The sequence below is a fragment of the Toxorhynchites rutilus genome, chromosome 2 (genome assembly GCF_029784135.1).
Source record: "Toxorhynchites rutilus septentrionalis strain SRP chromosome 2, ASM2978413v1, whole genome shotgun sequence".
Lineage (NCBI taxonomy): Eukaryota > Metazoa > Arthropoda > Insecta > Diptera > Culicidae > Toxorhynchites > Toxorhynchites rutilus.
The window spans coordinates 137,274,180-137,411,409 of NC_073745.1; the positions used below are offsets into that span (position 1 = coordinate 137,274,180).

Here is a 137,230-nt window from a genome sequence, read left to right on the forward strand (position 1 = left end):
GACCTTTTAGACAGGGGTCTCCCCTTAAGTGACTATTTGTCAATTGAAGTGAAAATGTAAGGCCCTGCTCCTACGAAAAAGCTCAATATTGGTCACACGAGTCACCGACACGAGGCTCCTCTGTATTGTAGACTTTATCAGAGTGATTCTCTTGCAGTATACCATAGATAATCAACTCGTCGGCAGGCCAAACGATTTACCAATTTTTAAAAGCTAAAATACTATTGTTCAGTATTGCATCGTTCCTGTGTTTGGTGACAAATTAATTTACGCAATGATGCCGTTGTGATAGAAAGCTTTTTTTCAAAATCACGATTTAACGCATTATGCTGCAGAGTCTATTTAACAAAACAATCGAGCCTGATCACGTGCCCTCCGCGGCGTGCGTCACTTCTCACTTCTCGAGCAGTGCACATTGAAATTTACCTTCGGTTAAAGATACACGATTGTCACGTCGAGTGGATAGTCCTGCAAGGCTAACCAAATGCGTGTTAAATTAACCGCTGGTTGGATTCAATCGTTGAATAAACAAAACTTTTCGATCAATTCACCCAGGTTGAAAATAACCCCTTGCTTCTGTGAAGTAGCCGAACAGAACCAGTTTAATTACTAGCATCTTTCCTTTCAGCTGATATAATTCAAAAACACGCACGTTGCTTCCTTACTATTTTCATTCTCGCAGCATGGAAAACATAAATGTTGTTTATGCTACCGGGGCGACTTCGTGCTGCGCTAGGTGTTTTCACCGCTACGAAAGTAACATAACAAATAAGAGTATGGTAAACATGTTCATCGTGAACTTGACTTTGTTATCCCTTGTGGAACCACATTGCACGACTTCAATCCATGACACCAAACCTACCGGCACAAACCCACGTAGGGGAAGTGGGGGCATAGTGGTCACCCTAAGGATTATGCCCATTCCCAGCACCCACATACAGCTTCAATCTCCGTTTTTGGAAAAATATTGTAGTTCAACTCATTGTTGTTCAAGATGCGTTTTTTTGTCAAAATTTGTTTAAATCATTATTGAAATAGTATGGACATGTATAAAATAAGCTTGGCCTATTCACCTAGAGTTGTAATTTTTGTAATTTTTTCATACACAAAATCGTAGTAAGAATTACATACCGTTTCGCATAATGAGGCTTGGTTTAGTTGGGGTGGCATATTTTTCCTGGGTCAAAGCCACAGAAGGGACCACTTTAATAGCTGAATGTAATAAGGTATATCAGCTTCAGTAAACAGACTTGCAATGTTCTGTTTATCCAACACTGAACACATTGCCCCCAAACATCAAAGTAATTTCTATGTGAGCTAAGATTGAACAAAATACCTATTCACCTCTCCTAGAATATGTGATTTGTCCAAGATATCTGAATGTATAAACTAAATTTCACGAAAAGTTCCTTAGATACGATGCGCACAGAACTACGGCCGAATGGCTATCGAGAGCGCGATTTCTGTTTTTATTTATATTTTGACATGCGACAGCCTTACTAACGTACAGGGTGGCTCAAAATTCATGAAACTTATCGAACATAAGGTGACCATCAATATGGCAGCTATAGTCAATAGTTATACTATCAAACAAGCAGGTGACCATTTTGCCCCCAGTGACCAATTTACCCCCACTACCCCTAATGATACTGATTTGCTTATAACAATTACCGTTCGTGGAAGGTGTGAGAAAGTATAGATAGTTTCACAAAATTCTGGAGTTTTATTGCAACCGTATTTCTTTCTTCGACATACATATGCAAGTAAAATTTTGTACCTATACTTTTCGCCGGCAACCCTTTATTCCGATCCGTACAAAAAAAAAGGCTACAACGCGTAGTGTAATAAAATTGTACATTTTCTTCCGTTTCTGTTTCATGTTGTCAAATCTACGGCACGATAAGTTGTGAACTCTCCAACATATCCCTGGGAATAAGTAATGTCCTTTGCGTATGCCATAGAAGCTCGAGAAAACTACAAACCCTTTACAATCAATTACATTTAGATGTAATCATTTTATTTGAGGGCGGTAAAACTCAACCACGAAAAACCGTCCTTTTCCATGTTTTCATTGTTTGCGTACAGCGTTTCGGGATGATTGAAACAGTTTGCCGGCAACGATTTCAATTACTTTGGTTTGTTCCTTAATGGCATCGGCTTTGGTGTTATTCCAAGTAGGATCCGAAGGACTGCCTTGAGATGAAATAGTGTAACTGCTATCGGGTCGATAAAATTGAGCAATCAAGCAAAGAACAACATACATGAACTACTGGAAGTGGAAATACATAATCAGAATGATATACTGCAATAAATTCTTGATGTTGTGCTCGCACCTTCCAGTTCTTACGTCACAAAATCGAAAAAAGTGTATCAAATATGAATTTTGCCGTATTATAGAGATAGCTGTGTACTAATGTTTATGTTTTCATGTTTCTTTCATGAATTCCTCTCACATTCCTCTGAGATCTCGTTTCCCCTTCCAAGGACCAATAACTTTTCACCTGCTTAAATTTGGTTTGTTGGTGCATAACCTCATGGAATAAGACCTTTATCTTCTGTGATCCACGAATTTCTGCTTTCTCCGAACGCCATAACAATTGCTAAAACCGAACGCCAACAATGGAAGAAACAGAAGGTAGTGTTGCTGCCGAAACCAGGAAATCCCCCGGAAGTACCAACATCATATAAAGGGTGTGTCACATCAAATTGCATCACGGAAAAAACGCTGTAGAAATTCGCCCAGTAGACACGTCCTTTTGAAAATTTTAGACAGTAAAATAAAAACTATTAAACAAGTTTTGGCATTTTCTTTTTATTCATACTTCGAGCCCAAGCCCGTATGCTTGCACCTTCCTCTTTACCCCGTCCGAAAGGTTCTGTACAACGTCAGGTTGTAGTTTTTTTTTTAACAGAAATCCATTTTCTCTTGAAGTCCGCCTCCGATTTGACAACTTTTGGGTTCTTCCGGAGGGCCTGCTTCATAATCGCCCAATATTTCTCTATTGGGCGAAGCTCCGGCGCGTTGGGCGGGTTCATTTCCTTTGGCACGAAGGTGACCCTGTTGGCTTTGTACCACTCCAACACGTCCTTTGAATAGTGGCACGAAGCGAGATCCGGCCAGAAGATGGTCGGGCCCTCGTGCTGCTTCAATAGTGGTAGTAAGCGCTTCTGTAGGCACTCCTTAAGGTAAACCTGCCCGTTTACCGTGCCGGTCATCACGAAGGGGGCGCTCCGCTTTCCGCAAGAGCAGATCGCTTGCCACACCATGTACTTTTTGGCAAACTTGGATAGTTTCTGCTTGCGAATCTCCTCCGGAACGCTGAATTTGTCCTCTGCGGAGAAGAACAACAGGCCCGGCAGCTGACGAAAGTCCGCTTTGACGTAGGTTTCGTCGTCCATTACCAGGCAATGCGGCTTCGTCAGCATTTCGGTGTACAGCTTCCGGGCTCGCGTCTTCCCCACCATGTTTTGCCTTTCGTCGCGGTTAGGAGCCTTCTGAACCTTGTATGTTCGCAGGCCCTCCCGCTGCTTGGTCCGCTGGACGGATGAACTTGACAAATTCAGCTTATTGGCGACATCCCGGACCGAACTTCTCGGATCACGTCTAAACTGCTTAACTACGCGCTTGTGATCTTTTTCACTGACGGAGCATCCATTTTTGCCGTTCTTCACCTTCCGGTCGATGGTTAGGTTCTCGAAGTATCGTTTTAGTACTCTGCTGACCGTGGATTGGACGATTCCCAGCATCTTACCGATGTCCCGATGTGACAACTCCGGATTCTCGAAATGAGTGCACAGGATTAATTCACGACGCTCTTTTTCGTTCGACGACATTTTTCCAAATTTACGAAAAATTGACAGTGAAGCATGGCCAACGTGATCTATACACTCTTATCTGATTATAAGCGAAAGCTGAAGATATAATTCCTAAAAATTAAATTTCTACAGCGTTTTTTCCGTGATGCAATTTGATGTGACACACCCTTTAGCCCTATATGCTTGCTGGATACGCTCGGAAAACTCTTGGAGAGAATTATCAATCGGCTGTACGGAGAGTGACCATGTTCTGTCAAAAAGTCAGTTCTGTTTTCGGAAAGGAAGGTCCACTGTTGATGCCATCCGGACGGTGATCGGAAAAGCGGAGAAGTCATCAAAACAAAAGCGAAGGGGTGACCGACATTGTGTAGTAGTAACGATCGACGTAAGGAATGCGTTTAATAGCGCTAACTGGGACGCCTGCAGTATCTGTGCAGAATATTAGGCAACTATTTCCAGAACCGCGATCTAGTTCACGAGACGAGCAAAGGGAAGGCTCACATCCTGGGTCCAACGCTGTGGAATATCATGTAAAATGGGGTGCTGGCATTGAAGCTTCCCAAAGGCGTGGAGATCATGGGATTCGCGAACGATGTCGCACTATCAGTGACAGGCGAAACGCTCGAAGAGGAGAAGATGCTTGCGACCGAGTCCATCATCACAGTAGAGAACTGGATGCGAGCAGCGAAACTGTGGATTACTCATAATGAAACGGAATCGCTGTTGGTGAGTAACTGCAAAGCCGTGCAGCGGGCGGAAATCACAGTCGGAGAACAAGTGCTAACTTCGAAGTGTACGTTGAAGTACTTAGAAGTTATGATCGACGACCGGCTGAACTTCAACAACCACATCGATGATGAAAATCGCCCTCTGTGATCCTAGACGAGATGCTTCCTGTGTTATGTATGGATGAAATAAATGAAAAAACTCACCAATGTAATATAAGATAGTTACCAATACTGAACACAATTATCAATTTTTCTCATCAGTGTTTACATGTATTAAAGTAACATAGAGAAAACGTATTTGAAATGGAAAAGGTAATATCTTTTAAAATGTTCACTTTCTGAGTGTTTATTCAACCCAATGCGAATTTTAATTGGACTAACAGCGCCTAATCCAATATGCAGATCATATGGGAAATCACTTTTTCTAATATTTCTTCACTTTTCCAATTTTTCTCGCCGTATAAACTTTGCTTGGGTGAAAATGAACACACAAAAACAGACAGCTTGAACCAAACGACCCGTTCTCGAGCAGGAACACACCTTGGTTCTGATTTATGAAAATTGGAATAAATCGTTTCATATATCAGGTCATTTTAACAAAACTGCTACCATATACAATTTTACACTTACAGTAGTGCTAAATTTTTCACAATACACGATTGATATGAAATTTCACTAAGCAACCAACATTAAAGTTCCAAATTTAAATTTCATTTGCTAGATATAATCGTATCACTCAACTTGCTTGCAATACAAAAATGCCCCCGACTTGCATATATTTGCAATGCCGATTTCCCCCAGGCAGCTTGGTTTAGATGTCTCTGTTAGTGAACGCATTTCGGTAGGAACGAAAAATCCCCCTACTTTCATGTATTTGCAATGTTGATTTTCCCTAGGCAGCTTGGTTTAGATGTCTCTGTTAGGGAATACATTGCGGTAGGAACAAAAGCTCGCCCTACTTTCATGTATTTGCAATGCCGATTTCCCCCGGCAGCTTGGTTTTGATGTCTCTGTTAGTGACCCGCCGCATGTGTCATCAAATTCGACCAATCAGAAGTGGGTATTTCCGTTAGGATAGGGGTTAAAATTTTTCAATTGTTCGATAGTTAATTTCATGACATATATTATTTTCTTCAATATAAAAAATTGTTATGGAGTGCCGAAATCGGTTGACGCAAAAATTTCATCAATCCATCATGAAATTACTGAGCAATAAGCGTTTGAAATTGGACAATTTCACGATGTACTCGATTTTCGATTTTCAATCTGTACCCCCATATGTTCCCGAAAGACGTAATCCTACGTCAAAAGGATATAACAGATGAAGTGCATGATTAATGGCGCCCTCCGAAGTAGTCGCCTAGATGTGTGGTCCCGGAGAGAATGAGGCTACGAGTAGAAGGCTTGGTTTTAGTGGGTGGAAGACCCATTCGGTGTCTGGGTTAACCCTTCCTCACCTCTTAAAAAACAGGAAATGGGTTATATCTATGGTATAACCGCAAGGTTGACGTAGGACTATCGTTGATTTAGAGATCATTCGTTTGAAGTTGAATCTAAATCCATTCTGAATGAATGAATAAATGAATATTTGGGGGACTTCGAAAACGAGAGGGTTACGTTGGAGGCACAAGGTTTTATGCATCCAATATAGGATACGAAAAACCTTGTTCTGAAGAACAATCTTCAGAAGCTTTCCTGCTAACTGTACTTGATTGACAAACCACAAACCCAAATATATTATTTGGATATTTTATGGATAGAAAACATTAAAATAAACTCTTTCGCTTGAATGCAATTTTCAATTCCAAGGGGAACTGGCAGATTATTTCCAGCAACGATTAGATATTTCCACATTTTCCTCGATACTGGAAGCCCACCAGTGGTTAATGCTAATTCGATAACCACCTGTTAATAGCACTTGATTGAAGCATATTTGGTCACAGTGTTTCATGGATAGAAAACATTAAAATAAACTCTTTCACATGAATGTATTTTTAAATTCCCAGAGGAACTGGCAGATTATTTTCCGGATCTTTCTCGATGCTGAATGGCATCCAAACGGAATGAATTCCGTGCGTGTATGTGTGTAGCGACTGCTTCGATGGTCACCTTCTCTTCTCCTGAAGGATAGGCTTCTCTGTGCTCCCTCACAGTTTCAAACAAACTGCTTGCGTTTTAGGGCAGATCTCGATCCTTCGCCGTACAGCACCCTCAGCAACGATGTTGTCTTGTCGATGTCCTCACGAAAAATGAATGCATCTCACCACCAGAATATCGCTTAAGTATGCTTTTTGTGCGTTATTATATAGAGAGAAGGCGTGGTTTACGATGGCAATTTGGAAGACAAACTAGAGGGGAATGAACTCTCTGAGCTCGGAACTTTCGGCGACTGAGCAATAATCGATTGCGGGCGCATACAATATTGGATACGAAAATATCCTATTGATGGGGAAGAATAATCTTCAGAAGCTATCCTGTTAATTGCGATTGATTGAAAAATCACAAAACCAAATGTATTTGGTCACAGTGTAACATGGATAGAAAACATTCAAATAAACTCTTTCACATGACTGTATTTTTAAATTCCCAGAGGAGCTGACAGATTATTTTCCAGCAATGATTAGATCTTTCCGGAACTTTCTCGATGCTGAATGGCATCCAAACAGAAAGAATTCTGCGCGTGTATGTGTCGATCCTTCGCCGTCTACCTCCTCCAGCACGTTAGGCAACGATGTTGTCTTGTCGATGTCCTCACGAAAAATGAATGTGTCTCACCACCAGAATATCGCTTAAGTATGCTTTTTGTGTGTGATTGAATCGAGAGAAGGTGTGGTTCACAATGGCAATTTGGAAGGCAAACTAGAGGGGAATGAACTCTCTGAGCTTGGAACTTTCGGCGACTGAGCAATAATCGATTGCGTACGCATACAATATTGGATACGGAAATATCCTACTGATGGGGAAGAATAATCTTCAGAAGCTTTCCTGCTAATTACACTTGGTTGAAAAATTACAAAATCAAATGTATTTGATCGCTGTGTTATATGGTTAGAAAACATTAAAATAAACTCTTTCACATGAATGTATTTTTAAATTCCCAGAGGAACTGGTAGATTATTTTCCAGAAATGATTAGATCTTTCCGGAATTTTCTCGATGCTGAATGGCATCCAAATGGAAAGAATTCCGCGCGTGTATGTGTGTGTAGCGATGTCTTCCCGGGGAACCGTTTGTGGCATCACTCCTCCTGATGGATTCCCTTCTGGCCTAGGGTGTACAAACAGGCTCTTGGTGACACCGTTCATCCGCGTTTTCATGATAAACGAAGAGCTTCCCCACAACAGCGACAACATGCTCCAATCGCTGTTCAATTAGAACTGAGTTGATTTACGAGCGGCGCTCGCTTATATACCGATTGGTGATTTCAATAGCCTGTTTTGAAAGCAATTTTAAGACTATTGAAACAAGTTTTTGGATCAAAAAGTAACAAGTATAGAACGCGTAGACATTTTATCTTTCGAATGAAGTGTTTATCATACCATTTCGTTCAGTTGTTTAGGAGCTATTAACGCTCAAAATCTCGGTCTCCGGCGTAACGCTTTCGTTTTCGAAACTTTGATTTTACACCCTGGTATAGAAATGAAAGACGTAGTCCTACGTCAAAAACACCGGCACTGATAACGGGTCCAGTGAAACGAAGCAATCTCGAAATAATCCAATCCCAACTCCCAAAATAGCGATAACGTGTGGAGTCATATCCATCGATGGGAGAATGACTTCACTTTTTCATTTTTCGTTCCTGTGCCTGGTAGTATGCAGCACATCAGTACACCACTATTGAAAAAATTCAACCAACACCGGTCTTGGACAACATGTCCACCTACCGTGTGTGGTTGTTTCGCTACGTATTCCAGTCAAGAACTATCATACCTCACATGCAGACTGACGAAAAATTACTCCGCCACACATCAACACACAGTGTGGTCTTTTGAAAATCACCCTCCCAAGATACACCTAGATACAAGGCACCTTCCATCAAAATATGGTTCTAAATCGACACTGGTACCGAATCTGGTGAGTGTAAATTACACGGTGTCCCGAATAACGGTAGAAGCCTAGCGAGCCATCCTGTCAGGGGTGGCTATAGTGGGCCAAAAAAGCTATGCGAGTAGATGTTGACGATGCCTAGTTTTACATCAATAAGGGTTGAGCTGGAATGATGAGACGATAACACGAGGTCCCACTTTTTGAATCAATTCCAGTAGATATTTCATCAAGCAGGAATATAACCCTCGTGTAAAAGGTACTGAAGCGAGATTCGATTAACCATACCGGGGATACCGTCCGGATAAAGCGCGATTCACATACAACATCCACATCACGTTCACGTTCCGTCACGTAACGTAGCGTCAATTATTCTTCCATGCAATTCCTATTGAAGCATTCACATACACCAGCAACGGCAAGTCGAAGTTGCCGTTGCCGGTGTATGTGAATGTTTGCATAAGAACTGCTTGGAAGAATAATTGACGCAACGTGACGGGACGGAACGTGAACGTGACGTGGATGTTGTATGTGAATCGCACTTAAGAGGCATTGATGGTCTGGGTTCTACCTATGGGTTCTACCTCCTGTGTCAGAGGAACTGGAGTGTGAAGAGGTAGCCCATACTTTCCGTATGAGAGATACTGGAATGTAAAAGTGGTATGTATTTTATTTTCACTTTACTCCTTCGAGTAAGAAGTATTGAAGTGCGAAGAGGGTTTGAAGCCTTGGCGAAGAATCGTCTCGTCAGTCTGCGCATGAGGTACGATAGAACATGTTTGGAATACGTGGCGGAACAACGTCTTGTCAGCCTGCTTGCGAGATGTAGAATAGAAGGTGGGAAGATTCATTGGTTCTGGTTGTGTTAAACTTTGATTGTATTAGGCCTTCTACACATTAGGCAACCGCAACCCGATCTATGTTGGTGATGTCAATCGGATCTCCAACTCAGCTCTGCACATTGAGACAACTCAAACGTGATGATATCGTTAAGTTTTTATGTCAACATAAACTGCATTGTCATTGGCAGATATGCCATTTCTTTTACTGCCGAACCAAGCAGAACCGGTTGCAGACTGCAGGGATATGGCATTTCTTTTCTTAATGGCTTGGTTCAGCTCCCTGCGCTTACAACCAGTTTTTTAAGACATGACTTTGCGATTCTCGCGGTTTCAAAGGTAGCTGGTAGATGTTTATACACATCGACATTTCAGATTTTCGTCGAAAACTTTCAAAAAAATTATCTGGCATCTTTGGAGTTAACCGTAATATGATATAGTGTTGGGGAAAAAGAAATGTCGTATTTCTGATCGAAATTTGACGCTTTATTTAACATACTTAAAATTATCCAATTTAAGTCAAATATGCGTCGTTTTGTTCGCAAACTTGTTGCCATTTAGAAGGCAACTTCATTATTCCCCCAACCCCCCCACCCCCCCCCCCTCCCTTTATAAAACCTCCTTATTTGCAAAAACTCAGACAGCCAGTTTTCGCAAGCCTATTTTGAGGCCAACTTAGTATCACCAAGAGCGTTTTGCATGGACCGGACGAGATGATAATCACTTGGAGCCAGGTCCGGACTATACGGTGGGTGCAATAGGACATCCCATTCGAGCTCCGGTAACTTCTGGCGGGTCAACAAAGATGTGTGAGGCCGAGCGTTTTTCTGGTGGAAAACAACACCATTCCTTTTGATCATTTCTGGCCGCTTCTGGTCAATCACCTGCTTCAAACGGTCAAGCTGCTCACAGTAGAGAACCGAGTTAAGGGTCTGGCCATAGTTGAGCAGCTCATAGTGGATGATTCCCTTCCAATCCCACCAAACACACAACAAAACCATCCTGGCCGTCAATCCGGGCTTGGCGATGGTTTGGGCCGGCTCACCGCGCTTCGACCACGACTTTTTTTGCTTTAGGTTCGTGATCCACTTTTCATCAAAAATGGATCGAGTTCGTTCCGTTTCAGTAGTGCATCGCAGTTGTTGATTCGGTCTAAAAGATTTTTTTGCGTCAACTCGTGTAGCATTCATACATCCAGCTTTTTTTGGAATCCAATCTTCTGCAAATGGTTTCAAACGGTTTTATGGTCTATACCCAGTTCCTGGCCAATCGAGCGGGTGCTCACATGCCGGTCTACTTGGATGATTTCAACGATTTTATCGGTTTCCACGACGATTGGCCTACCAGTACGGGGTGTATCTTCGACAGCCACTACACCAGAACGAAATCGATCAAACCAACGCTGTGCTGTGCGAATCGTTACAGTATCGGGTCCATAAACTACACCATTTTTTTCGGCCGCCTTCGTTGCAGTTTTACCTCGCAAGTAGTAAAAACGTAAAATATGGTGAATTTCTTGCTTGGTGGACTCCATCTTTGACGCGCTATAACTTGAGACTGAAAAGGACAATCAATCAATGTTTAAGTGTTGCCATATATTGACAATATACGAAATTTCTTTTTCCCCAACCCAATTTTTACTTTGACAAAAGTCAAAACAAAAAAGACATATCATGTCGTACGGTCCTTTCGGGCCGGTAATAAACTCGTATCATGTGTCTGCTGTGGGAACTTTACGGACCGGGCGTAGAACAGCTACGCAATGAAAAAAGGAACTTTACAGCACCCTCGAACCAGAAGGTGAAAAACCTGACCGTCAGCAGTAATTACCACATCGAGGTGAATCCATTGATTGGCGGGATATATGACAGAATGGTCGTGATGGATTCGGCCAATGAAATTGTCAGAGGCAGCAGATTGATCCGAGAGGGCGGAGGAAATTTAAGACAATCGTTTTGTCCGAGGTAAATGAGTTGACCAAAGATGTCCAGCATGTGCAGAGAAGAACCATGGAAAAGTATGTGTCTACGAGCAGATTGATTCTGTGTGTTAATCATACTTCGTGGGGTATTCCCACGGTTAGAAGTCGTTGCTAGGGAATAAGAATGCCGTCCATCTGAGGAGGATATTATTAACAGTTCTTAACAAATCAAATGTAAGATTGTCATTTGTTTGTTTCTTGAATGTAACAACACTATTTGCATTTCAGCACATCGGGAAGAAAAAAAATCTGGTCAAAAATTGCGACATGAATCTGAAGACGCAAACGTTGAACTTTGCAGGGCAGTATGAACACCGGATGCAGCAAGGAAGCAAACATATATTCACTGCAAACATATGACACCGTATAAGAAGTTTCTCAACCAAGTCACCTTTCTTTCGTTTTATGGAAAATAATATTTTTTTATGGTCATCACATGTTTATTAACTACACTTCATGTCATACTTGGTCATGTCTAACTTCAAACACAGCCGGCTTCCAATCGCTAAGAAATCGCTACCGGGCGAGAATCACAGCTGCGTTACGTTTCCAAGATTTGTCATAACATCGGGGAATTCAGGAAAACTGTCACGCTTTAGCCGTATCAATCTGACCGCATTTGGCACGTTTGTTAATACTGTGGCCAACAACTTAGATGTAGCGCTGAAGGCAATTGATCCGATTGATGTTAGATTGAAAATAGTTTTCTCAGATGGGTTAAATTTTTCCCACCTTGTAGATATTAACCACGCCCTGTCGGTTTCCTTTAGTCAGGAAGCGAATGTTCGGACATACAACCAAAAATGGTTCATTAACGCAACCTTCATCGGTAAATATGTTCACAAAACAACGCTTCTTCAAATGATAAACCGTCACATCCGTGTTGTTGCCGTTTGCATAAAGGTATTTAGAATCCTATGAGAAACAGAGCGAATAATAGTTATGTCTCTGCTGGACGGTTGTTACGTTTATCCTTGCTCCTAGTACAAACAGATAAGTTTCGCCGAAACTTTCACCGGTAGCCAGATATTTGCCACACTTGGACAATTCAAACACTTTCATAGCCCAAAGCTTATCAGCATACAACTGAAGCGTGTCGCTTTGACCGGATATTAAGTTGTACAATTGTAAAACGAAATTCCCTGACATTCAAGAGTTTTCCAGGTAGTCGATACCCTGGAAACGACATTTTTTTCTTTTCAGGTCCCATTTATTGAGTCTCGAAAAAAGTACCGCTATAAAATTCAATGAGAAAAAATATAAATTGATATCTATATCATTTTACATGGTTTTACCTTTTATTCAAATGTTCAAATGTATACGAATGCGAAATAAATCATTTTCTGCATTACATCTCCTTCGTTTACAGAACAACTGCGCCAACTTTGTAAACACATATATATTACCATTGATAAGCATTGAAATTCAACGAACGCGGGAATCAAAACGTCAAAAGTCATTGAACGAAAAAGTTGCCAACACACGCGACGCGCGATTCGACATGCTGAGTTGAATCGAAAAAGTTGGTCCAACCTAAGTTGCCAGTTGCCTAGTATGTATGCCCCCATTTGCTTACACATGCTCTCAACTTTTTTGACATATTCGTTAAGTTGGTTTCCAACTTGGGTTGCCTAGTGTGTAGATGGCCTTAGGTTGACGATTCGATATCATTTTATTAATCGGAACAAAAATTTCATCCCCTTTTGAGACATCCCTTTTTACCATTGACAATCAGCTGATTGGATCAAAACAACGTTCACAACTCTCGGTTCACAACTATTCGACTTTTTATTTTTTTTTTAATATGAATGCAAGAATAGAATTTTTGAGTGTATATAATAAATTGTTATCGTTTTAAAGCTTCAACAAACATGGATAGCACTGAAAATATATGCAGGATCTGTTTACTGGGAACTAATTCCAATGTGGACATATTGTTCGTAAACATCTTCACACAAGATGATTTGGTAAGCTTATTTTTGGTTTAATATTCTATGCTTTATTATATGCGGTATCTCACAAACCATTTACAGCAAACACAGTTTAATATTATAGAAGCACTGCAAAACATATGTCGGTTAGAAGTGTCTAAAGAAGACGGTCTTCCCAATCAAATATGTTTCCAGTGTCATTCTCGCTTAGAGGACGCCCATCGTCTTTGCATACTCTCGCACCGTTCGGAGGAAACATTGAGGAACATATTTTTGAAAGCAACTACGCATGAGCTCCAAACATTTTTGTCAAACCACCCAGATACGGTAACTTCAGAGTTAGTGGAAGAGTTCAACGATAGAAATGATGAAGAGATCAACACATTTGAAGCGCAAACTATGTCCGATGACCAGTCTAGAGAAGGCGAACAATCGCAATCAATTTACTGCTGTGGTTGCGAAGCGTCTTTCAGCGACGAACGGAAACTAAGGAAGCATTCAATCATGATGCATCGTCCCAGGAAGTTGTCGATTCCCAAAAGGAAAGTTCGCTGTAATGTGTGTTTTGCTTTGTTTGCTGATCAAGATTCAATTACAACTCATAAACAAGGGCGAAATGATCTACAACCAGCGAAAACATGCGTATTTTGCAAGTGCGTTTTCTACACGAATATTAAATTTGATGATCATCAAAATATGTTTCATTCGGACAAATTGTTTAAATGTTGTGGGTGTAGTTTTCGAACAGAAAACTCGAATGAATTCAAGGCACATTCTTTGCGTCACAAAGATCATGATATGAGAAATTCCAGAAACAAGCATCGGTGTCGTATCTGCAGTAGCAGATTTGAGTCCCGACAAGAGCAGAGAACACACGAGCGATTACCTTATCGACGGATAAAATCTATTCATAAAACTATGGAGAAGCAAGAGTCAAATGAAGCTGCTGCTGTATGTTGTGGCTGTAACAAAGTCTTCTTTACAACTTCAGAATTACATAATCATCAGGAACAAGTCCATAGACCGCAGAGAGAAGGTAGTGATAAGAACGAGTTACAAGAGGAATGTAAAGGTTGTTTTAAGCGCTTCAAAAATGAATGCATGCTGGACAGACATCTTTGTTCCACCTCCCGAAAGAAGTTTTTCGAATGTAGCAAATGCTCAGTAGCTCGACGGACATTCAAAGAGTTACTCGATCATATGGCAGTTCATCAAGGGAAGGAAGCATTCATATGCTGTGGATGTCGCAAAAGGTTCGACACGCAGGAAGATCTTGAACAGCACTCCAAAGAAGTACACGCGATCCGACCAAAATATTATCACGTTGATAATCTTGAGTTGGAACGACCGTTTGAATGTAAAATATGCTACCGCCGCTACAAGTGCGAACGGATTCTTCGTAATCATCAGCAGTATGTGTATTACGATAAAATTCATACTTGTGATATATGTGGTAAAGGTTTCAGTCAGAAGAAAGCACTTGTTCTACATTTAGCCACTCACAAAACTGAAGCCGAGCATCCATGTGCTCAGTGTGGTAAAAGGTACAAACATGACACCCTCGCGCGCAGATGTGAGATCCGTCATGACCGTCCTCAGGAGTACCGTTGTAGATTCTGCAATGCAACCTTCCCGAACGGATCAAATTTAAACTCTCACTTGGTGTCGCATTCCGATGAGCGACACTACAAATGTGATATTTGTAATCAAACCTTTAAGCGCAGTACACATCTTCAATCGCACAAGATTAAACATACGAGCGAAAAAAATTATTCCTGTAAGTACTGTCCGTCAAAGTTCGGTTCGAGTACTGCGCAGCACAAACATGAAATTCTTCATACCGGAATTTATCCCTATCGGTGTGAAATTTGTGGGAAAGTTGCTAAAACGCGGCTTCATTACGTCAAGCACTATGAAGCCCACATTGAAGGTTCGTTGAAAGTGTTCCAGTGCCATCTTTGCGAGCAGCGTTACAGTAAGGATCATTTTTTGTCTAACCATATGAAATATTCACATCGAATCGAGCCGCAAGATAAAGACTGGGATAAAAAGTTCAACCGTCAGAGCAGTAAAAAATATGATTCTAGTAGCATCGACAGAACTGGAATGAAGCAACCGTTAGAGTTAGTTGATTGTACTGCTGGCGAAGAAGAAATAGATTTTCTGATTGAATAAAGCCAAAATATATTTGTAATAGTAATTGTGGTATCCCTAGTTCATTTACGATGGTATTGGTGTTTGACACGAAATCAACCTAGATGACACACACGCTGGCAAGTGACTTGAATCAGTCTTACTTTACATCTGGAAGACTGGAACTTTATGTATACAAAGACGATCAATGAATGAATTCGTTGAAAACTTTTAGTAATGTCGATGATTGAATTCATCGAAGGTGAAAGATTAATGAATATAATGATGGCCAATGATTTGATTGTGATGTTGATGATCGTCAGAAAAAAATGGTGGTGTTATTTTGAATTTGACAAATGAAATTTCTGTTTTGTTTAAGGAAATGGAGGAGGTAGAAATTGGAGATCAGCAAATTCCCGTTGTAGTAGTACAAACTATGCCAGAGTTCAACCCAGCAGCGTACAATTTACCTCATTTTAAATTTAGACATCTTCCATCTTTTCGAACATTACCGATAGATCCATACAGAAAATCCAGCTGCTAGCGTTGGGCGGATTAGAGCTACAAAGTGTTTTCGATGGAGTTCCAGGAGCGGATGAAGAGTCGGACCAAAGTGATAATCCTTACACTGCTGCAAAAAGAAATTGGATGACCACTTTTCACCCAAACACCATGAGTGTTTTGAGAGATATTTGTTTTGGACAATGTCGCCGGAACCAGAAGAACCCATCGAAAAATTCCTAGAACACATTCGACAAAAGGCAGAGAAATGTGTTTTTGGGAAAACCGTACTAGACAGTCGGCAAACTGCTATTATGGACAAGATTATTCAAAACGCTCCGAACGATCTCCGTGAAAAACTTCTGGAAAGAGAAAACTTGACTTTAGACGAATGTGTGAAGGTGGTCAACTCGAATCAAGCTATAAGATATCAATCATCGAAGATGGACGAAAAATCAAAATCTGCTACGCAGGATGTTCAAAGGATGTATGTCAGTTCCAACAGGAGAAACTTTCCACGGTCAGAATCCTCTTCTACACCACGGTGTACCAGGTGCGGATACAGTCAACACAGATCGGGTGAAAAGTGTCCGGCATTGAATCAAGCTTGTAAGCGTTGCCTGGGAATCGGTCACTTCAGGCCTGTATGCAAAAGTACAAGGCAAGTTGAAATTTCACCAGGATCGATGAGAGCAAAACGGTCATACACATCTTCATCTACTATACGCTCTGAGAGTGTCTTCAAGAAGCCCCGAAATGTGATGAACATAAAAGCAGAGGACAACAATTCGGATGACAATGATCATCGAAATGATTCGGATGAAGAAGAGCTGCCAATTTATAATATCATGGAAACCAACGACGAACTGATCCAGTGCGAGGTAGGAGGCGTCAATATCGAGATGCTGATAGATTCGGGATCGAAATATAATTTAATCGACGATGCAACATGGAAGACTATGACACTACGAAATGTGAAGGTTAACAATCTTCGATGGGACGGAAACAAAAAGTTTCTTGCGTACGGAAAAGTTCCACTGAAACTCATCACGGTTTTCGATGCGGAAATCAGAATATTGGGAACAAACCGGAAATTGTCAACGGAAACAACGTTTTACGTAATTGAAAGGGGACAACAGCCACTTCTGGGAAAGATTACGGCTCAGCAACTGGGTGTTCTTCGTGTCGGCCTGGGCTCAGACAACATAAATCGTGTAGAGCTAGCGAGAATGCCATTCCCTTCAATCCAGGACGTTGAGCTAACGTTGCCTGTTGATCGCCGTGTAGCACAAGTGATTCAACCACTTCGGAGATGCCCGGATCCTTTGCTGGACAAGGTTAAGGATAAATTGGACGAACTCTTGGCACAGGATATAGTGGAACGGGTAGAAAAACCAACATCCTGGGTTTCACCATTTGTTCCGATTCTAAAAGATAACGGGGATTTAAGAATCTGCATTGATATGCGTAGAGCGAATCAGGCTATTCAACGTTTCAACCACCTCTTTCCCGTTTTCGAAGAAATTCTACCGCGGATTCGGAACGCTCGGTATTTCTCGCTTTTGGATTTGAAGGAAGCATACTACCACGTTATGTTGTCGGAAGGTTGCAGGGACGTGATCACGTTTATTACAAACTGGGGATTATACCGTTTCAAACGACTCTTCTTCGGTGTAAACTGCGCGCCAGAACTTTTTCAAAGCTTAATGGAAAGTCTCATGTCAGCGTGTCCTAATTTAGTCGGTTTTATAGATGATTTTCTCGTATTTGGGGACACCGAAGAGGTTCAACTTAACCACCGAAAGTGCAAGTTTAAGCAGCGGAAAGTGGTATTCCTGGGACACAGGCTTTCGGGAAGAGGTGTGCTTCCGTCGAATGATAAGGTACGATCCATCCTAAATTTCCGTTCTCCAAAATCGAAAGAGGAACTGCGAAGCTTTCTCGGCCTCGTGACGTTTGTATCCCGATTCATCCCAGATTTTTTTTTTTTTATCCCATTTATTTATTAAGGCTCATTAGCATTTTAGCTGTAACAAGGCCGGGTTTAATCGTGTACATGTACATATGTTTATGTTTCTATAAATTGTGAATTACACAGTAGTTAGTAGTAGCCATTTAGGCGTTAAGTTTTCTGTTCCATTACATTATGGTAAATTACACAGTAGTAGCCATTTAGGCGTAAGGGTATTCTTTTTCTGTTCTTCCATTGTTCAGCAGATCGGACAGCGGAGACAGTTGATATTGATCATTGTTGAGTTATTTATAGAACAGCAGCCCGATGTTTCTTGCAGAGCAGAGCAGTTGTATGGATGAATCGATCTTTGTTCCACCGTGGATCGATTTCCATCGCTGATATGGTTGCATGGACGTAGTTATTCTATAACAACACAAAGATGGTGAATTGAGGGCCCTGAGTTTGAACTCACGATCGATCGCTTGGTAAGCGAACGCGTAACCAAGTGGCTACGAAGACCCCCTGATCCCCTATCCCAGATTTGGCAACCGTTAATTATCCGCTACGTGAACTTATTAAACAATCATCTACTTTCGCGTGGAATGAAGCACATCAGAAGGCCTTCGATCAACTAAAAAGCCGAATTGGATCCATTGACTACTTAGGATACTTTGATCCTAGAAATCGTATTTTAGTAGTTGCCGATGCATTAGGCGTTGGGCTAGGGGCCGTGCACATCCAGTTTAAAAATAACCGTCCAAGGGTGATTAGCTATGCCTCGAAAAGCCTTTCTGAGACTGAAAAAAAAGTATCCGCCGATTGAAATAGAGGCATTAGCGATAGTATGGGCAGTGGAACGATTTAAAATTTATTTGCTCGGTATTACCTTTGAAATCGAGACCGATCATCGCCCGTTGGAATCCTTGTTCACCAAAACTTCCAGACCGACTATCAGAATCGAACGGTGGCTTCTACGTCTTCAAGCCTTTTCGTTTAATTTTGTGTATCGTAAAGGCTCAGCTAATTTAGCCGACTGTCTATCCAGATTGGCTTCTCATGTTGAAGATTCATCGTGGATCGAAGAGTCTGAAATATATATTCGCAGAGTAATCACAGAGACGTTGTCGTCGCTGGGTGATGGAGGTATAATCATGTTTGTTATTATTAAAGCGATGTTTGTTTTCTTATCAATTTAATTTTACTACAGAAGTGTCTGAGGATTTCGATAGCAATACCGAAATTGAAATACGGGCAATTCAAGAAGCGACAGCTATCCATATATCAGAGGTTGTAGAGGCAATCAAATCCGATAATGAATTGATCGCAGTAAGAAAGGCAATCCTGTCTACTGATTGGAGAAGTTCAGTAGTTAAACCCTATGCGCCTTTCCTAAACGAGCTGAGCTACATTAATGGGCTAGTGATGCGAGGCCTAAAGTTGGTCATACCTCAGGCTCTTAGAGCCTGAGTGTAAGCTGGCACATGAAGGTCATCCAGGACAATCAGTTATGAACTCGATTGCGTGATAGATGCTGGTGGCCTAACATGGACAAACAAATCACCGAAGTTTGTGAAACTTGCGTGAGATGCCGCCTTGTGCATTCAGCCGATCCACCTGAACCCATGAGCAGACGTTCTATGCCGGATAAATCATGGTTTCATTTGGCAATCGATTTTCTCGGTCCCATGCCAAGCGGGGAGTATATTTTTGTAGTCGTCGACTATTATAGCCGATATGTTGAGCTGGAAGTGATGACGAAGATAACTGCACCTGAAACGATCCGATGTCTGAAGAATATTTTTCGTACATGGGGGTACCCACAGACCATCACGCTGGATAATGCCAAACAATTTGTTTCCAGGGAATTTAAAGATTTTTGTGGAACAAAACGGATCGTTCTGAACCACAGTACACCGTACTGGCCACAGGCCAATGGCGAGGTGGAACGTCAGAACAGATCATTACTTGAACGTCTGAAAATCTCAAATGCCTTGTACGGAAGCTGGAAAACAGAGTTGGATGATTATCTGATCTTGTACAACAACACACCCCATAGCGTGACAGGAAGAGCGCCTAGTGAACTTCTGCAAAATAGGAAACTTAGGTTCAAGCTACCCCAAATTGACGATCTCAGCTGTCCCCCTACTACCGAGTTTCGCGACCGGGACATTCAGAAGAAATTTGAAGGGAAACAGAAAGAGGACAATAAGCGTGGTGCAAGACCCAGTGGATGGAGATCAGGGACACTGTGCTCATGAGAAACTTGTTGCCTCACAATAAGCTCTCCACAAATTTCCATTCTGAGAAATTCCCAGTCTTAGACAAAAAAGGTACAAACGTTACAGTGAAATCAAAAAGCAGTGATAAGTGTTACGAAAGGAACACATCTCATCTGTGCATTCCTGAGTCAGAAAACACTCAAGAGTTCCTTCAACCGAAGCAGACCATCTCCGACGAGAGCTGGACAAGACCAGCCACAGATCAGCAGCGTGAGATTTTGGAGACAGTAAATGATGCGGAGGAACCACAAGGTAAGCAGTTCCATCCAGATAAGGACTCTACAACTCCATCTACCCGACGATCGGGACGAGCACCGAAACCAAACCGACGTTACAACCAGTGATCCCAGTTTTATCTTGAAGGAATCTACAAAAAAGTAAGATAATTGTAAAAGTAGTTTTGCCGACATTTCATTGTTGATAATATTGATAATCTTATATACGGTCAAAACAAAATAAAATAAAGAAGGGGAGATGTGGTATCCCTAGTTCATTTACGATGGTATTGGTGTTCGACACGAAATCAACCTAGATGACACACACGCTGGTAAGTGACTTGAATCAGTCTTACTTTACATCTGGTGTCGGTCTGTTGTGTCTTGGAATGACGCTGCTGATTGTTTGACCCTCGGTCTCATTTATCTAGTTACCACAGTAATCGTTGTCACATCACCATCTGTCACAATTCCCAAAACATGTGCCTTCATCGATACATTTACCTAAAAGACATTTGCCCGAACAATATCCACCAGAATATCTAAATTTACAGGACAACGCGCATTGTCTGGGACCACGTATAGTAAATGATGATGCTTGATGCGCTTATTGGGCCGGTAGGACCGTCTTTGTTTGAAAATTATACCGGTCAGAACGTATCAGCTTATGTTGACCGCTACAGGGCCATGATAACTGACTAGTGTGTGCCACAATTGAGTACTCTGAATGTAGAGGAGTTTTGCTTTCAACAAGACGAGCAAGTTGGCCTCCAAGATTATGCGATTTAACACCGTTAGATTATTTTTGTGGGACCTTGTTATGTTTCGGGTTACGCCAAACGGGCCTGAACAAGAACATCACTTCACGGTGAAAACGAAATGATTTGTATGCAAGGTTATACGCACTTCATTTCGTTTTCACCGTGAAGTGACGTTCGTAATCAGGCCCTGTGTTTCATAACGTGACCGGAATTAATCGCCGTAGTAAACAACTGCAACAGAAACAACCGCTTAGCAAAAGTAGTAGGCCAGAAATATTGTGGTACGGAAAAAACATCGGGCTTGATAACGTACATCACTGTCACAAACGCTTTCACGTCACTTACACTTCACTTAATCTTTTTATGTCTATCATCATTGTCACGGACAGTTGCGTGTAAAAATAAACTCCGTGAAGTGAAAGAGTTCATTCCCGTTTATTAGAGACATGTCAATTGCATACTTTCGGGCATTTGATCGTTATGTCGGTTGCATAATTTCGGACGTTTGAACGTTATGTAGGTAAAATTAATAAGTGTATGAGATAATATTTTATTTAATTGATCGTATGTTTTAGAATGACAAGTTTGCGATTATACCTCGATGGTTCGGTATTTCAATCAAATCAAACGCTGTTTCAAAAATGAGGAGGAATACTTGATTGCTCTTGAATAATGTAGTTGTTGAACATATGGTAAAGTGACCAGATGGTCAGAGGTCTACCGCGGGACACAATAAACAAAACGTTATTTATATACGTTATGTGAACATAAACCATAGTTTAGAGAGTCTCATTTATTCGTGAAACTCTTAACATGTGTCCTAGCCATTAAACCATCCACTGTAATCACTCAGTTGTGATTTTTAGGTGGTTTAGATTTTGTTTACGCCTGAAAATCTCTCACTCGGTCAGAGCATTTAGGTCTGGCAAGCACGATTGAAATTCTACAATTTTCTTCCAATTATCGAATGGAACGCTCGAAAATTCCAATCCATTTTTCATCGATTTTAGTGTTAACGTATGCATTAAAAAAATGGACTAATTTCGGAAGGCGATGAAAAAAAAACTACAAAAAAAACTTTTGAGCGAATGGTCAAAATGGAGAGACAGCCTACCAGCCTAGCCAAAGCCACGAAAAGGTAAAAGAACACGCTGACATACATCTTTTCATGGACCATGGTTGAGGTTTCGGCCAACTTCCGTAAGGCCGCCAAGCGTTTCATTCACGATACTTCATCAAACAACCTTGTCTCTTCCTGTTTCGTATACACTAGTTATTCCGGCTTATTTAACACGATGAGCCCTGACCGAGCTAGGGGACCAAAGATGAACTTTTCGTCTGACTCACGTTGGTCCCTGCGGATCAATAGGGGACTTTTATAAAAAACTTTTTCTAATTTTGTTGCTGTCGTTTCCATTTGACACTCTCTAAACAAAAAGTACACTGTCGGTGCGATGAAACCAGCTCAACGTATCTTTGGATGCATTGGAAGATCTCTTGAACAGTCTGTCAAATAAAAGTTTTTTTTGTGACCGTGGTGGCCATTTAATGAAATCAATATGACAAATTGTAATATTGAAATATATTGATATCGCGGGACATTTTCGTTTCTTTTGCCAAATGCGGGACGTTTCGCGGGACATAATCTTACGCGGGACATTTTGTTGAAATGCGGGACGTCTGGTCAGTTTAACATATGGGAATGTAATTTTATTTCCTCTTTCTATGAATTACTCTAGAGATAAAGCATGACTATCATGAGTTTAATAATCGATATCTCGGATACTCTTGTATTCAGCTCTGTCTTACTCGTTTGAATAGTGAGAAGTATTTATTAGTATTTATAGGTCAATGTTAAAATTTTCTAAGAACTGTTTCCACAATTTTGATGAATAATAATATCTTCTATATCTCAGAATAAACCCGAATTTATCAATCTCATGATCAGTATAATCTGAGCTACTCCCATATGGGATTCTGAAGTTTAATCCTCTCATCCTTCCCATTTTCGTGTCATTTGATATACGGGACATGAGGTTTGATATAATTATTTAAACAGGAACTGGTTAGTAGCGTCGGTCAGAAGCATAATTTTCATATGAAACATCTGATGAGTTTCAAGGAATTTGCCAAAAGCAGAAAATGATTCAGATTTTCTTTAGACGGATATCAAAATTATGGAAAAAGAACTGGAGAATAATTTAAAAATTATTAATTTAATGGCTTTGCAATGATAGATTTTCCTTATTTGAAACTTAAAAATTCTTTCATTCAAAGTATGTCTTCAAAACATTATCGTTGAAAGTATCTATTACGTAAAAACAGAAGATCAATGGCCTTATTCGATGTAACTATCGTCCTGATTCAGGTCTTGTCCACCAATTGCGAATATTTGAATTACAAAAACCAGCTCTGCAATGATGGAAAAACATTACAGTTATTATTTTATATTCAAAATATCAACAAATCAATATTATACATAATCAATCTGTTCTTTTTAGAGCCTTGCAAACGCTTGAATTTTCTGGCCCTGATTTCTTTATTCTTAATTAAATTGATTGGGTTGATAACTGGATAGCTGACTTCTTCTGCCTCTTCCTGGTCCTCAGTTAAACCTCTTTTGCGGCGTTTCCTTAGCGCATCTTCGGCTCGTTCCGTAGCATCACGAATCACTTTCTCATCAAGATAATCTTGTAAACGCTTTTTCTTCTTTGATTCATTTTGCTTTGGAGGTGGAGTTTCCATATCAGAACCACTGTCGTCGCTGGACATATTTAGTAAATTTAAATCACAGATATTTATTATTTCGATAATACTCCAGCTATGCAGAACACTCAAACCACGTTCAAATGTTCAAACAGGATATGTTATTTCACTTGATTTCGGGTGGCGGGATAGTAAAATAGCCAAAGATAAACTGGTAAACGATATATTCAAATAAACGGTTGAACTCTTCTAAGCGCGCGCACGAACTATACACTCCTATGGGTATGATCTAACTGGCCTATTGTTTCAGCTAATCTATTGGTTAAAAGAATGGGCTGTCATCATAATCGGGATGAAACGCCATAAAAGATTCACTGATTTTCTAAGTTGCTCCGCTGCAACATTTTTCTTCTTAATAGAACACAATAGAAGAGGATAGAATAGATGAGTCACGAGAGTTTCACGTTTGATTATCGAATGACAATGTGCACAATTATTTCCGGCAGCATACATATCAAACACACTTCAATTCAAATCGTTTCATTCGTTTAATTTTATCTATTACGATTCGATTAATTTTCTAGATTTAAAAACACTTACCATACATTAGTTATTGTTTTATTCAACAACCAAAATATTCACAATTTTTATGGCAGAACAACGTTTGCCGGGTCAGCAAGTAGATCTATATAATCATAATCTATATGAAAATTTATTTTAGAGGCGAATGAACTGCAAAGTTTAAAGCCTCTCAAAAACAAAAAATGGAAAGAAATTAATTTCAGTGTAGGAGTACACAAACCATGCACAGAAGTATTGTGTTTTGTTATAAGAATAAACATTCATGATGAACGCAGAGTGGTTTTGGCGTATTAGCGCACCTAATAAAAATGTTCTCTTCGTTGGCATCCATCAAAATCATATGTTTCCCAACCGCTTGGTTTGTTTACTGTTGTCATCCATGTATTGCTCAAATCTGAGCAACCTAAACGGAACGTCTCAGACCAGAACCAGAACTGAACAGCAATGTCGTTTTGTCGAGCGTGTGGTCGAACATTATCAGATCAAGATGGATACCAAAGTCTGGAGGAGTTCGTCACTATATATTTGAACCTAACCGGCATAGAGGTGATAGAAATAGTTTATATTCACTCGTAAATTGACTTTTTAAACAACACTTTCAGCTGGACGATGAAGCGAATCCTAACACACTGAAAGTTTGTCAAGAATGCGTCCAAAAGCTAGTTGAATATGATGGTTTTCGAAAAATTTGTCTTCAGGTTCATTGGGGTTTGCAAAATGTGGTAAGTTGAATTAAAATATATTTGGCTGAAGCGAAAGTAAATGCCGTTATAACTCAAATCCGAACAGTTCATTTTGAAAACTAAATTTACCAGAACGGTTTCAAAAATGTGTATTGTTTTCCAGAAAATTGAATTAACGGAGGTGAAAGTCCATCCGGAAACAGTTTTGTTGGATTTGGAATGCAAACCATTGAGTTTTGAAGTAACTAATGAGAAGGATGAATTCAGCGAGGATGACGAAGGAAAATCTTCTGTAGGGAGCGATGCTAGCGATGATATAGAAAAAGAAGGTTTGGAATTGGCCGCTGAGGAAAGTGACAATGAATATGTTCCATCTATTCGGGGGCACCCAGGCATAGCTGAAGACACACAAAGTTCGGATCCCCAAGATATCGAATCGGAAAGTGAGCTGAAGAAAAATACTGCCGTTCGTCAAAGGCAAAGGAAAAAACGCACGAAATGGGGAAGTTTGAAAAAGCGTGAGTATAGGGAACCAACAGAAGTATATAGTTGCGATCGTTGCCCCAAGAAGTTCAGGGTTCTTTTGAGGTTGAATGCTCACAAGCGCACACATGATGGGCTCAAACCGTTCGATTGTAAACTCTGTGGTAAAGAATTCGCCAAATGGAACAATCTGAAAACGCATCATATCCAGAAACATACGGAGAACAAAATATCATTACCCTGTGACCATCCAGGCTGTAACCAAGTGTTCGCTACTAGACAGGGACTCAAAAGACATCGATTGAGAACCCATGATCCCAATTATGTGACACCGGAACAAACGCTCTTTGTTTGTGACACATGCGGTAAAACTTTCTCAACTAACGGAGCCCTCAAGAAGCATAAGTATACTCACGCACCGAATGAGATGCCATTCGTTTGTACGATTTGCTCAAAGAAATTTTGTACCTCACACAAACTGAAGGAGCACATCATGCGACATGAAGGCGTAAAGAACCATACGTGTCCATTTTGTGGTTTGCGGAAAACCACAATGCACGAACTGAAGACCCACATTAACAATGTGCATGCGAAAGTGCGCACATATCCGTGCGACATTTGTGCATCAGTTTTCAGCAATATCGGTGAGTATCGTGAACAATTCTAAAGGAATCCCTATGTGCATGAGCTAGTTAATTGTAAATCAGAGACTTCAGTGTAATTGTATCGAACATCACTGATAATTGCGCTGTTAAAACTCTCACGAGATAAATTCAGGCCTTTATGAAAATGCCGAAGATGTGATATAAATTCCAAAATGTAAAAACTATAATGTCAATAGTATTTGTAATTCTCATCGATAACACTTTTGTACTACTCCCAATATCTTTTAAAAAGTTCCTTTTTTCCTTCTTTTAGGTAATCTGAATCGTCATGTAAAAATTGTTCACTTAGGTTTGAAACCGTATGTTTGTTCCGTTTGTGAACGAGCCTTCGGCAAAAGTGATCACCTGAAACGGCACATGAAGAGCCACAACATTCCGAGTACCACTCTATCATCAACTGTGGTAAATTCAGAGCAAATTGCTAGTATCTCGATTTGAGTTAAGGTGTCGAGGATTTAAGGCGTCGAGGTGTCGAGGCTGTTTTGAGTTTTGAAATACATTATCATGCTCACAATAATTTTTTTTTATTTCATGCAAATTTAGTTATAAATCGAGCTTCTTTTTGTCTCGCTGTTCAGATTAATAATTTCATCGAGTCTCCATCAGTTTCTCCTTTTATCCGAATACCGACAATCTTTTCTGTTGGGTGGAACAAAATATACAAAAATAGCCATTCCATGCCAAACCGATATAGTGGTTCTCTGATTTTCGTCAAAAGTGGTAATTTTGTTCTTTATCGCAAAACATTAGAACCGTATTTCTTATTTTTTTATTAGGCTGCCCATTTCCTTTTTAGGGTGATCCTAAAAATCATTTTTCCCAAAAATGTAAGCTTTTGAGCCACTGAACCGAATTAGATGATCGACATATCAAATTGAATGAAATGAACTTCTTTTAAAAAAATATTGTACTTGCAAAAAAGTGGATTTTTTTTCGTAATTATTGATTGTAGTCGTTTTTCGTTGTTCCACGGCTTAGGGCTAGAGGGCCCTATTTTTTCTTGAAAGCTGAGGGTTTTTTACATGATATATGCGACAATCAGAGAGGTTTTATTTTTCCGTTTTTGAGTCAATATTTAAATTCAACATATTTTAAGTCTTCGTTCAATATTACTATGCGACGAGAATCCAATGGTGACCGGAATAAATCGCCACAGTAAACAACTGCAACAGAAACAACCGCTTAGAAAAAGTGTAGTAGGCTAGAAATATTTGGCGCGGGAAAAACATCATGTGCCTCACATTTCTATTATAAATTTATTCTCTTGTTCTCGTTTTTCGAAATTTATTCTGAGGACAATGTAATGGGGACGAAGTCCCCATTTGGCGAGGATAAGGAATCGAGGCGGCCCATGCCGCCAAGATGACGCAATCCGAGTCCACCGCCGACCCGCCGTCGGAAGCGGCGGTGTCTCGCACGCAAACCTGGGATCCACTGATTGCCCGGTTAGTTTGAAACATAGGATACGATCCTTTAGCAATGTCCGACCGAGCTCTAGCGAGCGTCGGACGGTATACGTCTGCCCGGGGCGTTACGTTTGCCTGGGGCGATACGTTTGCCCGGTTAATTCTTGTTTTGAAATACAATACCGCGCCACAATATTTATAGCCTACTACACATTTTATAAGCGGTGGTTTCTGTTGCAGTCGTTTTCTGTGGCGATTTATTCCGGGAACCAATCCAATATTCCTGCAAGTGTGAATTTTTTTCAAAGAAGTGGAAAAAAATGATTTTTCGGATCATAGTCATTCATTAAAAATGCGTTTCAAGCATACCTAACAACTTAAATGACGCGACAAAATTTAGGACCAGTTCCTCGTTTTGGCTGTCTCGAGTATTGTTTCGATCGGGTTTTGAAGAAAATTGATTGTTTCTCGGTGGTATTTTGTGTTTTTCGGATCCTGGTAAGTGTTTATAATGTAAATAAGAAGTATGTAAGGCTTTAATTTCCGAGTTCTAGTTGCAGTCAACGAAAAATAGGTTGCGCGCATAATTGCACGAAACTCAGCGAATGGTCATCAGTAAAATGTCCAAGGCAGGCAGCAGCCAACGCGAAAACGCAAATTACTTGGGACGATCTAAAACCTCCGTGTTTAATGCCCTCCACGACCGTAAAAAATCCCTTGGCCTTGAAAAAAAAATCCGGGATGAACTAAACTTGTCCGTGAGTTCCCGGACAGTTCAGTGGCGGCTGGTGGTAAAAGACCCCGACGGCAAGAACTAGGCGGTAAAAGCCCCCGGAAGTATTTGATTATTTGTCATTTTCTTTTTTGCTTGAGATGTGGTCTTAATGTTTTGTCAGACACTGTAAAACATTAATAGCGAATTCGTTTTTGTGTGTGAAATAAAGGTGTGACCGTGTCATCAATAAGTGCGCGAGGGGAAACGGTAAAAATATACAGAGGACTGTGGAAAGGGGTTTGACTGCAAATAGAGATGTCTAAATTTTTCGTTTATTCAATTGTCGATTAATCGTGGGGTCATTTTTAAATATTCGATTCATTCGAATAATTGTCTTTCAGTATTCGATTAATCGAGCCATTAATCGAGAATAGACATTCATGATACAAAATATGATGGCATAATTCTAAAAATTACATTAAATATAATTTTGTAATAAACATGGTGCAGAATAATGGTTTTTGAATCAAATGGTATTTCAGTATGTTGATAAATTTACCATTTCATGATTTTGTGAGGACGATTGAAAAAAGAGCACACCATGAGAATAATGCACAATATTTTTATTACACCAACATATTTTTTTTCTGCTCAAAACTATTTATTCTTCGATTGTTGTTAGAATAGCTGATTTGTTTGAATATTTCTGCTTGGTTTCTATAGCTACTAGCTACTAGTTATAGAATCATTGACCACTAGTATAGTGTATTTTCCTTGGCACTCTGAATTTGGATACTTCTATTTTAGAACGGGAGCTGAGACTACCTTCTTTAAGTCCGCATTTTACTCCTGCAGACCCTGAATTCTTCTTCCCAGTCTCCTCCACCTCCAGGGAATTGTTTTTATGCTTCAACCGTAAATGATTTAGCATATCCGATGAATTTCGACGAAACACCATGACAGAAAACATCAACACTACGACATTGCGATTCTCTCTAGCTTCGTAATTCGTTGTTCGTCATCGTTTAGCGTATCGTATAAGTTGGTACGAAGGGGACGTATATCACTTTTTCACCACCTTCGGTCTGAGACACCGACGCGCGTAAAGGAGTAACTTTTTTGGACAAGTGACTTATTTTCCTATTTTAGAATATTGTTCAATTAAATGTATAAATTAATGTCAGTGGCGTGGAATATTTATCAAATATAATGCATAATATCATATTCTTTATTGATTTTAGTCCTTTTGTCACCGGATTGAACGGATTCATATATTATTCGTCGATATATTCGTCGTTAGATTCATACGTGCAAAAGTTGTTACAACTTTTTGAGATTATGCCGATAAAAATGCACCGACAATTTTCGAAGCTACCATAGACCAATATGAAATTTAATGAAAGCAACTTCAACGCAACATCACTGACCATCCTCTGTAATGACGTCACTGGAAATAACAACATTTCTCTCTCTCTGGCAAAATCATACCACACCGAACAATTAGTCTGTCGATACAAAAGAAAATCAATTCTATCTGTATGAGGCTGGCGAGCAATACGGTGACCGGAATAAATCGCCACAGTAAACAACTGCAACAGAAACAACCGCTTAGAAAAAGTGTAGTAGGCTAGAAATATTTGGCGCGGGAAAAACATCATGTGCCTCACATTTCTATTATAAATTTATTCTCTTGTTCTCGTTTTTCGAAATTTATTCTGAGGACAATGTAATGGGGACGAAGTCCCCATTTGGCGAGGATAAGGAATCGAGGCGGCCCATGCCGCCAAGATGACGCAATCCGAGTCCACCGCCGACCCGCCGTCGGAAGCGGCGGTGTCTCGCACGCAAACCTGGGATCCACTGATTGCCCGGTTAGTTTGAAACATAGGATACGATCCTTTAGCAATGTCCGACCGAGCTCTAGCGAGCGTCGGACGGTATACGTCTGCCCGGGGCGTTACGTTTGCCTGGGGCGATACGTTTGCCCGGTTAATTCTTGTTTTGAAATACAATACCGCGCCACAATATTTATAGCCTACTACACATTTTATAAGCGGTGGTTTCTGTTGCAGTCGTTTTCTGTGGCGATTTATTCCGGGAACCGAGCAATACGGAGTTAGTAACTGCGTGTGAAAGACTTTGAAAAGTGTAAACGTGAACAAAGAACCGTTCAATTTAGAAGCCAAAATTCAACTGCACGCGTAGTCGAAAAGTGCAGTATCGTCCTTAAGGAAACCAAAACCTGATCAGGTAAAAAATAACCTCACACGTGTTAGACAGAATACTGACGAATTAATTACACATATGCAGGAAAAGTGAGACCATTGCCATCCCTCGTGCAAACGAAATAATATTCCTATCCATCAGTGTAGATTACGGGTATTCTACCGCGTTGAATCTGCACATCTCCACGAGCAGAACGCGGAAAAAGGAAAGGCCCTCGAAAGGTAGATTGATTGAAGCACAAATGATGGAGGTTAGATTCACGCAAGCTCTCCTCGACAGAGGGCCTTTATTTACAGGCTCGCTCTTGCTTAAGGCTAAGACGGCAGAATCGCCATTCCATTCTTCCAATCTCTCGTGCTAGCCAATTGCTTCGAATCAGCTCTCCCAGTCTCGGTGTTCGCTTGAGATCGCCTGCCGTAGCATTGTGGAACGAGACGACAAGCGTATCGGTGCGAGTTGTGACACGGCTGATTTGAGGGTGCGACAAGCTTCGGGAAACACACAGTGGTGCAACAGAAGTCGGTGCGACGTGCTACGGCTGCAACGCTGTGACGATGAGCAGACGTGGTGCAACAAAGGCCAACGACCTGACGGAAACGTCGACGGAGCGGCTGCAGAAGGTTGATGCAGTTGTAGCAGTATCATGGGGCCCCCAACGATTCGCGCAGCGTGAAGAGATTATTGTATGTATGTTTGTAGGAAGGACAAGCTTTTGAGATAGCAATTATAGAACCATGAAAGAGTGACAAGTTTTCCGTTACATTTTAGTTTATATTGAGTATTGGACACTATTACTTTTCGTGGCGTATTGAGCTAGTCGGCCAAACCAGAAACTTGAGTTCGCACTAAAGGACCACTTTCTCTCATGTGGTGTCAGTACTTGATATAATGATATCAAATGTTACATTGGCGCCCAACAGAAAAACCCGCATTCGCGTGTATGATTTAGCGCTACCAAGTGAGTGATCAATGATTATTTGAGATAACCAGTCGATATTGAAAGGAATCCATTATGGATTTGAAGCACCTCACGCCAGAGGAATTGGACTTTGAACTGATGGTGAGAACAGTGAAAGGATTGAGAGGACAGGATCATAAGGGAAAGATGTCAAGGTTATTTGAATTGCTGAGCAAAGAAGATACTGAAGGAACACCTGCACCTACATCATCAACACACGTTTTGCCAGATGTTGACAGCATATATCAATGCCAAGCGAAGTTGCCTCCAATTCTACAGGCTGTGGAATCCGCTCTACGACAAAAGGATGAGCTCCAAGCGAAAATATGTAGATCCAGACTGATGCACTATAAATTCAGGCTATCCATCATATCGGACCCAATGATAACTTCCAGCGCTATGAAGACGCTGACCAAGATTGACAGCACTCTGGATAAACTCAATGAGTTTCTAGCCAATTTTGGTGAAGGTGAAATTGCGGAAGAAAAAGAACTTAGAAAGAACCCCGACGAGATACCGGGAGATACGGACACGCAGCAGAGACTAAAGATCACGCAGCTACAATCAAGTTTGAAGGAATCGTCTCATCATCAACAGCTGCTAGAGCAGGAGTCCCAACAACAACTATATCAGCAAGAAATGCAGCAGCAGAAAGTACAGCCGATGTCGGAAGAAGCGTATGAACAGCGGCAGTATCAACAAATACAGGAACCACAAGCCGCAGCACATTTACATCAGCAACAGCTGCACAATGAACAACAGTTCAAACTACAACAACAAAGACACGAACAACAACTGCAACAAGCACTGCATCAGATGCAGCAACAACATCAGCGTTTAGAACAACAACTACATCAAGAACAAGTTAGACGGCAGGGAATCGAGCAACAGCTGCAGGACCAATTAAACCAACGTATTCCTGTAGCGGGGCTCCGAAGCAACAATGCAATCTGGGACCCACATCAACAAAATCATCCTAGTTTCCTACAACAGGTCCCAGAAATGGACAATATTCCACCTCATTTGCGGGATGACTTCCTACGGTTCCTAACATCTCGAAATAGGCCTAGTACACCGAGAACATCAATTCAACACTCAATTGCAAACAGGTTCACACAACCAGTGCACAAATGGCCATTCGAATACGCTGGTCAATCGAACATCATCCAGTTGGGAGAGTTCCTGAATCAAGTTAATACCTATGCAGATACGGAAGGGATGGATGAGCAAACTCTGCTACGATCCATCAAGCATTTGCTCAAGGGACGAGCGCTCCAGTGGTACACTCGATCGTACCTCACTCTTACAACTTGGGAAATATTCAAGACGGAGATCAAGCAAGAATTCTTATCCCCTAATTATTCCGAAATCGTAAAGCAAGACCTATACCTGCGCTTCCAAGGGCCAAACGAGTCATTCACCAGCTTTTACCGTGACTTAGTAGCTGCTTTCGAGATTGTTGAACCTGCGATTTCGGAATCTGAAAAACTGTTTATTATTAAGTCCCACTTGAACTCCGACTTCTCACCAATTGCTGCGGCTTCAAGGGCGTGCAAAGTTCGCGATTTGGTCGCTGTTTGCAAGGACTTCGAAGTTTCCAGATCCTACTCATCTCGAGGTCGTACTTCTACCACATTTCGCACCGTGTGGACCAAACATGAGTCCTCGGGTTTCCATCGTCCCACAACCGGCAGGATGGACACGGCAAATCGGCCGATGTTCAACAGACAGCCATACAACACAGCTCAGGTCCACGCGATGGAGTTGAACCAAGACATCGATGAAGAGTTGGACTCAGCAGACATCCAGGAACGAGAAGCTTTCCAGCAGGACATGGCGTTCAGGAACGAAGCGGCAGCTAATACCGCCCAAGAGGTTAACGCTGTCCGAGGACTAAATAACTGGAGAGAAGAATCGTCATCCAATTCGAGAGATCATCTCGTCAGGGAAAGCAACATAAATAGAAATATGGCCCAAGAAAATAACATCAACAGAAATCTCATCCCGGTCATACTATGTTGGCAATGTGACAACCCTGGTCATACCTACCTAAATTGTCCACACCCAAAACGTTTTCTGTTTTGCTACAGTTGTGGGAAAAAAGGCTGTACGACGCGCAATTGCGAAACTTGTATGCTGCGATGGAGGCAACTGGATTCTCGGAACAACTCCAAAAACTTGGGAAACCGGAACAGGGAGAACCCGCAGTAAGGGACGTGGAATCTTCCAACAAACCCAATATCCCTTCATTAAACGACATCTCGACCTATTGTAAAGTCAACTCCATAATAATCGATCCTGACAACAAAGACAACCGACCGTATGCAGATATTTGCATTCTTGGAAGGCGATTACGTGGACTCCTCGATAGCGGAGCAACCAGTACTCTCATTGGAGGATCATTTTCAAAAATCGCGACTGAATTAGGTCTAACTAAATACCCAGTCAACGGTGAGGTAAGAACTGTGGATAACTCAGCTCACATGATCTCATTCTTCTCACACGTGCCCATCTCCTATAACAACAGAAACCTCACACTACCGGTACTCTTCATTGAAACAATGCCACCGATCCTAATTCTAGGAATGGATTTTTGGGCGAAATTTGGGGTGAAAGCAACCATAAGCGCTGTCACCGCTAACTTAAAAAGCGAATCTTCACTCGAAATCTTACCTGCTCAACATAAGGACCAGCTACAAGCAGTGATCGATAAATTTCCAACTTCTCAGAATCAAGGCCGCTTGGGAAGAACAACACTGTACCACCACAAAATAGATACCGGAAGCTCCCCACCTTTTAAGCAGAAATATTACCCGATGTCCAAATTCGTCCTAGATGATTTAAACAAGGAGATCGACCGAATGTTGAGGATGGGAGTCATCGAAGAAGCAGTCTGCTGTCCATGGAACAATGCCACGGTGGCGGTAAAGAAGAAGGACGGTTCCATGATGTTATGTCTAGACGCCAGAAAATTGAACTCCATAATAGCTCAAGAAGCATATCCAATTCCACAGATATCATCGATCGTAAATAACCTGAGTGGTTCGAAGTTTCTATCATCCATCGATCTAGAATCCGCTTTTTGGCAAATACCACTTGAGGAAGAATCAAAACAGAAAACCGCTTTCACCATCCCTCAGCGGGGTCATTATCAGTATACAGTAGTTCCGTTCGGGCTTTCAACGGCTAGTCAGGCACTCTCTCGGCTCATGAACCATTTATTCATTGACCTTGAACCAAAAGTCTTTGCATATTTAGACGATTTAGTAATAGCCACGGAAACGTTTCCAGATCACTTGGAGATCCTCGAAGAAGTTGCACGAAGACTGAAGAATGCTGGTTTAACCATCAATGCCGAAAAGTCAGTGTTTTGCAGAAAGAGTTTGAAATACCTGGGATATGTACTGGATGAAGAAGGATGGCACGTAGATGAGGACAAAGTGTCAGCTATCAGCAAGTTCCCGGTTCCAACCAGCAAAAAGGAAATACAGCGGTTCTTGGGGATGTGCGGGTGGTACCGTAGGTTTATCAAAGACTTCTCGAAAATAGCTGTTCCACTCACTGAGCTCACAAAGGCCAAAACCAAGTTCAAGTGGACGGAGCAATGCGAGAAAGCCTTCCAGATCCTCAAAGCACATCTCATCTCGGCCCCGGTTCTTATGACCCCGGACTACACGAAACCATTCTCGGTGGCATGCGATGCGAGTGACGTCGCAATAGGAGGAGTGCTCACTCAGGAGATCGAAAACAGTGAGAGAGCTATTTGTTACTTCTCGCAAAAACTGTCGCCCGCCGAACGTAAGTATTCGGTCAAACAACGGGAGTGCCTCGCTGTCATTCGCTCAATTGAAAAATTTAGAGGATATCTTGAGGGCACAAAATTTACCGTCTACTGTGATCACTCAAGCTTAACCTACCTGAAGACAATGAAGAACCCTACGCCGCTTCTAGCTAGATGGATTCTTCGCTTGAATGCATATTCGTTCGACATAAGGTACCGGAAAGGGAGTTCAAATGTCGTTCCAGATTGTCTGAGTAGAGTAGAGATAGTCAACGAAATAAACACGGCACTTGCTTCGTCCTCTGACCCTTGGTTTGACAAATTCGTACAAGATGTCCAGATGAAATCGGATAACTTTCCAGACTCCAGTATAATAGAAAAACATCTTTACAAAAACTGCACGACAAAGAATGAAACTGGAGGCAAGTCCCATCGCTGGAAGAAAGTTGTGCCCACACACCTAAGGCGGGAAATAATGTTCCGGAACCATGACAATCCTACAGCAGCCCATCTGGGTGCTGACCGTACACTGAATCGAATACAACGCGACTATTACTGGCCACAGATGGCAGCCGACATCCGGAAATATGTTCAATCCTGCGACGTGTGCAAAACCAGCAAAGCACCCAACACGACGTTAACACCAACCTTGGGAAATCCAAAACCAGCTCAACTCCCTTGGGAGTTGATATCCATTGATTGGGTAGGACCTCTCACTCGCTCGAAGAAAGGGAATACCGTACTCTTGGTCATCGTCGATTGGGTGACCAAGTTTGTCATCACGGAGCCTTTTCGCACAGCTAACGCCCATAAGATGTCAGATTTTCTGGAACAATATGTTTTTCTTCGATTTTCGACACCAAGAGTTATTGTTTCTGACTCTGGATCACAGTTTCTCTCCCAGGTGTTCCAATCCTTGCTCAAAAGATATAGTATAATCCACATGAGGACTGTCTTCTACACGCCGATGTGCAAAGCAGCTGAGAGGACCAATCGTACGTTGATCACCTGCGTCAGATCACTTCTGGATGATGACCAACGGAACTGGGATGTGCATATTCAACAAGTAGTGTATGTCATCAATACAGCCAAACATGAAGCCCTCGGCTGTAGTCCATACTACTGTAACTTCGGCAGAGACCACATTCTATTCGCGGACCAATATCCATTGGCTCAATTGAATTCTACAGACGACCCCCTCGAAGCACAAAAAGCTCGAGTAGCAGCTGCTCGAAACATCCAACATTTCGTGTTATCTAAGATAAAAGCAGCCCACGAGAACAGCAACTATCTCGCTGTCGGTGAGATAGTGTGGAAGCGGTCTTTCGAGTTGTCGAGCGCAGCAGAACACCGAACGAAGAAGCTTGGCGCAAAGTTCATCCCTTGTATCGTGAGACAGGTCCACGGCTGCAACAATTACCTGTTGGAAGATATAAAAACCTCGAAAACTGGGCTTTATCATTCGAAGGACATCAAGGCAGATTAACCTTCGCTCTATCCAGCTATGTACGCAGACTTTCTGCCGACCACGAGCAACTATGCCACATAACCTGGTGCTGTTGTCCGTATCGAGGCCCCACAACATACATTGAAACCCTTACGGCAACAGTCACTACGCAACACCCACAGTTCACAGCTTCAGCCGAATAATCAAGTCAACAGAAAGCTACTCACGGCTTCACGGATGATGTTTATATTATCAACAACGTCCAAAAAGCTAGAGACTATGGACCCGTAAAGAAAAGAGTAACGACTCTGCAGGCAGAACTGGTCAGGAGAAGTGACCGATATGCATTTCACGCGATCACTCATTCATGTCTGGTTGAATTAAACGCCATTATCTAAGCAACAGTCAAAGTGCTTTTTCGAACTCTATATTACTCAATAAATTACTATAATGCTGCTTAACGATTAGTTTCCATGACATACCTAATAATTGTATTTTCTCGGCAAAATTCCTGGCGCCCAACTACTTTACCGTAACTCAGATATTGAAGATGCGATTGGCTTTAAAGTTAGAATAGGCTAAGAAATATAGTCTTAAGGATTTGTCCGCTATGTTCAAAAGCGGTGATGAAAATAGTTTTTGCGATGATCTGTCACAGGAATGTGTAGGAAGAACATAAATATCGTTAGCTAATAAGTCTGTAGTGAAGTAACGTAGAGATACACCACAACAACACTCGAAGTCCAGCAAGGAGCAGATCTGTTCGAGTTTGTTAGAAGTAAAACCAACCAGCCTTTTCAACATCTGATCGTCACCAATTAGACGAAATTTTTGCGACTGTTACCACTCGCAAAAATTTCGTATCGCTTTGAATGATGTTGTGTTACTTTTTGAGATTATGCCGACAAAAATGCACCGACAATTTTCGAAGCTACCATAGACCAATATGAAATTTAATGAAAGCAACTTCAACGCAACATCACTGACCATCCTCTGTAATGACGTCACTGGAAATAACAACATTCTTTCTTTCTTTCTTTGTTTTTAAGAGGCTTTAAACTTTGCAGTTCATTCGCCTCTATAACAACATTCTCTCTCTCTGGCAAAATCATACCACACCGAACAATTAGTCTGTCGATACAAAAGAAAATCAATTCTATCTGTATGAGGCTGGCGAGCAATACGGAGTTAGTAACTGCGTGTGAAAGACTTTGAAAAGTGGATACGTGAACAAAGAACCGTTCAATTTAGAAGCCAAAATTCAACTGCACGCGTAGTCGAAAAGTGCAGTATCGTCCTTAAGGAAACCAAAACCTGATCAGGTAAAAAATAACCTCACACGTGTTAGACAGAATACTGACGAATTAATTGCACATATGCAGGAAAAGTGAGACCATTGCCATCCCTCGTGCAAACGAAATAATATTCCTATCCATCAGTGTAGATTACGGGTATTCTACCGCGTTGAATCTGCACATCTCCACGAGCAGAACGCGGAAAAAGGAAAGGCCCTCGAAAGGTAGATTGATTGAAGCACAAATGATGGAGGTTAGATTCACGCAAGCTCTCCTCGACAGAGGGCCTTTATTTACAGGCTCGCTCTTGCTTAAGGCTAAGACGGCAGAATCGCCATTCCATTCTTCCAATCTCTCGTGCTAGCCAATTGCTTCGAATCAGCTCTCCCAGTCTCGGTGTTCGCTTGAGATCGCCTGCCGTAGCATTGTGGAACGAGACGACAAGCGTATCGGTGCGAGTTGTGACACGGCTGATTTGAGGGTGCGACAAGCTTCGGGAAACACACAGTGGTGCAACAGAAGTCGGTGCGACGTGCTACGGCTGCAACGCTGTGACGATAAGCAGACGTGGTGCAACAAAGGCCAACGACCTGACGGAAACGTCGACGGAGCGGCTGCAGAAGGTTGATGCAGTTGTAGCAGTATCATGGGGCCCCCAACGATTCGCGCAGCGTGAAGAGATTATTGTATGTATGTTTGTAGGAAGGACAAGCTTTTGAGATAGCAATTATAGAACCATGAAAGAGTGACAAGTTTTCCGTTACATTTTAGTTTATATTGAGTATTGGACACTATTACTTTTCGTGGCGTATTGAGCTAGTCGGCCAAACCAGAAACTTGAGTTCGCACTAAAGGACCACTTTCTCTCATGTGGTGTCAGTACTTGATATAATGATATCAAATGTTACAAAGTAAAGTACAAATGTTTGACATTCGTATAGTTGTTCACTAAATATAATGGTCACGCATATACACACTTGTGAAATAATTGCACTTGCGGAAGAATTGTAAACTGTAGATTATAAATTAATCGGTGACTTATGGTTATTTTTACCGTTACAGCTTCGGGTTTTTTTTCCTATAATATATGAGCTGAACAAGTCAAGAACAAGTCGCAGGAAGTTCCTAGAAATCCTTTTATATCATCTTTTTATGCCACATCAAAAACAGACATTAAGTTTTTGTTAACCAAAAACACAGAAACAAAGAATATTAGATATAGGAAAACTTGAAATTCCAGAAACCTTACAATCGAACAATTAACCGAGAGACGCGGGAAAAATACCTCCATCACCGACCGACATCGAAAGTCGATTTATTCTCTTGAGCTGAAACATATAATAAGATAGAGTATATTACAAACCTAACTAACTAACCGTAAAAGACTTACCTTTCAACTTTTCAATGTCCTTATTCCCACCAAAACAATTCCACACACAAAGAGCGAAAAAAAGATATTGCAAAATATTGCAGATTGTTTACATACAAAATCCAAGATGGCTGAAAGGCCTTTCTCATAAGTCGCGCTACCGTATTGTATCTATCGTGGTTGGCACTCGGGTTCACCAATACAACTATACTGAACTGTCAAATTCCGAGTATTGTCTTGGAAAATCTAAAAATAAAGATAATGAAAATGGAAAACCTGCTGCTTTTGCTTTCGTATCATTGGAATCCTAATCCAAATCGGATTCTGATTTTGAAGATTTTATTCGCGTAGACGGCATTAAGCTTCGTGTGCTTTCATTGGGAGGCGAAAATAATAATTGATATTCAGGTGGAATAAACATGCTTCCAAAATCAAAATTATGAATCAAAATTTACTTAAACGTATCGAACATTTATTTTATGTAATGAAATAAAGGGTTTTTTATCGATATCGCAGAAACACATTGAACGAAAACTGTGTCTAATGACGATTTTATATTATACTAGCGCACCCGGCAAACTTCGTCTCGCCCAAAATTTATTTTTCGTTATCACATCCACGTTTTCTTATTAAGCGTACGTTTATGGGTCCAATCGCAAAACTGTTCATTGATTGATCTTTTAATCTACCCTTTAAAATTACCTTTTACTATTAAATTCCAAGTACTTCTACCAAAACTTGTCATTATAAAATCAGATAATTTTCAGACACATTTCTCGTTCATAATTTTCAAGATCAATTTCGTTAGCGCAAACATCAAATGGACTATTAACGCTTATCAATATTTAATTGTAGAACATATGCGAATTGAATTTTTCTAACTTTTCCATTTTTTTCAGAGTTTTCCGAAAATTTCCAATTGTCATGTTGGTTGGAATATGTTTGGTTGAAATACGTGTATTATTTTTATGAGACCCCTTCTCCATTCCAGAGGAGAGAGGGGTGACATACCATTATAGAAACATTTCTCGTACCCAAAAATTCCCACATCCCAAATTTGCTCAATTTGTTTGATTATTTCTCGAGTTATGCAGAAATTTGTGTTTTATTTGTATGACAGCCACCCCTTAGAGTGAGGAGAAGAGTGTCTATTCACCATTGAAACATTTCGTGTCCCCTAAAACCTTCACATGCCAAATTTGGCTCCATTCACTTGATTTGTTTTCGAGTTATAAAGAAATTTGTGTTTCATTTGTATGGCAAACCCTCTGCCCCAACCCCCCTCATTTAGAGATAGGGAGAAGTGTCTATCCATTATAGAAACATTTATTGCGCCCCAAAACTTTCACATGCTAACTTTGGTTCTGTTTGTTTGATTAGTTCTTGAGTTATGCAGATATTTATGCTTCATTAGTTTGGCTGCCCCCCCCCCCCCTTTGAGAGGGGGTGGAGAGTCTAACCTCCATAGGAGCATTTATTGCACCCTAAAACCTTCACATGCCAAATTTGGTTTCATTTGCTTGATTAATTCCCGAGTAATGTAGAAATTTGTGTTTAATTTGTATGCCAGCCCCCCCCCCCCCCTTAGAGAGGGGGTGGAGAGTCTAACCATCGTAGAAACATTGGGCCCTATTATAGAAATCGAATCGAGGATTCGATAGAATCACTATCATTATCACACCGAGTAAAATCTGGAATTACAGATATCGAGGAAAACAGCTTGATTCGATACTCTGCTCAAATGTCAGTGCCGGTGCTGAAATATTTTGAAACGAGTTTGAAATGTTTCATAAAGCACTATAGAAGGGATGCCAAATCTTTTTTTGAGACATCTGCTATGAAAAGTATAAATATCTATATTTCCAAAAGTGTTGATATGGTAATGTTTTGGCGAAAACTGATATTCCCTCAACGAATGAAGCTCAATAGGCGTAATGCATACATGGATGTGAAATAAAAACGACATCATGGAACAATTTGCTTTACTTATAGTGGGTCATACTGGCCGGTTTGACATTTGTTTACCATTATTACCATTATTTGTGTAATATGTACGAATAATTCGTTATTCCATCGATTATCACAGGTGCAGAAAGAAGCTAGGGCACTTTGGTCATTCTGATTCAGTTGGATACAGTGATCCAACGTACGTTGCAGTTTGTTCAGGAAGGCACTATTCTTCAAAGTCATGGGTTCTATTTAAAAAAAAAGGTGGCGAGCTCCCTGAATTCGAAATTATTCGATATCGAAGATTTTTTAACCCAGTAATAATTAATGTGGATGAAGGACCAGACGAGAACCCTCGTTTTAAAAAGGTCATAGATATATATTTTCATCATTTTAATCAATTGAATCTTGATGCAATATTCTTTTTTACAAATGGTTCAGAACGCATGGTTTTCAACCGAGTTGGACGTCGGAAAGCTATTATTTCAAGAAGTTAGAAGGATAAATACTTTCGCATCATAATTATGAATCTCACTTAGATGAAAAACTCAAAACAATCCGAAACTGGAAGCGAAACATTTTGAGTATGTGGCGAAATCGTTAGATGATCTGTGGAACAACCTAGCAATCGATATTTAAAGCCTAATATATTATGCCCGAAAACTCCCAAATTTAGGAAGTGGAATTTGTAGGATATTTAGCCGAATGATTTTCCTCGTCACGTGAGAGTACTCCCAGTACCCAGTACTCTTTGCAAGTAGTCAAACGACAGGAACCGCTGCGTTGAAACAAGAAGTAGTCACTGTTGGAATTTATACAAAGCTGTTTAGTCCCGATGGAAACCAAATATGGCTCAATGGCTCAATGGCTCAAATATGGCAGATCCAAGAAGAGGTCGGTTCAAGACCATTGGTCGGATTAGGACTATTTCCCCCTATTCTTTAAATTTAAGAATAAGTATTTTTTTAATTCCTAAGAAAGCGACCCTTTTGTTGAGCAGTGATAAATCTCGATGCTCGATTCAGTCTCGAACATCTGAAAACAAACAGTTATTTTTGTATAAATCAAGAACAATTTATACCAGCTCCTGTTCCTCTCAGCCAAACACTAGATGGTTTAAAAGTACCAATCCCAACAGATGTAAGCATTGATTTTCTTTTTCTGTTTGTTAGAAATTCTATGAACTTGTCAAATTTAATTCGAATAAACTTTGATTCCGGCCTGTACAGATTTTCTACGTTGATATTTTCATTATTTAATAAAATCTGAATGTCATGAAGATTTTTCAAACGACTTTTATTTTGCGTTACATAATATGAGGGGGAGGGGGTTTGTCTTGCGTTACTTATTGTTACATAGGGGGGAAGGGGGTCCAAAAACCGCATTTTTAGCGTTACGTAATTTGTGCACGATGCCTAATAGTAAAACAGAGCTAACGAGAAAAATTCTTATCGCCTCGATTTCTATAATAGGGCCTATTTATTGCACCCTAAAACCTTCACATTCCAAATTTGGTTTCATTTGCTTGATTAACTCTCGAGAAATGCAGAAAATTGTGTTTCATTTGTATGGCAGTCCCCATTTAGAGAGGGGGTGGAGAGTCTAACCACCATAGAAACATTTATTGCACCCTAAAACCTTCACATGCCAAATTTGGTTTCATTTGTTTGTTTAATTCCCGAGTAATGTAGAAATTTGTGTTTAATTTGTATGGCCGCCCCCCCCCCTCCTTAGAGAGGGGGAGGGGTCTCAAATTATCACGAAAACCGTCCCCGGCCCAAAAAACCCCTACATACCAATTTTCATGTTGATCGGTTCAGTAGTTTCCAAGTCCATAAGAATCAGACAGACAGACAGAAATCCATTTTTATATTTATAGAATAGTAATTATTTTTGGAACAAACAGGAAGTGCATCGACAAATGGTTAGGTGAGTGCCAGGACTACATGCGTTAGGTAATCAAACAATATGAAGTGAAAATTTTCATTCAAACTTTTATATTTCTACACTGCATCTGATCTGATAGAGAATAATTTACCTCCCAAGCACTAATATCACCACCAGACGTCGACAACACTATGAAAAATGGATTGTTATCAAAGGCAAAAATAATTAAACTTATAGAATGAACGAACTACATTTTTCCGTCATTTTTTTAATTGACCATTGCATCTCTGAAAGAGCATCTTATATTGCAAGGTATCAGAACCTCAGAGAATATAAACAACCTACGAATAATGCTTAGTTCACTACAAGACTTCAATGTGGGATCAAAATTGGACATCGGTGAATTCGATACGTACATACAAAGCAAAAGTGGAATGTTTTGGAGACGTTTTTTTTTCTAACGTCGGTGAAAACAGCTTTGCTATTGAAGCTGGCCGAATTAAATCCGCTTAATTAGGATCCGCTAGTCTTGCCGATGAATAGTAAAGCAATCTGCGCTTCGTGTTGATGATGGACGTAATCTTCTGAGTCAGCTACCGGCTTAATTGTGAATAAGGTATTACGGTTTCTCACGAGGTTTCTTTTCCGGTTGAAATGTAACGACGTATTTCTATCAAAATAAACCTAAAAATGTGAATGAAAGGTTTGCTACACTTCTGGTTTTCAATAATTAAAACATTGCACTTACTCCACAGATATGGGAACCCTTACTAGGAACTAGTTTGTCGTCTTCGCAAAAATCGACCCAGCGCGTCTGTAAATATGTTTCCGAGGGTATACGATTAAAGGTAACGCGAACATTTTCACTCGTATTCGGGCGGTCTTTCACTGAGCAACGCATTTTTAATGTCCACTTTCCCTGATATAATATTTCTCTAAATGTTTACTCGTGTGATTTGAAAATATTCGATAAAAAGTGGAACGACGAGTTGCCAGATGATTTTTTTAATATGTCTGTAAAAATATGTGAAAGTCTGTTAAAAATGGAAATGTCTGTAAAAGTGTGCGGATCTATAGAAATATCATTTAACGTTAATTTTCATAGATACATTAATATTTTGTACATCGCGATGCACGTAAGATTAAGCGTTATATCTCACCAGTACAACATGGCTTTATGCCAGGACGCTCGGTTAGCACCAATCTCCTCGAGTTTTCGTCGTTTTGTATCAACCGTCTAGAGGAACGCGCTCAAGTTGATGCTATCTACACCGACATAAAAGCCGCTTTCGATCGAATTGACCATCGCATCCTACTGGGAAAACTATCCCGTCTTGGTGCTTCCGACGAATTCATCAACTGGCTGAGATCATACCTGTCTGGAAGAACGCTCCGTGTCAAGCTCCTGTCTCACACTTCATCTCCGTTTGCTGTTTCTTCGGGTGTTCCGCAAGGCAGCAATCTTGGACCACTGCTGTTCGCGATCTTCTATAACGATGTGTCGCTTATTCTAGCATGTGACTGTGTGTCGATATATGCAGACGACTTGAAAATCTATCTAGCCATCGAAACCCTCGAGGATTGCCGACGGTTACAGAGCCTGCTTGACCAGTTTGTGAGTTGGTGTCGCCTGAACAAACTAACTATCAGTATAAATAAATGTGTCATCATGAGTTTCCATCGAAAAAGACAACCAACTATATTCGACTACACGATCGATGATATTATCTTGGAGAGAGTCAGTCAGGTCAATGACTTGGGCGTAACTCTCGACCCTAAGCTCACTTTCGACGCACACCGATCTGCATTGATATCCAAGGCCAATCGTCAGCTTGGGTTTATTTCGAGAATCTCTAGGGACTTTACAGATCCCTACTGCCTGAAATCTCTCTTCTGCTCGCTTGTTCGGCCGATTCTTGAAACCGCATCTGTAGTATGGAGCCCGTACCAACACATGTGGATCGTCAGGATTGAACGGATTCAAAAATGGTTCATCCGTAGAGCGCTTAGGAATCTGCCTTGGCGTGACCCGCGGAACCTGCCGTCATATACAGCTAGATGTCGCTTACTGAACTTGAATACTCTTGAGCGTCGTAGGCGTATTCAACAAGCCACCTTCGTTGCCAAACTTCTTTGTGGTGAAATCGATGCGCCTAACTTGCTCGAGAAGATGAACTTTCGCGCTCCCAGTAGAATTCTACGATCCTCGTTTTTGCTGCAACCGCTTGCACATCGTTCATCGTATGGTCAACATGAGCCGGTCACGGAAATGATCAGAACCTTTTCATCCGTAGAGCAGTTTTATGACTTTGGAGAATCATCACTACGCTTCAGAAACCGAATTCCCGATGTGTTTAATGTTATGTTTTAATGTTATGTTTTTGTTCGACTATTATACTAATTTTTGTTTATTAAGACGATTTTGTCAGATGAATGTTATATCTAAACAAATAAACAAATAAACAAATAAACAAAAAAGATTATTTGATTGCGATGAGTTTGTAAGAAATTTAATTCTGCGCAATTTTATATATAACATGTTATTTATTTACCTCTTTCAGTAGTGAAAACTATAAAAATGTTGACAATGGTTGAATAAAAGAAGGAAATTCGAGAGCACAAGTAGAAAAATGCACGATTCCTGCATGTGAGAACTACCTTGGAAAGCCCGGAAGTAAAATATACGTGATTTGTTTTTGAGTTTTAGGTTACATTAGCATCATTTTCTTAGATCAAAAACAAAATCCAGATGTCTCACCAAACGTTTACGTTTTGCGTTAGATCGCCAATCGATTTCCCTCATCTATCTCCCTCTCTCTCTCTCTCTCTCTCTCTCTCTCTCTCTCTCTCTCTCTCTCTCTATATATATATATATATATATATATATATATATATATATATATATATATATATATATATATATATATATATATATATATATATATATATATATATATATATATATATATATATATCGAGTCATACTATTGCTTGTTGGAAAGGTATTTTTGCGCGCTAATAGTAATATAGTCCTTGACAGTGTTTTGTTTGGTTAAGTCGTTCGTGAGTTATAGTGTCGCAAATATAGAGCAAAAGAAAGAGAAAATCCGACATATTTTACAGTACTACTATGACAAAGGCAAAAATGCATCTCAAGCTGCCAATAAAATTTGTGCAGTTTATGGACCCGATACAGTTTCCATTTCCACCGCACAACGATGGTTTCAACGTTTTCGTTCTGGTGTAGAGGTCGTCGAAGATGCGCCACACTCCGGAAGGCCTGTCGTCGAAAATTGCAACAAAATCGCTGAATTAGCCAAGAAAGACCGGCATAGTAGCAGCCGTAGCATCGGCCAAGAGCTGGGGATGAGTCATCAAACCGTTATTAACCATTTGAAGAAGCTTGGATTCACAAAGAAGCTCGATGTATGGGTGCCACACACGTTGACGCAAAAAACCATCTTTGACCGTATCGACGCGTGTGAATCGCTGCTGAATCGCAACAAAATCGACCCGTTTCTGAAGCGGATGGTGACTGGCGATGAAAAGTGGGTCACTTACGACAACGTGAAGCGCAAACGGTCGTGGTCGAAGCCCGCTGAAGCGGCTCAGACGGTGGCCATGCCCTCATTAACGGCCAGGAAGGTTCTGCTGTGTGTTTGGTGGGATTGTCAAGGAATAATCTATTATGAGCTGCTTCCCTATGGCCAAACGCTCAATTCGGACCTGTACTGCCAACAACTGGACCGCTTGAAGGTAGCACTCATGAAGAAGAGGCCATCTTTGATAAACAGAGGCCGTATTTTCTTCCATCAGGACAACGCCAGGCCACACACTTCTTTGGTGACGCGCCAGAAGCTCCGGGAGCTCAGATGGGAGGTTCTTTTGCATCCGCCGTATAGTCCGGACCTTGCACCAAGTGACTACCACCTGTTTTTGTCCATGGCGAACGAACTAGGTAGTCAGAAGTTAACCACAAAAGAGGCCTGTGAAAATTGGCTATCCGAGTTTTTTGCCAATAAGATGTTGCCTGGGTGTGATTTTTACCAACTTAGTTAGCGCTCATCTTCCGAGCCAAGCAGACGCGTTTCACGCTTTAGCCAAAATAGGAAGTCAAAACAAGCTAACTTTTCTATCGTTCCGCTGCGTCATTATTGTCGCCGAGCCGTTTGCGTGTTGTCGCATACTACGACTCCGCGATGGTACGCCGCGAAAACACATTCCGCATAGATTATGCGGTGTTGCAACGAAAACCGGACTATGCGAAAGAGCAAAATTTCGTTGGGACTGTTCTGGGTTTAAAACCAGGTGAAGTGACACGAATCCAATGCAGCCGAAGCCTGGGATGTGCCTTCGTGAAGGTCGTTGATCTAGCGCTGGCACAAAAAGTGTGCGAAGAGCACGATGGGAAGCACGAAGTGACAGTGGAAGGAGGGGTGAAGCTTCCCCTACGAATTACGATGGAGGACGGTGCAGTGGAGGTCAAATTGTTCGTCGAAAGCGACGACGAGCGGGAACAGGCCAATATATAATGACTCATATCGCCAGTTACAACGTCGCCACTATAAACATAAACAATATTACCAACGAAACGAAGATCAATGCCCTCAAAACCTTCTGCAGAACGATTGATCTTGACATCGTGTTCTTGCAAGAGGTAGAGAACGAGCAGCTGCTTATTCCTGGCTACAATGTCGTCATAAACGTTGATCAGTCAAGGAGAGGGACGGCAATAGCACTAAAAGAGTACATACGTTTCTCCCATATCGAAAAAAGTTTGGACGGCCGACTGATTGCTCTTCGCGTCGAAAACACGACGTTGGTCAACATCTACGCACCATCGGGCACAGCAATGCGCGCCGAACGAGAGCGTTTCTTTAATGACACAATTTCTTTTTATCTACGTCATAATACCGACAATATAATTCTCGCTGGCGACTTCAACTGTGTGCTGCGCACATGTGACTCGACAGGCTACAACAACAGCCCCGCCCTCCAATCCACCACACAGCAGCTCCAACTCAGCGACATTTGGGTGAAATTGTACCCCACGACTCCTGCCCCCACATATATAACGCACAACTCTGTCTCTCGGCTCGATCGCATCTACGTCACCCATGGACTTTGCAGGCATCTGCGAAATGCAGCAACACACGTGTGCTCGTTTACAAATCATAAAGCGCTAACTGCTCGTATATGCCTCCCAAGTCTCGGACGCGCACCTGGTCGCGCATACTGGTCGCTACGTCCACATGTTTTAACAGCAGAGAACATAGATGAATTCCAAATCTCATGGCAATATGTTACAAGACAGAGGCAAAACTACCCAAACTGGCTCACGTGGTGGCTATCATTTGCTAAGAAAAAAATTCAGTCCTTTTTTCGATGGAACATCAACGACTATACACGCAATTAAAGCAAGCGTATGATGGGTATTTCCAGAATCCTGCGATGCTAACCACAATAAACCGTGTTAAGGCACAAATGCTCGCGCATCAGCGCAGTTTCTCTCAAAATTTCATGCGCATCAACGACACCATTGTTGCTGGAGAAAACATCAGTACATTTCAGCTGGGTGAGAGACGTAGGAAAAAAAACATTATCACAGAAATGCGTGGCGAAAACGACGAAACTCTAAACACTTCCGAAGCGATCGAGAACCATCTGCTTCGGTATTTCACGAGATTGTACACAGCGACAGAGGTAGAGGACACATCTCGGTATCCATTCCATTGCGAGAGGGTGATACCAATAAATGACGAGTCGAACGAAGCTTGCATGGCTGAGATAACAACAGCAGAAATTTGGTCAGCAATTCGAACATCAGCTAAGAAGAAAGCGGCGGGGAGTGATGGGTTACCCATCGAATTTTATCAACGCACATTTGACGTCATCCACCGAGAGTTGAACCTTGTGTTAAACGAGGCCCTAGTATCGGAGATGCCGTCTGAGTTCGCGAACGGTATAATCGTGTTAGTACGAAAGAGAGGAGCAGAAAACACTGCACGAGGATATCGACCAATCAGCCTTTTGAATGCGGACTTCAAAATCTTGAGCAGAATCCTGAAGTCTCGCCTCGAGCGTGTAATACAGACTCATCAAGTACTGAGCGATGCACAAAAGTGCTCTAACGACGGGCACTCAATCTTTGAAGCCACTCTTTCTCTGAAAGATAGAATCGCACAGCTGAAAGCGAGCAAGCAAAAAGGGAAGCTGATTAGCTACGATCTCGACCATGCGTTCGATCGGGTATCCCTTTCTTACCTTCACCAAACTATGCGGCAGCTAGGAATAAACCCAGCTTTCGTAAGCTTATTAGTTCGAATTGCCGAGCGATCTTTCTCTCGGTTACTAGTGAACGGACACCTCTCGGAGCGCATCCGCATCGAACGCTCGGTTCGGCAAGGAGATCCGATGTCGATGCTGCTCTTCGTCCTATACCTCCACCCGTTTCTGAAACAACTAGAGCGACAACTCGGTTCCGATCTTGTTGTGGCCTATGCAGATGACATATCTGTGATTGTAACCAATACAAATACAATAGAGAGTATCAATGATCTATTTAATGATTTCGAGCACGCTGCGGGAGCAAAACTCAACAGGCTAAAAACTGTTGCAATAAACGTCGGGCTCATAGATGAGAATCCATTGAATGTTCCGTGGCTGGTCACAGCAGAAAAGGTGAAGATCCTGGGTGTGATTTTTACCAACTCGATCCGGGAAATGGTAAACATAAATTGGAACGCACTTGTATCGAAATTTGCTCAGCAGGTGTGGTTACACTCGTTGAGAAATCTAAATTTACAACAAAAAATTATTTTACTGAACACCTTCATTACCGCAAAGATATGGTATGTGGCATCAATCCTGCCAACGTATTGTATCCACACAGCGAAATTAGCGGCGATCATGGGCTCCTTCCTGTGGCGCGGAATACCGGCGCGAGTTCCAATGGAGCAACTGGCGCGTGACAAAGAAGCTGGTGGATTGAAACTGCATCTACCAGGCATAAAATGCAAAGCGCTATTGGTAAATCGTCACATGCAAGCAAGTGGTTCCCTTCCCTATTATCAATCCCTTCTGAACCAAGCTACTCCTCCTCCCGCAGACCTTCCCTGCCTCAAAATCCTTTCCCAACAAATCCCCCTTCTCCCCCCACTTGTTAGAGTACATCCCACGAGCGATCTAATACACCGCTTTTTCTTGGAGCGAACTGAAACACCTCGTATTGAAAGGAGAAATACGGAAGCGAATTGGAAACGAATATGGAAGAACATTGCGACGAAACAGCTATCATCATGCCAGCGGAGCAACTTATATTTGTTTATAAACGAAAAGATAGAGCACAGAAAACTGATGAGAACCATTCAACGAGCAGACGGTGAAGGCTGCTTACATTGTAATGCTGCAGTAGAAACACTACAACATAAATTCAGTAGCTGCCCCCGCGTAGTAGGTGCATGGGCTTACGTACAACGGAAGATAACTGACATACTAGAAGGATGGCAACTCCTGTCTTTCGAAGAATTGATTAAACCAGCGCTGCCAAACATCGGACCTACCAAACGAAGTCAAATACTGAAAATATTTATATTATACATCTCCTATGTAAATTCAATGAACGATAGAATCGATGTAGGCGAACTTGCATTCTTTTTAAGATGCGAAAATTAATTTAAATGTAAATAATATTTTAAAATAGAATGGAATAAACGATAAAAAAAAAAAAAAAAAAAATAAGGAAGCGAGCTTCTATAACAGGGGTATTATGAAGTTGGCATCTCGTTGGGAACAAGTCACCGAACAAAACGACGCATATTTGACTTAAAACAGATGATTGTAACTAATTTTATGAACAAATGAAAATTCAAAAAAAATACCGCAGGACTTTTCGCAGTTAGAGACGTCGGTTAATTGTTCGATTGTAAGGTTTCTGAAATTTAAATTTTCCTATATCTAATATTCTTTGTTTCTGTTTTTGATGGGGCATAAAAAGATGATATAAATAGATTTCTAGGAACTTCCTGCGACTTGTTCTTGACTTGTTCAGCTCATATATTATAGAAAAAAAACCCGAAGCTGTAACGGTAAAAATAACCATAAGCCACCGATTAATTAATAATCTACAGTTTACAATTCTTCCGCAAGTGCAATTATTTCACAAGTGTGTATATGCGTGACTATTATATTTAGTGAACAACTATACGAATGTCAAACACTTGTACCTTACTTTTGCACGTATGAATCTAACGACGAATATATCGACGAATAATATGGGAATCCGTTCAATCCTGTGACAAAAGGACTAAAATAAAATAAGAATAGTCCGAAAATGATATTATGCATTATATTTAATAAATATTCCACGCCACTGACATTAATTTATACATTTCATTGAACAATATTTTGAAATAGGAAAAAAGTCACTTGTCCAAAAAAGTTACTCCTGTACGCGCGTCGGTGTCTCAGACCGAAGGTGGTGAAAAAGTGATATACGTCCCCTTTGTACCAACTTATACGATACGCTAAACGATGACGAACAACGAATGACGAAGCTAGAGAGAATCGCAATGTCGTAGTGTTGATGTTTTCTGAGAAATGAACGAATTATTGATTTCGTGGTCTCTCAGATCTATGCGCGAATATAGGAGTGTTAACCGTCATGGTGTTTCGTCGAAATTCATCGGATATGCTAAATCATTTACGGTTGAAGCATAAAAATGATTCCCTGGTGGTAGAGGAGACTGGGAAGAAGAATTCTGGGTATGCAGGAGTAAAATGCGGACTTAATACTTATGACAGCCATACAACTGTACTAGCGTTGTACTTCGAAAATTGTATGTCTGTCACCATGTACAGCGCTAAAACCATGCAAGCAACTCGGTACAATCGTTGTACCTGTACCGACCTATTTTACTGCTGTACATGGCTACAGTTGTACTGTGCGCAGCGCCCATAGACGGTTAATGGTGGGTAGCATGAACAAACAGAATCAAAATACTTGGTATACATTCTTTTCATTGACTTTCTCTTGAGTTAATAACTCAGTTTGGAAACATATTTGTTGTGTTTGATAGTTTAGAAGCTAAATAAAAACCCTTTTCATTGAAATATTGGTGGAAATACAATGCAATAAATTTAAATTTCTGATTGTCAGTTTGACATGCGGTACAATGTACAACCAAAGTATGTGTGTCATGCTATCTTGGTACCTGTACAACGCTGTACACGTACAACGCTAGTACAGTTGTATGTCTGTCCATGGTATAAAGAAGGTGGTCTTAGCTCCCGTTCTAAAATAGTAGTATTCAAATTCAGAGTGCCGAGGAAAATATACCATACTAGTGGTCAATGATTCTATAAATGTACCTCTTTTATACTAGTAGCTATAATGACCAAGCAGAAATATTTAAACAAATCAGCTATTTAAACAACATTCAAAGAACAGGTAATTTTAAACAGAAAAAATTTTATGTTGGTACAATAATAATGTTGTGCATCATTCTCATGGTGTGCTTTTTTTCAATCGTCCTCAAATGAAATAATAAATTTATCAATATACTAAAATACCATTTCATTCAAAAACAATTATTCTGCATCATGTTTATTTCAAAATTATATTTAATGTAACTTTTAAAATTATAACATCATACTTTTTTATTATAAATATATCTGTTCTTTTTGATTACAAGAAATAAATATTCGCTCGGTCAATCAAAAACTGAAAAACAATTATTCGAATGAATCGAATATTTAAAAATGACCCCACGATTAATCGTCAATTGTCAATAAACGCAAAATTTAGACATCTCTATTTGCAGTCAAATCCCTTTCCACAGTCCTCTGTATATTTATACCGTTTCCCCTCGCGCACTTATTGACGACTCAGTCACACCTTTATTACACACATCTTGGTCTCCGACATTATCCACCCGTCTTTTTGGTCCTTAACCCTTCTGTACCCGCGTGCAAAATCATAACACGTATACTCGCGCACGGTGTCACAGACCGAAAATTGAACTTCTCTGTTATGTTGCCATTGTGTAATTTTCAGGTTTTATTGGCATTTATTTGGAGAAGAGGGTATGATTGATTGATAAAACTCCAAAAAATATGTTTTCTTCGTCTTTATTATGTTTTAATAGTCATCTTATTCAGCCTCCTCAAAATAGAGTCATTTTTGATACTCCAACAAAAATAACGAAATTCGAATTTTTCACTGTTATTAATTAAAAGTAAGCAACTGAATATAATTTATGGAAGTATAAAGAGCTATAAATTAACATAAAAACGTATTAATCGATTGTGGTTTCATTGGAGTAAGAATCAGAATATAGCATAACTGCATGCTCGAAACAAACATATTTTTTACATCTCATGCAGTTGATGCGTGTTTTTCGGATATTTTATCGAAGAGAAGAATATATAACGACCTCCTAAATAATTACCAGATGATAAAGAATCTGGAAAATAAAGTTTGCATATTCCTAATATTCTTTGTCTCTGTTTTTTTGGTAAACTAAGAATTAATGCTTTTTTTTAGATGGGGCATAAAAAGATGAATTTCTAGGAATTTCCTTTTCTTTTTCTTGTTTTCTTGTGGATATTGTCCATTATAAGAAAAATATCCCCGAAACTGTAACTGTTAAAATTTGCAATAAGGTACCGATTAGTTCATAGTTTACTGTTAACAATTCTTCCACAAGTGAAATTCTTTCACAAGTGTGTAAATGTTTGACCATTATATTTAGCGAATAAACTATACGAAAGTCAAACATTTATATTTTGCTTTTGAACGTATGAATCTAACGACGAATATATCGACGAATAGTTACAAAAAGGACTGAAATCAAATAAGAATAGTCCGGTAATAATCTTATTCATTATATTCAATAAATATTCCACGCCACTAACATTAATCTATACATTTCATTCAACAATATTCCAGAATATGAAAAAAGGCACTTGTCCAAAAAAGTTACTTCTATACTCGCGTCGGTGTGTCAGAAAGAATGTGTAAAAAAGTGGCACATGTCCCCTTTGTACCAACACATGCGATACGCTAAATGATAACGAACGACGAATAACGAAGCAAGAGAGAATCGCAAAGTCGTAGTGTTGATATTTTTTGAGAAATTAACGAATTATTGATTTCTCGGTCTGACAGACCAATGCGCGAGTATAGGAGTGTTAAATGATGGAAGTAAGTCACAATACAATTATCATCTATTGAAACACAATCAGTTACAAGGTTTCATGGGCCTTTTTCCTCATGACATCATCAAATTGTGAGTTATTTAACACTCCTATACTCGCGCATTGGTCTGTCAGACCGAGAAATCAATAATTCGTTCATTTCTCAGAAAATATCAACACTACGACTTTGCGATTCCACGCATTCTTTACAAACTTTAAGTTTGGTAGGATCCTCTTGATCACCCAGCTGAAATTATTACTCAGTAGTAGTTGATGTATGAATGAATATAAACAATTTCTATCACCTCTATGCCGGTAAGGTTCAAATATATAGTGACGAACTCCTCAAGATTTTGGTATACATTCGGATCCGATAAGCTTCCACCACACGCTCGACAAATCAACTTTGGAATGCTACTGCTCCGAGATGGAAAATGAAAGGTGGGAAGATTTTTAAATCTGTGACGTCACAGATTTTGTTTATGCATGTTACTTTTCTTATAATAGTCCACTACATAGGAAAATTGTTGTTATTACAAGTAAAAATAAGCAGATGAAATGAACGAACAATTTTTTTTTCTTAAAAACAATGTTAGCGTTCAAAATCATAAAAGCCCAACTGACAATTTAGCAGAAACTGAAATTTCAGTATTATTGAGGTATAATTTCAATTCAATTTTTCTTCTCGTTCGTCGACCAAAAACGTAAATGAACAAAGTCAGAGTCACATTATCTTTTGTTCCTTTAACGGAGAAACATTCAACAGTGGATGGGAAAAAAGGTTGCAAGTTTTTTCATGTAAAATTCACTTGAAAATAAATTTAATTGACTCCGTATGAGCTAGATTGAGACGAAAAGTTTTCCGCTTGTGTCTTAGTTTTAGACGAATGAAGTGTTCAACACCCTTTTTGTGAAAAAAGTAATTACAATTGCTGACAAGAGAAAAACTTCCATGAAATTGCTCTAAAATCCAAACGTAGTAGACATTAGAAAACTATTTCTGATATAAGAAAAAATCGGTTTTGTCAACTCAAGAATTGGACTCTGATTCTGATGAGGATCACACTACGGCTGCACCAGAATCTTCGACAAAGGATGATTCTCAAAAAAGAAAACTCTCTTCACCAATGATGCACCGTAAGAAAGCTAAAATGATCCTCAGAAGACTGTCTAATTCCAAGGATAATGGTAAAAAAAACTAATCCGAAGACTCCTTCTCAGCCAATTCCTGGTTGCAGTAAGGATTATACGCCGTTACCCAGAAGAGAGAGAAACAAAAACGCTGCCCCTCGATCTTCTCATAGAAAATTCGCGTCCAATCGAGGATTGATAGCTTTTTCGGACATTGTGGACTTTATATTAAACACCCTCAATATTCAAGACCCCCTTAGAAGCCTTATTTCTGCCTTGCTTCCATCTCTGAAGTCTTATCTTAAGCAATTGACTGTTTCATGGCCCCTCCTTGCATCAATCGTAGTAGGAGATATGATCAATGTGCTACAATGGAACTGCCGTAGTCTAGTGCCTAAACTAGACTCGTTCAAATTTCTACTTCAAAATTATGACTGTGATATATTCGCCCTTTCTGAAACATGGCTTTCTTCTGATACAGAACTCAACTTCCACGATTTTAACATTATTCGCCTGGATAGAAATGATTCTTATGGAGGAGTACTTTTGGGGATCAAAAAGTGCTACTCTTTCTATAAAATTCCTCTCCCAGCTCTATCAGACGTCGAAATTGTCGCGTGTCAAATAACGGCAAAGAATAAAGAACTTTGCATAGCTTCAGTATACGTTCCTCCAAATACTAACATTAGCCGTAGTCAACTTTGGAATCTAGTCTCGATTCTCTCATCCCCAGTTCTAATACTGGGTGACATGAACTCCCATGGTACTGGGTGGGGTGATCCTTATGATGACGCTAGAGCGGCTATTTTTTACGATTTATGTGACGATTTCAATTTAACTATCTTGAACACTGGTGAAGCGACACGAATTCCAAAACCTCCGGCTCGAGAAAGTCGACTCGACCTATCTTTTTGCTCAAGCTCGCTATCATTAGATTGTCAGTGGAAGGTCATCAATGATCCCCATGGTAGCGATCACTTGCCAATCAATATATCAATCAAGTGTAGCCCGCAATCCACTGAACCATCTCGAGTTCCATTTGATCTAACAAGGAACATCGACTGGCAAAAATTTGCAACGGCGGTAACAATTGGTGTCGAATCAATAGATATACTTCCACCATTGGAAGAATATCGATTTTTCGTAGATTTGATGTATAAAAGCTCATTGGAAGCACAAAGAAGAAAAGTTCCAAGTGCTCCGTTTAAAAGAAAACCAGCCACTCCTGGCTGGGACGACGAATGCACAAAATTGTATTTAAAAAAATCGGATGCTTTCAAAGCTTTTCGTAGACATGGAACATCCACACACTTCGAGGAATATTCGAAGCTTGAAATACAGCTGAAACAATTAATTAAAGCAAAAAAACGCGGTTACTGGCGCAATTTCATTGAAGGTCTTTCTCGTGAAACCTCAATACGTACCTTGTGGAGGGTAGCTCGCAACATGCGTAACCGCTCATCTACTAACGAGAGTGAGGAATACTCCAACCGATGGATATTCGATTTCGCTAAAAAGGTTTGTCCAGACTCAGTTCCAGCCCAACATATTCTTCGAGAAACGTCTGCGGTGGACCTCTGGACAGACCATTCTCAATGCTGGAATTTTCTATGGCTCTTCTTTCATCGAACAACTCTTCACCCGGAAGCGATATGATTAAATTCGTTCTTCTAAAAAATCTTCCCGATATCGCGAAAAGACGCTTGCTAGACTTATTCAATACCCTACTAGAAAACAATATTGTGCCACCCGAATGGAGACAGGTCAAAGTAATAGCAATTCAAAAACCTGGCAAACCAGCGTCTGACCATAACTCATACCGTCCGATTGCTATGCTCTCGTGCATTAGAAAATTGCTGGAGAAAATGATCCTTCGAAGACTCGATCAATGGATCGAGACAAATAATTTGCTATCAAGTACACAATTTGGGTTTCGTAAGAGCAAAGGAACAAACGAAAGCGTTGCTTTCTACGGATATTCAACTGGCCTTTGCGCACAAGGAGCAACTGGCTTCAGTATTCTTGGATATTAAGGGAGCTTTTGATTCGGTTTCCATAGAAATTCTGTCAGACAATCTGGACAGATGTGGACTTCCTGGAATTTTGAATAACTTCTTGTACAATTTGTTGTCAGAAAAGCGAATGAACTTTACCCTTGGACAACTGACAACTTCCAGAAATAGTTATATGGGTCTACCCCAAGGCTCATGTCTCAGCTCCCTTCTTTATAATTTTTATGTGAAAGATATTGACAGTTGTTTGGCAGAACAATGCACGCTAAGACAACTTGCAGATGATGGTGTGGTTTCCGTCAGAGGTTCCCATGCCGAAAACTTGCAAAGACCATTGCAAAATTCCCTAGGTAACTTGTCTTCCTGGGCAAGGAACTTAGGGATCGAATTCTCGCCGCAGAAAACAGAACTGGTAGTGTTTACTCGAAAGCGGTTCCCAGCCCAATTGCAACTCAAGCTTTTGGGCAGAAGCATTACCCAATCATTGACCTTCAAGTACCTTGGTGTCTGGTTTGATTCAAAATGCACTTGGAATACCCACATTACGTATTTGAAGCAAAAATGTCAAAAGAGGGTCAACTTTCTCCGTTCGATTTGCGGCACGTGGTGGGGAGCTCATCCGGGAGATCTCATAACGCTTTATAAAACAACTATTCTATCTATTGTGGAGTATGGCTCTTTCTGCTTTCTCTCAGCAGCTAAAAGTCACCTTCTAAAATTGGAACGAATTCAATATCATTGCCTGCGTATAGCTCTCGGCTGTATGCACTCAACGCATAACATGAGTCTCGAGGTTCTGGCAGGAGTAACTCCTCTACAGAACCGATTCTGGGAACTTTCTCTCAGAATACTGGTGAAATGCGGTGTCACGAACACACTTGTGATTGAAAACTTTGAAAAAATTCTTCATCTAAATATACAATCTCGGTTTATGAGAATTTATTACCACTATATTTCGTCAGATATTTGTCTTCCATCGTTTACTCCAGATCGTGCTCACTTCACCATCAGCAGTTCCTCAATTGAATACGATCTGTCGATGAAACAAGCAATACTTGGGATTTCAGATCAGCTTCGACCAACTTTCATTCCCCGTATTTTTAACCGAAAGTACCAAAAAGTCAATTGCATGAAAAGATACTTCACTGATGGGTCTCGCCTCAATGGATCCACTGGCTTCGGTGTTTTCAATGAAAACTCGAGCGCCTTCCGTAAACTGCAGGAACCTTGTTCCGTTTATGTTGCTGAGCTGGCAGCAATCGACTTCGCATTGGGGATGATCTCCAACAAGCCTGCAGACCATTACTTCATTTTCTCGGATAGTCTCAGTTCGCTTGAGGCTCTCCAGTCGATGAAAACTAGTAGGCACCCATCTTATTTCCTCGCAAAAGTGAGGCAGCAGATGAGTGCACTGATCGAAAGATCTTATAAGTTAACCTTTGTATGGGTCCCCTCTCATTGCTCAATTCCTGGCAATGAGAAAGCGGACACTCTCGCAAAGGTGGGTGCCCAGGAAGGCGAATTGTTTGATAGACAGATTTCATACGATGAATTTTTCCAATTACTGCGTCAGCGTTCCCTCTTGAGTTGGCAAACCGATTGGGACACTGGAAGTCTTGGGCGGTGGTTATATTCAATTATTCCAAAGGTTTCTTCGAGAGCGTGGTTCAAAGGTTTGGACGTAAGTCGTGACTTCATTCGTGTAATGAGTAGACCAACCACTACTCGCTAGATGTGCATCTCCACAGAATAAATCTTGTTCAAAGCAACGTCTGTCGGTGTGGAAACGGTTACGATGACATCGATCACGCAGTTTGGCAATGTACGGATAATTACGCAGCCAGAGAGTACCTTTTGAATGCCCTTAGGGCCCAAAGAAGACAACCCTATGTTCCTGTTAGAGACGTGTTGGGAACTCGCGACATCTGCTATATGCAGTTAATCTATATGTTTGTGAAACGGACTAGCATAAGAATTTAATGCTTTTGTGTGTTTTTTTTTCTTTTTCGTTATTAGTTTGTTTGTCTTGTCCCCTCATCTCACCGTCGCCCCCCCTCGACAGATAGTCGAACACCAGATGCTATCCCTGGTCTTTATGCACAATGCTACAGTGCGTGCGGCAACTCTCGGTTGAGACAACGATACCTCATATCCATATCCCTAACCTGATCCATCCCACAAAAATTGTTGCCCCTCTAACCTCGAGTAAACCGCGAGTAATCGGTCGAAACCTACTAAACATAGATTTAAGTTGAAATTCTGTAAAAACAAATCATGAATTAGTGGCTCCGCAAAGCTCATGCGATTGAGCCTTACAAATAAATGGATTGGAAAAAAAAATAAGAAAAAATCAACGAAAAAAATAAACATTTTAGTTTGTGACATGTTCTGTTTTTTTTCATAATGCGAAAAATATATTTTGGAAATATGTAGTTAGTTTCTATATATCCTCTTTCAAATTTATTCGCTGACACACTCAATGTTGTAACATTTGAGTAACTGACTGGTATGCCTGATATGTGAACTTCCAATCTTCCAGGCTACTAATACAAATTAACACAACCAAAACTCGTGAATCTTCCCACCTTCTATTCTTCATCTCGCTACTGCTCCACCTCATAGTACCTCATTGGACTAGTCTGTTGTTTGTAGAGATGTCTAAACTTTTAGTTTATTCGATTATCGATTAATCGTCGGATCATTTTTAAATATTCGATTCATTCGAATAATTGTCTTTCAGTATTCGATTAATCGAGCAAATATTTTTTTCTTGTAATAATAATGAACAGGCATTGCATAATAAAAAAGATTATGATATTATAATTTTACAAGTTACATTAAATAGAATTGAAAATAAGCATGTAGAACATGGTTTTTGAATGAAATGATATTTCAGTATATTGATAAATTTACCATTTCATGTTTTTTGTATCACGTTGTCTATCGGGTTGCCGATGTCAGATGGTCGCTGTCGGATTAAAAAAATCCATAGCCTAACTCTTGACCTAAAAATGTATTAACCTTGAAAATGGTTCCTTTAATTATTAATCGCAATTACTGTGATAACTATTCGATGTATTCATATTTTGATTTTTCGTTATTCGATACCAAATTACTCCATTATAATTGCAGATATTCGATTATTTGAATTAATCGAACGATTAACCGACGTCTCTAGTTGTTTGGTCTCGTTTCAGGCTTTCAGCTGCAAACCTGTATCGGAACTAAATAAAAACGATAATAACGAATTCGCTATAAATTTGACAAAATTTTCTTCACAATTAATGGCTTTAAGGATTCTAGTCTGAGCCATAGAAGAAAATAGGTGCAATAACAAAATTACGCTGCAAGCTATTCTCTGTGTAGTGAAAAAAAGGAAACATCAACTGACCAAATAATGTTGATTTGTCGAGCGTGTGGTGGAAGCTTATCGGATCCGAATGTATACCAAAATCTTGAGGAGTTCGTCACTATATATTTGAACCTTACCGGCATAGAGGTGATAGAAATTGTTTATATTCTTTCATACATCAACTACTACTGAGTAATAATTTTAGCTGGGTGATCAAGAGGATCCTACCAAACTTAAAGTTTGTAAAGAATGCGTGGAAAAGCTAGTGGAATATGATCGCTTCCGAACAATTTGTCTTCAGGTTCATTGGGGTTTGCAAACTGTTGTGAGTAAATTGTGAATCTTCGGTTGCAGCGAAAGTAAATGCATAATTATTGGTTTGCAGAAAATTGAATTGAAACAGGAATTTTATCCGGAAACAGTTTTGTTAGATTTGGAATGCAAACCATTGAGTTTTGAAAAAGGAAGTGAGAAGGATGAATTCAGCGACGACGATGGAGAGAAAACTTCTGCAGGCAGTGATTCTAATGATGACATTGAGAATGAAGGCTTGAAATTGGCCGCTGAGAAAGATGACAATGAAGTTGTTCAATTAATTCAGGAAGACCCTGAAAGCACTCAAAGCTTGGATCAGCAAGACATCAAATCGGAAAGTGAGTTGAAGAAAAACACTGACATTTCACAGGGGCAAAAGAAAAAGCGGGCGAAATGGGGAAGTTTGAAAAAGCGTGAGATTAAGGAACCAACGAAAGTATATAGTTGCGATCGTTGTCCCAGGAAGTTTAAAGTTCTTTCCAGGTTTACTGGTCACAAACGCAAACATGATGGACTCAAGCCGTTCGATTGCAAAATCTGCGGTAAAGACTTCGAGAATTGGAACAATCTGAAAACGCATCATATCCAAAAACATACGGAGAACAAAATATCATTACCCTGTGACCATCCAGGCTGTGACCAAGTGTTCGCAACTAGACAGGGGCTCAAAAGACACCGATTAAGAACCCATGATCCGAATTACGTGATACCGGAACAAACGCGCTTTGTTTGTGACACATGTGGTAAAACTTTCTCAACTAACGGGATACTCAAGAAGCATAAGTATTCTCACGCACCGGATGAGACACCATTCGTTTGCACGATTTGCTCGAAAAAATTTTGTACCTCGGACAAATTGAGGATACACACAATGCGACATGAAGGTGTAAAGAACCATAAATGCCCATTTTGTGGTATGCGGAAAACCACAATGTATGAGGTGAAGAAACACATCAACAATGTGCATACGAAAGATCGTGTTACGCGCACATATCCGTGTGACATTTGTCCGTCAGTTTTCAGCAATAGCGGTGAGTATCGTGAGCATCATTTCATAGCATTCTTGAAACTCTTACGTGATAAATCAATCTATTTGTTGAGCCTGAATTCATCCACCAATCAACACGAAACCAATTTGATTCAGCTGAAACCTTTCTAACTTGTTTGGCACTAGGTATGATAGTATTTTACGGTATTAGTTTTCTAAAGACGATCACCACTAGTTTTTGAAAAGAGTTTATTCAAAAATGGTATCATTTCAAAAAATAAACTATAGCAAAAGAAACGGGTTATTCATTCGAAATGGTGCCTAAAAATGGAATATCTCAAAAACTACATACTACTACTAATTTTTGACACAATAAACTCCATATTGTCTCCAAAAACTGGGAGCAATTTGATCCTGGGTAAATGAAAAATGATTTTTTGACATTTTAAAATTGGCAGGTTTTTTAAATTTCTACCGAAACCAATTTTTTAACAGTGTATAAGTTAATTAAAATCATAACGCTATTCTAAACATTTTTACTAAATTATGTTCATTGATTAAACACATTTGTACAAATTTCTGCAAGACGATAAATTTTGAGGAATGTTTTCATTGTAGTGTAGTAAGCCATGACTCATGTTAGAAAAATAAAATTGTTTTTTCGTTAGCTACTGTGAAACGACCAAGTTGTGATTCCACTAGTATTTTTTTTATCCAAAATATATATTTTATTAAGGCTCATATGGCGTCAGCCTAACGGGGCCGGGAGTTCAATATTTTGACAATGTTTGCTTACAACTATGTTTGTAATATGTAACCGATTACTCGCGGTTGACTCGAGGTTAGTATTACAAGTGTTCTCATAATTGGTATGTCGCAGTCTTCGATGCTCTGTACGTGTGCCCGACACGGGATACTTCCTATTGGGATGCAGCTGACCCTTAATCAGCAACGCCCCCCTAGTCTGTACCCCATATCTAGCGTGGTGCGTCTTTCTCGACTCTAGGAATCCAGGATAGAATGGTCACTAGCCGGCGCAATCATCAGCTCGTGTAGAGTTGTCATGAGCGGTACAACCTTTGGCTCTTGTTGAATCATCAGTGGACTGCACAACCTTCGGCCCGAGCATCTGTAAAGAGTGTGTGTATGTATTGCCGCGACTAAGTAAAAGTTTATCGATCGGATAGGAGGGATATGAAACGGGGACACAACGAAGGAAACATCATTAAACGTTGACATCGGCGTTTCTGAGGAACAGGTATAGATGAAGCAGAAGATAAGGATCCCGGCTACCTAAGATATCCCGGACGGAAATATCCGATTGTCTGCCTTGTGCTCTCAGTGCTCTAGAGAGCTGAGAGCGAGCAGCATGGAACCGGATACACGACCAGACAACATGCTCGATGTCGTGGTAGCCATCGCCACAATCACAAAGATTGTTTGCTGCGAGCCCAATGCGATAGAGATGCGCGTTTAGGTTGTAGTGATTGGACATAAGCCGAGATATCACGCGAATGAAATCACGACCTACATTCAATCCCTTGAACCATGCACTCGTCGAGACCTTAGGGATAATCGTGTGTAACCAACGACCGAACTCATCACCACTCCACATGCGTTGCCAACTTACGAGCGTATACTGACGAGGAATGTGGAAAAAATCATTATAAGCAATTTGCCTTTCAAAAAGTGTGCCTTCTAGAGCGCCCACCTTAGCTAGCGAGTCCGCTTTCTCATTCCCCGGAATCGAGCAATGAGAGGGAACCCATGCTAAGGTAATCTTGAATAATTTTTCGACCAAAACACTCAATAGTTGTCTTATTCTTGTTAGGAAATAAGATGAGCGTTTATCAACTATTGAGCTGAGACTGTCTGAAAAAATAAAATAGTGGTCGATGGGCAATGTTTCAATGATCCCTAATGCGTAATATATCGCACCCAGTTCAGCGACATACACGGAACAAGGATCTTTGAGTTTGAAAGAGGCACTGGAATTTTCATTGAAGATGCCGAAGCCAGTGGACCCGTTTATGAATAACCCGTAGGTAAAGAACATTTTATCAGATCCAACTTTCCCATATTCTGCCGAAAATATCGGCGGAATAGAATCGGAGCGTAAGTGATCTGAGATTCCATGGATTTTTTGTCGCATGGACAGATCAAAAATGACAGAGGAATTGCAGAAGTATGGGAAGCAAACTTGGTTGGAGATGCCTGGTGAAGGGTGCACGTCGTGGGTAAGGTACTCATGGTATAAAGACATAAAACTTGACTGAGGAGTCAGTTGGAGTAGATTTTCGAAGTTATCAATCACCAATGGATTCATGATCTTGCAACGGATGAGAAATCTGTAGGATAATTCTGTGAACCGAAGAGTAAGCGGGGGTACTCCTGCCAAAACTTCGAGACTCATCGTATGTGTCGAATGCAAACACCTCATGGCTATACGCAAGCAACGATATTGTATTCTCTCCAGCTTGAGAATATGAATCCTGGCAGCTGATCGGAAGCAAAAACTGCCATATTCTAACACTGATAATATCGTTGTTTTGTACAACTGAATGAGGTCTCCTGGATGGGCACCCCACCATGTTCCGGTAATTGTTTGGAGAAAATTGATTCTTCGCTGGCATTTCTGTTTCAAATACGCAATGTGTCTCCCCCAGGTACACTTAGAATCAAAATATACACCCAGGTATTTGAAAAACATAGAGTGTTGGGTCGTTTTGCCGGATAGGTGAAGCTGGAATTGGGCGGGTTCGTGCTTCCTAGAAAAAACGACCATTTCAGTTTTCTCCGTAGAGAATTCGATACCCAGCTTGAGGGCCCACGTGAACAGATTGTTCAGGGTATCTTGCAACGACTTTTGCAGAACGACGGGATTAGTACCCGTGATGGAAATAACTCCATCGTCTGCAAGTTGTCTCAGCGTGCAGTCTCTAGTTAGACAATCATCCATATCATTGACGTAAAAACTGTACAAGAGGGGGCTTAGGCAGGAGCCTTGTGGTAGGCCCATAAAACTGTAACGAGAAGATTTCGAGCTGCCATGAGAGAAAATCATGTGTTTTTCTGACAGTAAATTGTACAGGAAATTGTTAAGAATTGGTGATAGTCCACGATTATGAAGCTTCTCTGAGAGAATTTCCATGGAAACTGAATCAAATGCCCCTTTGATATCGAGAAAAACGGAAGCCATTTGTTCTTTGCGAGCAAATGCGATTTGGATTTCAGAAGATAGCAGCGCGAGACAATCGTTCGTCCCTTTACCTCGGCGGAAGCCAAACTGCGTATTTGACAGCAAATTGTTCGCTTCAACCCACTTGTCCAAACGAAGTAGAATCATTTTCTCTAACAATTTACGAATACAGGATAACATTGCAATCGGCCTATACGAGTTTTGATCGCAAGCCGGCTTGTTGGGTTTCCGTATGGCTATCACTCTCACTTGTCTCCAGTCATGCGGGACAATATTCAGCTCCAGAAACTTGTTGAACAAGTTCAGCAAACGCTGTTTTGCCAAGTCGGGAAGATTCTTCAACAAGTTGAATTTAATCTTGTCCGACCCCGGAGCTGAATTGTTACATGAGAGAAGGGCAATTGAGAATTCCACCATCGAGAAATTCTCATAATCGCTTTGAAGTGGAATGTCGCGTACGACGTTTTGTGCAGGAACGGTGTCGGGGCAAACCTTCCTTGCAAAGTTAAAAATCCAACGGTCAGAGTATTCCTCACTTTCGTTTGTATGGTTCCAGCCACGCATTTTCCTAGCCGTATTCCAAAGAGTGCTCATAGCGGTCTCCCTTGACAAACCATTGACGAACTTCCGCCAATATCCACGCTTTTTTGCTTTAATCAAACCTTTTAGTTTGGCTTCTAGAGCTTGGTACTTCAGAAACCATTCCACTAATCCAGTTTTCCTGAATATTTTTAAAGCGGATGATTTTTCAAGGTAGACCTTTGAACATTCCTTGTCCCACCAAAGTGATGGAGGACGACGTCGGAAAGTGGTAGCCGGTACACGTTTCTTTTGAGCTTGAAGTGCGCTTTCGTAAATCAAACTCGATATAAAGTTATACTCTTCGAGTGGAGGAAGTTCATGCATTGAAACAATTGCTTCAGATATTATTTCCGCAAATGTTCTCCGGTCAATATTCTTCGTGAGGTCATACGAAATATTGACTGACTCACGAGAGCTTGATTCATTAGCGATCGATAAAATTATTGGTAGGTGATCACTACCGTGGGGATCTTGGATTACCTTCCACATGCAATCCAGGGATAACGAAGAAGAGCATAGAGATATGTCTAGCATGCTTGCCCGTGCAGGAGGGTTGGTTATTCTGTTTGCTTCCCCAGTATTCAAAACTGTCAATTTGAAGTTGTCGCACAGATCATAAATCAAAGTGGCACGGTTGTCATCGTAGAGTGATCCCCATGCTGTTCCATGGGAGTTAAAATCACCTAAGATTACCCGCGGCTCCGGCATTGCCTCGATAGTATCAAAGAACTGATGGCGGCCTACCGTAGTTCTGGGAGGGATATATATCGAAACAATGCAGAGGTCTTTGCCATTGATTTGTGTCTGGCAAGCAACAACTTCAATGCCTGTCATCGGTGGGAGAGTGACTCTATAGAAGGAGTGACATTTTTTAATCCCCAATAGTACGCCACCAAACGAGTCATTTCGATCGAGGCGAATAATGTTGAAATCGTGGAAATTCAGCTCATCGGCTGAAGAAAGCCATGTTTCACAAAGAGAAAATACATCACAGTTAGAGCTGTGAACTAAAAATTTAAACTGATCTAGTTTAGGAATGATGCTTCTGCAATTCCACTGTATTACAGTGGTCAAATCCTTAACCTCTTGCACTGAATCAGGTATCGAGGGAAATGAACGCTGCCAAAAAACCACATTTTTCTTTCAAAAATGTTCTCACAATCGGAAGCAAACATAATACTATGCTTTTAAGAGGGTCGTTTATATTTAAAGCATTTAAAATGTTGTCCACCAGGTCAGAAAGCGCAAGCAAGCCAGATTGTGGCTGTTGCCTCGACCGCGAAAAAGGAGCAGACGTGTTGGGTGCTGCTCCGGGAAGTGCTGAGGACCCCTGGTGCGTAGAAGAACCGCTTAAACCAGGAGGTACTTGCTTCGGTCTATTCTCAGCACGTTCGATTCGAGTTTTCATTCCAACTTGGGAAGTTTCGGTTTTCTTTCTGGGGAGTGATGGAAAAGAAGTAATTTTTCTTTTCCTGATGGCACCCTGCGATGTACCGGAACTTCCTGCATTGGGAGCGTCAGCAACAGGCTCGTCGTTCTGCAGAATGGAGTAGGGATTGTCCTGAGTCGTTGGAACGGGACTCTTAAGCATTTCTGCATAAGTCCGCTTGGAACGTTCTTTTAAGTGAAGAGTTCTTGAAGCGACTGACACCATCGAGTATCTCTTTTCGAGTCAACCCCTTTTCGTTTATTACACCGTCTATTTCAACGTTGCAACAGGGTACGTATACGCGATACTCGATCGCAAAGAGATCACAGCGCGTTATTTCATTCGCTTGGGTTCTGCTGGAGACGACAACTCGTAATTTGTCTGGCCCCATCCGAGTAATCTCGGTAACTTCGGAAAATTTCTGTGTCAACTCTTTTGAGATGCGAATGACGTTAAGAGGTTTGGATTTTCGTCTAAAGTATACGATAAATGGGCCTTTGGCGCCATCAGGGTATTCTTTTAGACGAAAATCCTGCTTCTCGTCTTTTTCCTCATCTTCAGAGCTTTCTATCTCGTAAACAGAATTTTCCTCCTCGTCTTCTGTTTCATCCTCCTGCTCTTCAGGAGGAGGTTCATTATCTGATATATTCTTTGGCGTGGATGGGGGATCCTCCCCGCCCTCTGCCATATTAATAAAAACGAAGAAGTAGACAACTGTTCGATATGAACAGAATATCGAACTTGGAAAATATAAATTAGTAAAAGAAATTATATTTCTATATTAGTTATTGTTGAAAATTTTATTTATTTCAATTTTTGTTATTATGTGTAATTTGAAAATGAAAAAAGTTCCAATAATAGTTCAACGGTGATGTATCAATATGGACACCCCTAATGCCAACGCTTGCCGATTTGGTAAACACAAAGTTTAAACAATGGTGTAAATCGTGCACAGAAGCTATACAGAATGATGGAAGAAGAAAGAGGAAAATAAACTTCTACTTGCCGCCGCTGTGTAGCGTGTGTGATGATGTGTCTTGCTGCCGGATTGTCTCGATAGCGCACCACTTTTTATGAGCTTTACTTCGCTCGCAGCGCACCAGATGAAAAAATACACACTAGAAACGGATGTAAAAAAAAACACCTGTATCGGATCAAATATAGGTTCGACCGATCTGCTTGCGAGTTGTCGAAGCAAAAAAAAATCAACGGGTTCCACTAGTAGTTACAATAGATTATGGACCTATTCATTGCTGTTTTTTGGAGCTTTAAAGATTCGAAATAGCTACGTCAAATTCAAGAACTGGAAGTTTGGGAAATCAAGATTCGGGACCCCACGATTTTTCTCGACGTCCATCCAGCTCATCGTGCGAGTACTTCCTCGATCCGCTTCTAATTCACGACCGTACGTTGTCCCTTCGCTGATGAGTCGAACATCCTGGCTGTTGACGATTTCCTGGTCTTTAGATCGAATAGACGGTAATCCTCAGTGTCTTCATCGGATTAGTATTATTTGTGTGACAACGGATTAGTATTATTTGTTTGAGTTGTTTGAGTTATCGAAACATAACTTAACAAAGAACTTGCTGTTTGTTTGCTGGGCCAGATGGCAAGGATGTCCTCGGACCATGGATCCAGGCCAGTGGAGAGGAAGCCGTGCCGTTGAAGATGCCGAAGTGTTCTTATTCACCTTCATCGTCGAGGGGAAGGACCAAGGATCTTCTTGACTGACCCATTGTTCAGACGCTGGATCTTAAAAAATAGTTCGGCATCTTTTAGGTAGCAGAAAACCGCTGGTTCTCTTGCTGAATCGTCCCTCAAGATGTCTCTTACACTCCCGCTGAATCCATGAAGGTTTCGCAGATCATCAAATTTCGGGCAACCACACAGGAAGTGCTCGACGGAGTTGTGGATTTGGCAGTGGTCGCAGAGTAGATGGAAAGGTCCTCTATTGAATCCGTGTGTGACCGAGCAGTGACCGGTCCTCAGTCTGGACAGGATTCGTTGTTCCCTCATTCCTTTAACATCGTTAAACCTGACAATCGAGCCCTTGGCTTTTCTGAGGAACTGCCCTCTCTCATCGAACCACCTTTCAGTCCAAAAGGTGCGGAAATGGTTGGCGATCCACCCCTTCACGTCGTCAAGCGGCACATCCCGAGTGAAAAACGGTCTGGTGTGACCGATTCCGGCAAACCCGTCGGCCGTTTCATTCCCTGCGATGCCGTTGTGTCCGGGGACACACATGAGCACAGTGTCGGGCAATATGTACTTCCTGATGGCCTGTGCTCATGGGTGTTTGGACCTGGTCGCACCGATGGCATCAATGGCGCTTGCCGAATCGGAGACGACCAATAACGGCTTAAAAGATGAAGTTGTAGTTGCCTCGAAGATGCCGTCCGAGTATCTGATCTCGTGGAGACGGTATTTTCTTCTATGATGGTCTTGAAATATTCTAGCAGCCCGATCGAGCTCACCCCGGCTCGAAAGTTGTTCCTAATACCGTTCTCGACGAGAACAGTTGGGAACCTCCAGTCGTTCGCACCAAACCAGGTTTGTTTTGCCACCGGGGGGAGGTTGGAATGCGCCACCCGCTGCAGGATCGTGTTGCTAATGGCGGTCAGGTGGGTGTCCCCTCTACCGCTGGTTTTCGACAAGAAACTGGAAGTCCTGACTACGATCGCCGAGTCTATGATTAGATCAAAAGGAGGTTCTCCAATTTCTGCGCAGACAGAGTCAGCTGGTGTTGTTGGCAGGAGACCAGAGACAGTCCGTAGTCCTTTGTTGTAGATTGGTGCCAGAGTCTCCGGTTCCATGGTTTTCAACAGATTCGACCGAGTGGCACAGCTCTTCTTAACTTCCTCGAAATGGCGGAGGAAGCTAAGTTTGTGGTCAACCAACACTACAGGAATCTTTATCGTTTTTCGGCGAATCTTGATGTCTGTCGCTGCATATCACCATGTGGCCGCTCTTCTGCGCTGAAAGTCTAAATCATCTCTCGGCCGCCCACCGGCCGATAGTATTGGTAGCTGCCTGTATCCTGATGCGTGGAATCCTGTGGGTGTCACCCACTGCCATCAGAAGAATGTCGTCCGAGTTGACAAACACGAAGACTTCCCCAGGTAGAACTCGGAAGCTGATGTTACCAATTTTGACCTCCTAATACATAAGGAATACAAAAATACGTTTTTTTTTCTGTATTATAGTGACTTTCAACTTATTTGGCTGGTTCGTCACTTTTACTTCCATTTTTGGAAGAATGTCGGGAGTGAGAATTGAACTCGTGACCCTTAGCGTGAGATGGGTATGAGAAATACATGGTACTACGGCCTGCCACTCAGCTTAGTGTTCTTCGTGCACTTCAGCAATTCTTAATTGAGGGCTAACTAGACCTTTCCAAAGCATCTAATCGTGCATTGTGTGGCAGGGCGAGCACATCGATATGCTTATTGTTCCAGGACTGTCAAGCGAATTTCCAACCCAAAAAAGACGAGATTCGAAACTTTCCCTCCTTTTTTGTATGACGTTCCATTGATTCTTGCCTTTTTTTTGCTTTCCGCTTTGTATTCTACAGTCCGCCGAACACCACACTTACATTTCGGGACCGTGTCCGGGTCGCAATCCGAATCAGAAGACATTCAGATTAAGTTAGCGCATGATTTTTAACGGCATCGGTAAGCCATGAATGAAATTGTAAATCTATCGTAGTGCCGCCCGGGGTGATAATTGGAATCGTGGACTTATGGGGTTTCTCAAACAAACGAATATTTGCAACCCCGATTTAAGGTGGTTCGTAGAACTACCTTTTTCTGAAATAAGGACTCAAAGACTGCCAAAAAGTCAATTTTGATGGAAGTGGCGCTTATGAGGTTTCCAAACAAACTATTCATGTATCTTGTCAGACATAACGGGTTCTCAGTAGGGACCGACAGCACAGAAAGAGTGGGGATATTTGTATTTTGGAGCGAGAAAGTGAATTGGCGTTGATCGCACTGAGTTTTCTATCACGAGTTTGGGAAGCGACAATGACTATAATGAGTTTTCAGGTGGAATGAACACACTTTGAAGATGAAAATTATGAATGAAAAACAACTTTTCTATAACTTATATGTCTATATCTAATATGTATTACGCATACGATTCAATAACACGAAAAGAGCTATGGAGAATCATGGACGAAAACGGCTTCCCCAGAAAGCTGACAAGACTGAATAAGGCTACGATGGATGACATTATCGGAAGAACATTTGAGACGGTAGCTGAACATTACACCAGACTTAAGCACGAAGCAGAAGAATTGGACTGAAAATCAATGCGTCTAAAACCAAATACATGCTGGCTTTCGGATCCGAGCACGACAGGACCCGACTAGGTAGTAGTGTAATGATCGACGACGATGAGTTCGAGGTAGTGGACCAATTTGTCTACCTTGGCTCAATGGTAACGTCTGACAATGATACCAGCCGCGAGATCCGGAGACGCATGGGAGTCGTACCTACCATAGTCTCCACAAACACTTAAGGTCAAACAGACTTAGCAGTCGTGCGAAATGTTCCCTGTACAAAACGCTAATAAGACCGGTTGTTCTCTACGGGCACGAGACGTGGACAATACTCGAAGAGGACCTGCGAGCACTCGGAGTCTTTGAACGGCGGGTTTTAAGAACCATCTTTGGCGGTGTACAGGAGGACGGCATATGGAGGCGAAGAATGAACCACGAACTCACGCAACTTACCGGCGAACCCAGTATCCAGAAAGTGACCAAAGCTGGAAGGATACGCTGGGCGGGACATGTTGCAAGAATGTCGGACAACGATCCTGCAAAAATGGTGTTTATCGAGAATCCGGCTGGTACGAGACGATGAGGAGCACAACGAGCTAGGTGGTTCGACCAAGTGGAGCATGACATGGTGAGCACGGGGTGCCCGCGGAATTAGAGAGTGATAGCCACGAACCGAGTTAATTGGAGAAAAATTGTGAATCAGGCCATGCTGTAAAGACGTTAAGCCAAAATAAATAAATAAATATCTAATATGTAGATCTACAGTGTGTGTCTGGTAGGGATATCCATGTATGGAGGTAATTATATTGTCAAAATGGTGTTTGATCGACATGAATGGTTTGGTGAAAAGATTCTGGTAGAAATTTGAAAAAACGTGCAAATTTCATAAAACAACATTTTTCCAAGAGTCAAATTTTTACAGGTTATTAGAGACAATATGGGCTTTATTGTGTAAAATATTTAGATCTTTAAAAAATGTAGTTTTTGAAATATTCCATTTTTAAACCTTGTTTTCATTTTTTTTCCAAAACCACGAAATAATGATCTATAACATTGCATAAGCCCTTTCCCAAGAATTAGACCTGATCGAATTTTAAAAACAAAACTAATACCGGCATCGTTCCTAGTTTGTGCCGAACAAGTTGGCAAAGTTTCAGCTAAATTAAAAATATAAAATTAAAAAATAGGAAATTCGAAAAATCATGTGGATTGGTGGGATGCTTCTGCTATAACTTCAATAAATTGAAAAACTTTAAGGCCAGTAACCAATAGTACTCCCAAAAAATTGGACCTACAATTTTTTTACAGGTAACCTAAATCGTCATGTAAACATTGTTCACTTGGAGATGAAACCTTTTGTTTGTACAGTTTGTGAACGAGCCTTTGGCAAAAGCGATCACCTGAAGCGACACATGAAAACCCACAACAGATCGAGCACCACTCTATCTTCAACTGTATCAGATTCAGAACAATTTTCTAGTATTCTGTTTTAAATTAAATTATCGAGGATTAATTATAATTATGCTTATAATTTCTTTTTTATTCCAATCATTGAATAAAAAACAATGTTAACATATAAAGTCCAAATTTTATTATAATTTACGCTTCTTAGTCTCACTGCTTGGTTCGAGAATTTTATCGAACAGTTTCTCCTTTTTACTATCGAAAGAAAACGATCTTTTCCACTGGCTGGGATTTTTCCGATAGGTGTCAATCAACAGTTTCCGATTGACAATCGCTCCCCAGGGTTTGCTGTTGAGCTGTGCAACCCGCTCCGATAGTTCCCTAACGATCGCTTCCTTCTGTGCTGGTCCTGCGACTTCATACAGGAGTTCCAAAACTCGGGAACCGTGCGATGACAACGCCAAATCCATAAAACATCCTTCCAAATGCCGGATGATTTTCTCACGAGATTTTTCACCCACGAATTTAGATTGCACAAATGCGTTCACAATGAAGGAACCCTTCGGATCCGTGAATATCTTGACCAATCGATCGTTTTTCGTATCGAGAATTGCGGTCACAATTTTTATTGGCTTGTTGAATTCCAGTACTGCCTGAAGGATCATGGACCCGTGTAAATGGATGCTTGTGGATTCCTGTTTGGCAGCAACTTCTGGGGGCATAAGCTTTAGAATCGATGTTAGAAGTTTCTCTCCTGAGACTTCCGAACAGTGAAGAGCATCTAGCAGAAGCTTAATAAACTTTCCCTGCTGACAGGACAAACGGTTACAAGCATTCGCCAGCGCTGCCACTACTCCCGTATGGCCAAGCTGTAAAATCCCCTCCAATCCATCGTCCAGTTCAGAGAACATGTGCTCAAGAATATGTTTGTCGAAAATTGTATCCAACAATTTCTGCACAGCAAAATTTGTCGCAGGCGTTTTACTTAACTCTGCTATTTTTCCTTGGAAGAGTTTTTTGAATAAATTGTCTTTGAGAAATTCCGGGTCGACAACCAATAGGAGAACTTCCAGCAACCGAACTGAACTATCCTGCTGAAACACTTTTGGAAGTTTGGGCTTATCTTCGACATCTTCTTTTTCAACAGAATCATCATTTACCACCAACAAAAAACTCTCATTCAACAGTTTTTCGCCGATCTGGAGTAACTGGAACAAATCTCCGCTTTGTTTCAAGGCCATTAAAATGTTTTGGAGCAAAACTGATGTGAATTCATTGTACGGAAATTCGGGGAATTGCGGCCAACTTAACAGTCGTAAGCTGAACTCACTTATCAATTTAAACCATTTATCGGGAACTATCAATTTCATCTGCTCTGACGATTCTCTTTTAGTCACTTTTAGCTCAGCGATACCCGCCAAGTTCAAGACGCACTGCCGGATCACGTAGTTCCCGAATGAATCCCAAACGAATTCCTCGAGATTGTTCAACAGAAACTTCGCCATCTTCTTGACAAATTTACCACAAGTTTTTCGATGTCCCTCACCGAAAGCACTGTGATTCAAATTGAAAACCATCTCATCGTCGATCTGCAACTTACGTTTTTTATTCCCAAGTGCAAATTTTGCTTCCGTTTCCGACTGTAGCTCTCCAACACATCTCAACATGGCAACAAAGAGCATCTTCTGAAGCACATGGGAGGCAAATTTGTCACAGCAAACCACACGCAAATTTTCGCCGAACACCTCCATTAAACGCTCGAACGTAGCCTCTTCCGTGTAGCCAAGCAGATTCTCCAGGACCCGACTACTCAGCTGGTTGGAAGAAGTCTTGATCTCCTTGCCCTGGATTTGTTCGTACACATTGTTCGCCATGGTCGAACGTTCCTCCGCATCCTGCAGCGTCCCTAGGGCTTCCAATATTTCCAGGAAATAATTGTACTCATCTTGCTCGAGTTCGGCACCCCGTCCAAAACTATTCTTCCGTCCGAATCCTTTTGCGTTTTGAAGGAATCGTTTGCCGGCGGATTTACGCTTTTTGGAGCGATTTTTAAAATGATTCGTTCCATGCGTGCTGGCTGCTACATCCGCACTATCCTGTTCCATCGTTTGCCGAAGAAATCGACAAATAATATTATTGCAATATTAAAAGGATTATACACTAATTTTATCAAAGTTTTGCAACTTCTACAACTCTCATAAAAATCAAACGAAAACAAAACACATGTGGAGATTCAACTCGAAATCTGTCAATCCGCGATGACAAATGTTGACATCTGGTGGCGCCATTCGAGTTTGGGACCCAAACTATTCACTATCAGATTAGAAGCTCCGGAAGCAGTTTAAAGTTTCCAAAACTTGAATGAAAATGTCAACTTGGCGTTATTTAATTACTTAAAGAACGAAGTTCTGATCCTTATTCAACTATTTTTATATAAATTCTCTGATACTCTTATAAGAATTCATCATTGTAATATACAATCTCTATCAAAAACTATTTTTGTTTGAGACATTTTTACCAATTACAATATAATATAATTCTTAATAATATAGAGCACATATTTGATACGAAAAGCTATCTTTTCATTCATAATTTTGAGGTTCAAAATGTGTACAATCCACCTGAAATTATATTGTCGTTATTATTTCCCAAAAGCATAGCACAAAGCTCTTTGTCACCAAAGAGAAAAGAAGAGTCAATTCCGAACAGGGATGCCAGATGTCTCAAGGTTGTTTCACAATGAGCGAATTTTCTTTCATGCGAAATAATGAATGAATATGTTTTGTGCCAAAGGTGGGCGTACACTGTTTGCCCAGAGATTAAGTATTTCACACTTTTAGACAGATAAAGTTTGCTTTGATATATGTACAAACACTATTTTGTTTGCCACTTTTCAATTATCGACAGTGGCAAACAATGTCAAACATCGAACATAGAACAAATTGACTGAAATATTTAAGGTAACCTAACGATGGACCAAGGCGTCTCTATATATACCAGGTGAAACAATCATATGAAATGCACTTTCAGCCATATTGGAAATGCTGTCGGTATTGTTTACAAACAGCATCAGAACGCTGCCGGCGGCTCTCTACAAACTGCTACGACGCTTATTCGAACGATGCTTACTATGTTCGGGTTTCGCGAATTTATGTGAAAAAGAAAGAATGATTTTGTAGAATTTCATTCTCATATCCACTACTCTCGCATGTGAAAATGCAAAAATGGCGTATCCTAGCAATAACAAAACAAACAACCCCCGCTCCACAAACCGTAATCCCCTTCTTAATGAAGTGATGATGTTGCTTCACCTGTTATACATTGATATAAGCGCCTTGCGATGGACCGACAGGTTTGAACAACAGACCGAAAAAATAATTCGGGCATTGATTAACTGAATATTTGCTAGTCGTGTTTTCTGTCGAATATATTTGATCAGTACACGTTGATCAAATTTTATCCGTCAAAAAGAGTAAAATATTTGACTTCGGTCAAACAGTGTATAAGCACCCTAAGACATGAAAACTGACTGCATACTCTTTTTTTTGTCTTTACCTCGACCAAGCGCGAACAACAGAGATGGTAAACCACTCGAGATGTCATGTTTCCAAGTGAGATAAATAGCGAAATCGTTTTTGAAACTGAGTTAGTTCCAAACTGACTGTAATAAAAAAAACGTATTCGGGATCACGAATGAGGCGGTTTTTTGATGTGCATTATATAGTTTGATTTGTTTATATTTGTGACGACAAATGTACAGTGTCGACGTCTGGTGGCGATATTAGTGCTTGGGAGGTAAATTATTCTCTATCAGATCAGAAGGACCAAGCGCAGTGTAAAATGAGAATAGTTTGAAAGAAAATTTCTACTTCTTGTTGTTTGATTACCTAACATATGTAGTCCTGACACTCATTTAACCATTTATCGATGCATTTCCTGTTTGTTCCACAAATAAGTACCATTTAATATTAAATCATCTTTAGACACAGTTTTCGTTTAATTTTTTTTGCAATTTTGAAAAAAAAACCCTCTCATTTCTTCACATAAAATACATATTTGATACATAAAAGTAAAGTTCCATTCATAATTTTGATTTTAAAATCATGTTTATTCCACCTGAAAATCTATAAATTTTTTCGCCTCCCAATGATAGCACACGAAGCTTAATGCCGTCTACGCGAATAAACTCTTCGAAATCAGAATCCGAGTTGAATTACGATTCCAATAATACAAAAGCAAAAGTAGTAGATTTTCTATTTTCATAGTCTTTATTTTTAGATTTTTCAAAACAATACTCGGAACTTGACAGTTTAGTATAGTTGAATTGGTGAACCCGAGTGCGAATCCAACACCTTTCGGGTTAAACCGGGTACACGATTTGAAAGATGCAGAACTATCCATGAAGAATCAATCAAAAATTTCTGAACAAGATACAAAATTCAGTCACACTTTAGTCAGCAATGAGCTAACATGATGTGTTGACGTTGAGAGTTTATTTGGGAATGTTGTTGCTGCGCCCATTGCTCGTGTCGCTCAGTGAAAGCATTGTGTGCAATGAAAGATGCTTTAATAAAATAGAATATGTTTATAAGTTGTTTGTTATAAAGAAGCTTTAAACTTTTCAGTTTATTCACCTTCAAAATAGCATTGGTGTTACGGTCAAGTAACAAAAGAACGAAATATAAAAAGTAGGAAATTCCATAAAGAATAAATTTTACATCCAGGAAACCGAATGTCAGGTCATTTATTATTGTAACGCAAGGATGAATCGAAAACAATAAGTATAATTAAGAAAACAGTGTAAAATTTAGGAATTCCTGACAGTCGGTCTGGCGACCAGACGATCAGTCAGTCGAATGTAGCGATTTTAATACTGAAATGAGTACAAGTTCAGTCCATAAACTGCATGTGTGTCCCATAATGTCAATTATACCTGTGAATGAATGAATGGATGTTTTGACAGTTTGTCCTGAGTATAAGAATTTGTTCAAGTATGAGTCTTCAATTATAATTGCTACGCGTTTTTTGGTGTTTTATTCCACTCCATCCCACATGTAAACAACTCAGCACAAGGATGCCAGGTATGATAACATATCTTCATTTTGTAAACAATTGGATTGTGAGATTCTGGGAGAACAATTGAATTGTTTTAATCTGTGAACATGGTAAATGAAAAGCCCTTAACGTAACGTTTTCATTATATACATTATGTAAATTAGAATGAAGTTATATAATTCATCGAACAAAATGAAAATAATAATTTAACAACTCAATGTTTATTTTCGTCCGATGAGTTCGATTGTGAAGATATTTATGAAAATAGTTTGGCAACCGCCACTTGCGTTTAATCGCGGCAAAACACTCCACACACAATTTCGACGCATTGAAATCGCGTTCACTATGTCCTCGGCCTTAGTCTTGAGCCAGTTTCACAATTAGTCTTATGTGAGTTTTGAGACATGGGTCGGTTTTAGAGACAGTCTGTCGGTATGTTGAACCGGAGACAAAATAAAAGAAAAGCAAACACACATTCGTGTTTACGTTCATTCAACAATCTAGTATAAATCACAAAAATCACAATAACAATCTAATATATGTAAAAACAAATGAGCGATCGTTATGTCCCAACCACCAATAATTTCAAAAACATCTCTAAATCAACACAGGCTCTCCCCCAAGGAAACAAAAATCAGTTTATATGTTTTACTTTATTATCCGGATATCACTTTAGAATCCATCGTATTATAGATAACTTTCCACCGATGCACCCAGCGATGCCGGCCAAAACATGCAGCACCAGTTCCAGAAACACCTGCCAATACCGGAGAAATTAAACACAAAACATTACTGACGAGCGACAACGCGCACCACTTGCATTTCGGGGAAACCAACTGGCGCATTCCAAATTGACTGTATAAAAGCAGGGAGCACCAGTACACCACGACAGTTATAATTCTATGTTCAAATTGTGCAGTAGGAAAAAGTAACAAATAAATAATAAAAATATTTTTTTTAGATAAATGTAAAGTGATTTATTTAACTTATGAAAACGTTACGTTAAGGGCTTTCCATTTACCATGTTCACAGATGAAAACGATCTCAAAATTCAACTGTTTACAAAATGATCACTTGGGTTTACCCGCGGCGAAACACTCTACACACACAGTCTCGCCGCATTGAAATCGCGTTTACTAGGTGAGGTCCGGGCGGTTTGCATTTGATTTCCGCATTCCTGACCGAAAGAGCTTTCCCGAGCCTGCGCCCTCGCCCGCATCGCATCGCGTTCACTATGTTCTCGATCTTAGGCTGATGTCACATTAGGCGGATATCGCGACGGTTTTGACGTAGGACTACGTCTAACCGGAAGATATAGGGGGTGAAATGGAAATCTAGGCACTGAACAAGTAGGAAAAAATGCAATATTTGGAACGCTTATAACTCGAGCATTTCTCAATAGATCGCGAACGTTTTTGCATCAATTGATAGAAAATATATCTACGCATCTATCATAACGAATGACATTTCATTTTTCTTGAGATAAATAATTGAATAATTGTGAAATATCAAGCATTGTCAAAATGCACTATGTGCCCATTTTTGATTGGTCCATTTTGTGCTCCTCAAATCGTACCGACCAAAACGGGCAACCAGCGGCAGCAGCGAAATAGAATGAAGCACGATTGGAAAGGAAAAAGAAAAAAAGGAACGAAACATTGGTTGCAGTCTCACACATGAGTAATTCTCGAGCCAGCCAGTCAGCATAAAGATCCCCGCTCCGCTGCCGTAACGATCATTCTCGTTCAAACCGTACACCACATCGGTTCGCATCACAACACATCAACAAACCAACCCAAGCAGCCATGTCTGGACATGGTAAAGGGGTAAAAGTGAAGGGAAAGGCAAAATCCCGCTCGAACCGTGTTGATCTGGAGTTCCCCGCAAGGGTAGCTAGGCCGAGCGCGTTAGTACCAGTGCACCAGTCCACGTAGCCGGCGTTATATAGTTTCGGCCGCCGAAGTGATCGAGTTAACAAAGCTGCTCGTGACGATAAGAAAACCCGCATTCGGAACAGAACACATTCGGTTCGGTGGACATCAAGACAACAGGCGAGTGGCGAGTGGCAAACGCAATCGCAAAACGGCATCAGGTAGCAGAAGAAAAAAGTTTGTTCTTTATACAAACTTATCGAAATGGTTTTTTTCAAAACCACGAGTACTAAGTTTTCTAAATTGGAACCATTCCATTAAACAAGGCGCTTTTCAAGGCCATTAAACCTTCCAAAAAAGAGTTTAGGAAATACAGTTCAATGTTTTCTTAAACATTATCACTGTTCCACTGTCATCGCAAATGTTCAATTACAGGTTAAAATCGCCTCCAATGCGACACTGAGTGGCGCTTCGGCACGTCGCATTGAATGTAATTTACTGTACAACATGTCACAAAGCTGGATGGGAAGAAATTTTCCAACTGTGAAAGCTGTGGCGAGTGGCAACAAATCGCTAAACAGGAAGGTTCAGCCGAACAAGATGGGGATATTGAGTGATAACAAAACATTAAGCTCTTTAGATTGAAGATAATTTTGTGATCCTGAAAAGGACCCTTGTGAATCCAACGAGCGAACAAATCGTAATGAATGTATTTTTTTGCCATCGCTCCCTTTTAACAAATATCGAAAATGATCACACCTTAAGGCAGGATTAGAGATCTCGTGAACGTGAACGTGAATTTCCACCGTGGAATCGAAATGTTGGTGAACTCACCAAAGTTCGCCGGCTTCGGTGAACGTGAACGTGAAAACAGTGACGAATATAGACGTGAAAATATTTGCCGTGCATTTTCACTTTCAAATGTTGCAAGGCATTCTAAAAATTATTCCACCATGAACTGTAAAGCATGGTTTAGAGTTCCCGTGAACGTGAACATGAACAGATGGGGGAATAGTACGATCATTTCATGGTGAACTGCATTGCGAACAAACAACTCAAAAAATCGTGGTGAATAGAATGTTTTTGTTCACGTTCGCTTTCATATTAAAAGTTCGACAGTAAACGTGAAGTAAATAAACATCGAGTTTCAATAAAGCAATTCGGATAAAATATACAGTTGTTCACGGATGAACCCGCAGCAACGAAGTTTTTCAACCCGTACAGATCCGATTAAATAAATTGCATCCATATCGAAATTTTCATTCAAGACTCGAGAATTGCTTAAATATCCTTTTACAGTTCACGGTGAAATAATTTTCAGAATGAAGGTAGGTTTAGAATTCCCGTGAACGTGAACGCGGACAAACACTTTTTTGTTAATCATTCATCAGTCCATATATGAAAAGCGAGGAAAACGTCTTGAGACGATAGGAAGAAACATTTCTAGTTGAAAAACATATTTAAACACAGTTCATATTGATAAAACTGGATTAATTCAATATTTCATAACGATTCTGATTTTCCACCGTGGAATCAAGATGTTGGTGAACTCACCATAGTTCACCGACTTCGGTGAACGTGAACGTGAAAACAGTGGTGAATATAGACGTCAAAATGTTTCCTCGTTCATGTTCACGTTCGAATGTCCCAAGGTATTCTGAAAATTATTTCACCGTGAACTGTTAATGGGTATATCAAGCAACTCTCGAGTTTTCAGTGAAAATTTCCATATGGATGCAATTTCATTCAATCGGATCTCTGCACGGGTCCAAACACTTTGTTGCTTCAGGTTGCTTCGTGAACAGCTGTATATTTTATCCGAATTACTTTGTTTAAGCACGATGTTTATTTACTTCACGTTTAATGGCGAACTTTTAATATGAACGTGAATGTGAACAAGATTCTAATCACCACGATTTTCTGAGTTGTTTGTTCGCAGTGTGGTTCACCGTGAAATGATCGTACTATTTCACCACCTGTTCATGTTCGTGTTGACGGGAACTCTAAAGCAGGCTTTACAAGCAAGCAAACAACTGATCCTGTTTTCTGAAAACATATTTTACATACATTTTTGAAATTTACAAACAATTTTTACAGACATTTAAAAATAGTCTGGCATCTCTATTTGAAAACAGGTCTTGCTCGATTCTCATACAGTTCATATCAAGGCGTTGTACTCAAGATGGTGGAGTCAACAGGTGGCTCGTAATTTACACTATTTAGAAAAGACGTATGAGGAATGGCCACTGGCGCATAATTTGCAGCTTTGTTTTTTGTGCTGGTTCATAACGGCAATCAACCGTGCCGGCGAAACTGTAGTCAATGTTTAGTGTTGTTTGGATACCATCTATGTAAATAAATTCAAACTTACGGGATACGCCCGATCGGCAATTCTGTCATTACGTTTTACCATGCACTTCACTTTCCTTGGTTGTACTATAGGTGGGCCGCAATGTCAAAATTGCTGTTCGGCCATTGCTCGTGAAAAAACATTTGTTTGCAAAACAAATCGTATCTTTTGGTGACAAATGCATTCGTTGGCAAAATAGCTGCTCGCGCTTTACTGTCGAATCATAACAGTGCAGAAGGATGTTTTTAGTATATCTTTTCGCTTCTAGCTGCGCAATCAATGCCTTTCTTTCCAAGCAAAATGTACTTCTGTTTGGCTCCCATCGGCGGGGAAAAGAGTACTATCAGCTTACGGCGATGGTGACAAGAAATAACGTTGATTGTGGCTCCGCTGATTTCGCTCAGGGATGAAGAGAATGCTGTGCATATACTGGGAAGGACATTACCAGATCCAGAAGATCCGGAAAGGGCTGTTACAAGTAATTAGCTAGAAGAGGTTGTGCACAATTTTTCACGAATATATATTTACTTATTTTTTCCTTCAGTTATTTTCCTCAGCGAGTTGATATGAAACCATAACCACAAACCCAAACAAAAAGTAAATAATTCTGAAAGTTACGTCTCGCTACTCGTCTCACGTCAAGTCCTGAAAGTGTCAAGAACGAAACACCTATCGTTCATCATCTTGGTTCATATTCATTTTGTGTTTATGTTTGCAAGATGATGGAGGCAATGAAAGTTTGCCGTACTTGTGGAGAGGCTCCTGGTGGTAAGAACCAGCTTTGTGAGAATTTGCAAAAATATTGCGATATATATTATAATCTCACCTCCATCAAAGTAAGTTAACTATTCAACTAATTTTGTTGGTGATAATGTAAATTTCCAAATAACGTACACATTGTAGCTTACACCGGAAGAAGACCCAAGTTACCAACGAATTTGTAAGGATTGTCATTCCAAGCTGCTCGAGTACAATAGTTTTCGAAGCACTTGCTTGCAGGTGCATAACAGGCTCGTGGAAATTGTGAAGTTGCAATTCATAACTTATCCGCTATTAGATGATAACTGTTAACTATTCCAGAAGAAGGAAACCTCATCGGTGAAGACCGAAAATTTAGAGTTGGATGAGGAGAAACCTTTTGAGAACACATTGAACACAGAGTCGTTGGAAAACAATGCCAAGAACGACAATTGCGATGAGTCTGAAAAAGATAACGAAAAGGTGGATTCTGACCACGAAATATATACTTGTGAGATGTTTTCGGCATCATATGAGAAGAGTGATTCCGACAGCGAGATACCTAAACCGAGTAGTAGAAACTTGAGAAATCAGAACAGATCCAAAATCAAAGAAGCAAAGTCGAAAGAACCTGAAAAAAACAAAATCAAAGTGTACAAATGTAACCTGTGCGACAAAAAGTTCCACGCTGAGATTCGTTTTCAGGGTCACCTAAGGGTGCATCAGGGTTTGAAACCGGCTCTTTGCACGCACTGTGGGAAAGATTTTGAGCAATTCCGCACTTTGAAAGCGCATATCGCCCAGAAGCATTCAAACGACAAGCCGACGTTTCAATGTGACTTTCCCGGCTGCGAGATGGTTTACACCACGAAGCGATCGATGGTGTTTCACCGGAAGAGGCACGATCCAAACTACGTTGTCCCAAAACCGCAGCGACGCGTTTGTCATCAATGTGGAAAAATATTCGCCGATGCTGGCTCACTAAAGGTAGGTCCATCGTGGCTAACCAACGATATTGTTAACATTTTAAAATTATTTTCAGACGCACAGTTATACCCACACCGGCGAAACGCCTTTCCAGTGTAAAATTTGCAACAAACGAATGCTCACGGCACAAAAATTAAAAGACCACACTATGAGACATAAGGTATATCGTTGGAATGCTTCCATTACAGATTTGAGAGATTATTAAGTCGTAATGAATTTCACAGGGAATCAAGAACTATGTTTGTCCTCATTGTGGTATGAAAAAAACTACGCGTCAGGAATTGAAACTTCACATAAATTGTCATACACGTGAGAAGCAGTATACTTGTGAGATTTGCTCACAGGTCTTCACCGCTTTAGGTTAGTATGAATCCTAACGAAACAATGGCATTGTTTTCTGAGCAAGTCTCTATTACAGGTAACATGAATCGTCATAAAAATCTCGTTCATTGTGGGACAAAGGACTTTACGTGTTCTTTTTGCGATCGATCGTTTGGCAAAGCGGAAACATTGAAATATCACGTGATGACCCATACCGGAGAGAAACCTCACGAGTGTAGCTTGTGCGACAAAACATTCATTCAACCGACAGCCCTTCGAACACATATGAAGACCCACCAGAAACAACAGCAATAACTAAATTTTAATTTGTGTAAAATTTCTAGACATTCTTTAATAAAGTTGCATATAAAAAAACTGCTCTAATTAATCTTGTCCATGTTCCCCACATCATTTGCTATGAAATTTAACATCTTATTAAAAAAATATAGAGAAAACTGTCCGGAAAGTTAGTCCACGCCGGTTTATGGAATAAAAAAATCATAATTTTCATGAAGCATAGATCATTTTGAAATAGTACACTTGATTTTGATAGCATTTTGTTGTTCGTAAATAGTAGGGTAGGGCGGGGCTAGTTAGTCATTTTTGAATAAATTTGGTTATAACTTTGTAATACGAAGTTTTGCGTTAGAATGATAGAATAACCAGGGGATAATTTATTCGACATTCTTCTTTTATTGAACGCCTTTCTATTTCAGAATAAATTGACCAACTGACCCCACACACGGGGTAAATTGGTCAATATAAAGGACATGTCTATCATATAATAGGCATGTTCTTTTTTGTCAAATAATGAGGACTACTAGGACTATGTAAAAATTTTGACGTAGGACTAATTTTTGACGGAAATTTTGACGTAGGACTACGTCTAACCTTTCAATATAGGGGCCCTTTTCAATATGTCGGTGTGAAACAGTGATAGGAAATATCCTCAGCAATTGTGATTGGTCCACCCCAGCACGTTAACGACAGGTATATGGTTCCAAATTATGGTCATGTGCCTACTGCTACTGTTCCTGACTACCAGACCCCCGTTGTCCTCCCGTCTCTTGCGCCTGTAGCTACAGGATCTCAACAACTGTACGGACCTAATGTTCAGCAGTTACAGGCACGCAACGTGGTTCCAAAGGAATTACCTTGGTTCAATGGAGACCCGTCCGACTGGCCCATATTCATATCAAGCTACAATAACACTACTCAAATGTGTGGCTATTCGGACTCCGAAAATCTGATGCGCCTTCAACGGTGCCTTCAAGGCAAAGCTCGGGAAGCTGTGAAAAGTTTCCTCCTCCACCCATCGACACTTCCTCAAGTATTGTCTACGCTATACATGCTATATGGCAGGCCGGAGTTGATTGCCAACACTCTGCTGACTAAAGCAAGATCAACTCCTGCACCAAAAGCGGATAAACTCGACAGTTTGATAGGGTTCGGTCTTGTTGTGCAAAGCTTATGTGCTCATTTGCAAGCAGTTGGTCTAGAAAATCATATGAAGAATCCCACGCTTCTCCAAGAACTTGTAGAGAAACTTCCTCCCAACATTCGTCTGGAGTGGGCGTTATACCAAAGCCGTGTTGAAGCACCTGATGTAGCAACTTTTTCCAGTTTCATGACGTCACTAGTTTCTGCAGTAAGTCATGTGGTTTCACCTGTAGTGGTCGTGACTGAGCCCAATAGCGAGAAGCGTAAGGATAGGGGCTATATCAACAGTCATTCGGTTGTGGGTGATTCTTCCACCTCTGCAGATGAACAATTCAATCCTAAACCGTGTCCTATCTGCAAGAAAGCTGGGCACAAAACGAAAGATTGTTTCGAGTTCCGAAAACTAGATGTCGACACCCGTTGGAAATTGGTCCAGCAAAACAGTTTATGCCGTCGATGTCTTACGTCTCACGGAAAGCGGCCATGCAAAAGTAATGTGTGCGGAATAGACGGATGTGAGTACCGACACCACAGGCTGCTCCATTCGGTGAAATCGACCTGTGAAATCAAACAAGAAAAAAAATCAACGCCCATGGGCACCGTATCCCTTCATTGTGATGAAAATGGTTCCACGTTGTTTCGTTTGATTCCCGTTACACTTCATGGCAAAAATGTTCAAGTGCGCACGTACGCGTTCTTGGATGACGGATCAGAACTCACTCTTGTGAATAAAGACTTGGCGAAGAAACTGAACGCCAATGGCGAGCTGCAACCGTTGTGTATGCAGTGGACGAGTGGTGTGACCCGCGCAGAACCTGATTCACAAATACTACAGCTTCGAATCTCGGGTCGTGGAAAGGCCAAGTAATTCGCCTTGAAGGATGTCCACACAGTATCATCTTTGAAACTTCCAACGCAGACGATGGTATACAGTGAGTTGCAGGAAAGGTTCCAGCATCTCCAAGGTTTAGCGATAGAAGATTATCAACGTGTAAAACCGCAGTTATTGATTGATTTGAACAACACGCGTCTGTGTGCCAGCTTGAAGATTAAAGAAGGAAAATCAGGTGAACCGGTGGCGGCGAAGACCCGATTAGGTTGGATGATATATGGTAGCTTACCAGGAACCATAACGTTCAATAGACAGCGTTACGTTCATGTGTGCACACGTTCTTCGGAAGATGAGCTGCACAACCTGGTACAAAACTTTTTTGATGTGGAAAGCGCAGGTGTCCGTGCTACACCTTTACTTGAATCTGCTGACATTTACCGAGCTCGTACGATACTGGAAGCAACAACCCACAGAACATCTACGGGGCGTTTCGAGACAGGACTTTTGTGGCGCTCCGATTATATCGAGTTTCCTGACAGTTTACCTATGGCGACACGACGTCTCTTGTGTTTAGAACGGCAGCTGACGGGTAAACCAAAAGTCTATGAAAACATCAGACAACAACTGAAGGACTATCAACTCAAGGGCTATGCCCATATCATCACGGAGGAAGAATTGTGGTCCGCTGATCCTCGTCGAGTTTGGTACCTTCCCCTGGGGTTTGTGGAGAACCCAAAGAAACCAGCGAAAGTCCGTATCGTCTGGGATGCGGCGGCGAAATCTGAGAAGGTGTCTTTCAACAGTATGATCCTCAAAGGACCAGATCTCCTCACATCTCTTCCTGGTGTTCTCAGTCGTTTCCGCCAACGGAAGGTGGCGATTAGTGGTGACATCAAAGAGATGTTTCACCAGGTTTTGATTCGTGGCGCTGATCGAGACCCACAGAGATTTCTCTGGAGAGACGATCCTACGCAACCTGTTGACACTTACGTAATGGACGTGGCGGTATTCGGCTCCGCGTGTTCCCCGCGCAGTTCACAATTCGTCAAGAACTTGAATGCAAAAGAGCACGAGAAGACGTATCCAAGGGCGGCGCAAGCAATCATCCGGAGCCATTATGTCGACGACTACCTCGACAGCTTTGATACCATCAACGAAGCTATCACGTGTTGGGAATATCCTGGATTCCCGACGAAGATGTCTTCAGGTTTTCATTGGTACTACGCGATGAGTTACGGGGCCTACTCGAAGAAAAGATAGTTCCAACGAAACGTCAGATCCTCCGAGTGGTTATGAGCGTGTTCGACCCTCTGGGGTTGATAACGATGCTAGTGATCCACGGGAAAATAATCATCCAAGAAGTCTGGAAAAGTGGTACTGGATGGAACGACGCCATTTCTGCAACCAACTTCGTTCGATGGCAGCGGTGGACGACAGCTTTGTCTCATCTAAAAGAAATAACTATCCCGCGTTGCTTCTTCTTCTTCTTCAATGGCACTAACGTTCCTAGAGGAACTTCGCCGTCTCAACGTAGTATTACTTGCGTCATTTTTATTTGTACTTAGTTGAGATTTCTATGCCAAATAACACGCCTTGAATGCATTCTGAGTGGCAAGCTCTAGAATACGCGTGATCACAGTGCAAGTCGGAGGAAATTTCTTTGACGAAAAATTCCCCCGACCAGAACGGGAATCGAACCCGAACACCCGGCATGTTAGTTATGACGCTAACCACTCGGCCAAGGGAGCACAATCCCGCGTTGCTACTTCCCGGGATATTGTCCTAATAGTTTGGACACCATGGAACTCCATATCTTTGTAGACGTCAGCGAGGAGGCTTTCGCTTGTGTTGGGTATTTCCGGGTAATTGATCGAAATCAAGTACGGTGTGCCCTAGTTTCGTCGAAGAGTAAAGTTGCTCCAGTAAAAGCTCTATCGATTCCACGACTGGAGCTGCAAGCGGCAGTGATCGGAACGCGTTTAGCGAAATCGATAGCTGAAAATCACGATCTACCGATTCTTCGACGAGTGTTCTGGACGGACTCCACTACCGTCTTATCGTGGATACGCTCGGATCACCGCCGTTACAAGCCTTACGTGGCATTCAGAATAAGCGAAATCCTCAGTGAATCCACCGTTGCTGAATGGAGGTGGGTTCCTACTGGGAAGAATGTCGCGGACGAAGCGACAAAATGGAAGAAGGAGGCAGTATACGACGAAGCTTCACGCTGGTTCACAGCCCCAGAGTTCCTGTACGAGGAAGAAGATCGATGGCCGCAGCAGAGACTACAGGAAATAGAGACTTGCGAGGAACTAAGAATGGTTCATCTCCATCATGCAACTGTGGTTTCGCCATTTATTCAATTTGAACGCTTCTCAAAATTTGAACGACTTATAAGAGCTCTGGCATATGTTTATTTGTTCGGAGACCGCAGTCGGCGAAGAAAAGATTCGAAGGAGTTAACTCGTGAGTATCTACAGCTGGCGGAGGCAAGAATCTATCAAGCGGTGCAGGAAGAATCATATCCCGACGAAGTGGTCACATTAAAGAAGAAGCAAACGCCGGATCGGAATCCAAGGATCGACAAGACCAGTATACTGTACCTAAGTGGTGCGGACTCAATCCACTTCATTTTCAAGCAAATTCATGCATGTTTTCAAGCGATTTCTTGCAATAAATTCTCAGACCACCAGGGATGCCAGATTTACAAATATGTTTGTAAATTTACAGACATCTGTAAAACACTTTTCATTTTTGTTGTAGACTTTTTGGATACAAAAATATTTCACAGGTTTTTGAAAAATAAGAGGCTTTATTCATCACATCAAAGATATTCGACTCACCATATGACATTTTTCCATAGTTTTAATACAGAAAAGTTATTATATTTAGTTTATATCAATACACATGACGTTAGACCAGCGATACTCAACCTGCGGCCCGGCAGTCTTTCTGGTTGGCCAATCTGGTGTGTATAAAGTTTGAAACTCGTACTTTTGCCATGACATCATTGCAGACGAAAGAGAGAATACGGTTATTCACAATTAATGAAAAATTGCATTCTCTGCAGGAAAGGAAAAATCTTGAATGAAAATTGTCTCTGATAATTATTTTCTGTTCTAGATAAGATTGTTTTGCTGAAATGCAAGGAGATTTATTGAAGAATAGTTAAGTTAGGGTCAGGACTATGTCTTCTAAGTATTTAAACAACATCGAATAAAAATTTTCATTCTATTTTCAACAACTTACATTCGCTTTCGGGTCTGCTTATGACGAAATATGGGTTACTGTTCGATATTGTTACCACAGACATGGTTCATGGCCGTGTGGTGATCTAAAACTTGTATAGCCTTGCATGGCGGATGGAAAATATTCACTGCATTTTCTTATAAATTTCATCAACGACAAGACCGCAAGCCTTGGTGGATGTCCAATATATCAACGAAGAAATACTGATTTTTATAAAAATTAACAACGCGTATATATGTGTATGTATGTATGTGTAGATTGTTGAAACATTTAAACACACTTACAACACATAAGTTATTAAGTGGCCCGAAAAATCAATTTTTTCCACTTATTCCCAAAAATGACAAATGAAAATTAATAACTTTTGAATCACTGATTTAGAAGATCGACATATAAAATTGAACTAATGACCTAGCCTTTTAGTGAAAAATATTTAACTTGCGAAAAAAATGATTATGTTCTAGTAATTATTGATTGTAATCGTATTTTTATTTTTTTATGACTTTGGACTAGAGGGCGCCATATTTTTTTATATTTTTTCTTGAAAGCTGAGAATTTTTTACATAACATATATCGATATCAGAGATGCTATTTTTTTCGTTTTTTAGATATGATTTTTCAAAGTTAACCGGTGGTTCGAAAAATCATTTTTCCCCCTTTGTCCAAAAATAACATTCTGCAAAAAATCATAACATTTTAACTACTGAACCGATTTAGATGATCGATATATTAAATGGAAGCCAATAAGCAAAATTTGAAAAAATATCACACTTGCGGGAAGTTTGGATTCTAGAAGCGGGAATATTGATCGAAGACTTAAAACATGTTAAATTTACAAAGTTATAACTTAAAAATGAGAATTATAGCATCTCTGATATCGAGATATGCTAGGTAAATAATCCTCAGCTTTCCATGAAAAATATAAAAAATTATAGCGCTCCTATCTTTAACCGAGAAAACTATGAAAAACTAACTGAATCAATAATTACAAAAATGAAAAATTCAATTTTTTCGCAAAAGTAAAATTTTTCCATAGAAAAATAACTCGTAAGCTTCAATTTGATATGTCGATGATAGGAATCGGTCCAATAGTTCAAAAGTTATGACTTTTTGTAGTGGGAAAAATGAGGAAAAATTGTTTTCGAACCATCGATTAGTTCTGAAAAATCATATTTCAAAAACGAAAAAAAAGCATCTTTGATATCGAGATATTTTATGTAAAAATTCTCAGCTTTCAATTAAAAATATAGAAAAAAAAGCGCCCCCTAGTCCAAAGCCATGAATACATTGAAAAACGACTACAATCAATAATTGCGAAAATAGGATCCATATTACCTGCAATTTCAATATTTCTCAATTAAAGCTCATTGGCTTGAATTTGATATGTCGATCATCTAAATCGGTTAAGTGGTTCGAAAGTTATAAATTTTTGAAAAAAGTCATTTTTGAAAAAGTGGAAAAAAATAATTTTTTGGATCACCCTAAAATGGAAATGGGCACCCTAATGAAAAAATAAAAAAATACGAGTTTAATGTTTTGCGATAAAGAACAAAATTACCACTTTTGACGAAGATCTGAGAATCACTATATTGGTTTGGCATGGAATGGCTGTATATATATACAAAATACAATCTTACGTGCATCGCGATGTACAAAGTATTAATGAATATGTGAAAATTAACGTTAAAAAACATTTCTATAGATCTGTACACTTTTACAGACTTTTCCACATTTTTAACAGACATTCACATGTTTTTACAGACTTTTTTCAAAAATCATCTGGCATCTCTTCCTTCCACTTTTTATCGAATTCGCGTTGACAGTGCGACGGTAGTGCCTCCTGGTGTTGGCAGGTGTTGGCTTCTCATTAGGGGGCAAAACATAAACAAACCGCCATCGAAAATATACAAATTTGATACAGTGATTACTCATTGTAATTCTTTGATTGTGTCGTCTGCTGGTTTTAGGAATCTTTAAACAGCTTTCAAACAGCATATTACGGTGAATAACGAATATTCTGGCCTCATTCAGCGTTTGTAGGAGGCAGAAAAAATAGGCGCATCTGGAGGACTGAGATTTAAGGGTAATTTCTTTAATAAAATTTTGAATGAAACTTGAAAAGAAATGAAGTGCTGTTATATTAAACAGTTCTGTCAATTCATTGTCTTTAATAATAAAGCGAAAAACATTACGATACAATTCATTTGCAGTGCAGTGCTTCGTGGAGAAAATGGCCGAGTGGAAGCAAAGTGAACCTTGCAACGAGCCTTGTGATGAAAATATCGGGATTCAATCTATAACACCGCATTCTAGTAAAGTGGTTTGTATAGTTCCTGGATGTCGTACACGGAATGGCCAAGGATATTCATTCCACAACTTTCCCCCGAAGGCGGATAGAAAACGGTATATGGTTTGGTTGACAAAATTGCGACTGAATTATGAGCCATCTCCGTCGTCGAAAGCTTGCAGCTTACATTTTAGCATTACAAACTTTGTTGTTCCTAGTAAGTAGTGTTTTTCTGTTGCATTCTAAAATACTAATGTCTAATATTTTATTCTAGCTGCGAGAAGGCTTACTGAACGGATGATTTTAAAAAGAACAGCCATACCAGACATCAACTTACCTAAACCAATTTGTAACACAGTGAGAGAAATAGCAGCTAAAAATCGCGCAGAACGAGCAGCCAGGCGGAATGAATTTAAACCAGATCTGAATCATTATATGGAGGACAGCCAAATGTCGATCTGTGATGATACTGAGGACGCAATAGACATTATTACAGCACCGGACTTTGAGCAAGCAGCTGTTATTACATCACCGGACTTTGTGCAAGCAGCTGTTATTACATCACCGGACTTTGTGGAAGCAGCTGTTCAGGTGGACACGCTTGATTTGGATAAACTTTTTATCGGTCGTCGTAGAACTATGTCTGTCCACTTTAAAACCGATTCGGAGTTGAACTCCTGGACAGGGTTAGCTTCCCTCAAAATGTTGGATACCATCGTTGAGGGCTTATGTTCGTTGGCCGCGTATAAGAAGCGATCGCACTCTACCGTTCCTGTAGAAGAGGAAGTGCTTGTAGTGTTTGTGAAAATGAAAACGAATATATCGTTCTCTTGCATGAGTGCTCTGTTTAACTTACATTACCAGACTATTTCTCAGGTGTTTACCGGACAGTTCCATTGTTGAAGATGATGTGCACTCCATTAGTACCATGGCCAACACAAGAAGAAGTTAATCGCAATATGCCACACTATTTCCGACCATATTATACTGACGTTATCGCTGTACTCGATTGCACTTTAAAATTGAATTGCAAATTTAAAATTGGTGAAGCAGTGATGACCGATAAAGGTTTCAGCATAGATACTGAATGTAAAGCCCTCGGAGTGAAGCTTGTGCGACCACCATTTCTAACGGCTCCTCGATATCAGCTGAGTACAATGGATGCTCGTGTAAATGTTTCTATAGCCGCGTCAAGAGTACATGTGGAACGAGCTATACAACGCATAAAAATTATCGAAATATTCAACAACAAAATCGATACACGTTTTCTTCCTATATTGGATGATTTAATATACATTGCCTGTGGAATTGTCAATATTTCGAAGCCAATTCTGTCAAACGAACGATTTTAGAATTAGAATTTTTTTATTAATAATACTTTAGAATACATATATTAAACAGACGAATATAGATATTTCAAAAAAACATTAAAATAAACCTCCTTCAGCACTGCTACCATCGTTCTAACATAATCTGGATCGAATTGAACTTCCTGAACATAGCATTTATCATCGTATTCTGAATAGATTATAAAATCTGCTACTCTACATTTTGTTATGAACATAGTTAGTTGCAACTGTGCGTAATATTGATGATTTTTTTTCAAAACATTTAATCTTGTAAAATAGGGAAGAAAATCAATTAAATCACTCAATGATTTATTTTCCCCTTCTTTTGGACACTTAATTTCTATTATTCTCCCTTCGTTTATAACAACTCCGTCAGGAGAACATCCCAGCCATGAAATATGTGGGGGTATTACGAAACCACAACTCCAAACGTTTTTTCTGTAGTCTCGCTCATATGCTGCTATGGCTTTTGATTCGCATCGGATCCCATGTACGATTGCTGGTGTTGAAAGATGTTTCGGTGTCACCATACTCAGGATTTTACTTTTCCAATTTTTGTTCTTGTCGGGTTGATTTGTGTAGTATGTATACACAGAGTATGCACTGGATGAAGTGATGCGCCTGCTTCGTTCTTTTTTCCATTGCGATGATACTCTTTGTTCTATAGTTCTTGTACATATTTTCAAAGACTCGTATTCCGATACTTTCACATTAATTTCGAAATGAAGTTGCAGATCCTTTTCTAACGGACCTATAAATTCCATTATTTCACGATCGATCATCGTGAAGTTATCAGGATGAAACGATCTTCTCAGGAAGGATTTAAGTAGACTGCAAGTCATATTTTCTTCAATAGAAATTAACGAATCAATGGATTCTGTAGAATGACTTTGCACATCTATATCGAGAAGTGTATTCAGAACATCAGATTCATCATTTTTGTCAATATTTTTCATTTCTCGTCCTTTCTTTTCGTATGCCAGACCGCTTTAAGGGAATCCTAATAATTAATAATTAAAATTTTATTTCAAAAAATCGATCAATAAATTGGAAGCAAACCTTTCACGAAAAGCTGAAGAATGTTGGTACCCTCATCGTGAGTCAAACCCGCCGGCGAGGCAGCTTCAGTCGTATCTTTTGTATTCGTCATTTTTTTGCAGAATGCGGTCAATGGTGTTGTCTTGTACATATCGTCAGCAACTTTTTCTGCAATTTTACCCCACTTTTGTTGCAAATCTGTTACTGTAAGCAATGGAACTGAAGGGAACCTAAAAATAGAAAAATTGATTTTTGCCATTTGTATTCAAGAAAATCACAAAAAACACATTAGAAGATGTTTTAAAACGGCCATTATGTGTTTGCATTTTCCCATTCCAGCTTTGCACGAACACTGAAAAGACCACTTCTCAAAGGAAGGTCTGGTGCGGATGGAAATTTTGTGTGGATCAGCTCTAGGTGATGATGACTTCAAACAAGTCGCAAATATGGTAAAGCCGTCCTCGTGCACGGTTTGAACTCCAACAAGAAGCAAGTGGTTAGCTTGAAACACCCGTTCACCTTCGACTATCAACCTGCTTCCTCCTCCGACGTATTGAAAAATATCGGCAAGCTGCAAATTTACCGTCATCATCGAAGAGTTTATCGCATTGGATGCCTGTTTAAGAAAGAAATATTAAAGGTTTTCATTAGCTTTTCATTGCATTAGAAATATTCCGGAACTATTTTTTGTTCAAATCGCACTAAAGTAACTAAAGATTTTTACCACAGATTCAGGAAGAATCCTCGAAACATCGATTTTCATTCATAATTTTGATTCGAAACGAGAGATGAAATTCCTATTCGCAAATCATACTAGTTTTTGAATATTAATTATGGACGAACAATACAAGTACGATTTGCACGAATGGTGAAAAAAGATTATGCATATGGTATATGATATTTTCTTACTCACCATTTTTGCAGAAAGCTATAGAATCTCAAGATAACTTTGAACAAAAATTATAGTTTTTCTCACTGCGTTTGTTTACGTTTCACCCCCTAATTTGAAATGTCAAACTCAATGCCGTCAACGCGGATATTTTCAAATCGCAGGAGTAAACATTTACGTGACTCTGACTTCGTTTGTTTTTATTTCGTTCGGAAAAAACGTTATGTCAAAGGGAGGGGAGATTAAAAATGCGTTGCTCAGTGAAAGGTTGAGATGCTCTTTCAGAGATGCAATGGTTAATTAAACAATTGACGGAAAAATGTAGCTCGTTCATTTTATAATTCTAATTATTTTTGCCCTTGACAACAATACCTCTTTTATAGTGTTTTTATAGTGTCATAAGAAAAATAACACTCCTGATCGTTGGATCTCTTTTGACATTTCAATTGGATCTTTTTTGACAGCCGTTTTGATTCAGTCCGCACTACCTAGTACTGTACCAGCTGTCACCGTTTTTGGATGAACTGGGTGTTATACGAATGGAGAGTCGTATGAACAATGCTTTATGTGTGCCGTACGAAACGAGGTATCCGGTGATTCTGCCGAGATATCATCGCTGTACATGGTGACAGACATACAATTTTCGAAGTACAACGGTAGTACAGCTGTATGTCTGTCATAAGTGACGTGTCTGATGATCGACTACTATCACCGCAGATATGGACACGGTAGCAACGAATCAGTAGTGAACGAGATCCGCCAAAAATACCGTGTATCTAGACTCCGGGCAGCAGTTCGTCAGATATCCAAGAACTGTGTCTGGTGCCGTGTTTACAAGAGTAGACCAAAAACGCCGAAAATGTCTCCACTACCGTCAGCAAGATTGTCGCCGCATGTGCGTGCTTTCACTTTCGTTGGCCTCGATTATTGTGGCCCGTTCCTGATCAAGGTCAACCGATCAAGTGTTAAGCGATGGATCGCTCTTTTCTGCTGCCTAACAGTCAGAGGTGTCCATCTGGAAGTTGTACACACTCTGACAACAAAGTCGTGCAAACTGGCTATTCGCCGATTTATTTCCTGCAGAGGTTTCCCACAGGAAATATACAGCGATCAAGGAACTAATTTTGTGGGGGCAAGGAGAGAATTGGCCGAATCGCTGCGAAACGTGAACCAAGAGTTGTCAAAGACGTTCACCAACACTCGTACTCAATGGCACCTGAATCCACCAGCGGCGCCACATATGGGCGGAGCCTGGGAGCGTCTCGTCAGAACCGTCAAGGCCGCATTGGCGGCTCTGAAACTTCCGAATAAGCCGAATGAAGAGACATTCGCCACATTTGTAGCTGAAGCAGCATCAATGGTGAACTCAAGCCCGTTAACTTATGTGCCATTGGAGGACGACTGCCAGGAGTCTCTTACTCCAAACCACTTCATCCTGCTTAGTTCATCCGGAGTTGTGCAGCCTACGAAGACGCCGACGAACGAACGTGATACTTTGCGCAGTAACTGGAACCAGATTCAAAGCCTGTTGGATCAATTCTGGTCTCGCTGGATCCGCGAGTACCTACCGGTGATTGCGCTGAGAGGAAAGTGGATAGAAGACGTTGAGCCAATTAAGGTGGGGGATCTGGTGGTTATAGTAGAGGAGACAGTCAGGAACAGCTGGACTAGAGGGCGGGTTGAGCGAGTGTACCAAGGTAAAGATGGGCGGATCCGCAAAGCAGATGTTTTGACCAACAACGGAGTCTTCCAGAGGCCCGTTACGAAGTTGGCGGTGCTCGATCTCGCAGACCGTGGTATAGCTGGATCAGAACACCAGCAATACGGGGCGGGGGATGTTGCGAGCGAACCCCGTTGGGTCGATGAGGCAGGCGAAATGTTAAAGCTAGGTGACAGTGACATAACTGACAGTGCGAACCGAATTAAAATAGACAAACAATCAGACATACAAAACACAAGCTGAAGAACACAATAGGCAGACGTGAACAATTAGATTGGAAAGTGAAATTCATAAAACTTACTATTGAACACACGAATTACACAAATTAAAAGTTAAGGGACAGAAATGTGAGTCATAAATTAAAACTACATTGAATTATAAACAAATTAAAATTGAATGAATTGAAAATTTACAGCTTGAAGCTACACACATTAAAAACGTGTTTGCTCTTGAGATTGCCCATAATCTCCCGTGGAAATTCCGTGTGTTTCAACACCTACGTTTCTCCGGTTATGTCCCCGACATTACCCACCCGTCTTTTTTATATTATTTTATATTTTATAAGATTTGTTTGATATGTTATATGTTATCTCATAGTCTGTGTACGGTTTAAATTGATATAAATTGGAATCATTCCCATTTCCCCATACATTTGTTCTGTCCATTTGAGTGCTTTCCCAAACAGAGCTGTCATTAACGAGCAACTTATGCAGCCGCCAGAATAGGAACAGTCGGAGACGAATGAATCGTTGGATGTAATGTCTCCGTAAATAAAGGAGAAGAAGAATAGAAACAACGAAGGGGGAAGGCGAAGAGAGAATCCCCTTTATTCCGCGCGGCGAATGAGGTGAGATGGTTCAACTCACTGCATTCCTGCCGGCGAATGGCGTGCAGGAATGCAGGCGAATGGCGAATGGCATCAATCAATTGTGCACGGCGACATCCGCCGTTTTTGGCCTCTGATGTATCTAAATACTTACGGCTGCGTGAAACCGTTGCTATGGATTTCTACGATTTTATGCTGAAAAAGGAAAATACTTAGGTAAAAGGAATCATAATACAAACAAATGTTTACCTCCGTATCGCTTCGCTTCCATTAGAGAAATGGCAGTTGCATACACACAGTTGCCAGAAATGAAAATACTCAAGGTTATACCAGGGACAGACATACAGCTGTACTTGCGTTGTACGTGTACAGCGTTGTACAGGTACCATCGTACCATGACAGACATACTTTGGTTGTACATTGTACCGTATGTCAAACTGACAATCAGATATTTTTTCCAATTTCCACCACATATTTCAATGAAAAAGGTTTTTATTTAGTGTCTAAACTATCAAACACAACAAAAAAGTTTCCAATCTGAGTTATTAACTTAAGAGAAAGTCAATGAAAAGAACGATTATCAAGTGATTTGATTCTGCTTGTTCATGTTACCCACCACTAACCGTCTATGGCGCTGTGCACAGTACAACTGTAGCCATGTACAGCGGTAAAACAGGTCGGTACAGGTACAGCGATTGTACCGAGTTGCTTGCATGGTTCTAGTGCTGTACATGGTGACAGACATACAATTTTCGAAGTACAACGGTAGTACAGCTGTATGTCTGTCATAAGTATTACACATGCTATGAAGTAAAATGTACGAATCATTGGTAGGGGTGTACATTACATCTGACATCAGTTTAACAAAGTTTTTGTAATATTTACAAAAAAATTGCACATTTTACAAATGTTTCGACTACTAAAGATTTGGTAGCTGCATTTACTAAAGTTTTTCTCCAGTGTATAGTATATATACACTGGAGAAAACCATTAGTAAATGCAGCTACCAAATCTTTAGTAGTTGAAACCAAGACGGGTCTATGGTACTAGGTGAGGCCGTTTCGTCACTAAGTTGGTTAGGGGAGCGGTATATGAAAACAGTACGGAAGAAAGCAGAAGGGGAATTATTTCCTTGAAGCGTGAAAGAGACAGACTGATCAGGAGCGAGCTTCGGCACTAGCGTATTGGGTTTTGTTTACAAACAAAACACAGTAGACTTCCAAGATGGCTGAAGAGTGGTTTTAGCAAGTTGGCTCACCTTAGGATATACTTCTACGCGCCTTGGTTGAAACATTGGTAAAATTTACACATTTTTTGTACATATTACCAAAATTCTGTAAAACTGAAAAAGAAAACAATAACGAATGTATTACGCGGACGTAAAACGAAAAGCTGATAAGTGATAAGGAGCGAAATGTTTTTTGGACAAACTATTCATTGGAGGCTAAAAACGACAGAAATCCACGTGCATTGCGATGATGACATTTGATTGATGATCCGACTAATGTTTACTTTTTCCCTTCTTCCGTTTTCAACAGATCACAACCAGCCGCAGCAATGAATTGCTCCCCCTCGATCGACTCGTCGTCCCAGGAAGCGATGGGTATCAGTACGGCTAATCGTACCGCCAGCAGCGTGAAGCAACTGTTACGCACCGAACAATCGTCAGCAAACAAAAAATTACAATTCGGACAAAGTCGACTCGGATGAGGAGCAGTAGCACTAGCGCAGATCGTCTGTGCTGTTTCAGTTACACACTGTCTGCAGCCAAAATTATCACCAGCTGATGGACAATTTGTTCGAAAGTTCGATAGTTCCAATCACATCGCCACAACAATAATATACAATAAACTACAGCGGGAAGCGTCCGCACTCGCTTATCACGGCTAGCAACATTCTAAAGCAGCTCTTTGCGATGGCACTCAGCGACGACTACCAACAGCAGCCCACAAACCCTACCATCAAAGCACGATTTCGGAGCATACCCGGTCGCTAAACAACAGAAAATTCGCGACCGGGGGTTAACGGAGAGTCATTTTGTGTATAAAATTGCTCCAAAGTAATTTCGTCCGCTTCCTTGCTGGAACCGTCGGCGAAGATAACGGTACGAACGTGGTGTACGAGAACTATTTTAGGTAAATTTCGACGTTTTTGTGTAGTTAGATTTGTGAAAGATCTTATATATTATGAATAAGAATATTTTTCTTACAGCAGATCCGATGTTCCGCTGCACAAGCGTCGAGGAGAGGCTGGTGGCTTCCGGTGCAAGAGCAACAACTGCGACACAGAAGATTCAAATCAATCGTCGATACAGCAGAAGAAAAAATCCACCTGCAACCTAGGCCCAAACCAAATCAGCTGCCTCTACTGTCAATGCATGTTACCCTCGGACAACTTCAGGAGACTGCTATCTCGTCGAATGAATTACTCATGACAGATTCCGCCGCCAAGGAGTGTTTTACTGACATTGACCTCCAAGGGAGAGATGTTAGAAAACAGAAAAGAAAGGTCCCCGATTCAAAGCTATAATGTGGCCGAGTGAAAAACATACAACATACATGCAGCTTCCATCGGGATTACCAGTGAGAATAGGTGAATATTCAATTATTTTCTAAATGTTTGCCGCACTGTTACACAACTCGTTCTATTTTGTTGAAATCCAGCTATTCCATGTGTTGAACGCGATTGTTGCATTTGGCAACGTATTCGCGATAGGGGCACCCGTGAGCAACGTGAACCACATCAAGAAGAGCAAAGAGCGTACGACATGCATTATCGAGGATTTGTGTTTCGATGTCCCATCCGAGTATGTACGACGTGGTTCCGATTTCCATCTTCAAATCACCTCCGAAGTTGAGGATGAATTGATGTAATTTGCGATTTGGGTCGCGTAGCGAGAACGACGAGGTGGATATATGGGAAGCACTGAGAGTCCAACTGCCACTAACATTAAACTTCTACGAAGGCGATAAGTTGCGAGGGCTTGTATGTTTGTTTGTATTTTTACTCTCTATTGTTTGACATATGAATTTTTGGCGTATTTGGATTCTTTTTAACGGTTAAGTTAATTCTATATTTTCTTTTCAAGTTTTGACTGTGCATCTTTTTTTCATTTTCAGGTGAAAAACACCTGCCGCACTCAAGGCCTTTTTCATAACGAAACTCAATTTTTGTATTTCAACCATGTGGTTCTGCCTAAGCTGTAGAGGATGAGGATGCCCGAAAAAGCATGCTATTGAGTACTGTAATACAAAACTCACTCGTTAAAAGCCTACTGGAAAAGCTTTTCAATAATTAAATAAAAATAAAAATATTTCAACACAGCTTTTGAAATATATATTCAAAACATATTGTTATTATCCCTAATCCCAATTATAAATGAGAACCATCAATTTCACTTGTATTGTACCTATGGTGGGCCAACAAATCAGCCAACACTGAACGGACGAATCGATTTTGTTGGGTCAAAATTGAGCCAACACTGGACTTATAAACCGTAGTTTCGTTTGGCATTGGTGTCTACCAATTTTTTTCGTAGGATGTACCAATGATTAGTAGGGTCGAAAATGACTAACGAATTGGTAATATTTACCAAAAAATTCGTCATATTTACTAAATATTTATCTCAGTGTACTTGCGCATAATACCATGGACAGACATACAACTGTACTAGCACTGTACGTGTACAGCGTTGTACAGGTACCACGATAGCATGACACACATACTTTGGTTGTACATTGTACCGCATGTCAGACTGACAATCAGAAGTTTGAATTTATTGCATTGTATTTTCACCAATATTTCAATGAAAAAGGTTTTTATTTAGCGTCTAAACTATCGAACACAACAAATATGTTTCCAATCTAAGTTATTAATTCAAAAGAAAGTCAATGAAAAGAATGTATACCAAATGTTTTGATTCGTTTTGTTCATGTTACCCACCACTAACCGTCTATGGCGCTGCGCACAGTACAACTGTAGCCATGTACAGCAGTAAAATAGGTCGGTACAGGTACAGCGATTGTACCGAGTTGCTTGCATGGTTCTAGCGCTGTACATGGTGACAGACATACAATTTTCGAAGTACAACGCAAGTACAGCTGTATGTCTGTCATAAGTATAAGTCTGTGAGACCGAGAAATCAATCCCACATTCCGTTTTGCCTGCCAAGATTGGGTCGATGAAATGTCAACAATCGACCTCATATGCTGCCACTTTGCAATCGAGTTATCGACCTTTCATATGCATTCGCCGAACAATTTGACGCCACTTTCTTGCCAACATTTACAAGGCGTCGACCTGCTTGCAATGCTGCGTCCAGCACTGCTCACCTCTTGTTTGTATTAGTTTGTTATGAAACATGAAAATAAAATGCATTGATCGATTTTAATCATTTTATTAAAAAAAATTAAAAATGCATATGAAATTTAAACTAGACATATAATGCAATCGGTGCATCCGGGTTGTCTGGATTGACAATTCAAATCCAGCTGAGAACTTTTCTCACATATGTGGCGCAATGCATATTCGCATATATTATTCAATGAGCGCGAAGCACGGGATCTCCGATAGGGAAAATTGCTCGAAATACTATCGATGGTCAGGTCGATGTTGATGCTGTCCCCCGGGATAGCCACCAGGGCTTGGAGGATACTGTTGCGGGAAAGCTGATGCTGTTGGCTGCTGTGATAGAAGTAGAAATAAGCACTGTGGGGATGGGGGAAATCATTTTTCTTACTCACCAGTTGATGGAAGCAAAAAAGTCCGATTATTCCAACTGATTTTACAATGCATTACACGCTTTACCACACTTTGCAGATGCTTCGCGACTTTAATTTTTCCGCTCGACTCACCACCGCTTCTTGAACTGGGTGGGAATGGTGAAAGTGACTAATTAGAAGCACTTATTGCGGCTAGATTAGATGCACTCGTTTCGCTGTTATAATTCTTGTCCGAAAATACAACCTCCCCGTCGGCGATTTTCTTCTCATTCTCCTCGTCCGAGTAATCGTCATAAATCTCATCATCCGGACTGTCCGCGACGGGTGCGTAAAATATCTCCAAGTAGACTTTCAGCAACGCCACATGCTCTCCATCCGTCAACAACCAGTTCGCATTACTGTCGTCATACTCCCACCAATCAAAATCTTTTCCCGAATCGATGCAAAACTAAATAAGCAACAGCTGACTGCTGGGATCCACCAGCGGAATGAACGCCGGAGGAAAATCATTCGGGGTTTCCATAGCAACCAGGGCCGAAAAATGGGCCATATCGTAGACCAAACAGCAACGGGGTCGATGGCACTTATTTGACGGCACCTAGAACGATAGACACTACCAAACGGAATCGGCGAAAAGGCTTCCCCGTTCATATCGCGCAAAAACACATCCGACATGACAATGATGGTTCGCCGCATAATTTGCGCCAACGCTAGCACTGAATCTCCCTCCAGGCTCTTATAAGTGGCAGCATTTTCATCGTCCATCGAGCTCGCGTCGAAATTTTTCTTCATCAACAGCGAGTGCCTCCGCGAGGCACATTTTGAGTTCCGCTGAGATTTTGGCGAAGCGATCGCCATAAACTCCTCCCACTCCCGGGCCCGCTCGGTTTCGCAGAAAACGAAACCGGCCTGTCTGTTGAGATGGGTCTGAAAAAATAATAGTTATAAAATGAATAGCAGAAAAAGATTCCATATTCACTAGTTATATGTAGTGATCCCCGATAATCGTTCGATTAATCGATTAATCGAATGCTTCCTACAGAAATCGATTATTAATCGAACGAATACTGCCCACAATCCGTTTTGCCTGCCAAGATCGGGTCGATGAAATGTCAACAATCGACCTCAAATGCTGCCACCTTGCAATCGATTTATCGACCTTTCATATGCATTCATCGAACAACTTGACGCCACATTTTTGCCAACATATGCAAGGCGTCGACCTGCATGTAACGCTGCTTCCAACACTGATCGTCTCTTGTTTGTATTGGTTTGTTATGAAACATGAAAAGGAAAAACATTGATCGATTTTAATCATTTTATTCAAAAAAACACAAAATGCATATAAAATATAAACAAGATATATAATGCAATCGGTGCATTCAGGTTGTCTGGATTGACGATTCGAATCCAGCTCCTTTTTCTCCTTGACACACATATGTGGCTGAGGAGGTTTCTTCAATGTGCGTGAAGCACGGGATCTCCGATGGGGAAAATTGCTCGAAATACTATCGATGGCCAGGTCCTGCTGCTGTTACTGATGATGCTGTTCCCCGGAATAGCACCCTGGACTTAAAGGATACTGCTGCGGGAAAGCTGATGCTGTTGGCTGGCGTGACAGAAGTGGAAATAAGCAATGTGGTGATGAGGGAAATCATCTTTCTCATTCGCCGATTGATTGAGTCGGATGTATTCATAGCTGAAACAAAATAAAATGATTAGTAAGTGAAAAGCAGAAATGAATTCCCTACTCACCAGTTGTATGATCCGGATAAAAATGCGAACTATTAAAATATCATGCGATTACGTTCGCTTACCTCGCCTATTTTCATTCTACTATACAACGGAATCAGTGCATTCGGGTTCCTCCGGGTGGTAATTCAGCTGAGCAAGTTGATAAATACCTCCTTGTCGTTGAGTTTTCGTGTCTGAAGAGGATTTTGAATGTGCGCGAAGCACGGAACCTCTAATGGGGAAAGTTCTTCGCAATACCATACCATGGTCAAATTCTGCTGCTGCTGCTGTTGATGCTGTCCCCCGGCATCGCCAACAGGGGTTATAGGTTACTGCTGCAGGAAAACGGATGTTGTTGGCTGCTGTGATAGAAGTGGAAATCCGCACTGATGGGAGAAATCATCTTTCTCACTTACCGATTGATGGAAGCAAACGAGTCGAATGTATTCATAGCTGATAAGATAAAATAATTAATAATTAAAAAGCCGAAATATATTTCATACTCACCAGTTGTATGATCCATTTGTTTTTGTTTGAGATGACAGTTTAGCGGAGTGGAAAAAGAACCACCAGTGATGCCATTTGGTTTGTTTAATTATTCAGTATTTTCGACTAACGAACTATCCGCGTTGGCGATATTGGGGAATAGGCATGACAGTATGGATTTGCAGAAGGAATGAATACACTTTTAAAATGAAAATTATGAATGAACATGATTTTTCCTTAATCAAATTAGTACTCTATGTAAGTTAAAATCACCATTTCCTGCAAGTGGTGAAAAAACGTCATAAAAAATATGTTTTGAGATATTTTTATATTATAATGACAAGTTTTTTTGAGAATATCTGAACGTCTATAGAAAATAATTCAAATTAGGGTCATGACAACGTACTTTAAGTAGAAAAAATTATGCCAAGAAAAAAATTTCATACAAATTTTAGCAAATACAAACTGATTCGGGCCGACTAATATGATAGAGAATAGTTTGTCTCATACAAACTAATGCCGTATCCAGATGTCGATACCTAATCGTCGTCATAGTGAATAGGTAACAGCGTTACGGTCGTTGTTAGGTCGATGTTTTTTTCGTCGATTGGATTGTGGGTGCACAACCAATAATCGAAGCGAACGAATAATTTACGTCGATTAATCGATCCAAACCCAGAGCAAAAAAAACCGTACGGCCGCTGCAGTATTATCCTGAAAATCAATCATTATCTTTGACGCTCTCCTAAACTCCTAAAAGAAGCTCAATGCCATCGATTCGAAATGAGCTTCGTTTAAGAGTTTAGGGGAGTGTAAAAGATAATAATTGATTTTCAGGCGGAATGAACACTTTTTTGATTCCAGATGGCCTTCTAACAAATGAGAAATATTAGTCTAACTAATTATTTCTCTCAGTGTGAAGATTAATCGATTAATCGATTATTTGGAGCGATTAATCGTATCGAATAATGCCGGATTCACAATCATTCACATTGAGAGCGATTTTTTTCTTTAATAACGATTTTTATTCGCCAACCAATCAGAGCAAAGCGCGAAATCACCCATGACAGTGCGAAAAAAGATAGAACTCTCCAAGCTTTTGCTGCGAAAATCGCGTTGCTTTGACAGGAGACGCTACATACATCAGAGAGATGGAACAAGATATGCTAGATAAGAGGAATGATATATCGAAATGAATGTTCAGCTATATACATATGAACCGCTTCAATAAGTGAGAGCTAAGTCGATCAACTAATGCAAGCATATTGCTGCATAATCATAATTATTTTTACATATTTTTGTTAATATCCTATTGAATTAGCTAGTTTTCCAATTATTAATTATCTGGAATACTTGCATACACACTTCTAACGATATAATTTTGTTCCACCAATCTAGTACGACCTTGTCCATAACAAAAATGGCAGTGTGATTAGAGGGATGCAGGTTTGACAGACAGATTATGACAGATTATCGCGCAATACCGCGCACCATTCTCTGAAAAATGTCGCGCGTGAGTAAATCGCAGACGATTAAAAACCTGCATTGTAAAGGAAACATAACAAACTGCTGAAAAGTATTCGATTAATGGATGAACGATTAATTTCAAAAATCCGGTTGTTTTGGTCAAGGCGCCTAGAAGTATATCCTAAGGTGAGGCCGTTTCGTCACAAAGTTGGTTAGGGGAGCGGTATATGAAAACAGTACGGCAGAAAGCAGAAGGGGAAATATTTGGTTGTAGCGTGAAAGAGACAGACTGATCACGAGCGAGCTTCGGCACTAGCGTATTGTGTTTCGCTTACAAACAAAACACAGTAGATTTCCAAGATATCTAGATAGGTCGTTATCTAGAAGGTCGTTATACACTAAGTGGTGCGGACTCAATCCACTTCATTTTCAAGCAAATTTATGGATTTTTTCAAGCGATTTCTTGCAATAAATTCTCAGACCACCAGAGATGCCAGATTAACAGATATGTTTGTAAATTTACAGACATATCTGTAAAACACTTTTTATTTTTGTTGCAGACTTTTTAGATACAACAATATTTCACAGGTTTTTGAAAAATGAAAGGCTCTGTTTATCACATCAAAGATATTTGACTCATCGTATTACATTTTTCCATAGTTTTAATACATAAAAAGTTTTCATATTCAGTTTATATCAATACACATGACGTTAGACCTATTTTTTGAGTAATTCATTAACACCTTGTCGTCCGGCGTAATCACAGTGTTTATGTGCGCAAAATAGGTCGCATTGCAGTGATGTCGTGAGCATAGTATTGCTCAGTGGCCGACGACAGTACTTCAGTATCTTTTGCATTCTGTTGATGTTTTGTTTGGTAGCAATAAATTGTATACGTCAGCGTTTTTCATGATTTCATAAGTACTTTTTGTTAAGTTAGCAACCCTATTGCAACCGACCAATACATTGCTAAAGGCAACCTACCTAGTTATAAGTATTGCTTTGACGTTTCTCCCAAAACTCTGTCTCTTTTCACGCTAGTCATCGTTCAATAAAGACGCGTTTATTTATTGCCGCTCTGCCTATTTTATTAGGTTATGGGCTAGGTCGGTTAGGTCGGAAGAAAAGTCCGGAACATTCTTTTTTTCGAAAGTAGTAAACGCGGAAATGGGTGACGAAAAGTTGTGGCTGTTTGATGGAACGAATTTCGGAAACTGGAAATTCCGAATTGAGGTTCTGATGGAGGACAAAAATTTGCTGGATTGTCTGGAGAATGCCATCGATAACGAGGAGTACGCGAGGGAGCTTCCGGGGGACACAGTGGCTGTCAAGGTGGAGAAGAAGAAGAAACTCGACGATCGTATGGCCAGGGATAAGAAGTGCAAAAATTTGCTCATCCACCGAATAGCAGAGGATCAATTGGACTACGTAAAGGACAAACGGACGGCGAAAGAAGCGTGGGATGCTTTGAAGAACGCGTTCGAGCGTGTCGGGATCGCAGGTAAATTATTCCTGAAGAAGCAGTTCCAGGAATTGCGGTTAAAAGAAGGCGAAAATGTGAAGACGTATCTGCTGCAGTTTGAAAAAGTGCTGCGAGAGATGAAGGCTGCCGGGGTGAAAATCGACGAGGAGGATGTTGTTTGCCAGCTGTTGCTATCGCTACCGAAGTCTTTTGATGCGTTAATCACGGCTTTGGAAACCATTCAACCGGATCACTTGACTATGGAGTACGTGAAGAAGAGGCTGATGGACGAGTCGGCAAAACGTGCGAATCAAACGGGTCATGCGGTGGATTATGTTGGTGAATCGGCTTTTGCTGGAAAGAAAGCCGGTTTCAAATGTTTCGAGTGTGGCAGATTCGGGCACAAACGTGTGGACTGTCCCGATTATCGACCTACATGTAGTAGGGAACGCGAGGAAAATACCAAGCCAAAGGGGAAATCCAATCGAAAAATCAAAGGAACCGCACATGCTACGTGCGAGGATGAAACTTTGTTTATTGCAACCACAGACATCGGTGCATTTGTGGCGCCTGCTGTGAGGACGGGTAAACGAATTGAATGGTTTTTAGATTCAGGTGCGACAGATCACATGGTGAAAGAGAAGCGACTGTTCGAGGAAATACACTCACTTAGACGGAAGGTGTGCATTTCAGTGGCCAAGTCCGGTCAAGTTATCGTGGCGGAATCTGCCGGTACAATCCGTGTCGATATGATGATCGATGGTAAGAAGCAGCCAGCGGTGGTGAAGGATGTTTTGTACGTACCGGAGTTGCAGTGTAATTTGTTCTCCGTGCGCCGACTCGAAGACAGTGGTATGACGGTGAAGATTGCTGCAGGAAAAGTGATTATCCAAAAGGCAAAGCGGATCGTGTGCATGGGACACAGAAGCGGTCAGCTGTATGCTCTTCATATATACTCTCGTGGAGATATGGTATCAGCAAATGCGAGTGCCATGACGACGAAAAACGACGTTTTTGATTTGTGGCATCGGAGATACGGTCACCTAGGAGGGACTAATATGAAGAACCTCTGGAAAAACGGGGTTATCGAGACAGCAGCGAAGATTCGTGATTGGCCTGACCGATGTATATGTGAGGTATGTTTAGCAGGAAAACAAACAAGACAACCCTTTAACAATGTCGTGGAGAGACATTCATCTCGACCGTTAGAGCTCATCCACTCCGATGTGTGCGGGCCGTTCAATCCAACCACTTGGAACGGGAAACGTTTTTTGTGTCATTTATGGACGATTACAGTCATTTCACGGCGGTGTATTTGTTGGCATCGAAAGATGAAGTACAGGAGAAATTTGAGCAGTATTGTGCACATGTGACTGCATTTTTCAACACGAAGGTAGCGAGACTCAGGTGCGACAATGGCGGGGAGTACACCAGCAAATCATTTGCGAAATATTGCCGCACTGAGGGAATTCGAATGGAGGTAACAGTTCCGTACAGCCCACAGCAGAACGGGGTAGCGGAACGATTGAATCGCACCTTGTTGGACAAAGCTCGTTCCATGATGCAAGACGCTGGTTTACCGAAATCGATGTGGGGTGAAGCGGTTCTCACTGCCGCATTCATTCTGAATAGAAGTCCGACGTCTGCTCTAGAAGAGAAGAAAACACCGTTTGAATTATGGTACGGTAGGAAGCCAAATGTGGATAAAATGCGTGTGTTTGGATCAACAGCATTCACATGGGTGCCAAAGGAAAAACGTGGAAAATTGGACCCAAGAAGTGAAAAAAATGTGATGGTGGAATACACGGCGAATGGATACAGGATCTGGGATCCTAGGAGGAAAACAATCTTCACTTCCCGTGATGTTGTGTTTGACGAAGAACGGAAAACGGAGCGAAAACAAGATCCAATAAAAGTGTCCTGTGAATCAGCCGAAGAAGACGAACCTGGCCTGGAAACGGACAACGTGTCGGTGCAGACTGAACCAACGGATTATGAATCATCTGAAGAGATTGATGCTGAGGAAAAAGCTGCCGATGCGCTCCCTCCGCAATTAGAAGTTGACAACTGTCCAGCAGAAATGTCGACGAGGCCCAGTGGACGGGAGCGCAAGCTCCCCGGTAAGTTTCACGATTTTATTACTGGATTTGGAGCAAATACTGGCGGTGAATGTTTTGCAGGTTCAGCCGGAGTTGATGCTGTTATGGCGTTCGCATTGAACGCAGAGGCGTTTGTTGAGGATCTACCATCAACCATCGATGGTCTGAGAAAACGAAGCGACTGGAACCAATGGAAGTCTGCCATCGAAAGTGAGCTCGAATCGCTCAGGAAAAACGAGACGTGGTTACTCGTACCGAAACCAGCAGGAAAGCACCTTGTGGACTGCAAGTGGGTGTTCAAAGTTAAGTGCGACGAGGCTGGAAATGTGGATCGCTACAAAGCGCGATTGGTTGCGAAAGGCTGCTCACAACGGAAGGGGTTCGACTACGACGAGACGTATGCACCCGTAGTCAAAATCACCACTGTTAGAACGCTCTTGGCGGTGGCGAATAAAAAAGGGTATTACATTCATCAGATGGACGTACGTACTGCTTTCCTCAACGGTGTACTGAAGGAGGAAATATATATGCGACAACCTGAAGGTCTCGAGAGTACGAATCCAGATTTTGTGTATCGTCTCAAGAAAGCCTTATATGGCCTGAAGCAAGCTCCGAGGAGCTGGAATGATAAATTCCATTCATTCATGACGAAGCTCGGATTCAAACGGTCCAACGTAGATACCTGTCTCTATAAGATGAGTTGGAAGGAATCCGTCGTCTATCCGTTTGTTGTACGTTGACGACATCATTCTTGTATCTGATAGAATGGATTTATTGACTAGGTTCAAACAGCAACTGTCGAAACAATTTGAGATGTCTGATATGGGGGAGTTGAAACTCTTCCTTGGTCTGAAAGTGGACCGTGATTTCAGCGGAGGTACCTTGAAGATTAGTCAACCTAAGTACATAGCGGATATGTTGCAAAGGTTCGGTATGGCCGACTGTAAGCCAGTGGCGACACCGTTAGAACCAAACTTGAAATTGGAAATCGAGGAACATCATGTGACAAAGAAGTCGTACAGGGAACTCATTGGCTGTTTAACGTACTTGGCACTTGCGTCGCGTCCAGATATAAGTGTAGCAGTAAATTTCTTCAGCCGCTTCCAGTCCGCACCAACCGAGATTCATTGGTGTCACCTGAAACGTATACTGCGATACCTAAAGGGGACCATAAACATGAGTTTGGTCTATCATCAGAATGAAGAAGAGCCATTAGTAGGCTATGCCGATGCTGACTGGGGCAACGATCAAGACGATCGACGCTCAATTTCCGGCAACGTGTTTCTAGTTTATGGAGCAACTGTTTCATGGATGACTCGAAAGCAAGCAACGGTGTCTCTATCGTCAACGGAGGCCGAGTACATATCCCTAAGTCAAGCTGCGTGTGAGGGGATTTGGATTAAAAATTTGCTTGAAGAACTTGGTGTCGTTTTTAGTCATCCCATATCACTATTTGAAGACAACCAATCTTGTATCCGAATCGCTGAGGAGCCGAGGGATCACAAGCGGATGAAGCACATCGACATCCGGTATAACTTCGTTCGTGAGAAGATCCAGAGCGGTGTTTTCAAAATATTATACAAGCCAACATCGGAGCAAGTGGCTGACATCTTTACAAAAGGATTGGCACGTGGACCGTTTGAACATTTACGGAACAAGCTAGGGTTGTTCGGTTGAGTGGAGGTGTTAAGTTAGCAACCCTATTGCAACCGACCAATACATTGCTAAAGGCAACCTACCTAGTTATAAGTATTGCTTTGACGTTTCTCCCAAAACTGTGTCTCTTTTCACGCTAGTCATCGTTCAATAAAGACGCGTTTATTTATTGCCGCTCTGCCTATTTTATTACTTTTGCCCTGAAATCATTGCAGACGAAACCGACAATACGATTCTCCACCATGAATGAAAAATTGCATTAAATGTATCTATACTATACTTCAAAATTTCATGACAGTGAGGGAACAGAGTCGAGAACTTATGAGAACTATCGATGAGATTGGTAAACTTAACAGATTGTAATTTCAAGAACAGCCGACGACAAACCAAGTAAACCGAATTAGCGCTGCCGCCGTCAAGCGAATAAATTTTTAGCAAACGTACGGTGCAACATGTGCGTCGCTAATTTCCTTAAAAATGACTCTCCTAGAGGGGTATCTTTTGAGTAAACGACAATGAGTTGATTCTCAAAGCCTCAACCCTTTCGTTACGAGCGTCGTCTTTAGACGACATGAAATTCATACTGCTCCGAGCGAAAACGGAGACCGTTTCATCCAGGTCCTTGAGCATCCCTTTAACCTCGCACTGTTAGCCTATATATATCAGCCTGAGGGCATCCGTATACTAGCACATAGGATTTGACAGCGTCAAACATGTCCGGGTCGCAAATGCAATTTGCGACCACTGTCACTCGCGAGAACTGCCAAACTCTCAAGCTGGTGTAAAACAAGGCAAGTACTACCACATACTACCAGGTGGGTCAAAACGTGAAGTGGTTTTCTGCAGCCATTTAAAAAATACACAAAAGTAAATTAAGACGATTGAGCACAATTTGTGGAATATACTGATACTTTATGAAATACTCATTGCTATATTCATTGTATTCATTACGTTTTACGCTGCAAGCGTTTCATTTATTGTCTTTGCGTTGAAGGCACCATAATGATTTGCGCCATTTGGAAAACGAAATTAAGGACGAAATTAACACACTTCTAGAACAAAAAATAATGAATGAAAATTTACTTTTCTGTATTCAATATGTATTCTATGTAATAGAGTAATACGTTTCCTCGAAAATTGTGAAATAATATGAAACTGAAATTGTGTTTGATGCTGATTTTATATTATAATGGTGAGTTTTTGTGATTATTGTGTATATTTGGAAATATACAACCAAATGGCTAAGTAAGCGTCAGGACTACGTGTTTTAAGTAATCGAATAACTTAAAAATCTACATACTATTTATAAGATTTCAAAACTACCTTCTTTAAATTTTCACGAATTTAACGATTGTTTCGAGTTAAATATGACGTTTACGTTTACGTGCGTTTTAAGCCAGATGTAAATAAGGTATTTTAGTGCGGTGATAGCTGTGTTCTTCGGCTGAAAAGTGAAGCTAAAAATTCATTACATTACATTTCACATAATTTTTTTTTTCAAAAAACAATTCTTTTTTTAGTTAGCGAATGGGCGCACCTTGTTCCATAGATTTGCCTTGAGTTCGCCGAGTAATTTGATAGGTTTGGCAATGACAGCTAAATTTGTAGCACATCTTGACTCGCGGATCATATCCCCTTGCCCGGGGCTTGATATATATCTATATAAATGAAAATGAAAAGCAGAAATCTGTTCGTAAGCGGGCCTCAAAGAAGGGATGATCCGATTTAAGCCTTCTTTATTTTATTGTATTCGTCTCTTCCCGTAGGTCAATATAGTGGAGATCAAAATCGGAAAGTTTCCGGAAAACTCAGAAGGAATGTCGAAAAATTCGGAAAATGAATGTCGCAAATATTAATGCGACATGCCGAGGCACCACTCAGTGTTGCATTGGAGGCGATTTTGACTTGTAATTAGACATTGGCGATGAGAGTGAAACAGTGTCGAAGCCTGGTTGGGACTTTCAATGTGGGACCATAATTTAGGCCCCGAACTTGATGTTTACAAAAATGTTCAATTAGAGGTAAAAAGGTCCAATTAAACGTGTCGCATTACAGATCTGTCCAATTTTCTAAATGTCGCATTAAATGTAAACTACTGTATATACAGCCATTTCATGCCAATAAAGTGGTTCTCAAGGGGAAAAATGATTTTTCAGACCACCGGTTAACTTTAAAAAATCATATCTCAAAAATGAAAAAATAGCATCTCTGAAATCAAGATATGTTATGTATAACATCCGCAGCTTTCTAGAAAAGTATAAAAAATATATGGCGCCCTCTAGCCCAAAGCGATGAAAATAATAAAAAAAAAACTACAACCGATAATTACGAAAACAAAATCCTTTTTTTCTTTGCAATTTCAATAAAATATATTTTAATGAAAAGCGAGCTCATTGGCTTCAATTAGATATGTCGATAATCTAAATCGGTTCATTGATTTAGAAGTCATGAATTTTTAAAAAAGTCAGTTTTTGGAAAAGCTGGGGAAAAATGTTTTTCGGACCACCCTAAAATGGAAATGGTCATCCTAACGAAAAATAAAAAAAAAGGGTCTAATGTTTTGCGATAAAGAACAAAACTATCACTTTTCATCGAAATCTGAGAACCACTATATCGGTTTGGCATGGAATGGCTGTATATATAAAAGATGTAAATATACAAAATATACAATAATATACAAAAGACAATCTCACGTGCATCGCGATGTATAAAGAATCAATGAATCTGGAAAAATTAACGTTAAAAGACATTTCTACAGATCCGCACACTTTTACAGACATTTTCACATTTTTAACAGACTCACATATTTTTACAGACTTTTTTTTAAATCATCTGGCCACTCTTCGTTCCACTTTTCATCCAATGTTTTCAAATCGCAGGAGTAAACATTTACCTGGCTGTGACTTCATTTGTTTTTATTTCGTTCGGAGAAATATTATATCAGGGAAAGTGGACATTAAAAATGCGTTGCTCAGTGAAAGGCTGCCCGAATACGAGCGAAAATGTTCGCATTAGTTTTTATCGTATTCCTTCGGAAACGTATTTACAGACGCGCTGGGTCGAGATTTTTGCGGAGACGACAAACTAGTTCCGAATAAGGATTCGCGTATCTGTGGAGTAAGTACGATGTTTGAATTATTGAAAACCAAAAGTGTAACAAATCTTTCATACACATTTTCAGGATTATTTTCAAAGCGTCTTAATGCAGTGGACTGTAAAAACTGCTACTTAATCCCGCTGCGCGATATAGGAATGCAGCCTTTATGCGGATTGCCCAGCGTAAGAAACCAAATTCCCCCCGTGGGCGCGATGCAGACTGCCTCCATTGCAGTGATGCAGCGGGGATTTTCCATTCGCATGGAACTTCACATCACTGTGGCAGAATTTCATCTTAAATTCTGCTTCAAATTTGCTGCTGTTGCGTACACTCTGATGTCTTAAATTGAACTGGTGTGCTGTCTTTGTACAGCAAAAACTATCATCCAATCCGTTGGCGGAGCATGTTCGATTCTTTTTGCAGGAGAGCTGTAGATTGCACTTTAGGTTCTGGCGTCGAGGGATTGCATCGCATGCATCTGTTCTCTCTTCAGTGCGCTTGCGACTGAACAATTTTGATAGAAATACATCGTTACATTTCAACCGGAAAAGAAACCTCGTGAGAAATCGTAATGCCTTCTCCACAATTAAGCCGGTAGTTGACTCATGTCCATCTCCAACACGAAGCGTAGATTGCTTTACCGTTATATTCATAACCAGCACTAGCGGATCATAACCAGTCTACATTGTAGTGCCAAATCGGTCCCAACAAATGGTGTCGACAACGGTACCGATGTCGTGCCATTTTGCAATGATTTCGTCGACCTATCCTTCGTATTTGACAACCAATTACGAGCCAAACCTGTGCCAATCTGGCTCCGTGTCGACCGAACGGAAAACTGCTCGATCCTTGTTATGGCTCTATTTTTATTTGAGAAAAATAAAACAAAAAATTAAATTTATGTTGTTTACTGATATTTATTATTTTTATAAATTTATACAGTTATATTATGTTTACCCCCCCGACACTACATTATAAATACTTTAAACGGATTGACTAACATTTATGGTAAACTATCTAAAGCTAAACATTTTCGACTATCAATAATTAATTATTTCAGTTTTGAATTTTCGCAATATTTCTTCATAGTCTCGCGGTAGGACCCAGCACGACCGTTTCCAACGCTATCGGGTGATTTCTATCGTCATCAGGTACATCTCAAGAGATGTAAATTTCATCATCGGATATTTGGTTGCAATCAGCTCAACTATCGTTATCGCATTCTGCAATACCTGGCCTCGACAACATTAACAGAGTTTGTTTCTGGAATAATTTAACAAAATCAATAATATGAAAATAAATTATTCCCATTCGTACTTACGCGTCTTGAGCTTCAATGTTCTTGATAAAGTTGTTGTTGGGTTATCGAGTGCGCTACAGTGTAATGATTCCACCAGTCAGTTTATGTTTATAATCACGACGTTCGATTGCACATCACTGATATGCCGGGGTCATCCATCATCTCCATCGATGTTGTCATTCATTCAATACATCATCGGACTACGAAAATTCGACACTCTTTCGAAATGATTTTCCTGCCACTACCATATTTTTGTAATCACAGATGTTTCCGCTTGAATATGTCCTCTAGGTGTTCGGCGGTTGTCGCATTTTTAACATAAATCAACACATAACGATTTCCTCCATCGTGCACATCATTGGAACATTTATGCTGTTGATATGTTGCTTTGCTACTTTTGACGCGATTTCAACGAGTATTAGGAATATGATACCAGCGGCGGCTTGTTTGTCTGTATGCTGAATCTGTTTCTGAAATTAAATGAAGAATATAATATTTATATTGAAAAAATGTAAATAAAAGCTTTTTATACTTTCACAATTTGACTCTCGATACATTCTCTGTTGTGTTTCCAACGACAGCATTGAGAGAAAGAGAGAAGGCAAATTCTACAGTGAAGCTGTTTCGCTCAGTACTCGTTATCACGAATATTTATAGCTGAAGCTGTAGGCAGTGCTGCTTGCGGGGGGCAGAGCGGGGTTAGATTCCGGCACTTTTGTAGCACTTTATGGGGCTCGGTCGGCATCGGACCGATAACCGCTCGAAAATAAGTTAGAGCGGGTAATTACGCGGATTTCATTCGGCTAGCTTCACTAGCAAAACTGTTTTCACCGACGTTAGAAAAAAACGTCCCCAAAACATTTCGCTTTTGCTGTGTATGTACGTATCAAAATTCGCCAATGTCGAATTTCGCTCCCACATTCAAATCTTGGAGTGACCTAAGCGTTATTCGTAGTTTGTTGATATTCGGTCAGGTTCTGATACCTTGCAATATGAGATTCTCTTTCAGAGATGCAATGGCCAATTAAACAATTGACGGAAAAATGAAGTTCGTTCATTTTATAAGTTTAATTATTTTTGCCTTTGATAACAATACCTTTTTATAGTGTTGATTATCATAAGAAAAATAACACTCCTGATCATTGGATCTCTTTTGACATTTCAATTGGATCTTTTTTGACAGCCGTTTTGATTTAGTCCGCACTACCTAGGTTATACATTCTTCTTTTCAAAAATAGACCAGAAAAACACGCTGCAACTGCATGACATGTAATAAATATGGTTGTATCGAGCATGCAGTTATGGTATGTTCTGATTCTTACACAAATGAAACCACAATCGAATAATTCGTTTTAATGTTTTTTTCTTGCTCTTTATACTTTCATGAATTATATTTAGTTGCTTTTTTTAATAAGAGGAAAAAAGCCGAATTTCGTTATTTGTATTGGAGTATCAAAAATTACTCTGTTTTGAGGAGACTGAATGAGATGACTATTAAAACTGAATGAAGATGAAGAAAGCATATTTTCTGAAGTTTTTCATTCAGTTATACCCTCTTCTTCATATAAATGCCAATAAGTCCTGAAAAATACACAATAGCAACATTACAGAGAAGTCCAGCTTTTGGTCTGTGACACCGTGCGCGAGTAAACGAGTTATGATTTTGCACGCGAGTACAGGAGGGTTAAAGGAGTAATTTTGTATCGATTAATGAAGAATCAAAATATTAATGCATCGAATAATTATCACAGTATTCGCGATTAATGAAAAAGGAAACCATTTAAAAAAAAAATACAGTGCAAAATTTGTTTAACCGTCATGGGGTTTTGTCGAAATTCATCGAAAATGCTAAACCATTTACGGTTGAAGCATAAACATAAATCCCTGGTGGTGGAGGAGACTGGGAAAAAGAATTCAACGTTAACAAGAGTAAAAGGCGAAATTGAAGGAGGTGATCTAAGCTTCCGGACTAAAGTGACAGTGTTCAAATTCAGAGTGCCAAGGACAATATGCCATACTAGTGGTCAATGATTCCATAAATATACTTCTTTTGAACTAGCGGTTATAGGGGCCAAGCAGGAATTTTCAAACAAAACTGCTGTTTCAACAGCATTCGAAGAACAGATGATTTTGAACAGAAGAAAATGTTTATTTGTGCAATGAAAATATTGTGCATCATTTGCATGATGTGCTCTTTTTTGAATCGTCCGCAAAAAAATCATGAAATGGTAAATTTATCAGTATACTGAAATACCATTTCATTCAAAAACCATTATTCTGCACCATGTTTATTTTAAAATTATATTCAATGTAACTTTTAAAATGATAACATCATAGCGATAATTTATTTCTTATACTCAAAATGAACAGACATTTAGAATAAAAAATAAATTACAAGAAATACATCATCGCTCGATTAATCGAATACTGAAAGACAATTATTCGAATGAATGGAATATTTAAAAACGGCCCCACGATCAATCGATAATCGAATAAACGAAAAATTTTGACATCTCGTTCTGTGTGACGCAATGTTCCGGACTATGATGCCAGATACATGGAAGAGAGACGAAATGGCTGGAAAAGATTGCCTGACTAACTTCCAACAACGGAATTCCACGCTGTGCAACTTACCTCGTGGCGCTCAGCAAAAGACTGTCGAACGAATATATGTTTGGAGCGTTGAGCTTCAGAGCATTGCTGATATAACAGCTAGGTGCGCTTGCTATGGTGGATGATGGTACTAATTTTATTAAGCTCTATTCGCATTAGTTTTTCATATGCCACACACACGCTATCGATTAACCATCCTGTACTCGCGTGCAAAATCATAACTCGTATACTCGGTGTCTCAGACCGAAAGAGTTAAAAAGGTAACACACGTCACCTTTATAAGAACACATGTGATATGCTAAACGATGACGAACGACGAATAACGAAGCTAGAGAGAATCGCAAAGTCGTAGTGTTGATATTTTCTGAGAAATGAACGAATTATTGATATCTCGGACTCACAGACCTATGCGCGAGTATGGGATTGTTAAAATTGCAGATATTCGATTATTAAAATTAATCGAACGATTAACCGACATCTCTACGCACAGCTGGTTTCTTGCCTGCATTTGTTTTGACCAAGGCGCGTAGAAGCATATCCTAAGGTGAGTCAACTTGCTAAAACCACTCTTCAGCCATATTGGAAGTCTACTGTGTTTTGTTGTAAACAAAACACAATACGCTTGTTCCCAAGCTCGCTCGTGATCAGTCTGTCTCAAGCCGGGTTCAGACGGTGCGAGCAAGCATACGAGTCGGTCTAGTCAGTTACTGCAGTGCAGCTACTCACACCGTGTGAACACATCATGCCAGTTATTGTCATGTGTGATCCGGCGTGCGAGCTACTTCAAAGTTTTTTGAATTTACTCGCACTCGCATGCTTCAAAACGTCAAAAACAGAATTTAGCGTTCGAATCAGGGATGCCAAATGTAAAGAAATGTCTCTATTTTTAAGATATTTGAAAATATGCGAAGATATTTATAGACTTGAAAATTATTGGAAAAACAAATAAAACCCTCATAGTTTCTTAACGAAATCATTGTTATTCTGTTTTGCACGCTGGCGGGGCACGCTTTCTTTTTGAGATAGTTTTCTGGAGAATGTCTAATATAGAATCATTATCAGGCACAATTTTCATTCAAAATTCACTCACAACTTGCGAAAAAAAGTAAGGTTCTAAGAAACAGAATACATATTCGATTTAAAAAAGTACATTTTCATTCATTATTTTAATTTTTGACGCGTGTGAATAAAATTTTAAAAAGTCTTCTAGACTATCATTTAAAGCATCACATACTTCCGGAATTATCTTAGCTATGGATGCTTTCGAGATTCTAAAAAATATCGACAACAATCTGAACAATATTCCAGAAGAAAGGCATATCAATGTCATTTATATTATCACTCTTGCAGGTACAGCATCCTTCATGAGTGTATCTTGGCGTTGTATTTGTGGAGCAATTAAATTCAACAGTTTTTCCACTTGTTCAGGTGTTATTCTCAACACTGCTCTGTAATCTCTATAAAATTGTGTAATGATACATTCAACTGAAAACCTAAGATGAAAACTACCAATAAAGAAGTCGATTTCGGACCAATCATTTGACAAATTCGGACCTGATTGCTGTTTCTGACTATTTGATGGACATTTGAAAAATCGCCTGGCATCCCAGGTAAACCCGTGCCGTAGTATCTAGTTTCTCGCCAGCAGCTCACACTATGTGAACGGACAAGGCGAGTCAACCAATTGTCAAGCGAGTCCACCGGGTCAGTAGCTGCTCATTGTCAAGTCAGCTACTAGCAACGTATAAATGGGCCTTCACAGATCACAAGATATTAAATTTTCATCTGCTTTCGCACCGTATAGTGAAGAACGTCGGAAAACTCGAGCAAGTGCACTGAAAGTTAAATTTTCGTTTTTCAATCTTCTGCAATGGTTTTGTTTGTATTGGTGGAAGCATCGTTATTTTTTCGACACTGATGCCAAACAACATCATCGAAACAGCTATAAAAACCACTCAATAAAATGTTATTCCGGAGTCATAGCGTCCCATGTCATGAAAATCAATAGAATAAAATTGTGTTGATATCAATACAATTATTATTTTTACGTTTAATGGGTCTATAATGTAAGTTATAGCAACTTTAACATTGGGTAAGAAAATTGTATTGCAGAGCTCGGAACACTGCCACGGCTGCCTATGCTTTCAAAAATAGTAAACGGAAAAGTATTAAATTCAATCTAAATGCCTCGGCCAACGAAGAGAAGGGTTAAGGCTTTCCAACGTGAATATGTGAAAACAATACGATCAACGAAGGAAAATATTAAGGAATTATCAACATCGAGTTACTATGCGGAAGAACTTGTTAATACCAAAAGTGCCCCAATTCGCATGTGTTATAAATTTGCTCATGTTACGCTCGCGTATAATCAGAATCATATGCAAATGCACCTTCTATATATATATATATATATATATATATATATATATATATATATATATATATATATATATATATATTATATTTGCAATTGTTCATCGGAACATATCGTTCATACATTTTACTTTAGTATTGAATTGTTATTTGTTTTTTTAAATGTATTCAAAGACTCGTGTCAATGAAGCGCCACACAGTCTGATAAGTGAATTGATCTATTTACGTGTGCTTTGCTCTTCTCTCACAAACACTATTACCCCATTTTTACACGAGAGTTTACCTATACTACTACAATGGCTAGCTTCCACCTTCACCTTAATGAAAATTTTACAGCAAAAATGCAAGTATGACAATTATATTGCATGTGGTTGGTATCAGTTTGTCTCGTTTCAAATACACAGGGTTCATCAGTAAAACATATGCTTTCTGTATTTGTTTATACCTTGCGTATTGAATCCTCTTTTGCCTGCCCAACAGATTACTAATTCATATACACGCTGCAAGCGCTCTATCCGCGTTGACGGCATTGAGCTTTGTTTACTAGTTTAGGGGAGCGTCAAAAAATAATTGATTTTCAGGCAGAATGAACACGTTTTTAAAAACTGAAATTATGGATGAAAATCAACTTTTTTGTATCAAGTTAGTATTCTATTCAAATGAAAAACACTTTTTTCACAATTCACAATTTTGTACGAAAATTGTTTCTGTAGACAGCTTTATATTATAATGAAAAGCTTCAGTAAAAATGTTGGAATTGTATAGACAAATGTTTAAACAAAAGTCAGAAATAAATTTTCAACTAATAAAATAACATGATGTAGGAATTTACATTCAAATTTTAACATTTGAAAACTGACTTGGTGCCCAGCAAACATTGAATCGTATAACTTTGCACATGATAAGTTACATATAAATTCGTATCAAATCACAATCGCATAAAATATCAATCAAAATATCGATCTAAACTCGCATAAAATGCAAAAACACGATTTTCCATGTCATGGATGGATTGAGTGGTAACATTGTCGGATCAAATCGCATATCAGTCCAAAAAGCATCGCATATCGTTATATACGGCTTTATATGCGTATAAAATATGGCATATACCAGCCGGGTGCTATGATTGATGCTAGGATCGTTAGCAAAATTTCAAGCAGAACTATCAGTGGGATACCTTATTCATGTGAAAACAAAGGAAAAATGTCAGTGGGATACTCGATATGTTGGCTCCTGTCAGTTCAATAGGGGTTCTCTAAAGACGTCACCCGGGTGGCATATACGTAAATCGCCTCCACTTTTGCGTGTATATGCTAGTTTTTTTTTTTTATCCCATTTATTTATTTTAGGCTCATTAGTATTTTAGCTGTAACAGAGCCGAATTTTAATCGTGTACATGTCACATGGTTATCATATCTATAATTATAACACATTACACAGTTGCCATTCGCCAGTATTCCTTCTATACCATTGCATATGGTACATTTACACAGTAGCCATTTAGGCGTAAGAGTATTCTTTCTGTTCTTCCATTATCCAGTTAGACCACCGGACATCGGAGACAGTTGATATGATCATTGTTGAGTTATTTATAGAACAGCATCCCGATGTGTCTTGCAGAGCAGAGCAGTTGTATGGTTAAATCGATCTTGTTTCGACCGTGGATCGATCTCCATCGCTGATGATGGTTGCGTGGACGTAGCTATTCTGTAACAACACAAAGATGGTCAATGAGGGCCCTGAGTTTTGCACTCACGATCGATCGCTTACTAAGCGAACGCGCAACCAATGTGGCTACGGAGACCCCCCATATATATGCTAGTTATATGCATCATATATCATACAAATGTGTCTTGGCTAACGAGTTTGGGACCCAAATTATGGCCCCTAATGGGAAGTCGACACCATTCCTCTGTCATCGCGAATAACTCACCTGTAGTATATGACAAATCACGTTGAGCAAAACATACCGATTGCATCGCTGTCAATGTTGTTTGTGCAATGATATCAGGAAGGCGAGCAAAACTCACAGCTGGATTGGTATTATTCATGTTCCGCAAATCTTTGTTACATTTTTAAAAAGATGGAACTTTGTCGAGCTTGTGGAGAATCACCTGGTGAGCCTAACCAGCTTTCCGAGAATCTGCAGAAATATTCCGATATATTCTACAATCTTACCTCTATCCAAGTAAGGACACTTAACAATATGAGCATATTATGTTTACATAGTTACATTATGCTTTTTTGTAGCTCACGGCTGAAGAAGATCCAAATCACCAACGAATATGTGATAGTTGTATTTGGAAGTTGCTCGAATACAATAGTTTTCGAAGTACTTGTCTGCAGGTGCACTACAAACTGAGGAAAATTGTAGAACCGCGATTGAAATCCTATTCGACATTCGAAAATAATATTTATATTTTTTCAGAAAAATGAAAATCAGCCGGAGCAAAATGAGAGCGTAACGTTCGTAGAAGCGTTAAAAGTTGAGATGTTGGAAATAAATACTGAAATTGATACGAATGATGAGCCTACACATGACAAGGAGAAGGCGGAATCGGACCACGAAATATATGCTGTTGAGCTAGGATCAGAGCCAGATGAAAATAGTGTGTCAGAATGCGAGAAACCTGAAAAGGAAACAAAACAGCCAAAAAATAAGGACAGAAACAAGGAAAAAACCTATGATTGTAATTTGTGTGACAAAAAGTTCCGCAGTGAAATACGATTACAGGGTCACTTGAGAGTACACCAGGGCTTGAAACCAGCACTGTGTACATACTGTGGAAAAGATTTTGCAAAATACCACAATCTCAAGCTGCACATAAAATACAAGCATTTAAATGAGAAAATGAGGTTTCCGTGTGACTTTCCCGGCTGTGAAATGGTTTACTCCACAAAGCAAGGAATGACTACCCATAGAAAGAGACACGACCCGAACTTTGTTTCACCGGAACCGAAGCGTGTCGTGTGTGATCAATGTGGGAAAACATTTTCTACAAGTGGAGCTCTGAAGGTAGGTATACTTATATATAAAACAATGGACAACTGTAAGTAATCAATGGTATTGTGAATTTTTGGTGATACTCTCCAGAAGCATAGTTATATCCATACCGGCGCAATGCCTTTCCAGTGTACGATTTGCAACAAACGGCTGCCCACGGCACATAAATTGAAAGAGCACACTATGAGACATGAGGTAAACTGTTAAGTTCCATATATTAGAAATCTCAATTTCCATTTTAAGATGCTAACTTACATACGTTTTACAGGGAATCAAAAACCATGTATGTCCTTACTGCGGTCAGAAAAAAACTACACGCCACGAACTGAAAACCCACATGAACTATCACACACGCGAGAAGCAGTTCACGTGTCATGTTTGTGCGCAGGTTTTCTCCAATATAGGTTAGTAAAAATCCGTGAATATCAATATCCTTATTTTCTAATTTTGGCTGATGATATTATAATAGGTAACATGAGTCGTCACATCAAAATTGTCCATTGTGGAATAAAGGCATACTCATGTTCATTCTGCGACCGTTCGTTCGGCAAGGCGGAAACGTTAAAACATCACGTAATGACCCATACCGGAGAAAAACCACACGAATGTGAAATATGCGGCAAAAGATTCATCCAGAGTGTAGCACTTCAAACACATATGAAGACTCATCGGAAGCGCCAACAGAAGCAAATTATCGACCATCAAGATGTGAATTCATATCAATAAACTGTATAGCAAGATTTCCATAAAGCGGAGCTTACACGGTCAATATTTTTGACAATATGATGACATTTGAGAGGTAACCATTCGTTTGAAGTTGCATCTGAATCAATTCTCAATGATGTTCTGTTTTTGTTTTAAGGGTCTTTAACCAAAAGGTCATTCGTCCCTTAGTTCTCAATGAATAAATAAATGAATTATTCGAAAGAACGCTGAATGGTTTTCTGGTTAGTGTGTGAGTGGATGAGTATAAATATGGAAGTATTTATACAGGAATACGCATAAAATTCAACTCTTTTGAACTTGTTGGTGGCCCTGAAGGACCGAGGCGTCTTGATTTTGCGTCCGCATTCGGAAGCACATTCGGTTCATCCAAAATGCAAGCGAGCAAGAAACTACTCACAGCTTGCATGTATCTGTTGACGAGTTTCCCCAGGCGCTTTGATTTTACGTTCGTGTTCGGGATCACATTCCCTTCATCAAAAATGAAAGCGAAAAAAAAGTACTCAGCTTGCATGTATCTGCTTTGAGATTTTCCGTAGCCGCTTTGGTTTTATTTATTTATTTACTAGCTGACCCGGCAAACTTCGTCCCGCCCAAAATTTGGCTCCATTCGCTTGATTCCTTCTCGAGTTATGCAGAAGTTTGTGTTTTATTTGTATGGTAACTCCCTTCCCCTTAGAGATGTGTGTCAAGTCACCATAGAAACATTTAATACTCCCTTAAACCTCCACATGCCAAATTTAGTTCAATTTGTTTGATTAGTTCTCGAGTTACGCAACAACCCTCTCCCCCTCCCTCCTTTAGAGAGAGGGGAGGAGTGTCGAACCATCGTAGAAACATTTCGTGCTCTCTGAAACTTTCACATGCCAAATTTGGTTCCGTTTGCCTGATTAATTCTCGAGTTTTACAAAATAATTTTGTTTGATTTGTATGACAGCCCCTTTAGAGAGGGGGAGGGGTGTCTGACCATCATAGAAACATTTATTTATTATGAATCCTTGTTGGCCTTCAAAAATAATAGAAGACATCACGTTATATAAAACGTTGTGCACCAGTCTTTCGAATACTTTGCCAGTGCAGCACAGTATTGTAACACCACGATAATGTTCCACCATCTTGCAGCTACCAGATTTGTGGATGGGGACGATGTAAAAAGCTCTCCAGGCATCCGTCATTTGGCAAAGTGACTGTTTGAATAAATGTGTGATCGAAGCCGCTAACTCTTTGGAGCAGTTTTTCAGCAGGTATTCCATCCGTCCCGTCGTGACTATGTAGTTGCCGTAGGTGTCTGATAGCATTGTTTTATACTGTAAATTTTGATCTATTGAAACAAGTTTTTTGGTCAATAAGTAACAAACATGTAACGCGTAGACATTTTATCTTTCGAATGAAGTGATTATCATACCATTTCGTACAGTTGGTAAGGTGGTATTTACGCTAAAAATCTTGTTGCTGCGGCGTAACGCTCTCGTTTTCGAAACATTGAACTTACACCCCAGTATCGAAATGACAGATATAGTCCTAGTTTTCGCTATTAATCGCCATTTTTCGAGTGTGGTGATTAATCGATTACTTTGGATAGATTAATCGTACCCAGAATGAAATCGATGATACGAGATATCAACCTAACATGGACCAAAACGCTGTAATATCTCCTCCCTACCTCCCTCTTGTCTATAGTTTATTGGGCGACATACGGAGTTAAATTTTTTTTCAGAATTTCTTTTTATGCAAAATATCTTATAATTGCTCGAAACGTCAAATATACTGTTATCGAAAAAAAATTGTGATGTTTTTTTTGCACTCGATCGTTTTTTGTCTGAAAAGTTGATTTTTGGGCAAACATTTTTTTTGAGATAACTGTAAGGCCTTGTTCTCACTGCAACGGGCGTCAACTTGGATTGAGCGGGGCGTGTTTACTTATTTTAATTCACTCACATTGCACCGTGCCAGCGGCGTGTTTTATGAAAATTGTGTAGGAAAAACTATGGATGAATAATCGCACCTCGGATGTTCCTCATTGAGCATGATATCGCCGCTGCGCATAGCTATCTTTTGTGTGTATTGATTAAATTATTGATTAAACTAGTGAATGAATGAAACAATTTACGAATTCCATTGCAAACAAATCACAACTGAAGTCAATTCATGCATTATGGTAGTAGTTATTGCAGTAAATAGTTATCAACATTTTATTATCGAACGGTATGCGTAGAAGTTCAGTGAACTGACGACATAAAGGGATATCTTCCAATCATCTTGATTAACCGAGCCAAACCGTTGCATTTGTTCCCGCTTTGAACTACGTTTTACGAGTTAATGAAGTGTCGAGGATAATAATGAGTTTTCAGGCAGAATGAGTACTTTTCAAATAAAAATCATTAGTGAGAATTAGCTTCTTCGTATCAAACTGGTGTTCAATGTGAGTGTTTTCTTCATGTGGTATAATAATCTCATACAAAAATTTTATCTGAAGATAATTTGATCTTGTAATGATGAGTTTTCGTGGGAAGCTAATTTCGTATCCAGATGTCGACACCGTACCGATGTCATCGCGGATACATTTCATTCCGTTTCCACCGTGAAGTGTATTCGAGAATCAGGCCCAATATCTCTCAATAATCCACGTACGCTATCATACTGACATGAAGGGTTGCCAATAATACTTTTCAAAAAACTGGAAGATTGCTTTAAAAAAAACTGGAAGAAAACTGGATCCTGTAAAACCTTTTTATGTTAAGGGTGTAGTACACTGTGAACACCATAAAAAGTATGTGATTTTGGCGATTTTTTTATATCACAGTTTTCACAGTTTTAATATGTATATATTACTTAACAAACAAAAAATAAAATGGTGTCAATTGGACTGTCCACTGAATAGCCGCAACCGGTTTGTTGAACCCTTGCGGCCAAAACCTTGTAAAATAGTGGGAGTTCTACAAGTTTTCTAGTGGACCCATTTTAACCAATGATTTTTTTACGCAATCTTGAATATGTTTTCTGTCATCGTACGTAGGATTTTTTCAAAATATTGATTTTTGACGAAATGGCAAAATTTTTTGTTAAAAAAATTGCGTTTTTGCCTCAAAAATCGAGACAAAAAAAAATTCACACACACTTGTGATTGAAAACTTTGAGAAAATTCTTCATCTAAATATACAATCTCGGTTTATGAGAATTTATCATCACTATATTTCATCAGATATTTGTCTTCCATCGTTTACTCCAGACCGTGCTCACTTCAGCATCAGCAGTTCCTCAATTGAATACGATCTGTCGATGAAACAAGCAATACTTGGGATTTCAGATCAGCTTCGACCAACTTTCATTCCCCGTATTTTTAACCGAAAGTACCAAAAAGTCAATTGCATGAAAAGATACTTCACTGATGGGTCTCGCCTCAATGGATCTTGATCTTCGGTGTTTTCAATGAAAATTCGAGCGCCTTCCGTAAACTGCAGGAACCTTGTTCCGTTTATGTTGCTGAGCTGGCAGCAATCGACTTCGCATTGGGGATGATCTTCAACAAGCCTGCAGACCATTACTTCATTTTCTCGGATAGTCTCAGTTCGCTTGAGGCTCTCCAGTCGATGAAAACTAGTAGGCACCCATCTTATTTCCTCACAAAAGTGAGGCAGCAGATGAATGCACTGATCGAAAGATCTTATAAGTTAACCTTTGTTTGGGTCCCCTCTCATTGCTCAATTCCTGGCAATGAGAAGGCGGACACTCTCGCAAAGGTGGGTGCTCAGGAAGGCGAATTTTTTGATAGACAGATTTCATACGATGAATTTTTCCAATTACTGCGTCAGAGTTCCCTCTTGAGTTGGCAAACCGATTGGGACACTGGAAGTCTTGGGCGGTGGTTATATTCAATTATTCCAAAGGTTTCTTCGAGAGCGTGGTTCAAAGGTTTGGACGTAAGTCGTGACTTCATTCGTGTAATGAGTAGACTTATGTCCAACCACTACTCGCTAGATGTGCATCTCCACAGAATAAATCTTGTTCAAAGCAACGTCTGTCGGTGTGGAAACGGTTACGATGACATCGATCACGCAGTTTGGCAATGTACGGATAATTACGCACCCAGAGAGTACCTTTTGAATGCCCTTGAGGTCCAAGGAAGACAACCCTATGTTCCTGTTAGAGACGAGTTGGGAACTCGCGACATCTGCTATATGCAGTTGATCTATATGTTTGTGAAACGGTCTAGTATAAGTATTTAATGCTTTTGTGTTTTTCTTTTTCGTTATTAGTTTGTTTGTCTTGTCCCCCCATCTCACCGTCGCCCACCCTCGACAGATAGTCGAACACCAGATGCTATCCCTGGTCATTATGCGCAATGCTACAGTGCGTGCGGCAACTCTTGAATTGAACCTTGAATTAGCGGCTCCGCAAAGCTTATGCGATTGAGCCTTACAAATAAATGAATTGAAAAAAAAAAAAAACATCAGGTACGTCTGGCATCAAGACGTTGAGGACATTTGCCGGATGTGCCATCAACCAGGTGAAAACATAGAGCACATTATGGGAGGCTGTCCTGTTTTGGCCAACGCAGCCTACACCGAGCGCCACAACAACGTGGCCCGTATTGTTCATCGACAACTGGCGCTCCAATGTGCTCTACTGGAAGACAACGTACCAAACTACCGGTACCTGCCTGCACCTGTCCTGGAAAATGACCGTTTCAAGCTGTACTGGGATCGCACTGTTCTGACCGACCTCTCGATCCACCACAACCGCTCAGATATAATGGTTTACGACATAAGCGACCGCAAAGTCACCATCATCGATGTCGCTATTCCACTGAACCAGAATCTGGAGGAGACCCACGGTCGCAAAATCTGCAAGTACCGACCATTGGCCGTGGAGCTCAAGGAACTGTGGGGGCTAAGGGAGGTCCCAAGAATTGTTCCAGTCGTTCTCTCTGGAACTGGAATTATCCCGAAGACACTTCTGGAAGCGCTAAAGGTGTTGAACATCGAGAAGGAATTGGCCGGCATCCAAAAGTCGGTCATCCTTAGCACCTGCGCGATTGTCCGACAATTCCTCGGTCAGGACTAAAACAGCACGAGCATGCAGATACGTGCATTCCGCAGAGCCTAGTCCCCCTTTGGCATTCAGAAGCCCGGGGGCAGGTGAAAATTCTGGCTAGGTTCGCCTAGTTAAGAAGTGAGATAAGTCCGCCAAAAAAAAAAATTCACCAAAATTATATTTTTCAAAATATCAAAAAATCCGACGTACGATGACAGGAAATTTAGTGGAGAATCTTGGAAAATCTATTTCATTGAAATCGGATGGAGTTTGCAAAACATAGTTTCGAGAAAAACAGGCTTTAAATTTTGGATCCGCGCTCCTTACGCAAAGACTTAGGTCCACTAATTGGCTTGTAACTTAACTACAGTAAAGTATAGATGTCTACTAGAGAACATTTTAAGCCAGAAATATTTTTTTAAATTTTATTCAAGTTTCCATAGTGTACTACCACCTTAAGATGATCGGCTGTGATTTATCTAAAATGATTGCTTGAGAAATAGAATTTTCTTTCAAGCTTCACGTAGTATTTATATGTAGCTCATAAAACTGTAACTGTAATTACTGTGAAACAATATTTGAGGGATGGTTTTCTTTGGGTAAAATTTGAAGAGTCTCGGAGTCTCGGTACGGATTAGCATGAGATATAATCATGAGAAAATACCATAAACAACTTTCCACATTATTGTTTCAATACTACAATGCCAAAACAACACTGTTCAAATACTGCCAATACCAAAATACCAAAAATGATCAAATTTCGGAATTGAGAAGCTATTTTTCTCAATTTTTGTTGGTATTATTCATTGTTAATTTACATCTTATATTAGGCGTGTCCAAACCAATTTTCGGTATCAAGATCAAGATGTGGTTTCCTTAGGTATTTCCTCTTGCTCGAGAAAGTATTTTTGAAACAATATGCATAGTATGCTTTTTACGAAATATACACTATGGTTCATATGCATTTTATGCAACGTATGCATTAGCTCTTTAGCGGAGTTTAAATTATGCAATAAATTAATGATATTTAGAACTAAAACTTCTTTGAGTGACCTTAAAAAACTAATATCCATTTAATGTAAACGATTGGATTTTATACTCATATCAATTAAAGTCAATGGAGACCATTTACTCTATGACCTTATGAACTTTAGAATAATTTGAAAGATCTGTAACATCTGATGTTTATATAAACTCAAAGCCAGCATAGCACGCGGGCTCTATGAACTATTTTGGGTAAGTTTTCTTGCTATGAGCATTGTACCAGTCGTGGATGAAATGGCAGATCAAATAGTCTGAACTTCAGAATGGTTTGGAGGACCTAGAAATCTGATATTTTCATAAATTGAAACACAGTGTTGCACGTTGATTCTTGGGTAGGCTGTTTAATAAGACAAAAATTGAGTAATACCCTGTTTTTGAAGTAGTGTTTTTGAGTTTCCAGCATTCAGAAAATCTCTTTGTTTTGGCATTTTCTACAAAACACCAACGAATTGAACGAAATCGATCGAACGATAAATGTCAAAAATAGGAAGGTAGGGTGAGAGATAATATTTATCATCGTAAATTTATTTTACATAAAATGGGTAACCCTACATATAAAAAAAATGGATAAAACTGGACGGTATTCCAAAAAAACTGGATGACTTTAGGGTTCAACTGGATGACTGGATCGAGAAAAAAAATGGAAGAATCCAGTTTAAACTGGAACATTGGCAACACTGCTGACATGTCTTCAGATATTTCATAATGCCTTCAAAAAGTCTTCACAAAATCCCTCATTTGATTAGAATGAAAGGGGTGTAAGTGATTTCATCGATTTCTCTACATCGACTCTCTCTTTTGGTCATAACTTAGCTGCAAATACATTCCCAGCTGTATTTGACAATGCGGAAGACAGGTCAGAGCCTCATCTATCGGATTCTATAGCAAACTCAAATTGGAACGTTTTTGCAGTTAAGTTATTAACTGAAGAAAAAGTTGATGCAGAGAAATCGATCAAGTCACTTACACCCCTTGCATTCTAAGCCCTTCAAATGCCTTCACAGTAAGTCAAATGTTTTCAAAATGAAGACATGTCTTCAAACCTGGCATCTCTGGTTGAAACCAGGGGTTAGACATCAATTTAACATAGGCTACCCAAAATCAAAATCAATATGGCGTCATTTGTTTACCAACATATCATTTGCGAGGATTGAAATCGTTGAAATCACGGACATAGTAAAAATAAAGAAAAATGCGCTGCTTTATGAGCGATTTTCATATTTCGGTTTCACATGGAGGTGTTCACATTTAACATGGAGTTCAAAGTTAGCCACTATTCGACTATATAACCGGTCCGAGTTGTAAACAACAGAATCAAAATGTCAGTGAACCGCAGCAATATTGGGTAAACTGGCAATATGAGGGATTTGACGTTTTAGTCATACCCCTGGTTGAAACTGAGTGAATAAAAACGTTTTGACAACAGTTAGGTTGGAACCAAGGCGCCTCTATATATACCAGGTGAAACAATCATATGAAATGCACTTTCATCCATATTGGAATTGCTGTCGGTATTATTTACAAACAGCATCAGAACGCTGCAGGCGGCTCTCTACAAACTGCTGCGACGCTTATTCGAACGATGCCTACTATGTTCGGCTTTCGCGAATTTATGTGAAAATGAAGGGATGTTTTGTAGAATTTCATTCTCATTTCCACTACTCTCGCATGTGAAAATGCAAAAATGGCGTATCCTAGCAATAACAAAACAAACAAACCCCGCTCCACAAACCGTAATCCCCTTCTTATTGAAGTGATGATGTTGCTTCACCTGTTATACATTGCTATAAGCGCCTTGGTTGGAACTGGTGCGAACAGGTGCGAACCAAGGAGCTGGAATTGACAGGTGGTTCGTTTTCGACAGTATGATGATAAGGCATGGAAGATGCGAGAGGGGATAAAAAATGACAGCGACTATTTTTGTTTATAAACAAAGCAGGTCTAATTTTTATGCTACATAGCGGTCCACACCAACATATACATACGCTGGGCTGGTTTCAATCGAACTAGCTGTTGTGTCTCACAACCTGCACGATCAGGTGAGTCTCCAGCTAAAGCAGCAGTCGCCGGGAAACGATATGCATGGATATCCACAGCGTATCGCTCTCACTCAATCCTAATGGGTCGCCAACGACTAATTCCACCAAATCGAATGGAACATAGAGCAGTACGGCACAAGCCCGCCGGTAGTGACCCTTTCATATACCCACTAGCAAAGCTCCCACAATCGCTGATTTGCCAATCCCAGCAGCAACAGCAACAACCCTCACGTTCCGTAAAACAGCAATGCAGACCTAAGACAAGACGTGACAACTGGCTTCTTACTCTTCTTTCTGCAGTTTCGTCAACCAAGTGCTAGATAACAGGGAGCCGAGCCACGCGAGATGTGAAGGTTGCCAAATGTTATAAAATTTCGGAAGATTATTTTCCCATAAGAGAAACATGTGTTCTTCGTATCATGTATTATTTGAGCTGTACAATTTTTCATATTAATTATAAAATCGGGTGTCATATTTTAAACAGTTAGTGTACGAAATGCAACCAGTTCCGAGAACAACATGAAACAGAACTGTCCCGAGGAATCGATTCCAGCGTAGCATCATCGATGATCAAACCCTTTTACGATTTGACGAAACTCCAATACATATGACGAGATGTGAGAAAGTACGCTAAATAGAATTGTGTAGAGAATGTAAGCTATTGTTTCGAAGACTATATAAACCATCAAATTTCCTTATTAATCTCTCTTGGACTCTCTTGGATTCTTGACAACTTAACCGTTTGCAATTCTTGCACTTGTGTAGATAAATTAGAAACCAAAGACAAATGTGATAATAAAAAGTTAATTTGTTCCGAGAAATAAGTGTTTGATTGAGCCGACGTGCAATATCTTCGTCCATCCGGAATTAGTGCTTATTGGAAATATACAGTCCACCAATAACGTCTCGAACAGTTAGTATTTTCCTGTTATATTGGTATCCAAAACAAATTTAAATGCAGAGAAAGCAAAAAGAAATAGAAAACGTAGATTTGATAACAGGAGTATGATATGTTGAAATACATGAATTGAATGAAAATTTACTTCTCCGTATCGAATTAATGTTCAATTTGAATGGAAATTTTGTTTTCTTCATATGGTAAAATAATCTCTTACAAAAATGGTATCTGAAGATAATTTTTTATTATAATAAATTTTAATGAGAATATCGGAAAGTGTATAGAAAATGGGTTAAGTTATGGTGAGAAAGACGTGCTTCAAGTAAATAAACAACGCCAAGTTAAAATTTTCATTCGGATTTTGACAAATTTAAAACTGCCTTCGGGCCGGCTAATCTGATGTGGTGAGAGTAGTAAGCCTTGTTAAAAACTAATTTTGTTTCCAGGTGTCAACATAGTTGTCATCGCGGATACACTTCATTTCGTTTTCACCATGAAGTGTATACGGAAATTAGGCCTTATAATTCAACTCTGACATCGTTCAAAAACTAACAGTACTGTATAATGTTTCCCTCTCTTCGGGAACTGAACACAGGACGTAACAGAAACGAAAATATACAAAGAATCCATAATAGAAATTTTCGCTAAATTGAAATATGAATGCAGCTATTAGTCAATTTTGAATATATTTAGCAACACTGTGAAAATGTTGGAAATCCCATTTTAGTATATTATTTCAACTGTTTTCCTCATCAACCAATCAGGAGTCGAGTTGCAAGTGGTCCGAGTTTGACAGAAAAAGTGGTCCGGAATTGGCGATCTAACGTACAAATCTACACCTAGGCGGCGCTGCGGGGAAAGTGATGATGGTTTTTAATTTTGCCATGTGAGCTTATGGAAGGTTTGTAGTTCTTTCCATAAATTACAATGTTATAATCATAAAAGATTATTTGATTGCGATGAGTTTGAAAGAAATTTAATTCTGCGCAATTTTATATATACCATGTTATTTTCTTACCTCTTTCAGTCGTGAAAACTGTACAAATGTTGACAATGGTTGAATCAAAAAAGGAAATTCGAGAGCACCATCGAAAACAAGTAGAAAAATGCATGGTTTTTGCATGTGAGAACTACCTTGGAAAGTCCGGAAGTAAAACATACGTGATTTGTTTTTCAATTTTAGGTTACCTTATCATCATTTTCTTAGTTCAAAAACAGAATCCAGATGTCTCACCGATCGTTTACGTTTTGCGTTAGATCGACAATCAGCCCCTTCTTGTCACGTCTCGTCCAGATGCAGACAACAACTTGCAGCAGTCACCGAAACACAACAATGATGCTAACAGCGTAAACAAAACCAACGTTTATGCGCAGCAAACACATAGCGGTATGCACTCATCATTGCATGCCATTTGTTATCCTCTTTCTCGGAAAACTCTAGCCGTTCGTTTGGTCGCTGTCAATTCGAACTCAAGTAATGGCTGAACAGCAGTTCTGACATAACGTTCCACCTTATTATACCGCCTTGGTGCGAACGGTGCGAACCCAGGTTAAAACTGAACAAAAACAAAATTGACCGATTGCATCGCTGTCAATGTTGTTTGTGAACGATATTGCGAAGACGAACTATCACAGCTGGATCGATATATTTCATATTCCGCAAATCTTTGTTGAACTTTTATTAGGATGGAACGTTGTCGCGCTTGTGGAGAACCACCTGGTGAGCATAACCAGCTTTCCGAGAATCTGCAGAAATATTCCGATATATTCTACAATCTTACCTCCATCCAAGTAAGGACACTTAACAATATGAGCATATTATATTTACGTACTTACTATACTTATTATATTATAATATTATATTATACATTGTACTTTTTTGTAGCTGACGACTGAAGAAGATCCAAATCACCAACGAATATGTGCTAGTTGCCATTGTAAGCTGCTCGAGTACAATAGTTTCCGAAGTACTTGTCTACAGGTGCACTACAAACTGACGGAAATTGTAAATTTTCGATTAAGAACTTTTTCGGCATTCGACAATAATATTAATATTTTTTCAGAAAAAGGAAAATCTGCCGGAGAAAAATGAGGGTGTAACGCTCGTAGAAGCGTTAAAAGTTGAGTTGTTGGAAATTAATGCTGAAATTGATACGAATGATAAGCCTATACAGGACAAGGAGAAAGCGGAATCAGATCATGATTTTTATGCCGTTGAACTGGAGTCAGAGCCAGTCGAAGATAGTGTGTCAGACTGCGAGAAGCCTAAAAAGAAAACAAGAATCCCAAAAAATAAGGATAGAATCAAGGAAAAACCATATGGTTGTAACTTGTGTGATAAAAAGTTCCGTGATGAAATACGATTGCAGGGTCACTTGAGGGTACACCAGGGCTTGAAGCCAGCATTGTGTACGTACTGCGGGAAGGATTTTTCAAAATACAACCATCTCAAAGTGCACATAACACAAAAGCATTCGAATGCAAAAATGAGGTTCCCATGTGACTTCTCCGGCTGTGAAATGGTTTACGCCACAAAGCAAGGAATGATTAACCATAAAAAGAGACACGATCCGAACTTTGTTCCACCGGAACCGAAGCGGAGCGTGTGTGATCAATGTGGGAAAACATTTTCTACAAAGGGATCACTAAAGGTAGCTAGGTTTGATTACATAACAAAGGACGACGTTAATCAATGGTACGGTTTTTTTTGTGATACTTTCCAGGCGCATAGTTATATCCATACCGGCATAAGGCCATTCCAGTGTACGATTTGCGACAAACGATTTCCCGACATCCATAAATTGAATGAGCACATTATGAGGCATGAGGTAAACCGTTAAGTCTCATACATCGGAGATTTTAATTTAGATTTCAACACTTTCCCGTACAACATTGAGTCTCACTCGTGGGTACTTGAATAACAGGGCGCTAGAACGCTCAGCAGGCTAGTGAAATCACTTGATGTGTTACGTATTAAATAATACGGGAAGGGGTTAATGACGGGTTTAAATTAGGGAGATCTGTAGCTATGGATGGATTTATTCACGCGAAAATAGATGTAAACGGGTGAGAATATATATGATACATTTCTTCGAGGTATATAGTTCTACTTGAGGTGAATAAATTCACCGAAAATATGAATATATTCATTATATAAGTTTGCGCTATTGTAAACGGTTGATGCGATTTCTATAAATCTCATCATATTTCTTCACATGATATATCCCTAGTCTAAACCCACCCTAAGACACTAACTTACATACACTTTACAGGGAATCAAGAACCATGTTTGTTCTTACTGCGGTCAGAA

The 137,230-nt window shown here is 40.1% G+C and overlaps 8 protein-coding genes and 3 long non-coding RNA genes across 14 annotated transcripts in view; 7 read left to right on the forward strand and 4 right to left on the reverse strand.

The window, feature by feature from the left end:
- The first annotated feature begins 13,156 nt into the window (after positions 1 to 13,156).
- On the forward strand, positions 13,157 to 15,643 carry LOC129771486 (zinc finger protein 90-like). The gene is made up of 2 exons (XM_055775167.1): positions 13,157 to 13,374; positions 13,441 to 15,643. Exons 1-2 carry the CDS (start codon positions 13,279 to 13,281, stop codon positions 15,511 to 15,513), a joined length of 2,169 nt encoding a protein of 722 aa, XP_055631142.1. The 5' UTR covers positions 13,157 to 13,278; the 3' UTR covers positions 15,514 to 15,643.
- Positions 15,644 to 21,377: 5,734 nt separating this feature from the next.
- LOC129771489 (zinc finger protein 112-like) lies at positions 21,378 to 26,830 on the forward strand. The gene is made up of 4 exons (XM_055775170.1): positions 21,378 to 25,015; positions 25,072 to 25,191; positions 25,316 to 26,279; positions 26,554 to 26,830. The coding sequence occupies exons 1-4, from the start codon at positions 24,914 to 24,916 to the stop codon at positions 26,736 to 26,738; spliced, it is 1,371 nt and encodes a 456-aa protein (XP_055631145.1). The 5' UTR covers positions 21,378 to 24,913; the 3' UTR covers positions 26,739 to 26,830.
- A 2,831-nt stretch (positions 26,831 to 29,661) lies between these two features.
- LOC129771487 (uncharacterized) lies at positions 29,662 to 33,957 on the forward strand. The gene is made up of 3 exons (XM_055775168.1): positions 29,662 to 30,671; positions 30,732 to 30,868; positions 30,927 to 33,957. Exon 3 carries the CDS (start codon positions 31,660 to 31,662, stop codon positions 33,814 to 33,816), a length of 2,157 nt encoding a protein of 718 aa, XP_055631143.1. The 5' UTR covers positions 29,662 to 30,671; positions 30,732 to 30,868; positions 30,927 to 31,659; the 3' UTR covers positions 33,817 to 33,957.
- Positions 33,958 to 60,686: 26,729 nt separating this feature from the next.
- On the forward strand, positions 60,687 to 73,333 carry LOC129771490 (histone-lysine N-methyltransferase MECOM-like). Its single transcript, XM_055775171.1, has 4 exons — positions 60,687 to 61,169; positions 61,228 to 61,347; positions 61,408 to 62,368; positions 73,123 to 73,333. Exons 1-4 carry the CDS (start codon positions 61,068 to 61,070, stop codon positions 73,305 to 73,307), a joined length of 1,368 nt encoding a protein of 455 aa, XP_055631146.1. The 5' UTR covers positions 60,687 to 61,067; the 3' UTR covers positions 73,308 to 73,333.
- A 49-nt stretch (positions 73,334 to 73,382) lies between these two features.
- On the reverse strand, positions 73,383 to 75,474 carry LOC129771488 (nucleolar protein 9). The gene has a single exon (XM_055775169.1). The coding sequence runs from the start codon at positions 75,321 to 75,323 to the stop codon at positions 73,407 to 73,409; it is 1,917 nt and encodes a 638-aa protein (XP_055631144.1). The 5' UTR covers positions 75,324 to 75,474; the 3' UTR covers positions 73,383 to 73,406.
- A 16,705-nt stretch (positions 75,475 to 92,179) lies between these two features.
- On the forward strand, positions 92,180 to 93,387 carry LOC129767855 (uncharacterized). The gene is made up of 2 exons (XM_055769098.1): positions 92,180 to 92,565; positions 92,623 to 93,387. The coding sequence occupies exons 1-2, from the start codon at positions 92,292 to 92,294 to the stop codon at positions 93,249 to 93,251; spliced, it is 903 nt and encodes a 300-aa protein (XP_055625073.1). The 5' UTR covers positions 92,180 to 92,291; the 3' UTR covers positions 93,252 to 93,387.
- Positions 93,388 to 93,614: 227 nt separating this feature from the next.
- Positions 93,615 to 95,771, reverse strand: LOC129767854 (uncharacterized). Of its 3 annotated transcripts, none has more exons than XM_055769095.1 (4): positions 95,649 to 95,771; positions 95,255 to 95,351; positions 94,757 to 94,965; positions 93,615 to 94,697 (listed from the first exon to the last, which is right to left on the reverse strand). In XM_055769095.1, the coding sequence occupies exon 4, from the start codon at positions 94,651 to 94,653 to the stop codon at positions 93,742 to 93,744; it is 912 nt and encodes a 303-aa protein (XP_055625070.1). In that variant the 5' UTR covers positions 94,654 to 94,697; positions 94,757 to 94,965; positions 95,255 to 95,351; positions 95,649 to 95,771; the 3' UTR covers positions 93,615 to 93,741. The 3 variants fall into 3 exon arrangements, with proteins under 3 accessions (XP_055625070.1, XP_055625071.1, XP_055625072.1); XM_055769096.1 differs by having other exon boundaries at positions 95,023 to 95,351; XM_055769097.1 differs by having other exon boundaries at positions 93,681 to 94,697; positions 95,023 to 95,351.
- A 3,725-nt stretch (positions 95,772 to 99,496) lies between these two features.
- On the forward strand, positions 99,497 to 101,496 carry LOC129767856 (uncharacterized). 2 transcript variants are annotated; one of them, XR_008741585.1, is made up of 4 exons: positions 99,497 to 100,305; positions 100,382 to 100,762; positions 100,834 to 101,228; positions 101,290 to 101,496. It is a non-coding gene; the product is annotated as an uncharacterized LOC129767856 (long non-coding RNA). The 2 variants fall into 2 exon arrangements; XR_008741584.1 differs by having other exon boundaries at positions 99,500 to 100,305; positions 100,834 to 101,155.
- A 2,699-nt stretch (positions 101,497 to 104,195) lies between these two features.
- On the reverse strand, positions 104,196 to 105,223 carry LOC129767858 (uncharacterized). The gene is made up of 3 exons (XR_008741587.1): positions 105,133 to 105,223; positions 104,647 to 105,078; positions 104,196 to 104,590 (listed from the first exon to the last, which is right to left on the reverse strand). It is a non-coding gene; the product is annotated as an uncharacterized LOC129767858 (long non-coding RNA).
- A 10,590-nt stretch (positions 105,224 to 115,813) lies between these two features.
- On the reverse strand, positions 115,814 to 117,007 carry LOC129767857 (uncharacterized). Its single transcript, XR_008741586.1, has 3 exons — positions 116,725 to 117,007; positions 116,214 to 116,662; positions 115,814 to 116,155 (listed from the first exon to the last, which is right to left on the reverse strand). It is a non-coding gene; the product is annotated as an uncharacterized LOC129767857 (long non-coding RNA).
- Positions 117,008 to 135,218: 18,211 nt separating this feature from the next.
- The window catches only part of LOC129766158 (gastrula zinc finger protein XlCGF57.1-like), a 2,462-nt gene continuing 450 nt past the window's right edge, over positions 135,219 to 137,230 (forward strand). Inside the window, exons 1-5 of the mRNA XM_055766626.1 lie at positions 135,219 to 135,711; positions 135,806 to 135,925; positions 135,984 to 136,571; positions 136,644 to 136,748; positions 137,193 to 137,230. The exon at positions 137,193 to 137,230 is cut by the window's right edge and continues 101 nt beyond it. Of these exons, the coding sequence (XP_055622601.1) occupies positions 135,607 to 135,711; positions 135,806 to 135,925; positions 135,984 to 136,571; positions 136,644 to 136,748; positions 137,193 to 137,230 (956 nt within the window). The 5' untranslated portion in view covers positions 135,219 to 135,606. The remainder of the gene's footprint in view (positions 135,712 to 135,805; positions 135,926 to 135,983; positions 136,572 to 136,643; positions 136,749 to 137,192) is intronic.

Excerpts from the sequence above, each read along its gene's own strand:
- LOC129771486 (XM_055775167.1), top strand. The coding sequence starts at position 13,279 with ATGGATAGCACTGAAAATATATGCAGGATCTGTTTACTGGGAACTAAT. Across the intron at positions 13,375-13,440 it reads TCTTCACACAAGATGATTTG|CAAACACAGTTTAATATTAT; the intron begins GTAAGCTTATTT and ends AACCATTTACAG.
- LOC129771489 (XM_055775170.1), top strand. The coding sequence starts at position 24,914 with ATGTCGTTTTGTCGAGCGTGTGGTCGAACATTATCAGATCAAGATGGA. Across the intron at positions 25,016-25,071 it reads TGAACCTAACCGGCATAGAG|CTGGACGATGAAGCGAATCC; the intron begins GTGATAGAAATA and ends CAACACTTTCAG. Across the intron at positions 25,192-25,315 it reads ATTGGGGTTTGCAAAATGTG|AAAATTGAATTAACGGAGGT; the intron begins GTAAGTTGAATT and ends ATTGTTTTCCAG.
- LOC129771487 (XM_055775168.1), top strand. The coding sequence starts at position 31,660 with ATGGATTTGAAGCACCTCACGCCAGAGGAATTGGACTTTGAACTGATG.
- LOC129771490 (XM_055775171.1), top strand. The coding sequence starts at position 61,068 with ATGTTGATTTGTCGAGCGTGTGGTGGAAGCTTATCGGATCCGAATGTA. Across the intron at positions 61,170-61,227 it reads TGAACCTTACCGGCATAGAG|CTGGGTGATCAAGAGGATCC; the intron begins GTGATAGAAATT and ends TAATAATTTTAG. Across the intron at positions 62,369-73,122 it reads GTCAGTTTTCAGCAATAGCG|GTAACCTAAATCGTCATGTA; the intron begins GTGAGTATCGTG and ends ATTTTTTTACAG.
- LOC129771488 (XM_055775169.1), bottom strand. The coding sequence starts at position 75,323 with ATGGAACAGGATAGTGCGGATGTAGCAGCCAGCACGCATGGAACGAAT.
- LOC129767855 (XM_055769098.1), top strand. The coding sequence starts at position 92,292 with ATGGCCGAGTGGAAGCAAAGTGAACCTTGCAACGAGCCTTGTGATGAA. Across the intron at positions 92,566-92,622 it reads TACAAACTTTGTTGTTCCTA|CTGCGAGAAGGCTTACTGAA; the intron begins GTAAGTAGTGTT and ends ATTTTATTCTAG.
- LOC129767854 (XM_055769095.1), bottom strand. The coding sequence starts at position 94,653 with ATGAAAAATATTGACAAAAATGATGAATCTGATGTTCTGAATACACTT.